Source organism: Anomalospiza imberbis, chromosome 5 (assembly GCF_031753505.1).
Source record: "Anomalospiza imberbis isolate Cuckoo-Finch-1a 21T00152 chromosome 5, ASM3175350v1, whole genome shotgun sequence".
Lineage (NCBI taxonomy): Eukaryota > Metazoa > Chordata > Aves > Passeriformes > Viduidae > Anomalospiza > Anomalospiza imberbis.
In genome coordinates this window covers 21,306,314-21,450,492 of record NC_089685.1, presented here as the reverse complement: position 1 = coordinate 21,450,492, position 144,179 = coordinate 21,306,314, and the positions used below count along the sequence as shown (strand labels likewise).

The window sequence follows — 144,179 nt, the reverse complement described above, 5'->3', positions numbered from 1 at the left end:
TGAAGGTAACACCTGTAGCTCTATAAGCCAAGTATCTGCCTCCTTTTTATTTTATCCAAAGATTCTGTCAATGTAAATGAGCTGCAAATATTTATTTTTATTAAGGTGTACTACAATATTCTTATGTCTGCTTTATTAATGTATTTTGTAGGTTAGGAAAGACTAAGGTTATAAGCTTTCATACCATTTCTTGATCAAGTAAACTGCATGAGGTTCATATAGACAAATTATCAAAAGAAAAATACAATTTCTTTGAGCATGATTTTCATAAAGATTTGATAATCTCATCTCTCTACTATCAGTAAAGCTGTATGCATAATAATGAAACTAAATGAGCAATTTGGCTAAACATCATACCTCAGTTCAGGTGTCCAATCCATAATGACCAAAGAGATTATGTTAGAAAAGAACAATACTTCAAATTATGTTTACTTGCATTTCTATTTAATATTGGCTTGACTGTCTAAAACACACTGTGTGTTGTCATTTAAGAAGGTTGATATGTGTTGTTATAGATGTGTTCCTACTTCCATGTACCAAAACCTTCTCTCTTCCTCTCCCTCACTCTCTCTCACAACACAGGTTGACAGATATTGATGGCCAGCATGTTTCAGAAGATATTGCTAGTTCACCATCATTCACTGCTAAATAGAAAAAAAGAAAGAAAAAAAGAAAAACAAAAACAAACAAACAAAAAAAACCCAAAAAAACCACATCAGAAAAACAAACAATAAACAGCACAAAGTTTACACTTTTTTTTGGTAATTCTTCTTACTGAAAGATGACTGTCATTAAAAATAAAATAATATATAATCTATTAGAAGAAAATATAATGTAGCTGTTCATTTAGAATAAAGACTTGAAGGCTCTCTCCAGATGCACATCAGTCAGTGACAGCGAGCAACAGCTATTGAAAGAATAGCCACTAGAGGCCTTCAGTCGCTCGGCCCGTCAGAAGTGATGAAGGCGCAGCCCCCCAGCCCACCCAGGGCTTGTTACCCTTAAATCTCTGGGTGACTCTCCTTTTCCCCCAGCACACCACAATTCTCCATGTGAAAAAAAAATCTCACAGGTGCTCCAAATGGACATGAACAGCTGATTCTCACTCTGACAGTCCTAGAAAAAATAAGGGAATTAATAAAAAATTCAGTTGTGTGATTTGCTACAAGCAATGTGTGACACTGCGGGAGCAGTGCTCCCCACAGCTGCTGGCATGCCGACCTCCTCCCCTTAGCTGCCTTTCCACCGACCCCAACCTCCTGCAAACACCTTGGTGGGATAACAGCATTCCACTAGAAAACTGTGAGAGGAAGTCCACTGAACAACGGCGAGGGTGTTTTATTTCCAGCCCTGTGACAGCTCAGGATTAAATGGATTTTCATTGTTCTTTCCCTACTGCAATGTGGACACGATGCCAGTGTAAGTGCGCCTGGGGTTTTATTTGGTGCCGCCCCCCCGTCTGCGAGGCTGGTATTCTCCCACTGGCTGCCTGCTCTAAATATGGCCATGGCCAGTGTGTCAATAATCCCCCTCTTTAAGGGACTTGCAAACATTAGTGTTGGGACATTCTTGCTGTTCAGATGTCTAGCTGACGTCTGATGCTTAAAACGGAGCATGCTTTCATCCCTTCATGCATTGTCGTAAGCCCCCGATGATTTCTCTTAAAAGGGTGCCTCTGGCTATGCAGGGAAACAGTTGCTGACCGCACGAGACACAGCCTGCTTGCTTCAGCCTTCTTGAATGCCTGGTCACTGTAGCTTTGTGCCAGCCTGACCAAGCAGGACCATGTCTACCTTTGGGTACAGAAGAGAGCTGAGTAAATATGAAGACATTGATGAAGATGAGCTCCTCGCTTCTCTCACTGAAGAGGAGCTGAAGGAGCTGGAGCGGGAGCTAGAGGACATAGAGCCCGACCGTAACCTTCCAGTGGGACAGCGGCAGAAGAGCCTGACGGAGAAAACACCAACAGGGACTTTCAGCAGGGAAGCCCTGATGGCCTACTGGGAGAGGGAGACCAAGAAACTCCTAGAAAAAGAGAGGTTGGGTGCATGCGAGAAGGTAAGATGCTGAGGCATTTGCTGTTTCCTATAGGCATTTGGTTTTATTCTGCATTGGCATGATCTCACTCACTGATTTAATTTCTTTCCAGTTTCTTGTAGCATTTTTAAGAACATTGTTGGCCATACCTCTGTGCCCCTGCTAAAGTGCTGAGTATTGGTTCAGAGAGCATTTGCTCTCTCTGGAGGTGCCTTAAGTGCTCTGTTCAGAACAGAAGAAAGTGCCATAAAAACTGTCATTAGTGATTAAAATAGGAAAAAAAAAAAGGGCATGTTAGAAATTACTAATAGGTAGAGATGTGGGCTTTTGGATAGCATTTGACTTTTTAAGAAAGCTACACAAAATGCCTTTCCTTAAAAACCAGCCAGTATTGACTGCTGAGAAACATGTAAGGAAGATAATTTTGAATACATGTTATGTCAGAAGTTGAGTAAGCAGATGCCAGGCTTTGTGCTCGCTGGAAGAAAGCAGCTTGTGTTGCAGTCAGCAGCTTGTGTTGCTTTGTTCCTGCTGAGGATCCTTGGCATGGTTCAGGAGTCTTCTGGCAACTGTAGTCAAACGGCAGCTGTACATTATTTAAAAAGTGGCCTGGGATAGAGTCATCAGTCAAACCATTTAACTGCATTCCCAAGAAAAAAACAACCAATAGTGTTTGTCAGGCAACTCATCCCCCAAAATAAAAATGTTAGTAATAAAAGCCATTTCCTGAACTGCAAACGAACAGTACAGCTGGGCAGGAGTGAAGGGCTGAGTCTTGGCAAGCAGTGAGCACTCTCAGACTCAGCTGATGTCCACGTTGGCACTCCTAATTCTTGCTAAAAGTGTATGTGAGACTGAGCCCAACCAAAAAGCAACTTCTGTTTTCATGATGGCTCCATGTACTTTCAAAGCAAAGTGGGGACTTTGGGATTTTTAAGCACTGCTTCATACCAAGCTTTTACTGTGTTTATAGGGACACATTTTCCCATGTTTAAGCAGAAAGTAATACAACAAAGGCAAAGACAGCAAAACTGAACTCAGAACCTCTGACAGCCTTGATGTAGAAGCTTATTTCATTTGCAAGGAAATAATTTCAATTTATACATTAGATAAAATATCTTCCTAGAAGAAAGTCAGATAGATTAAATTACCCTGCAATATCTAGGATGTTTTTACATTTAAGTATTTTTTCTTGCTTGTGAATGGTGGTATAAGGTCTTTGCAGGCAAGAGCACAGACCAGTAGCTGTCATCAGACCATTAGTATCAGCTTGCAGACGTCGACTTCACTCCCTGTTTGTCAGTCCTAGAGAGTAAATGGCAAGATTAATGTTTATTTCCAGCTTAGCCTGGAACTCGAAACCTGGGCGCTTCTAAAAAACCTGCTGAACAGGTCTAGTTCAGTATCTTATACAATCGCAGGATCTTTCTTTTTATTTTTTTTCCTTTTTCCATGTATATACAGCATTAATGATGGGTACTGGCTAAACCTCCAAGTCCTGACAAAAGACTATACTTTTTGATCTGAGAACAAAACTTCCAAAATGCATGTTGAAATGCTGATATAGGGTCACAAAGACTGTCTTCACTGATGGCAGTGAGAAAGGTCCTTGAAAACCATTTTCTTCTTGCTTTCAACTGTCTGGAAATTATGCACCTTTATCTAAGATGGTTATTCATGCTCCTTCTATAGTTGGTGGTGACAGATCAGCTGGTCCAAAAGGCAAACAACTTGCAGATAGCCATTTAGGGTGAATAACTTGTCCTCCCCAGATATTTACCTCTGCATTGATTCTCTTAGTCCTAACTTTTCATCATATTACTCCCACAAAGTAAGGTGAAGCCCTACAGGTTGCCTGCAGCAGTCCTGTGCCACAGTGCTGCTACAGTAAGAATATGTCTCCGTATTCAATTCCAAAATTATCACGCAGATTATTATGACACCAGACAATGTACATGACAGGCAACCCTTTGACCTCAGAAATGCCACTCAAAAAAAAAGTAGGTTTTTATTAATTTAACATTGCTAAACATATCAAAAGTGAATTTAAAGGCACCTCCTTCTGCTCATCTGTATTATATATTCCTTCAGATAAAAAACCAAAGCCATGAAGACAGGGTTTTGGATACCTGGTGTTTTCAGGTCTTAAAGCCCTACACATATATAGAAGATACAGATATAAATCTTAATCCCATAATAAACCTATAGGTAGCACAGTATCTCTCAGCATAAGAGCCTTGCTGCAGGAGAAGCAATAGGGCTGGGTGCTACAAGATCTCTGTGTCCAGGACAATGCAGTCAGACCCTGCAAGACACACAGGTACTGAATGCTCAGGAGCATCAGGCAGAACAACGCAATGTCCTGTTTCATTAAGAGTCACAGTTCTGCAAACATTACAATTAGCATCTTTTTTGCATGTTTCCCAGCACAGAATTCTGCTGAAAACTGAGAAGCAGTGCCCTGCATTTTAACAGTTCTGTATTTTCAGAGCCGGATAACTAAGCAAACCTAAAACTGCACAGATTGTCTAAAAATAGGCTGTCCTATTAGTAACACTTTTTTTTTCCAGAAACAGAATCGCTGTGTCTCTTCAGAGTGTACTCGCTTTGGAAAATACAATCTAGTATTTTACAGAAATTAAAACACAAGTACTGCTAAAGTACTGCATACAGAGCAATTATAATTCATCCGAAGTTTTATGAACATTTACAATTGTAAAGAAAAATGCATACCTATAGTTTTTCCAGTAGACAAAACATGACATGGGAAGACCTTTTGAGCAAGAGGTTTAAGGTTGGTTGTAGATTCTGGGTTCTGTCACACCCCATAGATCCCCATTGCACAACTGGAGCCCTCCATGGGGAGAGTGAGGCTTTCCTGGGGTGAAGACATTTTCCTGCTCCTCTGCATAGAGTTCTCTTTTGCCACTATAATTGCTAAAGGCAGCAAGCAGAGCTTTGGGGCATGGTTCCAAATTTTCCTTCCTGGTACTCACCAAAACACACAAAAAGAACCTTGTGTTTCAGAAAAACAGTGCATTTGCTCTGTAGACAATGAGTTATAACAATTTACAGTATGGCGGCTGACCTGTGACAGCTGGCGGTGAGCACCAGCTTAGCTCCTGACAAACACAGAGAAATTCAGGGGTTATTGACATGTAGTTACATCTTCCCTGTGGGAATGCATTTCAGTCCTTTCTTCACAAATAATTTATTAGTATGTGCAGCCCATGCAGTACATCCAAAGTATTTTTGACATGACTTCTGTAATTCTGTACAGTTTTGCATGCTGGTATACAAGGCTACACGTGCAGACACTATTTGTATTTTAATGCATGGCAACCATTAATTTTTTAGACATACTAACATATGCAAGGGAGTCTGAGATGTCTAATCGTCATGAAATGAAGAAGCTTGTTGCTCATGTTCATTCTGAAATTGTTGTCTTATGTTTCTGCTGTCAAGGATCCAAATTATATCCCCTTGTAGACATGCCAACACATAGAAAACCTGAAGTATGTATATGTTATAATACCTTGTATCAAGTTTTCTCTTCACAGAAATCACTGACATTGGTAAAGTGTTTGCAATTTATGCTAAGCATTTTCTAAAGAATGTAGAAGAAATAATGTTGAAAAGGTGTTAGTTGAAACATTTTCTGTTCTCCTAACTGTATCTGTTTGTTTTTAGCTTTCAATGTTAATTTATATAGTGTCAGTATAATTTTTCCTGTGCTAAAAGGCAGCAGTTACATTACTTCAATCATGTTTAACACCCACACGTACATTCCTGTTCAGGATTCTGAGCAAGAAGAGGACAATTCAGAAGAACTTCAAGAAGAATGTTTCACGGGAAGCAATAGTGAAGTGTCTGAGGAGGCATATACTGAAGAGGATGATGAAGAAGAAGAGGAAGATGAAGATGAAGATGAGAGTGATGATGAGAATGAGGAAGAGCAAAATGCTGCAGCTGGTAGGCATTCTGACCACGTCAGACACAAAAAGTGTAATGGTGCAAAGGACAATGAAAGCTTCCTCAATGGCCATGATGGAAAAGACAGTGATAGTCGGAGCTTAAAAAGCAGTGCCATCCACCCTTGTGGAAATCCAACAGTTATTGAAGATGCTTTGGAAAAAGTTAGGAGCAACGACCCTGACACCACAGAGGTCAATCTGAACAACATTGAAAACATCACTTCACAGATGCTTATACAATTTTCTCAAGCCCTGAGGGACAACACAGTGGTTAAGTCATTCAGCTTGGCTAACACCCATGCTGATGACAACGTGGCAATAGCTATTGCTGGTATGTTAAAGGTTAATCAGCATATAACTAGTCTGAATATTGAGTCAAATTTTATCACAGGCAAAGGCGTGCTGGCCATCATGAGAGCTTTGCAGCATAACAAGGTTCTAACAGAACTGCGGTTCCACAATCAAAGGCACATCATGGGCAGCCAAGTGGAAATGGACATAGTCAAACTGTTGAAAGAGAACACCACTCTGGTAAAGCTGGGGTACCACTTTGACCTTGCTGGCCCAAGAATGAGCATGACAAGTATCCTGACAAGAAATATGGATAAACAAAGGCAAAAGCGTATGCAGGAGCAGCGGCAACAAGAGTCAGGTTGTGATGGAGCTATCAGTCCAAAGACCAAAGTTTTGCAGAAGGGGACACCTCGGTCCTCACCTTATGTGTCGCCTAAAAGCTCACCATGGTCTTCCCCAAAGCTCCCTAAGAAAGCACTGCCAGTGAAATGTCAGCCTTCAGCACCTGCACCCCCACCTCCCCTTCCCCCCTCGCCCCCACCTCCCCCTCCTCCTCCCCCTCCTCCGGTTATTCCAGAGAAGAAGGCACCTACCAGGAATATAGCTGAAGTCATCAAACAGCAAGAAAGCTCAAAAAAAGCCTTACATAATGGACAGAAAAAGAAAAAAGGCAAAAAAAGCAGAAAAAATGAGAACAGCATATTAAAAGAAATTAAAGATTCTTTAAAATCAGTCTCAGACAGAAAATCAGAGGAAGGTTCACAACCCTCCACCCGGCCATCCACCCCACAAAGGTCTCTCCATGACAACCTTATGGAAGCAATTCGGGCAAGCAGCATAAAGCAATTAAGGCGGGTAAGTAAGAGATCCTAGTTCAGTAACTGATTGTGGTCCAAATATAGCACAAGCTCAGTTAATTTTAGTACACACGTTTAGTTAAAAAAAAAAAAAATCTTAGAAATGTGAGCATAATAAAGCACTTGGGAGGAGGCTTCCCTCTGATTAGGCTTTTCTCAACACAGTGATTTCTGTCTGGCTGTGATTTTGACAGAAAGTGGGGTACTTTCCCAGGCTCAGTCTTGTTATGGGAGATGATGTGTAGCACAGAGCTCTTGGTGGTGTATATCTGGCAGGAATTTCAGGTATTTTGTCATCTAGACTGTAGGAAATGTAATGACTGCTTTTCTCTTCCCTGTTTCATAGGTGGAGGTACCAGAAGCGCTTCGGTGAAAGCCTGGATTGCAGCAAAAGCAGAGCAGTGTTCGAGGGGAGGCTGCTTGTCCTTTCACTGGTGGTAACATAGACTGTCTAGAAAGCTGCTTCCAAAGTACACTCTTAGATTCAAGCCATTTCTCTTTTATTTCAAAGAAATAAACCTGCTAAATACAAAATAATGCTTTAAAGGATCTGTTTGCATTGTAATCTGTAAATATGGAAATAATTTTCTTTTTTATTTAATGAGATTTATATTGAGAAGTTGTTGCTTATTTAGATATTCTTGTCAATATCTGATTGCACATAACTGGACAAGTTCTTTACACTGAGATGTAATAGTTTACCAGCCTGTGGTTTCTTCTTTTTCTTTTTTCCATGAATTTACAATAAATGTGGTTTGAAGCTTTCATGCAGATGCATGGTCCTGGCTTTCTGTGAGTGAAAACCCACCAGATGCTTGCATCAAATTCATGAGCACTGGGGAAGTCTCCTGGGAAAGAACCTGAGATCTTTCTCAACTGCACCTGAGCATATGTGGAGGACAGTACCTGAGTCTATATGTTAGTGCAGTTTTATATTTGTATTGGAAAAAACAGTTTATAAGGCCATTAAAACTAAGCTATGGGTTGTGTCAGGTCACCAGTATGGCACACCAGGTCCTGAACCTTGGCCTAAACAACTGGAGGATGAACAGAGCCGTAGTTCTCCTTGACTTACAGGCTGATAGTTAATGTCAATATTTTAAGGATGCAGCAGAGTTATTCAAGAGAGATCCCTTCAGTACTAGTCCTGTCTGTAATCAGAACTAACCCCAGTGCAGACAGAGAAACTTGAAAAGCAGCCCACCAACCAGGTGGAAAAAGGCTTTCCTCTGGTATCAGTTGAACAACAAGCAGGGTGTGAACTGTCAATATGATACAGTGGAAGCAGAGCCAACGTCCCTTGGAGATGCACAACTGGAGATATCACATCACAGGCAATGACACGAATAGCCCTTCTTCATGTAGCACTAGACATCTCCCTCTGTCAAATTAGTTATGGTTCTGGGTGCTTCAGCTAGTGTGAAGGCAGTGATAACATGAAGAAAACTGAGTAGTGGCCAAAATGTTGAAAGGCAAGAAGAGAGATATGTCCAGAAGCACTACTAAGTGTTAATTAGTTTACTCATTGCAACTATAAATAACAGAATTAGTATTTCTTTTCTATAAAGCCACATCAAAGAGAATTACTTAGGGTTACCCAGCAGTGGTACTGAAAAAACATGGGTAAGCTTGTACCTACAAATATTAATGAGACAGATTTTCCCAGAAATAGGAACAAATTACTGGAGGGAAATTAAGCCTAATGGAGAGGGGGGGTCTTTGAATTAATTGTCAGAAATGTTACTGCCATGGCAAGAAAACAGTGAAGACACCTTTCTTTTGTATTTATTGACCAAAATGTACCAAAAGCAATTTATAACTAACTGAAACACTTTGCAACAATTTTCTTCTTGTTCAGGATCACAACTACTCATGAGTATTTCTAGATCCAGTATTACAGTATGATTGGTCTTTACCTGCCTTTACAATTGCATAGGCATTCCATAGCATAGAAATTGACCTATGGTCAATCTCCCATGACCAAATGGAAGCCGAGGCTTGGGATCTTCTGAGGATGGAAGCAATACTGGAATGCAGACCACATTCAGGAGTAGATCTGTGGCCCAGACCTTGTACACAGAAGCTTGAGAAGGATGAAAAACATCCTGGATGTTTAATCAAATGGCAAAAGCAGCTAAGCAGCTGCAAGGGAAAATAAAAAGCAATGAGAGAACTCAGGGAAAGCACAATGGAGAGGATTTGGACAAGACAAGTAAACATTTTTTTTTAAAATATCATACTTTTGAGAGAAGAAGTAGAGTGACAAGTGAGGAAACTGTATGAGGGGTCAAAAATTATATAGAAATAGGAGATGATAAAGAAGAAAATGAATACTGAAAAGTGGCAGATGAGAGAAGAGAAAAATGTGAAAGGAGAAAAAACTTAGAAAAAAACAGAAAAGGGTAGAATTCATTTTTCAGGTTGGTAAGAGCTGCTGGAATTACCCTTTTGCAGAAAGAGAGGACGATGGGCACAGCTCCTATTAAGCTTTGTCCAGAGCTACTGTCTGTGGTGGCTGTCAAGTGGCCATCAGCCCTCTCAGGGTGAGCCCTGCTCTGAGGTGCTGCGCAGCCACAGAAGCAGCAGCCACGTGCGGTTATCGAAGCTCCTGTGGCACACTCCCTCACCAAGTGTCAAGTCCTGTGCCTTAGCCAAAGTCTAATCTGGGCAATTACCTTCTGCCTACATGCATTTCACAGCAGTTTCCCTTGGAGGCATTTCAAGGCATGGCTCCTATTTGCAGAGCCACAAGGCACCCCCAAACACCTTGTTAAGGTTTTGATGCCCCACTGAAAAGAAAGCCAGTCCCCTTCCCTCCGGCGTGTCAGCTCTGCTGCCTGTGGTGCTGAGCTCCCTCAGACGTGTCCAAGAAGCAGTCTCTTCTCCATTCAAACAGACAAGCCAGCACCCTACGACACAGCATCCCAACCCCTCTGGGAGCTCCTGTGTTGCCTTCCTGGACAGTAATACAGTTTAGTAAGAACCAGGAGGTGCCAAGATGTGCTTCTGTCTTGGGAACAGGCACCTCTGGGGCCCAGGTCCTGCCTGTAAGTTCAGTTCACTTCTTTTTGCTCACAAGGAGACAATTGATCTCTGCTGGAGGCCTGACTGCCTCTTGTTTGACCTGCAGGAAAGGTGTCCTGGAGTCAGCTCCTGCACGTCCTGTGCTATACTCCCATCAGATTTGGACACGGGAGCCCCAGGATGCAGGTATGCTCCCCATTTGGACTCATGAGGCTCCTGCAGTGGGTGGCCATCTATTTTCTCTGAAAGACCGGTCAGAGAAACAAACACATCAAAACTCACCATCCACATGTTCCATGTGTAACATGGGACAATTCAGCACTGTGAGGCCGCACCTTGACCCCTGTATGCCTCACGGCAAGAAGGACATTGAGGGGCTGGGGCAAGTCCAAAGAAGGACAACAGAGCTGGTGAAGAGTCTGGAGAGTGAATCGTATCAGGAATGTCTGAGGGAGCTAGGTGTGCTCAGCCAGACAAGGGAGACCTTGTTGCTCCCTGTAACTACCTGACAGAAGGCTGTAACCAGGTGGGGGTCAGTCTCCTCTCCCAGAAACAAAGTGACAGAACAAGAGGAAATGCCCTCAGCTTTCACCAGGGGAAGTTTAGACTGGTTACAAAAGAAAAAAATTTTCTTCAGCAAAATGTTTCAAATAATAGAATAGGCTGCCCAGGGAGGTGGTGGAAATGTACCTGGAAGAGTTCACAAAATGTGTAGGTGTGGTGCTTAGCGTCATGGTTTAGAGGTGAATCTGGCACTGCTGGATTAAGAATTAGACTCAATGATCTTAGAGGTTTTTTTTCCAACCTTTATGATTCTGTGCTTCTATAAAAGAGCTGAAAGAATCAGAAATACTGGAGACTGACTGCTACCTGTAAATCCAGTATGTGGCCCTTTAGGTCATGCCTCACCACCTAGGGAAGTGGCTGAAATTATAGAAAGAAAAGGAGCTCATAAAAGAGCAAGAAATTTTATTTTCATATCTTCTGGAAATTTTGCTGCCTCCTTCTGAGTTCCCTGTTGATGTTCTGGACAGTGACCCACCTTGCTAGGGCTTGGATGAGTAGAGGTGCCCTGCAGAGGTGATTCCTTCCCAGCAAACAGGGCAGGTAGCCATGGGGAGCTCCTGCCAGGTGAAGGAAGCCACATCCATTTCTGGAGGCCAAGTCTGTGCTGCACACAAGTGGGGAGCCAGAAGAGCTGGTGTGGGACAGTCCCTGCATGGCATGGTGGGAGAATGGATGTCCTGAGAGGCTGTGAGGCAGAGGAGTGGGAAGCTGTAGCCAAGGCCTCTCTCTTGCCCATGTGGTAGCACAACGCAGTTACGGCTCTTGCAGAGCACAGCCGAAGCTGTGAGTATTGCAGACTTCCTCGCCACCACTCGGACATCTTTCTCAGAAGTCCATCAGTTCAGTGGAAGTAATGATTAAGGCAGAGCAGCTCCACACCCAAAATAGAGAGGGCTTGTCTGCAGGCTGTTTGGAGCGTGACTCAAATGACCACCATGAGTTAGCCATGAAGGGGGTACTTGCAGTGCCTGGATGTAAGGGGAGAGGTAGCTCCAAACACTATTTTCACAGGTGCGGGCCCAAGTGAAACAGCATCTGGAAGCGTGTGTACAGTTTCAGTAACTAACAGCCAGGAAAAATTGTTCTGAATTGGAAGTGAGACAGAAAATGGCTGGGATAATTGGGAAACCGAAGAGGCTGTCCTGTGAGAGAGATGAGAACAGGTGGTGGGATCAATCTAGCCAAACAAAGGCTCAAAGGGATTTCAGCTCATGTCTATAAATACTGCAATGTGGAAAGAGCTATGGGACATAGTTAGCAGTAGAAAAAAACCCCAGAAACCGTGCACAACTGCATTTGGATCAGAAATTAGAAGATATATCCAAACTCTTAGAACAAGAAGGTGCTTGGAACAGCCTTCCCATTAAAAAGGAATGGGCAAATTCTTACTGTTATAATAATGCAAGAATCTTATGAAAATATGTTTTGGTGTTTTCAGAAGCAGAAGACTGAAACTGGTAACACAGAAGCTCTGCCATTATTAAATTAATGCTCTTAGATGTGATAACTCCACAGGATCTGCAACCAGGAATAGTACTGAAAGTTGTAAAAATCTCTTACAATTTGTAGTAAGATACTCTATTTTCAAATCCATGCAAATAAGATGTAACTTCAGACAAAGACTATCACATAGAAACCAAAGTCTTTTGCTAGATTCTGGCTTAATACCATCCACAATTGATGCCAGCAGGAAACTAATAATTTACTAGAGGGAGTAGAATTTTGTTCACATATTGATAAGACCAGCACTGCATGTACACTCTCGTTATGACAGATCTGCCTGGACTCACTCCCTGGTTGGGGTGAGCCGGAAAGGTGGAAAAGTCTCTCCTCCAACCCGTGCCTCCAAAGACTCAGTAGTCTTCAGTCGTCCGGTCTCAAGGTAGTTTATTGTGTGTTATCTAAAAGATTTCTCCCTGAGCTGCTGCAGTCTGTCCAGCAGTCAGACAAAGGCACACTCCTCTTCCCAGGGGGCTGGTGCCCTCTTTTACATCATACATTACGTGTTAAATGTTTATAGTTTCCCCCCAATGCCCATCACCTATATTGAACAGTGACTTTCTACTCTAAACCAGTCTGTGAATGCCAACATCACCAAGAACATGGAGGTTAGGAAGAAGAAGGAAAGAGGACAGGGCACACCCAAATCCCTCCATCTTAGAACTTCTGACCCCCATGTACAAAACTCAGACCCCTCTGTACAAGGCCTAAACTCCCCTGTACAGCACTCAAAAATTCTTCCTTTCGCTTTGTGAATACTTCTACTATAATATCTAAACTTTTGTGATTTCTTGTTCTTCTTGCAAGGTTGGTAAATTGTTCCATGGATCAGTTTCAAAGCCACAGGGGTCTGTGGCTGCATTCCAGGGTCTCAAATGCTTCTGACCTGGGCCCGGAACATCCAAGAGTGTCCAAGGGACATTCTGGGTTCCGACACAGATCCATTTGTCCAATGCTGCACTTACGACAGAATTAATTTTTAGATTAATTCCTCAAAAGTTATAAAAGAAGTTTACTTTGACTTGTCAGTTCAATTATTGGATTTTTAATTTTAAGTTCTTACATAGGATAGTGATAATTGTGCCATACACATAAGGAGAAATACTGCATCCAGGAAAAAAAGCCTTGCTTAGAAAAATAATTGTGTGCCTGTATCACTGAGAAGAAGCTCTTCAGAATCACCTGGTGATTTGTGGTGGCCCCTTTTATATAAGTAGCATGAGATATTGTTCTTTTCACACATGTGAAATATCTGCCCACTCACAGTGTTTCAAGTTAGGCACTAAATGAAGTTTATGTTTAGGACTGTGATTTTTGAAGTATTTTAGTAATTTTACTTTATTTGACAGTTTTCTTGCTCTGAGAAGTACAGAGGACTCATGTTTAAGAGCTGTTACTCAGAAAACACCATTATCAAGGGAAAACATCTCAATATCCTACCTCTTGGCTGGGACTTGAGCTTCCCAGTCCTCAGCCTCACCCTGAGCTGCCAAGACCTGGAGCCAGAAAGGAGGAGGATAGGGACAGGGGATGCTGTCACAGCTTGGGAAGGCAAAATGAAAGTGTAAATCTGGACAAAGCAAGCGGGTGATTGGTAGGGATAGGTAACTCCTAGCATGGACTGACCATTTGCCCCAGCTCTAGCGTGCTCCCTGCCTTGCCAGGGCTGAAACTGGAAGGCAAAGGAGAGAGCACAACAGTTGAAGGCTTCCTTTCTGTGTAGATAGTGGAAAAATAGGGCAGCTGTCATGCACGGGCTGCAGGGTAGCTGGGGCACTATCAGGTCCAGATGTAACTGTTCCGTCTCAAAAGGATGGATCAGTCCAAAAGAAAAATGGAGATATGAAAACATTCTGTCATTGTGGAAAGCAAGGAAACAGTCTATCTGTCAAATTCTGCCAAATGTATTTATTTCTATCAGTAACATTTGATTACTTTCCGCTTCAAATGAATATGAATTTTATAAAGCCTTTTTAATGGCAAAAAAATTGAGTTATTTTCTATAACAAAGGGAAAGATGTTTTTCTTTTATTAAAATACAGTCACAGTAAAAATTCTTACTGACTATATGGTAAGAGCCCAGACATGTATCTCAAAGGCAAGACCGAGGGTTATGTCCTGGGCTGTTTGAGTACTCTGGGGTATATTTTTTAATTTGTAATGCCTCCACTTTGCCTTAGGGAGATGAGTACTGATACATCTCATAGTACTGATCCATCTCACAGTACTGCAAGGTTATGTTCATGTAGACCAAAGTGTGCTCCAAGATCCTCAGGCATCAAGTGCTGTTGGATTCATTATTACTATAATTATTTTATTTTAATTTTTGCTAACAGGAATACTGTAACTGGTGGAATATAAGTGAATATTTCTAAATGGTGTATTTCTAAATGGTGAGAGAAACACAACCCATGATCCAATGCAGGAAATTTTGTAAATGCAGATGAGGCAAGCCATGAGGACAGGAGTCTTACGGCTGACCTGGCTGAAAGAATGCCTGTGAAAAGGACGACACTCCATTTCTGCCATTTCCTCACTTAAGAAACAAGCATCTAAGGAACTGATAGTCAGAAGTGCTTATGCACTCTGAGGAGGGTAAATTTGGGATGATTCCCAGGAGTGGCCTAGAAGATGTTCCACCAGACTAACCAAGTATAGCCTCCATGTATGAAGGTTATTTTTCTTGCGTGCATGTATAGGTGTATTTTTAAATTATCACACTCATGAATGTTCTTGAGGACTGTCAATGAGCTACAGTTAAAGCAGGGAATCTTGCAGGCACCTGAAGGAAGTGTTTATGTGTACACAGTGTGGGGTCACCCCGGTTGCTTGGTCTCAGCTTACTGCTCTCTAAATCTGCCACCCATGCATGTGTTGCTGTGTTTCACAAACAAGTTGGAAGGCAACAGTGCTTAGGTTTCATGTGCTCTTAATCACTTCTGCCAAATTCCAGCCCTTTGTTTTCCTCTTCACCCAGTGTGCCCAGACTGTGGCAGGTCAGTCTCAGCTGCAGAGGGTGGGCAGGTACAAGCATACTCTGCCCATATTGTGAGTGGTGAGACAGGCACCAGCACCAGTCCAGAAGGTTTGTGACTGCACAGGCAGCACCCAGACAAATACTCTAGGGCAAATACTCCTGCCTTTCATCCCAGTTTAGTATGGGTTTGGGTGTGTTATAAGCCCTTGTTAGAAGATTTATGTCATCCCATGCCAGGATTCTCTTTTGTCTAGCCACTCATGAGCTAAACTTTTCAGTCGCTGCTATAGTTTAAAGTGACGAAAATCAGTTTCAGATCCAATCACTCCAAACATCCCAGTAGTTGGATTTTAGGTGCAAAATCAGCTGATGCAGCTCCAGGACAATTTTGCAGCTCTGGATGTGCACTTAAAAAAAAAAAAAAAAAAAAAAAAAAAAATCAACCAACAAAAAGGAAGACTGTTCCAGTTTGCTTCCCCAAACCTCTCACTGCAGTTTCAGAGTTGTGTTGCTGGTGCAAAGGAGATGCTGGGAACCTCTAGCTAAGAACAGAGGGAAGGCAGTATTGGGCAGCATGGACTGAGCTTGGATTTAATTTTTCTGGATCAGTACCCTAAGCTCTTTGTGACTACAGAGCCACAGATGTTGATAGTTGATAGCCCAGCACAGCTGAGCAGCCTGAATGACCCCACTGTGCCACTGGCTCCCACTCTCAATTTCCCACTGCAAAGAATCCCACAGGTCACAAGGAGAACTGAGCTCACAGCTGGGTGTCAGACAATCCTGAGCCCTAATCCTGCTCTGACAGCTCCCTGTTACAAGACATGATGTTACCTCAAGGGCACTGAGCACGTTTTGTCAGCTTCCTGTCTGTAGAGCATAAAAACTCCAGACTGGCCTTTGCTCCAAGAAAACATCAAACAAAATTGAACTGACTCTTAAAAATACATAGCAGATGGAGCTCCTGTTCTCCCTAAACAATGTCCATTGGGAAGTCTTATTTAGTACTTTGTCACCTTCTTAGCTGAAAAGTAAAGTCATTAATATCAACCACGCTGGACATGGAGGACCATTCATACTGGATAGCTATTATTTGACTACCTCAGAGTGGCAATGAATGGCCTGATCTGTAGTGACTGTACAGCACATCAATACTACAACTTGCTGTGTCTCATTCTAATGCCTAATTAAATGCAGGGTGAGCAGACTTGTTCAACACAGAGGGCACTAGGTCCTCAGACAGCCACCCTTAGGGCGCTCAGCTCCCTGCCCAGTCAGCCAGCTGTGATCCCACCTACAGACTGATCCTGAAGCAGTCAGCTGTCCCCCCTGCAGTGCATTTCTCCTCAGCTTTGTTCCTCACCAGAGATGTGGTGCTGAGTAAAACTGGGAATGTGGGGTTCTTATCACATTTGGGGATCTGCATTACCCAAGACTGCTCTCCCATCAGCAGCTCTGCCTGTTGATTGCCTGATATTGTCTCATCATCGTCTTGACATTAGCAGTGCCACCTGGGATAAAGTACCAATGGGGTGATAGATGCAGAGGTTCTTTCATCAGAGATGGATCAATTAATCTCTTCCAGGGTGGAATTTCTGGTTCTCCAGTGCTGCTGTTGTGTTGAGATGGCTCACATGCCTGAGATGGCTCAAAGCAAAAACTTGAATTTCACTCTGTCATATTTCAATGAATGTTTAAACACCTGCTTTCCAAATCAACTTCTTTCTAAGGTGATAAATATTTAATCCCTCCTTCAAATGGAGCAGTGGTCTCAAAAGATTTTCAATTCAACTATAGCTTTGTTTATAGGATATTTTCTTCTTTGGAATTCCAAGTTAATGCATCTCTTGGGCAGACTCAGGGTCTCTCATTTGAATTAAGAAGTCTGGAGAGTTCATTACTTCTGGGGCAAATGGTAAAACTGCTCAGTTCTTCAACAAGCCATGAGGTGGAAAACGGCAGGGCCATTCAGTCTTCTTGCTGGGTGTGGGGGAGCTGCAATGATACATGAAAAGAAGATTCAAATGTGTTCACCTTGTTCCAGTATTTGTCAGCAAAAGATGCAGCCTGCTGTCCTGAGGTCATGGGAGGTTTACAGGGCCCTTTCTGGCATTTAAAAGCAAGCAGTGGGCTTGAGTAGTTATTTCTGACATAGAATACCATACTTTAAAAGCAGAACATCTGGTTTAGTTGAAACCAGCTGGGGATGACCTGAAGGCAAATCAGGAGTTGCATAATTACACTTAGCTTCTAAGTGAAATTAGGGATTTAGTATGGAAATTCTGTTGAAGCTCTTGCTCTACTCTGATCTCCTGCCTCTTACACCAGTTATATTATAATCCTTCAAAATGCAAACACTGAGCTAACCAATGCTGGCAGAATCTCCTTCACAGTATCTGTACAGCTGCTTTTGAGTGGGGCCCGCACTGTGCTGCAGAGGGGAATTCTGCATACAAATATATGAGGAAGAAAAGATGCTACACCCCAGTACAGTAAGGACATCTACCCTGAAGTGAGTCCAGAGGAGGCCATCAAGTTCATTAGAGGAATGGAGCACCTTTTCTCTGTGAAAAGGCTAAGAGAAATGGGGTTGTACAGCCTGGAAAAAAGGTGGCTCGGGGTGACCTAATTGCAGCTTTCCAGTACCTGAGTGGAGCTTACAAGAAAGTTGGAGGGAACTTCTGTAGATCAGGTAGTGACAGAACATGGAGAATGGCTTCAAACTGAAAGACAGCAGGTTTAGATTAGATATTAGGAAGAGATTCTTTACTGTGAGGGTGGTGAAACACTGAACAGGTTGTTTAGAGAATTTGTGGATGCCCCATCCCTAGAAACCTTTAAGGCCAGGTCGGATGGAGCTCTGAGAAACCTGGTGCAGTGCAAGGTGTCCCTGTCCACAGCAGGGGGCTGGAACTTAATGATCTTTAAGGTCCCTTCCTGTTCAGGTTCTATGACTCTGTGGTTTTATTTGCCTTTCCCCCAAGTGGTGCCTGAAGGATCACCTTGCTGTGGGGCAGAGGTGAACACCATCCTGCCAGTGATCTCACTTTTCACTTGAAGGGCTTTCTCACCAGCTTGGCCTCCATGCTGCATAGCACCAAGAAAAGCTTGACTATGGTCAGTTTTTTCTTTTTTCTTTCCATATCTCTTTCCGTTCCTCCAATTAACACTTTCAAAATACGGAGGAATATGCTCCATACCTTCCATTTTCTTCTCCTGACCCTTCCCTTCACTGCAGTGTTTTGCATAGAAAAGGCTTGATTTTTCCACATTTGCTTTGGGACATTTGTCTGTTTAGTAACTCTCACAGAGACAAAATCAGTGTGATTCAAATGTTATCAGTTGGGCTCAGGGGCTCTCATCAGTGTCAATCCTTTCCTCATATGTGTCTCTGCTGAAGTCCACATTTTTATGTCAAAAGACACCCTGCCTCCTTTTTCCCCCCCTCTTTAATCCTCATGTGGCATTGCTCAGGTAATGGGACATGAAAATAGCTGAGGTAAGGAAAAGTCAAGCCTAACTTATGAAGACAGTCTGAATCAAAGCTTCATCAAGCTGCTTTTTCCTTCCCACTGGTTCTGAACCAAAACAAAGAAAAAGACATCTTTCCATCTTATGCCTCACTAGTGATGAAGAATATTCTCTCCTAGCAGATATCACACAATCCCTCAACTGACATCCCTTACTGTGTTTCAGGTAGAGGGTCATATCCTTGTGATTGCGATATCAAGCTCCTCAAGATCTGAGTCCCCAAAATTTGAATCAAATCTATTTTTTTTTTTTTGTTCTTAATCAGTAGCTAGAGCTGGACAGTTCTGATTATGCAATTGCATTGTGAACATTGTGTGCTTGACTAATCAGTCTTTTAAGGGAAAGGGAAGACAGTCCCAAGCTGAATGGGCTGTTTGGACAAGAGCCACCAGGAGTGAAGTCAGCAGAACTGAGCAGTAACTGGGGGAAAGGTAATTCCAGCAGTGGGAGATCCTGACCACCAACCCACTGACCACCTACTCAAAATGAACCCAACTCAAATGGAGAGAAGAACTGTGCATGCAGACTAATTAGCATGAGAATGAGAGATAGAACTTGGAAATAGTAGTTTCAGTACTAATTAATGAAAAAGTTATGTAATCTGCAATCAATGAATGCTGATGCCTTTGTTAAAATGTGTAAAGAGCATAATGTTTTGATGATTGAGGAGCCAGCCTTTTGTGAGTTATGTCCCAGCTCCTGACTTTGCACAAAAGAATAGAATTTTAGAATAAAAAGTAGAAATACTTCATCTCGCTGTGAATTGGTGCTGTGCACCTGATAACAAGCCTATGTTTGGGACAACAGCTGGAAATGTGATAAATGTAAATGAGAGACTTCCTTAGTATATAAAGAAAAAACTGAAACTTCCACTGTAAATCTAAATAAATGTTCTTCAGCATTAATTTCTCAAAAGTAAAAAAATCACAAAGCATTTTTAATACAATTTTATTCTGTTCTGTATTCTAAAAATCTTTTTTACAGATTTTATTGGAAAGCAGTAACCTAATCACCTGCACCACATAAAAAATATGTATTTGTATTTTGGAGGACAAAATAGGCTTCTTCTGGTAATAAAAACTGTCTATCAGTAGAATTTTATACAGTGCAGCATGCAGAATCAGCCTTTTTTTAAAATGCCTTCTCCAGTACCACAGAGGTATGTCCTTTATACAGCTCCAGTCTCTGGTCAGCCTAACAATGACCCCTGTTACTAATGCCAAATTTTTTGCCAGTTTGCAAGAACCACTGAAACTGTAGCAGGAACTTGTAGAACTCTTGATATAACCTAGTACACATTGATATCCTCCTGTGTGATGGGGCACTGCTTCATATAGCCTAGCAAATCCCTTCTGAACTCTAACTTCAGTCTTTGTTTCGCCCTGTGCATTCTGCCATACCCCCGCGTGCCACAGCAGAGAAGGGGGCTTTGTACACACTGTGCACGTTGCTTCCGATGCTCCCATCTGCAGTGTCAGCTTGTGTCCTGGGAATCAGCTATGTGCTTCTCTGAGCTAGCGTACACTAGAGGAGAAACAGTGATGAAACTCAGAGACAACCTCATGGCACAAGTCCCCAGCAGGTAGCTACGGCACAGAAGAGCTGCTCAGTGGTCATTATGTAAACAAATCCTACAGGGACTCTCTCTCTGCAGACTAATAATTATTCCTGTGGTTGAAGTACCACACCAATTAAACACATATTCTTCTCTGGGACTGAGACTATTGCTAGGGAAGTACAACTGTACCTTTGCACTTGCTGCTGCAGAACTCTCATCCTGGATGTTTCCAGGACATCCCAACAGCATGCACAGGACAACCAATACTTATACTAAGTGAAAAAATTTGGTATAAGTACCTCTATGAGCTTCTGCTCAGCAAGACCTTAAGAAATTGTGTAGGGCGGAAACATTTTGCCACTTTCACTCAAATTAGCATCACAAAGGACAAAGGTTTTGTTTATTTTTTGCTTCTTTAATGCAACAATATAGATGGTGCTAAATAAGCACCTGTGTTCATAGTAGTAAAACAGGTCAGATTTTAAGAGCTGCGCTTGCCCTTGTGTTTCTTAGAAGCCTTCTATGTCTCCATGTTGACAGTGCACCTGTTCACTGAAAATTATGGAGAAAGGTTAATAAAATCTTAGCTGGAATCTAAAAACGTATAGCAAGTCCAAAAGTTTTTTAAGGAAGCATGGATCATGTTCTTCAGATGCAATAGCTGACACATTTTTACCTTATGGCTATAGTAGTTATCAAGTGCAAATTGTAAAAAAAAAAAAAAATTAAGAGAGGAAAGTAAATCAATTTGACTTCAGCCACATCCTGTCACAATTTCTCCTAATGTTCCATGATGATCCAAGAGGTTGGGGAATATAGTGTGGCTATCAACCAGCAGCAAAAATATTATCACATGCTTCAAAGCTACTGGCTGCCTTTCCTCTAACAAAGCCAGAGCTCTAATGTGCACCCTGATGAAAACAGGATGGCCCCTTTCAAACTGAGATGACAGAGACAGACGAGGCAGTAAGATGAAACCAGCAGAAGCCAGCACACGCAGAGCTGCAGTAAATCTAAGCCATAAACAGAATGCCTCCTGCACTTCAAATCCTTCAAGGGCCCTGCACTTTCTGAAAGCACAGCAGCAGCACTGCTGCACCTCTGACCTTGCAGACCTATAGGCACTCAGAGAAGCAACGATTCTGGTGATTTTGAAATGACTCATGCCCATGAAACTATCACTTTCCACGTGTTTGGGGAGGATTGTGTGGCTGTGGGTGGGCAGCCGGGGAGGCAGCCTGGTGCAGCCCCGGGCACAGCCATCCGATAGGGCTGCCCACACACTGCTGCAGGACTCCCTGTTCGGGATCAGCTAAGCTTCTGACACCGTCACTCACAGCGAAGTGCTCCTGAAGGGAGCTGTGCTGCAAACCTGGCTTGTAAACCAGGGGATTAGCAACTAGTCTGTAGGTCCCAAACCTCTTGTCTTTCACATAGTGTATTAAAACATTTTTAGTTTATTAAAACTAAATCCATGGGGAACTGCATGCTGTGGCTGGGTTTCCAAAGTGTTAAATCAAAAACCAGTTTGATGCAACACTGGAGCATGACCCAATATTTGTGCACACAAGCAATCAAACTGCTCAGATTAACTGCTCTACAGACATGATTCATGTTTTGGTTTTCATTATGAAAGCTTAAAAATGGCTACTGATTCTGAAAACTAGACCTTGTAGAAATGAAGAAGTCTTACCTAATGTTCTTGTTCTGAGAACTGAGATAACTAAATTTGAACAAGGAAAACCACATTTAAAAATATTTAAAGTGTCACATGTCTGGACTGCAGTACATGCAGTACATGTCTGGACTAGATATATTTATATGCATTGTGCTATTAGCACCATTAGACAAATGAGCAACTGAGGCACAGGGCAAGATGATTTGGTTTCAGTTAAAACACCTGCATCTAAGTGTCTGAAGTGCAAGATGGCACCTGCTCAGTGTCTACACGCTCATTACAGGGGGTGGAGATGAGCAAGGGTCAGAAGAGTGACTGAGTTCGACAAATGCAGGATTCCACTTTGCGCTGCATCCCTGATTGCTCAGTTACACATCACATATTTCTGAGAGAGCACAGCTACCCCTCCTGAAGGGTGGGCCATGGGCCTGGTGTATGGGACACAACCCCCATGCTGTTCTTCTTTCTGTATGCACTGCTGACATACCCTGTGCAGACAGTCTGGCCTGGTGACTCTTTGAAGTCACCTTCAAAAGAGCACCAACAGAGAGCCTGCTTGAAGATGCTTCTGTCACACACAGCAGCAGTTTCATTCAGGGCTCTGTCCTCCTGCTAACATCCTGAATTTGTTTTATGGCAAAGAATGGACAAGCAGCAAATGTACAGATAGCTTGACTTCGCTCTGTCTTGCAGAAGGCACTAGTACTATGTAGGCAGAGAAGGAGTATTTGAAGAATGGGCCAAAAGCTAAGAGGCTTAGTGCTGAAAGTGTCTTGGGGAAGGACAGAAGGAAGCATATAACCTAGTTTTGGTGGAAAGTCAGGAACTAGAAAGATCTGTAATAATTTCATAGCTAAATGATTTCATATTGCATCACTCTTCTGGAGGATTTTAGGACCAACAGAAAGGCTGTTCTGACTGAACACACAAGGGATGGAACTAACAACTCTACCTACCACAGCATTTCATTTCAGTCAGCAGGTTGAAATTACAGCCTTTCAGAAAATAAAGATACCTTGTGTCTACAAGTAACACTGTGACAATTCACTTCTGCTTGGCAGAATACACGTCTCACCAAATCCTCCCTGCTGCAGGGTAGCTGAAGTTAACTCAGGTAAAACTTGCCATCCACAGAACAAAGTACAAGGAATCTGCTCTGAGCTCATTCCCAATCCAGGTATCATCTCTAGACTGGACAGGCAGCTTGACTGAGGATGCATATCCTATATATATAAAATGTCAGAATGATGATGATCAGCCTGACTGGTTGCTGCCCAATGTGTGGATGATTTCCTGACATGCATAGCCAGGGGAGTGAGCACACACAGTGAACCAGGCAATATGCCCACTACCAAAGAAAGACTGTAGTATTTTTTTGTTTTCTGTGCCAGCAGCAATCTGTGTTGGGTTGCTTCCTTGAAGAATGCTTCTTGGATTACACCTATCCTTTTATCAGCCACCCACCTCTCACAGTGCTCTTGAGAGCAACCAGCATGGCATTTTCCCATCTGGTCATTTAGGATCTCTGTTGTTCTTCACCTTGGTACATAGGTAAGACCATTATTTTCTCTAAGAGGAATCCACATCAGGACAACTTCTGTTCCCTTGAAATGTGCTAAACAACAGCTGTGTGCTGTAACCTGCTGAAGGTATTTGTGCTAATTGTATTGTGCTAACTTGTATTTCTACCAGGTTTAGGGGCATTGTTAGTGAAGATAAGAATGGTCAAGTAATAAGGGCTGAGATGTGATAACATCTGAGTTATTCAGGACATTACTGCAGTAAGAGTCAGAAGAGTATCCCAGCTCCTATAAGGCAAGCATAGAAGATAATACAGTACAAAAGAGATCCTTTAACATTACAGAATGATTTAATACTATTTTTCTTCTAACAACTGCAGGCCTGAGCACTGTGAACACAACTGAGAGCAGAGAGGTTTGCTCTCCAAAAACTCCTACACTTCTTACCAGACACAGCAGGTGAGTTTCAGTAACATATTCTCTAGGAATTAGATACTAGTAGCTACTACAGGTGAAAAAGACTACTTACTAACTAGCAGATTTCTGCTTTAACCATAGGCCTTTCACATTCATGCCCAGAGATGAACCACAGAAAACACATTTTATGTTAATTTGGTGTAGTCTGCTTTTTCCATTTCATTTTGAATTAAAAAAAAAAAAAAGCCAGATTCTCTGCTGACAGTTGGACTGCTGTAATTCTTAGTGACTATATTCTTAGGATTACTTCTCTTGATTATTAAATAAGCACTATTTTGGTCCAAAGGACTATTCCTCCATTGTATTAGTCAGAAAAGAATGAGAACAGAAAATGTGCAAGCTTCTCAACAGTTTGTCAGTCCTTCTTGTATCCTGAGCATCTGTCTGGGAATGACCCATCTACCAACAAAGTGCTCCAAATCTAGCTCACATACTCCAGCAGTTCCCTGGTTTTTGGCATCAAGATCCAGAAGAGCCAATTCCCAATTCTGTGTTTCTGCCAATGTCATTTAAGCAAATGCTTTGTGTCTGATATGATACAACCATTACCCTATTTCTTAAGCTTTAAACATCAGATTTCATTGTGTTCCCAAGTGGTACGTACAAAAATATAGTAGCTGGTAATAGCTGGTTTTTAACCAAAAAAACCCCAGCCGGTAATGGCTGTTTTTCAAGCAAAACTTGCACTCCCTCATCTAGTCCTTAAGTTATAAATTTAGAATTCATACTGCACAAGTAATCAAACTCAAGATGATTAAGCTTCAGGGAGGAAAAAGCACACACATGAAGTAATGGCTCAAGAATTTCACTCCAGAGAAACTCCAAAACCCTTTTAGAGCACAAGGAAAAAGGCCTTCAAGTATATTTGTTGATACTAATAGATTAAAAAAAAAAAAACAACCCCACAATAAATGTAACATATCAAACTTCCTTATATCAAGCACTGTTTATAGATGGGTAAGTCCTGCAGTTATTACTTAAAAGTATGTTAGAGAAAAAATTGAGTAACTGATAAATTACTAGTCTAATTCCTTTTAGCAGGTTACACCTGCAAATACTGTAAAATTCAGCATAAAATAAAATTTGTCAGAAAAACATCCCACTAATTATATTTGGGAAATGATTCTATTCCTCAACATGTATCTGAATTGTTTTCAAACCTGTGATTTCAAACAACCAATGTTTTATTTTTTTTCAAACATAATATAGCAGACAAGCCATAGCAACTTGGCAATTAAAAATAATAATAAAAAAACAACAAAAAGGTTCCTTCACAACTGAATAAACATCCTCAAACTTTCAAAGACTGTCTTAGACTTGTCAGGCTAGAGTCACTGACAAGGTAGTTTAAACACAGTATTAAACCTCCCCAGCTCACATTCTAGTTCTTACTACCCCATCCTTTCCATCTTCTCACTCACAAGAAAATTCCAGGCAGTAAACAAATACACAGCAACAGGAGTCCCCACTGCAGTGCTAGAGGATAACACTGGTCCTTTGAGAGACAAAGGCTGAGTATCATCTAAGCTTCCCTAAACCATTTTCACTTTTCTATAAATAAAGCTGCTTATCACTGTACTTAAGCTTCAGGAACTTTAATTAGACCAAGAATTCCTCTAATGATTAGATAAAGGCTGTTGCAGTGGACTGTTAACAGTCTTAAAAGCAATAGGATCTTTCCTCCCTTTTCCTCCTTACAAAAATCTTAATTGGGAAAGTAACTACTGTCAAATAAAAAAAGCCTCCTTTCAAAACCATATTTTAACCTTCTCCTTCTGAAGTGGAAAGGAAATGATTATATACCTCAGCTCATCCTGCAACTAACAATTCCAACTTTGCCCCGTACTTAAGGCCGAGAAATCAGATAAGCACTAAACCCCAAAACAAAGCGTACACCAGGTAACAGTTTGAAATGCTGGACTCTTCAGATGCTTTAGGAGAGAGAAGCAAACTTCTGAAGTATCCTGATCTCCTCTTTGCAGGACAAAGATTTACATCTGTATAATCCAGGTTAAATCAGCACATTCACTGACAAGAGTTAATTACTCAGAACCTCTAGAATGTTTATTAATGATCCCATGTTTGTTTGACCTTGAAATGTTGCTGGTTTATTGCACTTGCCTGCAGCAGTAGCTGTTTCCAATGAGGCTGCTTAGCAGCAGGGAGATCTGCCAGGAGGACCGGGTGTCAAATTCTTACTCATTGTGTTTACTCAACAGCACAATCCAACTTTCCAGAGACATGAAACTACTGCGATTTGACAGTGGCTATTTACTGCTTTGTGAACTTGGCCAGGTGGCCAAAGTCACTTTTAAAGTGGGTAATCAATCTAGAGATCTATTTTTAAACCTGTGCCGCAATCAGCACTTAAAAACCACACAGTTTTACACTAGTTGGGTCAAATTAATTTTATTATGCTTCATGATGAATTGCCACCAGTGCAACATCCTATTCACTGTACATTTCAAAAATTCACATACTAAAAATTTCAGTTTGATAAATGGAAAACTGAATGATTGAGAAGTTCTTATGAATTCCATACGTACAAGTGGCTAGCTGATATTGTCTATGCACATAGAGTGTTGAGATACAAAAGCCTCATGCTAGTTTGTTAATTGCTAAGGCTATCTGGACAGTCAATTAACCAGAATATATAAGAGGCCTTCATTACAATGTTTAGCAACAATGCACCAGTATCATGAATTGCTGTCTTCTGCTTGGAGTGCAAGTGGCTAGAGTGCTGAAGCATGCAGCTATGACTAACTTAACTGCCATCACAGTCTGTATGCCTGAAATTTATCATGAACAAACACTACTTGAAAGTAAATATTAACCTGGACACCACAGGTGTGAGTGTACTTTTTATACGAAGAAATAGAAAACCCAAAAACTTTCTTTGGCCAGTATCTACAAATCAAAGTTTTATTCAATAATGCAACTTCAGAGCTCCCAAAATCCAGAACAGAAATTTGATTAATGAACTGTGATGCTTAATTATTAACTATATTACAGAAATTCCAATTCTGGGAACATAACAGCTAAACATATCTAGTAAGTAGCATGTTAGGAAAACCTCTAGGCCTCATCTGCTTAATTTTAAAATGCCCTATATGCAATAAAAGAGTGCACTGCCGAAGTTATATGAAAGCCATACAAATATTTTCCTGATACACAAGTTGCTAACTCCACTGCCATTAGCTACACCAGGCTGCACTTGCACTTGATCCAAAGCTCAAGCCATTACAGCAGCAAAGCTAGAAGGAAGTGTTTCCAGCAGCAGAGGCCAATGAGAAAGTTACTGCAAGAAAGTGAGACCACTTGGCAATTTTTTTTCCTCAAGTTATGTGCTTAAATTACTCTTGGAAGGAAGTTAGCATCCTCTGAATAATTTAACTACAACCTTACCTCTCTCACTACTTTTCAGCAACTTTCTTTTCTCCTCCTACGACTAAATTAATTTGCTAAAGACTAGGTTATAACTGGGTTAGAAATCCAAGCCGTATCATGCAGGTCCAGCCTGTCAAGATCAGGTCAACACTGGGTTTCAGTCAATACTTTTCTGATAACTTAAATTTTGTTTGTTACCCTGACTACAGTCAAAGACCCAGGACACTATGTATTAAGTACGCTCCAAATGTAACTGACTTAACTAAACATTCTGCGTCAGATAATGTGGTTTTTAAAATGATTTTCTGCCTGAAAATTACAGTAAGTACAGTAATTAATGCTGCAGATATTAAATACCCACTTAGCATAGATTAGTATTTCATAATAGGCAAATGTGCCAATGTTTACTGCACTACGAAGTACAATGTATATAAATGTGCAAGCTGTGAAATGAAAATCCCACTTTCTGTCCACTTATTCAAATACTATTCTTGTGAATCAGGTTCTTGATCTTCATCACAACCCTTGGTCTTAAAGCCAACATATGAAGACAAAATACTGCCATAAAGTTCAGTACTTATCCATAGTGTATAATTCTGAGTTAATGACTTTCCAACCTACGGGATGTAGGATTGGTGTTTCAGCATCTGCTGTGTACCATAAAGCAAAGACTGCAAAGTAATACCACTTGTATTTATTAGTACACCAATGTCCTACAAATTTTAAAAAGTAATTAAATGCTATTGAAGCAAGCCTTAAATGCAGCCCTTCAGCCTAAAAACCACAAAAAGTTGATTTTAAAAATAGATCAAACTGTAGCGATTGCCAGCCTCCAGTACAGCCCCCAGTAATTTAGACATCTTCATTCTGAAAGTAAGAGCAGGGAAGGAAAAAAAAAAATCCCAACCAACCAACAAAATCCAACCCCCCAAAAATCCCCCAGAAACCCTCCCCAAAACCCCAAACCAAAACAAACCAACCAAAATTGAACTTGTTTGAATCGAAGTTGCCTTTACCACTATGACAATACAGAGCCACCCTGTTTAAGTTCAGATAGAGGTCCCCCATTGAAAAATTTAATTACTACTGCTGTTCAATAACAGTCAGTACTATAGTTAGGGTAAGGTAATTTTCACAAGTAGCTGTGCATTTCTGCAGTGCTTTTGTGTTATGTAAAGCATACTGCTAAGATTTGAACTGCAATGTTTTGATGTATTTGAAACCATGCAATAGTATAAACCAGCCTCAACATTCATATAACATTTCATTTGAAATCAAGGGGCTAAATAAACTAAGAGCTGCATCACTTAAAGAACATAGTGCTATACTAGGCTTTAATAAGAAAATTTAGATACAGAAAAAGTAGGGTATGAAAATAGTGTTTTCCTTCTTGCATTATAACTAAATTACATTAAGGTTTTTGTCAGTCTCACATATTATATTTAAACTCCCTTATTGATGGAATGGAAAGTATTCACATGTACATGATCATCCAGGTGTAAACTTGCACACATTAACAGGGAGTAGCTTTGTAGAGGATTATGACAAACCTTTACAGATTAAATGAGGTATTGCACAGATTAATAAAAAAGCAAAAGGCAACAAAAATATACAGCAAATTGGTAGAACATTTACATGATAATTTTACAGAATCCATAGACAGAAAGCAGTGTTTAGTATATCATTCACCTTAAAAAAAATATATATAATAATATACGATCAATCATCCCATTCGTCATCATCCTCAAAGTCTTCTTCATCATCTTCATCCTCATCTTCATCTGTAAGACAGGAAAAGCAAGTCATTGCAAACACAGAATTAACATGATAAAAGTATTACTAATTTCTATCACAATTTTCTGAAAAGAGAACAATCAGTTCAAGGTCGCCATGACAATCCATTTAGTAATATTCTATTTTAAGACTGCTAGACGTGACATCCAGTTCAGATAGTTACTAGCTGGAAGTTAAATCTAATCTGTTTCTTTACTCACTCTTTTCTTCACAAAGGAAAAATGTGTTTTGTTCTAGAGAAAAAGAATCAGAAGTTCTCATTTATCAGTTACTATTTATTACTGTTTCCTAAGGAATGTGCAAGTTGCCAGCTTGTTCCAGTCTGGGTGTTAAACTTCAGGAACAGATTAATTTCTGGAATGTAAGAACTCCTTCCCCAGGTTTGTTACATGATGGAATTTGTTTAAAAGCAGGTAAAAAAACCAGCCCTCCAAAAAAGGTCTGCTGTGCTAAAGACCATTGTGGATACTGGAATATTCAAAGCTGTGTAATGAACATCAACTTCAAAGTCAATGCTTGTTGACTTTATTCAGCCTTCTACTTTTTTTATATGCATCATACTTTAAAAATGTACCCTGATAAAATTAAACTACTTATTTATTGGACAAGAGCATTTCCTTCCCATGGGAAAAAAAAAAAAAAAAAAAAAAACTATAAGGGAGCATTTAGCTCCCTCCAGGTATTTAATTTATGTTAAGTACCAAAATTGGCAATTATCACATAGGGCAGCATATCAACAAACCATACTGCACTTGGTCAGATGCCCTGTAGACTGCATATCCAGTTCTGATATAAAGGCAAGCTCTAGAAATGTATTATCAAAGCCTAGGCAGAAAAGATGTACCCAAACAGCTGCACTGCAGCTACTGAACTACATTTATTACAAGCTGGCATTTGAGAAATGCAAATCCTCTTGCAGCCCTAATTTTTCCCAGCACTTAAGCATGGAAAGTTGATTCAGTCCTGGTAGAAGCCTAGTCAAGTAACACTGCTCCTTATCCAGGAGGTGGCAGCCAAAGCCCACTGAAGCTGTCAGTGCAGGAGCTGAATAATGGTGAGAAATTTGGCATCAACAAACAGAAAGCATCGAAAACTTTCTTCCAAAATATTTTGACCACTTATTTAATCAGACAGCTAGTAAACAAAATAAGTCAGTTGCAAAAACAACAACAAAGAAGTTTTTCTAAGGATATGAACCTTGCTTAGTAACTTAGTCGAGGATTACTGTGAGTTGCTAGACCCCGGTAATTCAAAGCAGTGTGAAGGAACCATTCAGCCCATCCCCAGGGCACCGCCCAGAGCAGTCTGCCCTGCACTATTTGCTGGAATCCATGCTTTTCTCCAGCAGCATTTTATGATAAACAGAAGTGTTAACTCTTGAAAACCTGACACTGTGAGGTCAGAAAAAATTCATGAGACGCACCTGAAGAATGAATGGCTTTGCTCCTTTTCTGCATAACTTCCATTAAAGCACCCACAATCCCTGAGGTGGGTGCAGGTGTAGGTGGTGCACTCTCCTGACCATCAGATACCTTGGAAAAAGGGTTACAATAGAAAGATGCAATAAGCAAAACAGAACCTCTGTATTTTGAGACAAACTTCCTTGTAAAATTAATGAGTTTATTTTCCACCAGAAGAAAGTATGGAAGAGCTTGTTCCTTTAGCTCAAACTGCAAAATCTTTACTAAAAAAAAGTCAACTTTTTAACCATGTAACAGAACTGTAGTTAGCTATATACAAGTTTAAATATTTCAGCTCTGATGAAGTGAGCATTCATCAAAAAGAAAGCTTCTTAATATGATTGTACAGGCATGACTTGTGTGGCTGCATAACCATTATTTATTATTTTATCTTTGGAATATACCACAAAATATTTTTCATTGATTGGGTTTGTAAAATGAGTCTGCTTTGGGTTGATAATCCCTTCTGAAGTAATTAATTTTGATAATGCCTACCTCTAATGGCAAATAAATATGAATACACCCTTACACTTTTTACAGCAGAAGCCTCAAGTGCAGAGGATTGGCAAAAAATAAGTATCAACAGGCAAAATAGTTTTTAAGAAATTATCTTTAAGATAATCAGTGGCATCAGCAAGAAACAGTAATAGCCTGTTCTGCAGCAGGGACAGCTACGGCATCTCTTGTGGGCAGCACTCATAGAAACACAGGCAACTACAGTAAAAAAGACACCCCTGACTGGGAAGAAGTGATGATGTTTTGTTCTAGATTAGAAGGTTGAAGGATAGCATTATTAAAACTATATAATATTACACTAATATATTATTTAAAGAGAAATTATTCTATATACATATTTCTTATTTACTTATTAACTAACAACTCCTGACTTCTCTGCTGAGAGTCTGAGACACAGCTGGATTCAATTGATAACTGAACCTAAATAATTTTTACTATAATCTAATCAAGTAATTACTGCAGGTAAACAATCTCTATACTAAATTCTACATGGAGAAAACAAAGGAGTAGAGATAGATTGTTTTCTCTTCTCTCTGTGCTTCTCCTGAGAGGCAGAATTATGTCTCTCTGTCCAGAGAAAGTGAATGTCACAGGCAGCCACATTCTTACAAGCCTCAATATTTGCAGAACACAGGTTCATTTTAAGACGAAAATAAACTAATAAATCTAGTGTTTGTCTTCCACTGCCATTACTCCTAAACTCATCCATCCCCTGCAGTTTAGATTATTTAACTGACTAGTCAGGAAAGCAGCAATCTTTCATAATCCTTGCTAAAGTTCTGTACAGCCATGATACTATGGCATCTTCATTGTAGGATTTACAGATTTTACTCAAAAGTGAGAAATGAGTTTGAAAGGGTAATTTCACGCACCAAAACTCATCTGTAGCAAATGCGTGTTCTTTGCATTTTCTTAGTACTACTGTTTAGTCATCGCTTCAGAAACTCTAAAACTTACAATCCAGCCCCCAAAGCAGAGCCACATTTTACTGTTCACACTGCATTTGCAAGTCCCAAGGGGACCTGGATGAGAAGCAGCTTTTACTCACAGATTTCAACTGTATACCCTGTCGTATCTGGTCTAGCAGTGCATCTCTTCCTGAGCAGGACACTGGTCGACTGTTCTGTTCTACCTTCTTTAACTGAGCTCCTTCTCTGATTTGATCCAAGAGTGCTGCTTTGTTTCCCGCAGGAACCGGAAGCTGGTGATCAAGCTCTGAAGGAAGGCCTGGTGGTGGAGGAGGACCAGGAGGGAGTGGAGGAGGTGGAGGGGGCGGAGGAACAGATGAGCCGCTAGCTGGCGGCGGAGGGGGCGGAGGAGGGCCGGCTGGCGCAGATGAGGAATGCACTGGAGGTGGTGGAGGATACATCCGGTTGGGAGGAGGCGGGGGCACTGTTGCGCCAGGTCTAGATGGAGGTGGGGGTGGAGGTGCTGCTGTGGGAGCCCTTGAAGGCGGTGGAGGTGGTGCCCCTCGGCCCCTAGCAGGGGGAGGAGGAGGGCCTGAGCTATGGGGAGGGGGAGGTGGAGGGGGAGGGGGTCCTCCTCTGCACGGCGGTGGCGGAGGTGGAGCTGAAATGAAACAAAACAACTTTGAATTACCTGCTACTCAATGCCTTCAGTCCTTCAGAGACCAGCAGAAAAAGAACACGGGCTGTGCCTTGCCTTTTGCAAGGATCTCTGTGCCTGTGCAAATTTTACCAATTCTGGATTAAAACGGATACAGCTGAATATAAGCTCTGCTTATAGGGCAAACCAACCTAAACACAGCCTATGTCAGTTTTGTAGTTTGTAAGAGTCAACCACCACAGAAAGCAGGTGCAAGACTTAGAATGACTGATTAAAGTTCAGAAGAATCCTGTAAAATTTTGTTGAGCTAGGATAGAACAAAAAAGAAAAACTCTTCAGAAAATACACTTGAAGTGAAATATAGAATTTCCACTTTCTAATCTATCCATTATTTTATAAGGTAATTACAGAAGCAAATATTTTTTAAAGCAGTATCTTCTAGTAACACTCCCCCCCACTAATGCGTTATAATGCAGCATAAACCGACTCTTAGTCTCTTTTACTGAAAATTACTTCTAACAATATCTTTATAGCGGGGTCTGTCAAAAGGAACCAACTTTAGGGCTACACACAGGATCATTTCTCTGTGAAGTGGCCTTGAAATGTACTTGCTCTGCTAATGGCATTTTAAGTAGCACTGTTTCATTTCCTCTTCCATTAAGCATCTAATGGCTCACAGTACTTTAGGTTGTGTGGTTGCTACACATTACTACTTAATAATCCCGTTGCCATCATATAACTAAGAAAATTCATATTTGATTTCACATATCTTTATAACAAAAAGGGTATTAGACTCAAGAAGATACTTCTTTACCTCTTCTATTATCCCCTTCATGTTACTGGCAAAGAAAGCAGACTGGCTGCACTGGCATAGAGAAGGGAACATCCATACAAAATGGGATTTTGGGGAATCAGGAGTCACTAGTACCTTAATGCCTCCTTCCCTGCTCATCTTTAGAAAAAGATACAATTCTTACAAGCATGTATTATGTTCTTAAGTTCCACGAGCTGCTGGTTTTTTTCTACCCCTTCACAAGAACAACACAGAGAGAATTGCATCTGAAATGCCATGTATTTTCCAAGGGACACACTGCTAGCATTCTGGATTTTAAAACCTGCCATTTTTGGCTGATAAGGCTGTCGTTCCGCGTACGGCCACTGGAGGGCGGTATTACCAAGAGTAACAACCCGCCGAGCACTAGAGAGGGGCTTTGCAATCCAGAGGAGATGATCGGCACACTCATGGCCCCAGAGTCTGTACTCACCCTAGATTTCTAACACGAGGCTCAGGTTTTCCTGTCGGGAAATGGTTTATTCGCATTATAACTAGAGAGATATGCCACATCCAATCTGTGGGAACAGCATTCTGCCTGTCTGCACTCAGCTCTAGTGAATTGAGGGAGGAACAACAGCAAGGAGAGAGCACTATTAACTATCCTCTCTCCCTTCCCCCTCAAACAGATGGTACAAGCAAAGCAACAAAATAATCTTAGTTTTTTTTATAAATGTACATTAATCTGTACACTGATATTAACAATAAAATTTGTATAATCATCTATAGATGGTACTGTCACAAAAAAAATAACCACCTGTACCAAAACTAGGGAAAGAGCAGGGAAAACAGGAAAATAATTTCCATCTCAGCAGAATGGCTTTTCTGCAACTCTCTAGTCAACATGCGAGCAGGGTGAATATGTAAGCACAGAAATTCTTGCAATAAACAAAGAAAAATGTTTTTCAGTTGAGAAAGAACACTTCAAACAGCAGTCAAGCCTCAAATAATGCAATTGTGGATAAACGCAGTGAAATACTGAAATATTTTATCTACCTCTACAAAAAGGCACAGAGGTAGATTATCATCATGCATATTAGAGATGAGGCAGTTTTTCTTTTAATTGCATACATGCAAATGGCCATAATGTGAAGTTAACACATACAAAATAGAAAAATAGCAATTTAAAAAATATTTTAAGCCTAGTCATAAGACTCCAAGGCAAGTCTCCTCAATCTAGTTTTAAAGTTAGCAATATGGAATCAACAACCTTGTAAACATTTAAACAGAATTAAGATTCTATAGAGAAGCTGACAGATTTCTTACTGAGAAAAAAATTCATAATTGGGAGTTTTGTTTGCAATTTAACTAAGAAGTTCAAACATAATTTTTAATATTGCATTCAAACAGGTTCAGACTAAGGTATCATCTAGGAAAGAAATCACACAACAGCATGAATACTTTGAAGCATATGCTTAGATGCCAGCTCAAGTACATACCACTCCATGGAGGGGGACCTAAGAAATAAATGTAACAAGTCACTGTACCCTGATTCTGAATCTCTTCAGTAACTGAACAACTCATTAACTGCCTTCAAACCACTATAATTTCACCTTAGATATTTTTTCTCTTGAGAAGAACTCTAAGTAAATTTTTGAAAGTTTGACATTGGCAGTGTAATTTTAAACTGACTTGCTGTCTTCCATTAGATAATGCATCAGCTGAGGTCACATTTAAAGGTTAGGCAGGCAGTAGCTTATTTGAATTTTTTTTCCCAGCAGAAGCATGCTCGAAACTAGTATTTTTAATTTAAAAACAGAAAAAAACTAACTTCAAAAAATATAAAAATTGCAGGTCCGTAGCTGTTGCAAGGCTCTCTACAAAGTGTTGCCAGTGTAAACAGGCATCATACACACCTGCTAGCCATCTACTACCACTACAGCATTATGTCTTCCAACATTTTCATTTATTTCTAAGATTAAGATTATAAATAAATATTTAACGTACACAGTCTGAAAAGACTGTATCAAACATACTGCCTAGCTTTGCATTCAGACTAAGTGCTACTGGAAATTACTCAATTGGCATAAATATCCTTATTCCTCAGGGACAGGTACACTCATGGGTCATGCCTGAACATTTTTACATAGTGTATGGAAACATGATCCCGTGCAACTGCAGTGACATGAAGCCCAGAAAAGAGAATCAAGAACTGCTCACCATCAACAGTTTCTACTCTAATCCTTAAGGCAAAAAATACCCTGTTAATTTTTACACGGAAATAAAAAGAATCCCACCTTGTCTGCGCAGTTCATTTTTAACAGCTTCGACACCTCCTGTTTTTTCAATGAAATCATATATGACCTTTGAAGTTTCTTTGTCTTTTAGTTGAGCCTCTGAAATTCCACACAGATCAAATAGATTTTTCAGTTCTGGGTCTAAGTTGTTCACCTGCAAGTCAGATAGAATAGTTTTAAGTAGCTTGGAATGTGGAGATATTTTTAAAACATTTGTATTAGGGAAAAAATACCCACAAACCATATAGTTAAAAAGAACAGCAAGTTGATGTATGTGTCTCTGAGTTGGAAAGTACAACTTTAGGAGAAGTAAGTACCCTGCATGAAAAACTGAAGATTTTGAATCTTTCCCCCCCCCACAGTCTCCCTTGCATATTTCCCTTATATTCCAACTGTTTACATCACATCATAAAATCCCAATTTATAACTATTTAATCGTACAGTTAACTTGTTCTTTAATGCAAAAAGTCTCTAAAGATTAAATTACTGTCTTCAGCAACTTATTAAATTACTTACATCAAAACCTGTGTTTGGATCCCAACCAACATGTCCAATGTGTCTAAAAAAGAAAAGTCCATTTAATTAGCATAAAAAGGATCTTGTTAACTAAAATAGGAGAACACCAAGATAAACGGAGATACCAGCTTCTAAGCAATTCTTATTCCTCAGTGCCCCACCTGAGAATGGAATAGTAAAACATCTTTACTTTCACTTTTTGGCTCATGTCCAGAAGACCAAGTGGAGAATTTCTCTCCTTAGGTTACAACGTGGCAAAATATGAAGGCTTCATGCCACCTGTGGTGCATACAGATAATGATGCACTGCACAGAGAGCAAGGAAAAGTTTAGCCTTTACATAAGTCACTGGACCTTGAGCTATTGCCAAATTTTTCAGTGCCATGCAGCTGGAAAACCTCCTCCTCCCTGTCACCACTATGTGTATCACCCCTTTCCCATTCATATCTTTCAAAGATAAGTCAGGACTGTTTTCAGCTGCCATCTTCCTAAGCTTCTAACAGCCATTTCATGTGGCTAGTAAAGTATTATTTTATGTGATGCTATAACCAGTTAGAACACAGACAAGTTTTGTGCCCCTCCAAGCTACTTCACAATACTGCTATTGGATATGGAAAAGAGAACCATCATGTTACCAGGACTCCATGTTTTGTGATTCTTTTCACATACGGTGACTTCTAGAAGCAAGATACAGTTTTCAGGAAGTTCAACTCAAAGTTATAAAAAATACCAGGTGAGCTGTTTCTAGCCAATGCAGTCTAGGCTAAACTTGATAAATTACTAAGACTGTTTGGCTGCTGTTAAACAGTGCCTTGCACAAAGGACCTTGTAGTCTTGCTTGAGTCTGTTTTTATCAGCAGTACAAGTTTTCTTCATTAAAATACTTAAGTACAGTGATCAGTTTTGGTTGTGGTATAACTATGACTAGTTAACTACTTATTTTAAGAAGCAAGAAAAGTAAAAGGTTTGCTTTAAAGTGAAATTATGCCATAAAAAAAAGAACCAATGAAGTCTCTGTTTTGCCTAATTATTTAAATACCTTTAACTAACTACCAAAATATGGGATGATTTGTTTACAGAATTCGGAATGCTAAGATACAGCTTGCTTCATATAAATTAGACATGCATTTCCTAACAGCTCACAGTTGATCACAATGTATTAACCTGGCATATGTAAATCGATATTAGTTTACCACTAATATAATCTTACCCACATATTTGTGCACATCTGTGTGACTTGGGATGCTCTTTTAAGAGCATACAGCTCAATTTAGTGCACTTAATTGACACTGAAGTTTTATATTACATAGTTTTAGCATTATTTTTTGTTTATTTTTCACCCTTCAGAGTAAGATAGATTACTTGTACACACTGACTATTACACACATTTTTCAGATCTTTTCAATGCAAATACATACTTAACAGGTAACCCCAAGTCTTATGCTACTTAGAAGAATGTATACAGCAATAAGTTACATTCATTGAGTACAGATTGTTGGGTTTTTTTTTCCTCAAAACACTGAAACTCCACATCTGTCTAACAGAAGACATTAAAAAATTTTATCTACTGATTGCAACTTTGATCTGGCATAAACAGTGACCCTGTTGATCTTCCTAAGTATCACAGCACAAGTGATACAAGTTATCCTACTGGCTTATTTGCCTAACAATACCAAATGCCAGTTTCCATATATTTGTACAGAATCAGCAGTTAAAGTAAGATGACATATAGCTGTTGCAGTCTACAGGAAACTTAAACAGACATCAAGCCAAAAGCACTTTCAAGAGACTTCTTTTGTAATGGTTCACCCTTTACAGTTTCACAATTTAATGTTACATTATATGATACTGGAACATATCTTTTGTTTGAAGTCATTAAATATTTTATCACCTTACTCTCAGCTTCTCTAAGTCACAATGATAGACATCATAAACAAAGTCTCAGAGCAATTTTATATTTATGCTGGTGCACATCCCCTTCCACAAGTTCCAAACAGAGGCCTGACAGGGTAATGCAAATCTTGTCCTTATATGCTCAAGTCTTCATCAGTACAGTCACAACAGTGAGCAGCTACTAAGCACTCTTCATTTTTGTTTTCCTCTTCCTTCTTTTCTGTATTTTTCCGTTCAAGTGACACTAACAGATGCAGCACTTAAGTAATACTCAGATCAGTAAGAACAAGATTGATGCCTGAATTTTCTAAGCAGACTCTGTTTAGGGAAGCGTTTTAGCCCACCTCTTATGTTCCATCCACTACCCATTACTCAGAGCACTGTCCCAAAACACTGTGCAGTAATGTTACTGTAGCTAGTAATGCCAACATTACTTCAGTGGAATTATATTCTGGGAAAACACATCAGTGTAATGATGCAACATACCACTTCAAAAGAATAAGACATTCACTTGGCATGTAAACATCACACTGGTTTTCTCATGCTTCACAGAAACTGATCTTTCCTGTAACTAACTCAAGCTCTAAGTTCCTGTTGCTTCAGCAAATAAAGTACTTTTATTTTAAAAGGGAGAAGGTTATTACAACAATTAATGTTCAGGAAAGCAACAGTTAATTGAGTAAAGTGACCAAAACCAAGTTTCATGAAAGTGAAGCTCAAAGCGGTACATCATAACTACGCCAAAAGATTAAAGATACGTAAGAAATGACAACAGGAAAAATTTCTGAAGGTTGCATGCTGTACTTTCATCACAAGATACAGGTCTTTAGCCTACACAACGAAAGTTTGTAAACAGAAAGCCAAAGATGAAATCATGGCAATTAATTTCTGCAGTTATGACAAGTCAGGACCCAAATGTATATTTCACATGACAACACACAGCTATGTATGTGCAGGTGTAGGAATCACAGTGTTAAAGAGTTGACCACTGAGGCTGAATATGAGTCTTCACTGAGCTGATAACTTCAATAAGGCACCTCTATGCAGCTGAAGTCCTTTCTAAGCTGATTTTCGATAGCAAGTTACTTTTTGTTTACAGCTGCAGGAAAATCCTCATCTGTGTATAAGCTAACCTTCTTTTAAACCCCACAGCATTCCAGCTAGCATTTGCTTAGTTCAGGTTACACAGATTCGAGAGTTAGCCATTTTCAAGTGTAACTGACACAAAAAAAAAAAAAAAAAAGAAAAAGAAAAAAAAAATCAGAAAAGCAAAATGCCAGCATCCCTCCTTACTACCCCAAGCAACAAAACTCCCACACATCCAAAACCAAACTCAAACTCAAAAACATACTTACTGGAAATTAGATGGAGTACCAATATCTGCCTTTGTCAATCTTCTCTTTTTAGTTTTTCCTTTCTTCTTTTCTTTGGTATATGAAATATTGTTGACTTGTGGAGTATAAAATCTGTTAGTTGTAATTTCTGGGTTTTTGATATCAACAGTTGCCATTGGTAGATTTGGGCCTGCGAAAGTAAAGTACAGGATTTTTACTACTGTGTTTCACCAATGCCATATTCCATCCACAGACTTTGGGAGCTGTTTTTGACCTATAGAATACTTGTACTCTACCTGTAGCTCCACATGCCACATGCATCCAGATGGGTTCTGGATGTCAGATGCATAAACTAAGACATCTGATTAAAAAAAAAAAGTTGCTAGAGCAGAGCAACAGGAATATTTTCTGAACTACAACTTGTTTTTTGCAACATGCACAGAACACATGGAATGATGAGACACATTAAGATACAACATAGCTACAATCCTAGATAAGATCAAAAACATGACTTTCATAAACAGTTAGACCCAAAGAGCCAAGAGGCCATTACCTGGGCAGCATACTAAACTGATCTTTCAGGAGATCTTTCAGTGTTCAGGAGATAGAACCATCATTTAATAAACCCCAAGTGGGAATGCTTTCTGCCATCACACACACAACCTGAACATTGCAACGGCTTCAGAAGGCTGCTCTGGACACACTACTGTCTTCAAATATAGGACAATATCTGTGGAACTATTCGGGATTTCTTATGTCTTTCTCTTCGACAGGTTTTCAAAACAGTGAAGTCCCAGATAAGAAACAGCTTGCAGAGACAGTAAAAAGAGCACTAGAAATACAATTTGTAATTTTTGTGTTTCATTTACATTCTCAAACTTTGCTCTTAATTAGAAATAATTCTGAATTATTATTCTAGTTATTTAAAATGCATCTAAATTACACTCCTGCCAATTTAAACATTTTAATATAAAATTACTTTTGTAATACTAGCAAACTAACATACCTAGCACACGCTCCACGCAGGTTTTTTAGCTTTGACAGAAGATAATTCCTGATATAAGCAAGTGATAGCACTACTTAAATTCTAAGAGGCAATATATGCCTTTACCATACACATGCGTAAGTATACATACGTATATACACAGGTGTATTTTTAAAGAAACCTACAAAAAGGGTAAGTAATTTCAGTTTTGGAAGAATGAGATTAAGCAGGTAATTTAAAACCAGTTTGGCCAGAAATAGTTTGAAAACATTCCCTACTTCCCTGTGAGTTAGAACCCAGTAGTTAACAAATGAACTAAAGTAAGACACAGTCTTACTGGGCAGATGATAAAAAAAGTATAATTAGACTTTGATAAATTTGAACCTTGTTTTGACACTATTTTTTCATAACTGCATTCAGAAAGAACCAACAAGCCTTATATTCACAGTGCAATATAAAAATCAGAAAGGACAAGTAGACAACACAACAGGTAACATAGCTGACACTTGCATTTAATCACCTCAGTGGGAGGCACTAGTACTGGCCAGGACAAAAAACAAAAACAGAAATATGACACTGGGCTAGACAAAACTCATCTAAAACATACAACAACTCCAACACTCCTGTAGGAGTCTTAAAGGACAAGATTAAAAACTGCATGAAAAAAATTCTAAAATGTTTTCTGCTAATCAGAAATGCTTTTATCTAGACAACTGTCCATTGAGAATACCAAAATATAAACTGACCGCTTAAGACTACACAAAACAATTTGCATTATTAAGAGTTTCACTTAAAATTAGCACTGAATTGACTAATTATCAAAAAGTTTACTTGTTGTAAACTTTACAACAAGTTCAGAAAAAGCTTCAGAATGAATTTAAAATTAGTCTTAATTTCCTTGGTACAAAACAAAAAACACTAGGAGTTAACCTTCACTTTAATCACCTATTACATCACCTATTATATTTTTTGTTATATTCTGCCCATTTTCACCTATTATATTGGTATTTACAGTTTCAATAGCTGTACGGACATTCAAAAAAGAAACAGGTACCTCTACAATGCTAGTAAGTTGGTGATACTCTTCTCTCAATTTCTAGCAGTCTTTGACGTGCGTTTTTCTGCATATAAAATCCTGAACTAACCAAACCTGGGCAGTTGTATGTAAAGCAGCAGCAATTTGCAAATGGAAGCTTAATTCAGCTGAGCTAAAATCAAGGACTAATAGGTTGATTCCTTGACAATAATATTCATACAAGAGGTCAGAGTAAAATTAAAGATGAAAATTTTTCTTACCGTCTAGTTTAGACCTTAGATGTCCACGAGGGATAAAAGAACCTTGGAAAGAATTGTACTCTTCTAGAACTGCCATATTTATATCCAGTAAAATTTTTCCCATCATTACACATGCACCTTCCCCAGCAGGTGTAGACAGCTCAATAAACGAAGATGAGAGTGGCATATAGAGCTCATCATTAGGAAGCACTTGACAGTACAGTGGCCTTAAGCATCCACTGTTATCAGTATCTGTGACATCTTCAGAAGGAGCTCCAGAAAACGTTGTACAGAACATTTTAAAATGTTAATTCTAGTCTGTATTTTATTTAGATCCTCTCTAGGTACTTGTCCCAGACTACAGACAGCCCCTACAAGAAATGCAAACTGTTCTAGTTAATAGCTGAAACAAAATTCCACCACATGGTTCCTCAAGATTCCCTCAAAACCTAATACTCTGACAAATCCTCATTTCGTCCAGTACTTCACTACGAGGTCAGTTCAACCACAATAACTCTTCTTTATTTGCATAAAGAGACCTAGCAATTACAAATTAGTAGAACACAAATCCCAGGAAATTACAGACTAATACATTTTACATAACTGTTAATGCCAATTTGAGTTTAATCCTGCAATTCTACAAAAAAAAACCAAACCTTAAATCCCTATCACTGCAAACGTCATACAAAACACCAAGTGCTTTTTCCATGCAGCTTCAATATATGCAGAAAATCCAGACTAACAAGCCCCAGTAAAACAAAATTCCTCTCAGTATTTCAACCATGGGTCATGTGAGTACAGAAATGTGACTGTTCTCATTTTTCAGTTTTAGAGCTAATAATGCATTAATACCCAGCACAAAAAAAAGCAGATGTTTCATCTTTTCTCCCCAACAGAACTTCTGAAAAGAAACTGCATATAAAAATAAAAACTAGCAGTTATTACAATAGGCGCGGGTTTTTCATCCAGTTACATGCTGATAGTATGTATCTGCTCTAGTCTTAATTCCAAATACTGAAATGTGAAGTCTGTCTAGGGTATAACAACCTGAGGCTATAATCCATGCCTTGACCACATCTTATCTGTGACTACTGAGGACATGGCCACACAACTTCTCACCACCAGAGAAGCCAGGCATTACAGAATTTGATAAAATCAGGAAGAGAAAAAGTTTTGGCAGGTTTTGAAAGAGTATGTGCATGTCCCAAGGAAACAGTTTATTAAAAAACAGATGCTGAAACCTGTATATAACCTGAAGTGATTTTAACTCTGAAACACTGAGCATAAACCCTATGTCTTCCACAGAACACTCAGGATAAATTCAGCATAGGGATAATGACTGCAAGTTTAGTATGAGAGAATTTTTCTCAGAAAAATATTGCTCCCAAGCTCTTACAGCACAAGTTATGGAGAGTATTTTAAGCACAAAAATTTTTGCAGGCTTAGTTTTCTTAAATCTTGCTCTATTCAAGGATAGCAAACTAGACCAATACATCGTTTGTGTTATAACAGAGACAAAGGCTAAATTTTTTTTGTGGGAGGTGATACTAGATGATCACCACTGCTGCTGTAATTCCCATCTGCTCTGCAGACACTGCTATCAGGGATGTGCTGTTTAAGTAAGCAGAGCAGTTAAAACCCTTTGAATGCTCAGAAAAGCTGTCAAGACCATCACACACTATTACTGTGAGTGTTTCAAAACTTAACAGCCCAGTCAAAGTTTAATCTACACTAAAAATGCCTGACCTAAACTGATGATTACCTGAATTTCCTTAAAATGTAAAGTTTATGAAAAAAGAAAAAGCAATTTTTTGAGAAGTATTCCATACGAGGGACGTTTTATCTGGGTATATAAAAGGAATCATAAGTTCCCATAATTCAGACTTAGTTATGAATTACCTGTTTTGGTGACCTACAGAGAAATGCTTGAATGACTTGGCTAGAACAAATTTTAAGGCTACCACCTCAAACCATAAGCAGATTTCAGAAGAGCAATTGACTCTACCCTTGCTCAAGCAGCAAACTCACAGATACATGCTATGACCTACATAATCTGGATCACTGACAGAAATACAACAGGAGAAATCCCTTTTTAATTTCAGTGTGAATTCAGAAATCAAAACCACCAAACTTGATATTCATTGATGTGGCTTTTTCATGATTTTAGAATGGATGGTAAAAAAGTTCTGTATCAGACTGATACACAGTTTGATTCTTTCCATCAATTTAATAAGAAGATCTCCTGAGAAACCTGTATCTTCATGCTAGTGAGACATGTTCCCGAGGGGGAAGGAGATTCAAATAATTCTTCATTCAAAAAGAGTTTAGTATTGACAAATATGTGACATAAACACAAAAGACTATGTTACATGGTTAGCAAGATATACTGAAATTAAAATATTATATTAAATCCATCAATATTATGCCAGTCATTAAAACAAACGGACTAACTTTGTACTGTGATCCTATACATGCATATTCTGAAGATCAAGCAGCAAGTGCACGCTACAAAGTTTTCTCAGTTTAAGCTGAAGGGCCCTTTCTCCTACTTGCATCAAAACACGCTTCTCCAGAAACATTCTTTACAAATGCCAGCTAAGCCACAAAGTTTTCAAGCCACAACAAATACCAAAGAACAGAGACAAAAAGAATACTGTAACCTCCAGTGTACTGCTTTTGTCACTACATGACTATCCTGAACAAATCTGAAACAAAGCTATACATAAACAGTAAATGACAGCAGAAGGAAAAAATAAAATGCAGCGATTCATGCAAAAAGCTTACCATTTGGTGGGTCTCGTCTTTTTTCTGTTGAAAAAGAAAAGGAGCCATTTAATCATAGGTATCACAGGAAATACTAATTCTAAATTTTAGTGTCTAATGAAGTTTTCCATGACCTTGACCTCAAACTTAGGAATCTATTACTATCCTTAAAGTCTACTTGTGCAGTTGAAAAAAATTATTACAGAAAAAACAAAACCAATCTTAGATAATAAGCACTGATTTCAAGTGTACAAACTGAGCAGGAGCATAAGGCAATAGCTACTGACTTAGTTTCAGGCATTTCAACTATAAAGTAGAGTGAAATATTCAAAAAGTATCTGTTTTAAATACTACCTAAGTAAGACTTTTGAAGCATTATGCTTTCTGATGTCCACTGAAAGAAACTGTTCTTTCATTTTTTTTCTGAAATGTAATTAGCACTTTATAAAAGTACATAAGTAGAAAAGTATATAAGAGTATTGTTCCCTCACAGAACCTAAAATTTAAATAATTTTTGCTTTATGCCTAAAAAACAGGATGCACAAGAGTGAGACACATCCTCTATGTTATCCAACAGGTAACGGAACAATATAGAAAGAACTAGAATGTCCTCGATACTGATACGATATTCTAGTCACAGCACCACAGTTTTTCACAGACTATGAAGAATCTAGATTGATGATTTAAAATGTAAAGTTTTTACATCTCAATATTCTCAGCCTGTAGTAATAAGTTCCCCTTAAAAGAAGATTTCCCTCACTTACTATTAATTCCTATCCAGCCTCCAGTACATATTTACACTATTTATGTATCTATACACACACTCTTAAGAAATTTGGATTTAGCAGCACCCATAAAGGCAAGCAGTTTATCATCTCACTACAACAAAAGCCACAGCTCTGTAAGGATTTGGAGTATCTGTAGTCTAACAGGGGCTCCCAAGAGTTGTATAATAAGAATTTGTAATAGGCACTTTACTTTCCAGAAAGCCCCAGAAAACCTGTTAACTTGTTATATTTTTCCAGACTCACAAACATAAGAAGGGAGAGGGTACCTCCACAGATGGTGCTGACCTTGTCCCAGGAATACTTAAAATCCCAAAAATATACAATCCTAAATATGCAAGGCTGCTGATCTTCAGGTAAGAATACAGGAATCTGTCAAGATCATCAAACCTTCATGGGAAGGTGATCAAAACCCATTAAGACAACTTTTGATGGACAAGCCTTCCAAAGACAATTGATTTTTAGGTCATAGCAGGTTAGTTTCAGGTATAGAGGTGGAGAACTTCTGCAAGGGTGTGCCAGCATAAGGTATAAGGTCTGAGGTGAGAAAAAGAAAAACAGCTATTTGGCTAAGTACCGTGCTTTCTCTTCCTACGAGATTCAGCTTAAGAAACCATATCTTGTACTGTCCCCTAAAAATAAATAAATAAATAAATAAATAAATAAAATCCACCTCAAACTCAATCTTTGGACCATACTCAGAGTTCTAGTCAGTGACTCAGAGACAGCAAGAGAGAGTGCAGGACTGGTTGCAAGTCATCTGTCACAGGATGGGAAGATGGCAAAAGCAAGAAGTATTCATAGGAAGAGTTAGGAGGCCTTGAGTTAAATCATGGGAATCCTTTACAAATTTCATTATAATAAATAGTTCAAGAGAAAAAATAGTGGGAAACAACCCAAAACATTATATACACTTCCTGTAATTTTTACTGGCTAGATTAATTTGTGGCCCAAAGAGACTAGCTCTGTTTCCTGTGGTTACCACTGCTGACAAGAAAGTATGAACTTTTGCTCTTGAAGTGCAGATGATCTGACGAGAGTGGCAGATTTTCCGGTTTTTGAAGATGAACATGTCTACTCATCTAAAACAGATGACTATCAGCAGCTGCCTATGTACAAAAAACACAGCTCCCTTCAATGAGCATTCCTGAAAATTAGAATAATCTCTGCCAAGACTTGAATCCAATGCAAGCCGAGCAGGTTAGAGATGCCCTTGTCACCCAGGCAGCAAAAACAAAAGCTGTGACCAAGGATGAAAGAAAAACACCAAAGCAAGTAAAAAAAATCCTTCTCTATATGAAGTATCTACCTTGAAACTCATGAAATCCATTATGAAGGTACTCAGGAGGTAAAAGCTTGTGAAGGAAAAAAGCACTTTCATGGAAGCTTAACAGAGCTCCCACCCATGAGCTACAAGCAGTACATAAAAATTAGTCAAGAAGCTTCCTACTTCAGAAAGAACTACTTGCAGTTAAGAACAAGTGTCTGTTTCCCTTTTAGGAATGAGTGCTCAGCATGTGGAGAAGGCACTTGTGTGTGTACACACATTAACATTTCCGAAGCAAGATAATAAAAATAAAAACTAATAGTATCTATGTGCCCGAAGTGAGAGTGTACTACAGTGACAAGCACTGAGAAGAGACATTCTGTGTTCACCCTGTTTACTGGGGGAATTATTTGGGATTGGTTTAAGATTTAAATTAAGAGATTATTTAAGTAAATTCAAATTAATGAATTATGGCAATTTCTTTCTAATCTAAGGTTAAGAATTTAATTGACTAAAAAAAAAAAGCCAACCCAAAACCAAAAACCCCAAAGCGAAAAGGCCAACCCAAAACAGAGTTTAGTTAGACAAAACCCCACACTATTACAAAGATTAAGACAACAGATCAAGAATTCTTTCTCTACCTTTGTCCCTCATTCTATTCTCTACTTGATATTTTGTACATTTGCAAGCTTTTGTACATTCTGTTTGGAGTCAAGCTTTAACCTCTCTGGAACTCCAGATGCACTTACTCAGGGGTTGTCTGTATACTGGAGTGCATTTCATGCTGAGGAAGGAAGAGCAGAACACTGTTGTGTCTTCTCTTAGCTGTCAGACAGTATTTTGTGTACTAACCTCAGCACCAAGCCATTGCATTGTGAGCCAGAACTGCTGTTACTGCTACCTTTCAACAACATTAGTTTTCCGTAAGACTCCTGCAGAAGTCTAGCAAGCCCTGAATGGCATAACAAGACAGCTAAATGATGACATGGAGTACTTAGTTGAGGTTAAAGCATCTCAAGTGGCACTGCTATGAAATGAAACATAGTTTGGAACGTATGAAAGTAAAAATCCCGTAAAAACAGAAAAGCATTAAAATTATCAACTGTTATCTCTGTGATTGAGAAATTAAGATGTATAAATATTATAAATGATATACAACTCTTGTATCATTTGTGTGTATATATATATAAAAATCTATATGTAAATTAATATATGTTTCATATAAGCATTTATAAATAAATAAAAACATAAACACCAACAGCAAATCAGCTTTGATTTGAACAGTGCAAAGTTTGTTATTTTAGAAGCACAATTAAATAGTCACAAGGACAAATACAGAACTCCATCTGGTGGCTTGACTAAGGAATCTTGTAACTGTTTTAAATTCTTGGTTTGCAGCTCTTAACAAGTAAAAACCTGAAGTGATTTGAGGGTTTTTTTTCATTTAATTTTCTTTTTTAAATAAAAGCTGTCTTGAAGTTGCAAGTGTTTGGGGAGGTGGAGTTGTTTGTTAAAACAATATACGAAGTAATATGAGCTTTAGCATAAAAACAAAGGTATTCGATCAGAGAATAAACAAAAAAAACTCAACCTGGTCCTATGAAAAAAAATCACTATGTGCAAAAGAAAAACTCTGTGAACAGAAAGTTTGACTGAACCACTATTTTCAAACAAAGTTTGCTATGGCTAATAATGCAAACACACTTCTTCCCACATCACGTCTGTGCATTGTAGCATCGCGTTTCAGACGTAATAGAGTAAAACTTCAGGAACAGTAGATGCAAAATTACTTTTGCAATGTGAGCATGAGAAACTTTGCAATTGCCACTTCTTAATGATCACACTTCTTCTCATGAAACCTTATGAACTTATTCTGAGCTGAGGGAATCTTAAAGAAGTCATTTAAGCTCCTGGAATAAGTGCTCTGCTCCTGAGTCACCATGCCTTGGTGAAATCCGAGTGAACACATACAGATAATGCACATTTGCAAGAGCACTTGCATGGGCAGCTCTCCAGGATGAAGGCTTCCTCCTTCTACAGAAGCCTACACTGCATTGACGGATTACAAAAACGCATCCTGTAGCTCACACACAAGACCACACTGCATCTTACAGCAAGCCTGAACACAACTACTTGTTCCTAGCCTGCATTGTGTATCACTTTATCCTTCACGGACATATGGCTGTCAAGACAGGAAAGTTGTTTATGGACTCCCTGGAAAATGACCAAGACAAGGTCTGTAGGAAGCCTTTCAAGCAGTAACCACCTTCCCAAGGCATCTTGCAGCTGGCAAAAAGCATGCTGTGCTCCACTGGCTGTCCTGTGCTCCTAAGGATAGTATAGGCACATTATGTCTTCTGTGCTTGGCCTGAGCCAAGATCACTAGTTCTGAATAAAAGATATTTCTCTAGTAACTGCTGGATCAATGCCAAAAATTCATGAACTACTGAACATACCAGATGGTAAAATTTTTGTTACAACCCACTTGGGCAGAATTTAACAAATCAGTTATAAACAGCCCAGGGCTAAAAGAGGGTTTATTCAAATATGAAAATAACTTAGAAGAAGATTTCTAGTTTTCTCAATGTCAGCTTACAATTTTTGTTTCCCTCAATCTGTATATTCAAATCACAACCTTGGGGTCTCAACTTACACTCACAGAACAGAACACCAAGGTGAGTTGTTTCAGGAAAGTACTAAGTTCTGCACACTAGAGAAAGAAGCACGGTTTAACAGCATAATTATTTAAAAATATAAATATGGCAGTAATGCCTCCAGCGGCTTTCAGACATAGCAGTAGCTTCCCCCCAAAAAACATAAGCAAACCTGAATTTAAGATTAATTCGTATATTTACCAGATTTTCTCTGCCGTCGTCCAAGTAAATCTGTTACTGTTTTGCGGAATAGTTTAGCTTCTTCTTCATTAGCAAAATTAAGACCAACTTGACATGTCTGAAAAACATAAATATTTCCCCCTCCATGAGTAAGAAAATGTTTTAAAGACTTTCTTAAATATTCTTACACCCTAAATATTTCTTACACCTTTCTAAAGGTATAACAAGAAAAAAATCACTGCAAATTTGGAACCAAGTCTTAGTGAAACATTGTATCTTAGGAATGTCTGTCTACTAATCAAGTTTCTAAAGATCATGGCTTACAGATATGAGCAAAATCTTGTAGCTCTAAATCAAAGTGGGGAGGGGAAAGGAAAATTTGTGCTTTAAGAATACATGATATGTCATAAATATCATCTGCCAGTCAAAATGCAATTTCATTAAGAATACATGATATGTCATAAATATCATCTGCCAGTCAAAATGCAATTTCATTAAACAAAGTTGAAAATAAAGAACCACATTTTATGCTTCTGTACTATATATTAAATTTTCTAGTTGATATACCACAAAAATTCCTTTAATAAATAAGCTTTTACAAATAATTCATAGAATTAATTAATAACTTCAGTTACATTAAAAGAAAATATTGTTCAAACCAAAGGTATTTTAAAATAGGTATTCAAAGACATTGAGACTCACATCTCCAGCAAAGGTATGAAAATATCCTCTAGGACTATTATATACAAAGTTATTGTACAGCTCCTGCTCCCACAATAATTTCCCATCCTGAAAAGAAGAAAACAAATAAAAAAGACGACTATAAAACGTCAGATGAAATGGCAGAGTTTAACTTCTTTTACAAGAGAACCTATTAAGAATTGGACACAGCATATCATTAAACATCTGCCTTGCTATTAACCCAATGGATAAGCTCAATCAAAATCAAAGTACACCAGTACTTCCAGTCTCCTGTTCTTATCTCAGAACTTGAAAAATCTCATCTTTTTAGAAAGTCTCATGTATTTAAATGACATTATAGTTCAGCACCCAAGGGAGAGGTTTCTGACAGTCTTAACAATCAAGTGACCAAATCACAAAGTCAAATGCAAGTGCCAACTGGCAATCCTGAACAAATCTGAGAGACCTGAAGCACTGAATGCTGACAGATAAGGAGCTGTTTCCTGGCTGCAGAGATAATGGGAAACTTTCCAAAGTCTCTGCACAATCAGCAGGACTTAGGTTTCTCACCATCATTTTTGTTATGAAAACACATCTTGGACACTTTGTCTCTCATTTCCCACTCTCCTGAGTACAGTATTATAATAGGACAAAGATCTTCAATATAAGTTTATTTTTTGTGGAGGGGAAATGAAAGAAAAAGCCACCCACCCCACCCCTCCCAGAAAGTCAGAACACACAACTTGTTTATCCTGCAGTTTTCACATGCACCACACTGACCAAAAATATTGTTTCCACCCATACATAAGACAGCATCTATTTCTTTAAACCATCCAAAGTAGTGACACCTGCTACAATTTTCATAGCTATCCATATCAGTGACACTACTAACTTCCACTAATGTGACTAATCAGATCTGTAGAAGACAGCTTCTGAGAGCTGTAACAATAATTGATATTTATTTCATCCATTAAAGATGACATATATGAAAATGTTTAAATTTTGAGTACCTGAAAAAGTTGTAATTACCTATTGATAACAACTGCAACTGCACAGCTTAAAGCACAGCAACTCAAGAATTTCTATGAATGCATAGCTACAACCTATATTCATTGAATTCAAAATGGAGAATGAATACAACCAAAGTTAAAGGCTCTGAAAAAGAAAAAAGATGCTTACCTTAATGTCAAATATTCTGATAAAATATGACCTCTGTGGATTGTCCTTTACAAGGCAAGCTACACCACAACACTTCTTTGACCACATGGCATTGCGATCTGCTGCGTATATCTGAACAACTGCTGAAGACATCGTCTAAAAAGAAAAGGTACCTATTACTTTGAAGGAAAACAAAATCATAAATTCTATAATTGATCCTTTCCCAAAGCATCTCTTAGTTTTGTTCCTTGTTCTAGGCAGCAACATTACTAATTTCCCAAGTAGTTAATACCATAAGGTTCAAATGACCCCAAATCATTCCTGTGCTTTAGATTTTCACTTCAATGCAGGATTTATACACCTTAAGAACCCAAATGAACTTCTCATTCTTTTTCATGAAAAACAGTAAAGAAATTTTGCTTGTAAGAAGCAGGTAAGTAACTATGGTGGTCACACAGAGCAGCCCTACTGTGCTAGGAAATGTCTGTTTAGTACTTCAAACTGAATACAAACACAATACTCAAGATGAAACTGTAAATTGCACAGTGCCTGGACACACTCCTGGGTACTGCAATGCAACTGGAAGACATTGCTTAATTGTTTAAGTGGTCTCTGGCACAATTTTAACCTATGCCAACTAGTGGACGCCAAAAATTCCTGGGCACGATTTGAGAATTCACATGAGTTAGGCTCATTCGCAGCTGACAACCAGAAATTGTCCTGTTTTCAAACTGAGAGATTTTAGTAAGAGATGAAGATAATTCCACACCAGTTTGCTTCAGTCACTAGAACATTCTTGAGCATATTTCTAGTATATATGTCTTACCTTAAGGGTCCCATAAGGAAAGGAAAATGGAAGCCCTCAAAAAATATTTATTTAGCAGCCAAGTCATTAAGGGCATAGAGCTTAAATGATCTGTAATGGGCCAGACCAGAGGCTATCTAGCCTAGGATCAATGCTTCAGCAGCACCAGATTCCTAAAGAAGGTAAGAATACAAGAATATACCATTACAACTATGGAAGCATATTCCCAGGAACTGCCAGGTTGGAGCCCAAAACTCCCCAAGCCAGCAGCACATACTGCATTTTTCCTTTGTGAATTTGTCTATTCAATCTTCAGACCCATGTGAAATTCTGAGCATGATAATACTGGACAGGATTGTGTTTCACAGTTTTCTTATGCACTGCATGAATAATTAGCTCCTTTTATCTCGACTTTTGCCACCTGCTAGTTTTAGTTGATTGTCCCTCCTTACTCTTATGCTAAGAAATGGTGTTGATGGCTTCATAGTTGTTCCTTTATGCTGCACATCTTTTTATAGATATTTGCTTCATTGGCCTCTACGGTCACTTTAGGAAGTTGCACTAGTTTTATGTCATTCTTGTACCAAGAAAAAAAAAATCATACTACACATTATCCTTGTCACTTTTACATGGATATTAACTAGTCCTACAATGTCCTTCTTTGCATAGGGATAAGACTTACGCTATATGAATCCAGTTTGTTAGCCCTTTGAACATAGGGTCACAATAATAGTTTTCTGCTGTGTTCTCTACTTATTTCACTATCAGTCAAAAAGCTGCACTTCCTTTATCACTATGAAATATTAGGCAGATGTTACTTTAGATCTGTTAGAGTTCCAAGACCTTTCTGGATGACTTATACCTAATCTGAGTAATGGGTTCCATATTAGGTTTTCCCCACCTGCTCCACAAGGTTGCCTTCATCAACACTGATGAAACAACAGATGAACAACACTGATGAAACAGCAGACATCTACAATGTAGGCACATCTTCTTGCATTGCAAGATTATCTATTAAATATCGTTGTCACCATGGCCATACTTTTCAAATGGCTTAAAACTTTAAAAGAATAGCCTAAGTTTCATTGGATTTTTTAATCAAAAAACTTCAGTTTTGTTAAAATAGAGTCAACATAATATAGTCAGACTGACAGGTACACCTTAGGGAAGCTATATAACCTTTGCCCAAGCACTGTGATGCCAACTTTCACAAGCCAAGATATATTTCTGTTTCTCTTTGCAGCCACCTTGTCAGAAGTTGTCAGACTGACTACTAATCTTGCTGGTAACCTAAAGAAGAAGTTAAAGCATGAATGTCTGATGAAAAGAGTGCTTCGTAGTTACCTTCTCAAATGCTCTACAACTAAGTGTGGAGTAAAACTTCTCTCCCTATAATCCACAGAAGAATATGAGTAATTTAACCATAACTGCACTTGTCAGATAAGTAAAAAGGGACCTAAGAATTGCCCATACTACCACAAAAGAACAGTTGTATCTGCAACTAAATGTCATCTAAGAGATGCCATTTTCCCCTCTATGTTGCAAACAGGCAATGACCTGATTTTGGACACAGCTAGGCAGATTTTATTCAAAACCTTTGCTTCTCTAACAGCCTCTCCCACTCATTTCTCCAATATTGTCTACTTGTTAAACTGATAACCTTACAGACACAAGACAACACACTGGAGCAAAATGGGCCATTCTACAGTTCACACTTAAGCACAGCAACTATCTCTCCACCCCTGCAAGAAACCTTCTCAATACTCCAGGACAAGTCCATTTTCACTAACCTCTACCCAACAGGACTTCTCACAGAAATGGGTGGTCTTGGCATGAATTATACAACTTAAATTCAAGGAACAGGAGACAGCGACCTGTGTCAAGACATGGCTCCCTATGCATTGCTTATTATCACATCTAACAGCAAAAGCACCAACTGGAGTATCTGGGTAAACCAGTAACTGTCGTAACTTGACAACTGCTTGTAAAACCTTGAACCAACGCCTACCTCATGAGTACAAAGAAGATTATTACACAGAGTGTGTCCTTATTCTGCATAATAATAATATATTTAATATATACTTGGTTAACCTGTGAGTAGGGCTTGATTTATTAGATAAAAAACAATTTCACTGAATCTAAAGTAGGTTTTGTTTTGAGGGCTACCAAGTTTAGAGTTCAACTGCATTTCAACTTACTCATTAGCACTGTACAAATTCCTAGTGTTGAAAAGCTGCAATGAGGCTTTTGCATATTAGAATATAAAGTTACAAAAATCTGCTGTCATACCACTCCCGTTTCTGTATTAAAGGGCAATAAAGGAAAAAAATACAAATTATTTTGGGGGGCAGGGGGAGGAGGACAACCAAATCCAACTCCTTTTACTTCATCCCCTGTTCATTTTCATTATGTAGAGCAGCGGTGCCAAGTTTTCTGCTATTCAGCTTCTGGAACAAAGACAGTAAAAGTAACGATCCACACTATTTGGAAATTTACACACGCTCATGGTGAAATTTAAAACTTGAGAAAACAAAACTTCATCTACTGCCATTCAATATGAATTCTAGCCACATAAATTCAATTTAAAAAGTTCAAATTTCAATTGCATAATTGCAGCATCTGAGAACATTTACACAAATATATCTGAATATTCTACTGGATTTACTGAGTATTTACTGTCTATTTTGAACCCAATTAATGTAGTTAATTGTTTCAGTTTCTCACAGCATTCTTGAAGAGAATCTTGAATTTAAAAGTATGGATTCTTTTATATGTAAATATTTCTTCAGAGTAGGTCAGACCACTGATTCAACATAATGATTGTATTTTTTTCTGACATGTAGTAGGTTTACTTTGTTACTACTGTATTTTCAGGAGGAGGATTTTGAAGTTGTCAGTACTGCTTTTTTTAAGAGCTTTGGTGAAGACCTTGTCCTTTTTATATAGCTGTATATCCAGAAAAGATAGAGGGAAAGAAATAACGTAGTCCACGAAAAACTGATGGGCCGTGGAGGTGAAAACCAACCCTGCTCAACTCCCTCTACGTTTTCCACTGTCAACCTCCAGCTGGAGGACATACCATTGATTCCAGGAACCTGTCACACCCTTCAAGCTGATGAGCTGTGAAGCAGCAAGTCTGTGTTGTCAGCTGTACACTGGCTGTCTCACTGGAAGAGCTGGTCCTACCCTTTGACCCATACTGCAGGATATGTGGTATCAAGAAAAGGCTCACGAAAACACTGTCTGCCTGCAAAACGTAGCCACAACCAGTCATCACACATTTGCAGAACGTCATCACAACAGCCACTGACAGTTTCCGACTGGGCAGCAGATAGATGTGTACTTTGATAGGCTTCTGGTGTGCATATTTGCAGCAGTGGCTTGTCAAGTTAATGACTTGCTGTAACTCAAGTGTTTCTCAAAAAACAGTGAAGCAAGCCAACCCAGATGGTGGCACATCTCATTACAAAAAAGAATCATTACAATGCATGGCTTATGGCTGACAGACATTAAAACATAGTGGTCCAAAAGTCACAACAAAGAGTGGCAGCAGATTATATCTGCAAGACATTCAGTCACCTCAGTATACAGCAGAACAGAAAGCAAGACCCATTTGAATAGTTTTTTCCAGTGTTTACATACAGCTGACAAGAGGTTGTGGTGCAAAGATCAAAGGCTCATAAAATGACTTTGGTTGGATGCAACCTCTCTAAGTCTTCCAGGCCAAGCTCTTGCTCACAAAAAGGGTAATTAAAAGCCTAGAGTTTATTCGCTCAAGGTTCTGTCCAGTTACATTTAAGGGCTACAAAATCACCTCTGTATTTAATAACTCCTGTTTTGGTGCTTGTACAAAGGTTTCATGTATTTCTCTAATGGTTCAGTATTGTTATGTGTTACATGTTGACAGTACTACTGAGAGTGATGGGCTTTTTCCCATAAAGAGGCAGAACCATGCATACACACAGAAGTTAATTGCATGACAGGCTGGCTTTTCTCAAGTTATCCTTCCCAAGCCCTGAAAATATCTTACAAATAAAACCAGGAAAAAAAAGATTTTAAATAAAAGAGATTACTTTGTCCTGTAATGCAAGAATGCAAATAGTGGCAGTTGCTTTCAAGCACAGTAACCTCTTGAAAAAACCCATGCTTATACAATGGCTGTAACTTCTTCATCAAGTCAGTCTGAGGACTTGTGGCTCAATTAGCTACTTTTACATTTCTGGAGGAAAAAAGCAAGCTATGATGAATAGTTGTGTGCAATCCAACCCCTTCAAGAATAGAAATCAGTACTTCTCTTTTCCATAAAACAGGTATCTGGAAACGTCCTAATCAATAATAGAGCTGGTGAGAAAATACCTATGGCAAGTATTTTTAAGACATGCTATGGTGGAAATCTTCATTACAGCTAAGCCAACATGTTGGCTTCACAACAGCTAAGCCAACAGCCTGACCAGATGATGCTGGGTGCTCCTGGGTAACACATCTGTTCTTTGATACAAGACCAGGAAGATAGCCCACAGCTTGCTTCTAGGGTGACTGTTCAAGAATGAAGAGCTGTTGCTATTCTCTGACACTACAACAGATGTAAGTTTTGCTCAGAGAGCAGGCTTCAGGAACACAGGCATGCTGTCAAGTACCATTTCACTGTAGAAATTCTTAGTAAAGCCTAACTTTAATCTTGACCGGAACAGCAGGAAGCTTCAGTACCAAAGCAATCTCTAATAGCCTAGCATTAGCTGAGTCAGGAAAGAACATACAGAAACAATATCATAAAGACTCGTGAATGAGAAAGACAAGAAGCAGAAGTGAGACCATGCTCTATAGAAAATTGACCTTCATTCACAGAATATTAGGCAATTAGATAGAATTCAGTGGCTGATATTTTTTCTCCAGATGCCAAATATTCTGAGGGAAAAAAACAACCAAAATATAGCACTGACTAATCAAGAAGAGACAGCACTTGAAATCTTAGGTGTTCTTCTAAAATAACCTTAGGTTTTAGCAATTACACTTTTAAATGTTGGTACTTAATTGATGTAATTAAATGCAAATGCAATTGTAATTAGACATTGATAATAACTCCCTGTTGTTTTGCAGTTGCCTTATCTTTAGTGTCATAAATACATGGAGCTTCCAAAAATGTTTCTGTAGTGCTCAATACAGTTATGCATTTTATCTCATCACTCAATACAGAAACATAAAACCTGCTGTAGGGATAAGGCACCAGAACTTCCATCCCTTTCTCAAGGGAAGATTTAAGTGTCCTACACAAGCAAGCTCTACTTGCTCTTTCTGGCAGTTTAATTTTCCTTCTGCACAATGGACCTGTTTGAAGAAAAAAAATGTAGCTTTTTTTTCTTGGCATTGTGGAGTCTCCTGTCATGTGGGAACAGTATGTTCCCTTCCTGCTAGGAAGGGCTGATAACCCACTTCCAGGGGGAACGTTCTCTCCACCATGCACTCCTACAGAAGACAGGCACTGCAACCTCTCCCAATAGTAATTTTAAACAGATTGACTAAGCCTGCCACTATTGAAATGACCCCTAAGTAATTAAGCCATATAAAACACGTGCAAGTATGCTTCCCTAACAATTACAACATTTCAAGTAGCAGAGGCATTTGCTAGAGTAGACAAAAAGACTTCCTAGCACTTTCACAGAAACTTAGATGAGTTTAATTAGGTTCTGAATCCTGCAATATTTAGAAGACCTGAAGAGCAGGTAAGCCAACCTTCTTAAGCATGGGTGTATAGTGTGATGGTATAGGTGCAATTCAGGCCTAACAATGAGAAATATGAACACAAATTAACATCACCAAATTTTAAAAAGATCAGGAAGCATTCACAATTGTCAACTTATAATTGCTTTTCAGTTACAGATGGGAAAGGACTGAGATGGGAAGAAATTGGAGAGAGAAAGAACTGGTGATGCTGAAGGCAGACTACTCTCACTGCTGACACCTTTATCTGAAGGACTGCAAGGATGAGGGCCCCAGATGGCAGAATAAGTACAATAGATGCATCTGTCTTCTTTGGCTTTTCCCCTCTAAGAATAGTGTATCAGGCTATTTATGGTTACTGCATCTTGCACAAGAAGTGTGATGATACTGTCTTGATAGCATGTGCTAAAAGTACTCTTCAAAGACTCCACAATATTTTTACTAACAAATTAGATTTTCGTCAGTCAGATTTCGCAACTCTCAGACTGATTTATGATTTGTTTTCACACCAGGTTGCCTCCAGAATCTTCACAATTGAGTCTAAATGTGACAGCATTCATCCACTGCGGGTTTGACTACTACCTTATTTTAAATTTGGACAAACTGTGATTACTTCAATTACTACAGCTTCTGAAGATATGTTTAGCAAATTCTTAAGAATCTCATCTTTAAAGACAATTGTGTATTGCAAAAAAAGTTAGCTTCAGACGTTACCAACATGATTTTAAACTAGTTTCTCATAGAAAGAAGACATACAGAACTTCAGATGTTTGCTGGCAGATTTCAGTAAGTTAAGCAGCTAGAAACAATCTTCTAATTTTTATGGACATTGTTTTCCAAAGACCAACTGATTGCTCCAAAGACAGGAGCACTAAAGCAAGACTTCACTTTATTTGACAGAACTGACAAAAGAAAGCCTTTTGTAAAAATCCAATCACATGAATAAAACTTTATTTTGTGCAAATTGAGAAATGACTCAGCTGACAACACTGAGGCCTCACCAGTTCTACTGCTTGTGAAATTATTTGCTACAATTACCAAGTATTCAATTTTAGGCTTAAAGCTTGCTTTTAATTTAATTAATTTCCTATGATTACCCACTCATTTAAAAATGCCACGTATATAGACACCAAGAAAATAGTATTTTTTTTCCATCTATACACAAAGTTAGGCTATTAGAAATAAAGCTACTGCGTAAGAGATGCTGCTTTTTCTTATTTGAAGGCAGAAGGAAGAAAGAAATTTTTTCAGAAACAATAAAGCCACTTCAGGTATTTCCTATCACTTCTGAAACATGAGAAGACAACTCCACATAACGCATAGTGTTATGTGGAAACATTTAAGGAATTAAGAGACCAAAAATGTAACACTTAAGAACAGATTCCCTGTCTTGCCTGTGCCCTAGTAAGTGCACAGACAAGTGCCCTGTGCCCAGACAAGTCAGCTGCAATATCCTCACTGAAGATATTTATTGATGTGAAGAAGGTACCAGTGATCATTAACTGGTGTTACAACAAAAAAGGGATGAAACAAGGGACTGCTGTTTGACAAATCTAAGCCATGAAAGTGCTTGTCTGAACTTAAGTCTGCTGCTGTCCAGTAAAGAGATCCTTCACTCCTAATCCTCAGTCAGCCAGTTATAGACAGCTCACATTTTAATGAGTGTCTTCAAATAAAAATTAATTTGCTTTTCCAGTACCTCCCACAACCCCCCAATTCAGTCAGAGCTGGCCAACTCCTTTTCTAAACATTGCTCAACATCAGATCACAGAAAACCAACAATTAAGGTGTGGGCAAACAGTATAGCATATAAAGCCTAATCAAACAGCACATGATTAAGAGAGACATTCTTTTACCAGACACAGCATGAAGATATTTTTAAATCCTACAACCTCCATTCAGGACAGCACATGGAAGACTTCAGCCTTCTTGAGATATGACATAACCATAACCACAAGCATGCTACAGATTATAATATTCCAAGCTATCTCAGTCTAGCAGATCATTTACCAGCTGACATACATAACCTTGAGTTTCCACTGATGAGCCAATTGAACATTGTCACTTCCTGTTTACCTGCACAGCATCACTCACTGAGCTGCGCCTCACTGCTTAATGCTGATGAAACCTTGGCTGCCCACTCAACAGCACCCACAGCAAAACAGTTACCTGTGCTCTGGAGTTGCAGTTGTTCATATAGTTACTTTGAGAAACGCATAATATGCTGCATACAGGCTTTCCATAAATTTGTCACTGTCTACTGCCATGGAACAGAAATTCTCACTAAAGAAGACATTTTGTCTTGCAGTTCCACTCCCTCTCTAGCCTCCCAAGAAACACTCAGATTCAAAGCATATAAGACTGTTCTTGCCAAAGCTCAGGGAATTTTTAGATGAAATGCAGAAGTCTACCTTTTAATTTTGATCCATTTTAAATTTATCAAGACTCCTAAGACTAGGATGAACCTTACATAACCATGTAAGAGATTGTACAGATACATAGATTAACCAGTTCTCAAAACTATGTTTTATGGTCATACACAGAAATTGCAGATTAAAGTCAAGAATCACAAGTTTCATGGAATGCACAGCATAAAATTTGAGTTCTCCTCTGTTTTGTCCTGTTCCACTGCCCATCCAGCTATAAGAAAACCCAGCCTCTTGCCCTCAACATTCCCTTCTCTTCTACAGCAACTCACTGTCTTCATGCGCTAAGGTCCTCTTTCTTCAGCCTTCAACCATTCCATTCTCTGCACAGTAACATTTTTGCAGATGCTACATACTAGTTGCATATTAAATGCAGATTATTATAAGCAAATCCTCATACCCACTTTGAAGATATGAGAGTGCTTTGAGAAAAAACATCAGAATTCAGGCCCATTTTTTAAAGTTAGATCCACGCAGTTCCTTATGAACCCACTCAGTGATATAAGTAGCATGAAGTTTACAAGTAAAAATCTGCATGACAGTAAATTGAGTAAGGAAAGGATGTGAAGCATAAACCTCAGGAATTAATGAATTATCCCAGCTCTGGAACACTCATTAATGAGTCCTTGGTACTCCCAGGCCCAGATTTAAAAAACAGATTAAAAAGAAATGAGTATTTGCTTTGCAAACATGATGTTTATGTGAACTTCACTTATGATCTTTACACTTGAAGACAGAAAATAATATGGAATTTTGACTTTTGATACTTAGGGAAGATTGAAATAAAGCAGCTTCAATTGTTTTAAAAGAACTCTTTTATAAGAGTGCATTAATTACATGCCAACATAAAACAAAGAACTCCCTTCAAAATATTAAGAAATATGAGAAAAGGCTATTAAAAGTAAAACCTCTTTGAATAATAGCCAGCAACTGGTCTCGCAATTGTGTATACAACTTGCATCCTGTCCTGTAAAGCAGACTCAATCCACTTACATAAAGGTACTTAGAGATGCAACCCCCACCTCACACTTTCACCGTTCCACAATTCAACATGTATTAATTACTCCTTGAGCAGTTCACATTTAAACAGAATAGTTATGGCAATTCAAGTCAGGTACAAGAAAACCTAACTGCATGTAAGATTTTTTTTTTAATATATGCCAGCAGCTGAATTTGCTATGAATAGTTATTCCCAGTGACAAGTCTTAAAAGGTTGATATACTATGGGGGGAAAAAAGGCATGAAGATGTGCGAGTTCTATGATCCTTTGCATATTGAAAGCAGGATAAAGCGTTAGACCTCAGCTGAAAGCCCAGGAGACTGCTGGTTTTCATTTCATTCTGGCAATAAGAAGTTGCATGCCAGTGTTTGTTTGTGCCCTGTGCCTCAGTTTCCTCATCTGTAACATGCAAGGGAGACACTGACCTCTATCACTGTAAGGTGCTTTGAGAACTACTGATGAAGAAGCATTATGATGTCACAGACAGAAATTATTTTTGGAGGGTGTGGGATGTGTGTCAACATGATCATCTCTGCTAATAGCAAAGGTTAAGACATGTTAATTTCCATACCTGTTTTAGGTAAGGAAATGGAGATATTCTTTACCATGAGGGGGATGCCCCTCCCCTTGAGTCTAGTGACATTTATTACAGCTAACAGTTTCAATTATCATTGCCCAAAGGGGCTCCTTCTTTGTAGGTACCAGAACTACATTTACCAACATGCTGTGGACGCCAAAAGCCACTTAAATTCACCTGCCTGTAAACAAACTTTAGTTTGGAAGCAGTGTCACAGAACGGTGGTCTTAGATGGCTGAATGTACACAGATCTCAGGATTATGATTCTAATCATCTATTTCAATTCTAGACCAACCATGGCTGCAAATTCTTTGTAACAGATTTACTAATGTTTTTCTAAGTCACTACCACACTTATTTTTTACACAGTACATTTAACTTGTGATTCTTAAGATGGAAGACTAAAGAGCACAATGCAAATGACTTAAAACTTCCCATGTACCTGGAATGTCTCAGTGGTCTATTCCATGAAAACCCCTGAGCAATAATAATCTGTGAAGTCTCAGTATGTAGGCATTGAAAAAAATATAAGACAATGCACCAAAAAAAAGTAGTTTTGAAAATTAGGTACTCTAGACTTGTTCTGACACAGCCCTTCATTAAGGGCAATCTCATCATCCCCATATATCTAGGTTCCTTTACAAAGAGTTCAGGCTGCATTGAAAAATGCTAGGGAGAGTTTACTTTGGGTTTTGGCATTGCTACTTGATCCCCTAAATTCCCCAGGAGCTGAAAACTCCACTGTAGCATGGCCTTTGCAGCTCAAGATTTGTGTTTAAACTCTCAGGTCAGGTATTATAAACCTCCAATTTCTACTACTAAAGAAAAGCCCCCACCAAAAAATAATTTGTGTTTTTGTTACACTCTCCCCCTTGACTGTCTAAATGAGTAGTACAAAGGTAATTTAGTTTAGTTTATTGAAGGGAAAAAACACACAACCTTAAGGAAAGAATTGCTGAGTTTGCAATATTCAAGCTCCAGGGTGAAAAAAGAAATACAGCTGAGCTCTGCCAACCTGGGACTTAATAAAAAGTTCAGAATTATTTTGAAATTCAGATATTAACAATGGAGTTGACAATTTCCTTTCTGAACTTATTACCCACTATCTGAAAATAAATGTAGAGGGCTGTTGAATGGGAAAGCTCCTTCCCTGAAGCCAAAATTCTTCTGTAATTCCCTATGGTGCCAGAATATTTCTTATAATGAAGCTGCGTACTTTACTGAACACACCTAGAAGAGCGAAAACAGTAAAGAATCTATTATTTAAAGTTAATGAAAAAATGTTTATTTATATAAGTAAAAAGCAGGCAGCAGGATGTTATTTTTCCACAGCACTTAACACTTCAGTGTCCATATCCAGTCACCAGTTTCCAGTTTAAGAAAAAAATTAAAATATCATGCAATACTTATTTTTTCCTTCAGTGCAGAGTTGGTAGTACAAGTTCACATAGCAAAGGGGAGGAACAGATACAGTGATACTGTTCTCAATCTTAATTCTTAAATATTAATGTCTGGATGATCAGAACAAAATCGCCCTCATCTTCATTTGAAGATAGTTAGCTCCCCATAACTGCTGTGTTCCTGTTTGTAACTTGTGAACATTGTTCAACAGCAGTAACATATATGCTACATGAAAAGTTATGTGTGCCCACCTGAATTTACAAGTAATACAAAAAATATTTCACTCTACATACAACAGTACTAGTAGTACTACACTCATGTGAGAAACAAAGCTTACAATAAAGAAAATCAGTATTTATTAGACCAATATAAGATTTTAGAATCCACAAAGTCATGCCAATATAACTTACATGGACACAGTAAAGATATTTTAACAACTCTTAGGACAGAAAACATTTGTTTCAAAGAACAGCTAAAAGAAACATCTGGTCTGAAACTGACCTTTAAGCTTTTTGGTGAGTATTATCTGAATTAATAAAATACAGCAAGTCGAGCCAAATATTAACTTAAATGAAAAAGATCTTAAGATAGCTTTGCTTGTGATCACAGTGAAGTTGTAACACTACCAATCTGTATTGCACTGCAGTCCAATTAATCAGTATTATTATCCTAATCAATCATCAGATTTGAAGCATTACATGCTTCAGTTTCTGAACTACCTTTCTGCAAGTCTCCAAGTCTGCTCTGGAGCTGAAAGAGGCTAACGTGCTCAACGTTACTGGTTTCTGCTGCTTGGGAGAACTGGCAACTGCTTTCTTGTAAGGTCAAGTGTTTATCACTATTCTGAAAACCTCCACTTATGCAATAAATTACAGTGCTTTTATGACAGTATAAAATCAGCAGGTAAATTGTTACACTATATTAACATAAAAATGTACATAATAAATGTTATACTAGTTACAATCACTGAACAGATAAAAGTTATTTGTGACATAATGATTATTTTTTTCAGATGTGTAACACTTTTGGAAACAAGATATTCCTCTGTAAGGGCACTGATGCACCTTAAATCCCAATGTCTGAAAGAAGGTACCCCTTGTCAAGGCAGACTTTGGATCTCCAGTTTTTGTGTGGATATTCCCTTCCTTTGTGATCAACTAACCACTTCAGTTGCTCTGAGCACCTGAACAGCCTCAATCTGTTAGTACAGAAACAGAAAACTCTTGATGTTGAGTGTATGAAAGGTAATACTACTCCCATGAGTATACAGTTTAGACAGAAAAGTTGGTAACCTCACTAAGACAGAATTCAAGAAAAATTACAGCCTCCTCAAGAGACTTTACCTGAATATAGAAATAGGATACGTCTCCCAGTCTCCTGCAATAAATTATTACAGGTGTGGGACCAACATAATAGCAATACATTGCTAGAAGTTAGGTATGGTTGACTGTATGGTTGATATGTATCAGATTTAAGTCTGTATAACTGGGTCCTCAGAAGACCTAGGAGATAAATTGCCAGAAGCTTTAAGACTGTGGCACAAACACTTCCTATAGGAAGATGGTGATGGAGAGTGCCAGTAACACAGCCGGATCTTGAGAAAGCCTTGCAGGGGGATGAGGGGTTTGGGGTAAATAAAAAAATAATCTTGATTTCCTGATAGTCTAGTATCCATTCTTGGGCACACAGAGCAGATTTACAGACTAAATTGAAAGCTAGTCAGCTTCACCAATGGAAGTGTCCCACTGAACATCTGTTACTCAAAAGTGCATCCTTCAGAATGCCACTGCCATCTACCAGGTGCAATATGATACACAGCTTGAGAGTTTTTACTAGATTATGTGGAACTAACATCTCTAAATCTGCCAATCCCTACATAAAAGCTTCAGTTCTACAACAAATGCAACAGTCCTCTGCAGAATTCCTGACTCCAAAAAGTAACATGTCAGTCAGCTCATTCAGGACTAGGTTATTCTCACAAACCAGGCACCATGCTGCATTTAAAGTGCCCAGAGCACCTGAGCTGAAAAACAGCTTTGATGATGCATGGCAGACATTCATATTCAAGGCTTATTTGTTTATCTGGAAATAAGCCAGCTACGTAATATCCTTTGCTAATTCAGACTTGCATCATAGTAATATTTTTTGTATGTGGTGTCCTTAGAGAAGTTATTTCCAGTCAAATGGATATTGGTACTGCATCATTTCATTCCTAAAACAATTATTGCAGCCAGAATTGACATGCAAGTCACCATCCTGAAATAAAGCCTAAAAACACTCAGCTGCTCTGAACCAAATGCTACCTGCTGTAGAAGAAAACTGCTTGCACAGCACCAAGCCTCACCAGGGGACCAATTCCTGCCAGTGTTGACTTATAAAAGTTGACATTGGGAAAAAAAATATGGCCTGAAGGGAGAAAGGGAATAACCAGACACTCAAGGGGGAAAAATGATAAAATAAAAACTTGAGACAAGTGTTTATAAAACTGAGGCATGCAAACACTAGCAGATCTTGTGGACACAGAAGACAGAACAAACTGAAAAGTTTCCTGAGCTTACACCTTTATACCCCAGACTGAACCAATGATTAAGGTGAGACACCGGAACAGACAGAGTATGTGATGATTAAACTTTCACTAATAACACTACCTGACAACCTAGAACAGTCTCTGGAGCTCAATCAGGAAACAAATTACTATATCTGAGCTGATGGGAAACTGCTACAACACTCCAAAATGCAGTTAGAATTCTAAGAGAACTAAGCACATCCTGGAAGGCTCTGAAGATGCACAGAACTTTTATTAAATTACTTACAAACTACTCATCAGAAAAGAAACCCTTCAGACAGGATACATTTTCTTAGGCCATTGCTCTGCAAACAAGAATTGAAAGAAATGCAGCATCCTTTAGGTCATCCTTGCTGTACTTCATGCACTCTGTACAAGCACAGCTACAAGACAGCTACATCTCCTTACCAGAAGGCAAAATCATTTTTTTCCTCCTGGAATCAGAGATCAGAAACCTGATGAGCTTGTGTTCACAGTATCAGTATCAAATAGACTTGATAATTTGTCCACTGGAGCAGGTGATTATGTGCACAGGCACACTTTCATCTGCTGTAAACTTCTACACTTTCTCCGGTTTCCAAAAGCAATTTCTAGGAGCAGAAAGACAATATTGAATTTTGCTGCTGACAGGAAAAACAGGTTTGACTTGAACTTAATGTCAAAGCAGACAGTTATGTGCACAGCAGCAGAGCTGATGCTTATTCTGTGATCTACATGCTACTGACAATGCTAGAACAGACAGTTCACATCTCCCCATCCCCAGAACTGCTTTTGTCTCCTAGCAGATTTCCCTGTTTGTGCAGATATGAGTTACTAAGACCTGGGCCACTTTCTGGATATGATGGGAAATGGTGAAAAATGCATATATGCACAGAGGAACAAACTTTCTTCCCAACACAACACAAATTAGGTAATGATGGCCCTACCTCATATGATGTACCAGGAGCTGTTTACACCACTCTAATCTCAAAACTACACTCATACTAATTTGAGCAACTACTAGGCTAGCACTCAAAACTGTGCCAAGAAGTGTGCCAACAAATTGAACACCATGGATGGTCACGGAACAGTGCCTGAGATCATGCTACTGCCCCGCTTAAGTTTGTTAGCACAGCTGGCTGACAGACCACAGGTGAGAAAAAGGACAAGATGCAGCCTTCTGCCACCAAGATTAAATGTTATCAGCAACATAAAGGTATGGTCCAGACAGGTATGGTCAGTGTGAGAGATGGACTTCTTGGTAACACAGTGTGAAGCCTGGGGCAGCAGCACGAACACTTCTTCAATAAACAAATTTCCATAAACAATATGAAAAGAGGACAGAGAAACAAATAGGATTTTTTCTGTCATTTACAGGCAGAAAAGACCAGAGGTGTTCAAAGAGGCTGTTAAGGAAAAGCCTCAATAACAAACTGAAGCATTCAAAGCAAGACCTAAATGACACAAAAAGAGGAAGTTAAAATCATGACATGGAGTGAGATCTACATATCCCAGCAAAACATTTAGCACCAAATCCCTCTCCATGCATCCTATTAAACAAAACTATAGGTATATTGCATCTAGATGCTTGAACTAAGACAAGGAAGGTCATGACCTTAGCAGAGACAACAGCTGTATTATCAGTCTCTCAGGTATAGAAATACTGGCACTTGAACATGATACGGACAAATCTCTTAAGGACAGAACTGTTTTTTAAAACAAAGAAATGGTGTATTGAATCGTTACTGAGTTCTAGACATCAAGCGCAACCAGCACTTTCTGTCGCAATCAAACTTTAAATTTAAAGCTATACAAGGTTTTAAAGTTCCAGCTACACAAACTGAGCACAGTGCTAACAGTAGAGTGTAACACAAAGAGGCCAACATTGTTTAAGAAAGGTCAAAACTACAACACTATTGTTTGGCTAAAAAATATTGGTTCACATAACATCACACAAACTTGAGCCCAAACCCTGAATTTTTAAAAGCTGATAATTATCAGGTTGATAAAAATATAAATGCTAATAAATGCATATCCAGTTATAAAAATGAATTTCATACCTGAGACACTCTTAACTAAAACCTAAAGCAAATAAAGAAAAAAAAATAGCCTTGCACTTAATTTGTTAGAAACTAATGCTTCCTTCTCTGCAAATGCAAGGGGAAGCTTTTGCCTGTGGTATTGCAAAAAACACACACTACTACAGGATGTTCATAGTTTTCTTCCTCTTTTCAGTTAACCACAAAAATCAAGTGCAGTTTTACAGAGAGGAGCTTATTTGGATGCCTTTGTGTATACTTAGTGTCATAAGCCAAGTGATGTTTCTGTTTGCTTTGGCTGACTGAGGGGGAGTAAAGGGAAAAAATGTCTACTTAGAAAGAATGACCACATCTTAGCTGTGCTCAGAGAGAGCTGTCACATGGTTAGAGGAGCAGGAAATAACTTACAGTTCAGTCGAAGCAGGACTAAGCAATTCTGTGGTTTCAAATCTGAGCCTGTAGAGTTGCTGTATACAGCTTCTCAATATAGCAGCTTACAAACTGGAGAGTCTGGTCCTGCCTGGAGAAGCAGTGAAGGGTGGAGCAGTGCAAGAAGCCTGAGGAATACCATACTCTTGTTTTTGTGTACCCTTCTCATATCCATTAAAAGTTCTCTTCCCTGTAACAACATTAACAATGACTTTGGCCAGTGAAGACAAATATAGGTGAGAAATGTGTAATGGCCAGATCTCAGGCTCAAGTGCACTCCTTGTCTGCAGCAGCAAAAGCTGCCTAGCATAGACATTGCCTCCCTCCCCTCCTCATGACTTTCCTTGTGCAGTGCTCTGCGGAGCTACAATAATGCCATGAGACACAAATCAGATCCTTCCTTGATCATCCTTCAGAACAAAGGTGTTGAGGAACTGAGGAGGGGGAATAAGGGAGTGGAGGGGAGAATGGTGAGGAAGAGAGTCAGTCTCACCTGGAGATCTTTATGCAGATTATGGATGCAGGAGCTGAAGGGAAAAAGGAAAATTTTGGAAGCACTTGAGGGACAAGAGGAAAACAGGAAAGGAGGAAACTATTACTGCGACAGGACAGAAAACTTACTAAAACATAAAAAGAGCATGTGTGTTAAGAGTAAAAGGAGAACGTGATGAAGGCAGAGACACGAGATTTGGAGGGCAGAGGTCACTATGCAGGACTTCAAGGTACATCAGCAGGATGGGGTTTACAAAAGAAATAGTGGTTAAATTGATTCCTAAAATAGAAAATTCTTTTAAAGTCAATAAATTACTGTTTCTGTTACAAAATGTACTAGGGAGGTTGTAAAAAAAAAATCTCTCACTTATTTATCCCCAGCACAGAAAAATATTAATACAAAAAATTAATACTAATTTCTTATCCACAAATCACACCCCGGGAAATTGGCTGTCACATTGAGAGGGGAGAAAACATTTAAAATTTACTGCCAAATTTCCACTTCCAAATATTCTTGTTCTTCAGCCTAGACAGCAAGAGAATACTAGGGCTCATTACTTAATCTCAGCAAATGCTGGCTAACTTTTGAGAAAGCCATTATCATCAGTAATACTTGAAGTAAATGCATTTTTTTAAAGTATTTGCAATCTCAGAGGCAAGAGTTATCTTTGTATAATTGAGAGTTCAAATAATGAAAAACTATTTTCTAAGCTGTTCAAAAAGGCAAAAGTCACACTTTCGTTTGCTAGGTTGGTGTTTCTCAAATTGCAGGTACAGTACCCTCACATACAAAATGTGCTTATATGGGAGCATATCTGTGCTCACTAAATACACCATCCTAATGCATAGTGGCTAATGAACAAGGGCAGATAAAGGCAAAATAACACATTTGCACTGAAGGTGAAGGAGATGAATGCAGGGAAATTCTGAATTACACAAAGTTCTGCAGGGGAAAATTATGTGTGAAACTGTCTTGCAGAAATGGAAACACAACCTTAGTGTGATCTTTCAGCTTTAAACCAGACACACTGGAGAACTGAAAAATGTATTAACACTGTTTCTCAGAAAATCTAAAAAGAAAATGCTGCCTTAAGAGTGAGGATTTTTAAGGACAGCTAAATAAACAGTAGAGGGAAAACAGCATCACCAAGGTGGAGATGCATGTATGAAAGCAAGTGCCAAAAGTGAGAAGCAATCTGCAAATGTGTCGTGGAGCTCTGCAGCAACAGTTTCTTTGCCAGCAATGATCATCTCCGCAGAACATTGTGTCTACAGGAATTGAGTAATTCATTTAATGAACTTATTCCAGAATCATATATTCTTAACACAGACATTCTAATTTGAGATACCTAAAGCGTCATTTACTGCCCAAAGAGGTGTCAGCAAAACTGTCTACCTTTAAATCAAAAGTGTCTGAGAAAATACTACTAAATTTTAAGAATTAAGCAAGCGAGCAGCCTTCTAAGGAAGTGTCCCTATGATTGTTTGAACTGCATATTTTCTTTTTCTATTTGTACCTTTGAGAACACTGCTCCTGTAATGTGATGATCACAGTACACTTCAGGATCTTCAAATTTAACTACAATTGACCCTAAAGGTAACTGCACACCAACTGTTCCCTTTTTATTCAACATCCAGGCACCAACAACATGTCTGGAAACCACAGAAGATAGCATGGCAGTGCACACAGGCAAATACCCTGAGAAACTAAACTATCCTGTACAGCATCTGAGTCATGTCCCGGTAGAGTGGGCTGTTTAAAACCACCCATGAAGATACACTTCTAGTTCTACTAAATCCACTCTGCAATATTTATTGTTACAAAGAAAACAAACCAGCCAATAAAAAAAAAATCCCTCTGCGCTAAGTAACACAATGTCAGCCTTTCTTCAAGAAACTGTACCCTAACCTACCAATAAGTGACTCTGTCTAGTGCCTGTGACACATTTTCATTACTTCCTGTATTTTATTATCTAGGTATTAGGTAATGAAACCGTAAGTCTCCTGTATACTAAGTTTTATTTCTGTACTACAAAGATTCCTCAAGAGACAAGCCTATGAAACATACTCACTGGAGGAGAGGACACTATAAATCTTACCACACAGCTTCAAGTCAATGGCAAATTTTCTCAGCAAACTGAGCATTTAGAGCTCTACAAACCCCATGTACAGACAGTTCTGTACTATAAAAAGTCAATGACAGGATCGGGCCTTTTTTCATGTTTGTTAATGAACTAGTACAAAGTTCCCAGGTGGCACTCCCTGATCACATACAAATATCTTCAATGCTTCCTTCGCTCCATCCATTCCAGCACTAAGCTAGAAGCTGCCAGTGGCAATTGCTACCACTGCTGGCACCTGCATCCACTATCAATGAAAGCAGCAGACGAGTTCTTAATGTCGGCACAAAGTAGAGCAATAAGGGTCATAGGAAGTTCTAAAGAAAAAACAGCTGAGTTTTTCAGGCAGAAGTACCAGAACTCTTTCAAAAAAAGAAATTCAAGATCTAAAATTACAGCATTTCCCATTTTCATGTTTTTAGCCCAAAACTGCATGGTTCTTACAAGATGGATCTTACACTCTTCACTAGCGACAAATTCAGCTAGTACTAAATCTTTCAGAACCCCAGAAGAAATAAGCAGAGAGAAAAACATTCTAGTGATAAAAAGTTCAAAGCAATAATTACAAGCAGATAATGCCAAGAAATCACATCGATTTTCTATTAAAGGAAGAATAGTCTTTACATTTAAAAATTTGCATGAAACAGCAAACTCAGTCCTTGTCTTCTAACAAGAACCTACCTCTTCCTTGGGTGTTCTCCTAAGCAAGGGCTATCTGGACATCTTGGTGAAAAACTTGCAATCAAAACTTGACTGTTCATCTGAATACTACATTAGAACTTTGCCCTCTTCTAAATTCCTTAATATGATTCTTAACTGTGAAAAACCAGTAAGTTACAACACAACAGCTTGTGACTACAAATTGTTTTCATCCTGTTGTGTATGTATACCATAGGATTCCAGAGCACTTATCAGGAGCATGAGTGGCATACTTGATCATCTGATTAACCAGAGAGATGCTGAGAGACTTTTGGCACTTGCCTGCCTCCAGAACAGATAAAATGTATCTACAAAGATGCTCAGAAGAGCTTAATGCTGAAGCCTTAACAGAGTGAGGTACAGGTTCCAGGTCTGTCAAAGTAGATTACCCTTTATTCAGCAATACATAATGCTTCACAACAGACACACAGTGACTGAACTGCAGCAGGACTCACTCCTCATTTCAAGACACAATTTGTCTAGCACATGAGGTACAAGAACAGCCAGGAGAGATATAACCACGACATGCAATGAAGATAAAAACTTCCGTTAGCTGAGTTTCTATCTTAAAGTCAGTTGAATAAGAGATTTAGGTAACTGACTGTGAGGTTTATTGACAATTATGTGATTTTAACACCTAAATTTCTGTCTTTTTCTCCTTAACCATACCCCACACTTTGTGAATTGATGCTTTGTCTCAAATACATACAGCCACAAGATGCAGTGCCTTCCAGACTGCTCCCAAGCAGTCTCCAAACATTTCTCATCCATGGGTATAAATAAGCTAAGGCAGTGAATTGTGCTGTAAAGACATTAACAGCAAGCTGTGAGGAAAACGAGCATGAGAAAGACACTGTGATAAAGAGAATGGTTGTACCACTTGCTCTACAGAGTCTGATATGATCCATTACTGTGAAAATCAGTTTTGTAGGCACAGGTTTGCTTCTAAGGAACAGTCAAAACTCTACTGTCATTCCCTCTAGAATGGAAGATTATCACTGATAAGCTGCTCAGGGAACTCATTCTAGTGGATACTAGTGAAGTGTCTAAAGAAGCTGTCTACATGTCTTTTGTAGAACAGGGCAAATCTCAAAAGAAATCCAGGCATAATTCTCAATACTCTCCTGTTCCACAAGACCTCATCCTTTACACTTTATCTTCTCCCTCCACATCTCACTCAAAACCAAATGAAAAGTTGAGAGAATCACCACTGAATTAATGACTAAGTTCTCCCTACTTGTACAGGGGATAAGTATTTTTTGAACTGCAATGTCAGTGTTTTTTTGGATGTACAGACTGCAGCCTAAACTCAAACTGAGGAGTTCCAACACTTCTCAGACACATGAAGTTGCCCATTATTTAGAGTTGTAGTCTGCCTTCAAGTCCTAGTTCTTGCTGTTTTCATAGGCACAAGTAATCTTACAAGTCCCTTCCTGACAAAACATTTAATTCTTATCAATTAAGAGCTATAACTGCCATTCAAGTTTTTATTTTGTTTTATCTCAACTATTACTGCAATTTGTTCTTTGGCTCTGATATACAAACTTATTCTGGTCACATGCACTTTTAAAAGCAGTCAAAACAGTTTTCTTCGCTTATTGCTGCGTCTCTTCTCTTTCTGCATCCTTCATCAGTTCCTGTTTACCATATGAACCATGGTGAGATCTTACAAAGAACAACATATTTCTAGCCTTATTCATTACACCTTATCCAAGTGTTGAGTCACACTTCTAAGCAGCATAAAATATCCATACTCCATTTTACCTACTTCTAATGCTACCAAGTACATACTTCTCATGCTTTGTTTTCTAAGGCCTCTCAAAAATTATTTCTACAGAATAAATTAGTTTTTCATTATTGACATCTTTGACCAATATTAATCATGTAAATTATAAAAGTTACTTCTTTACTACAGATTATAAAGAGGACACTTAGCATTTACTTTTTCTTACAAAACACATCATTATTTAAAGTAATGATTAGTAACTAACCAGAACTTCTGCAAAAACTTTTAAGTTGGGCATAACCACAAAAATCATTAATATGCACAAAACTAATTTCATAGCTCCACTTAGTATAAGTGTACATAAAATTTTATTTCCACATTATTATTAAAATTATTGAAAACTTTTTACAGGTTTATCTCACCTAGATAACAAAGGTCACAAACCTGAAAGAAAATTAGTTACATGCCTAAACAATGGAAGTCCTAAAGGGCTTTACGCTGCATACATTCTGTAAATAGTTCTACATCTGGATTCATATTTCAGCCAAATTAACTATAGCTACAGTTTTGACTACTAGCCAGTGGCTTGGTTTTGAAAGCCTGATTTGTCATGGGCAAAGGTATTTTAATTGCTTATAGATTCAGATAAACATTTTACAGCTCAGCAAGTGGAGGGAAAAAAAAAGAGTAGAGAAAAAAAATCAATTACCCTCTGTATGTACACTTGCCTACTAGTGAGTTTCTCAAAGTACCAGTAGTAGTCTGCAGAATGGTATCAACCTCAGCAACACACAGAGTGACAGCTCTTCACCATTTCCCCCACTCACAGGAAATTTTTCTATCAGGTACCATTACTTAAGATGCCATTGGAACTATGTCCATTTCCAAGTTCACAGACTGGGAGCATTTGAAGTTATACTACTTGATAAATTCCTTTGCTTTTCCACAGAACAAAAATCAGATAGTTGAATCCTCAGTGTTATTTCAAAACAGCTGCCTTGTTACCAGTCAGAAACAAAGGAAAGACTGAAATAAATCAGATTCAGAGCACCACAGGCCTGATAGCAGCACTATGGTGTCCATTAAGAGCTCTATAAATTATTACTACAAAGAGTATCTTAGGAGCATAGTTTAATGTCTCAATTTTCCTCTGGTGTTCATTGCAGTAGTGATCTAAATGCGAAGTCTAGTCAAACAAAACCTAAAATTATGTCAATGTGGCTGATACACGTCACATCCAGTAGCTTCTCTATGCCCCAGAGTGACAGAAACTCCAACTGCAGCATCAAGGCAGTCCAGATACTTTAGGTGATTGCAAGAGCAAGCATTTAGCATCCTACAGAACCCACAAAATTCTCCTTTCTTAAAAAGCAGCACTTACAGTCTGAAACTTTACTAATGAGTAATTCAAACATGGATATTACAAGATCAAATATCATGAACATTACAGCAAAACAGTATTTATCAGCATAGCATGTTGAGACAAGCCAGAAGGTCAAGAGTACCAAGAGTCCTCTTGGGCTCCAAGAGATACTGTGGTTTCAAGTTAGACAGCTGAGGCTGTTACCATCTCCAGGTTCTCGTTCCTGCTGTGCTTAAGACAATGGCCTCCAAGGGGCTGCATATTCAATCTGTTCACTTGTTTCTGAATTTCTGGCTCATGCCACACAGTAAGCCAAAAAAGCCTGGTTAAATACCTCTAGATCTTCAATGCTCAAGTCCTCAAGATTGAGCAGAGAACCTCAACTGTACTATAATAAGCCCATGATTAACTCAGAGAGCACAACAGGCTGGGGAAAAGAGGAAACAACAGACCACAATTTTAAGAACCTCAATTAGAAAGTCATCCCATATTCAGTGTAAATCAGAAGAATGTGTAATTTCAAGCAAGCTGTAAATCCCCATGACACCCAGATTCTGTGAAGATATTTACCTCCAGTCTGCTTTCAACATACTATTTATGCAGAAAAGTTGTGAGCTTAACCAGGCGAGTTTTACAGCTGAGTATAACAGAAATTAAAACACTTGTCAGTGTTCACCTGACAAGAAAAAAAATCAAGTTATAGAAAAGCAAACTGAAAATCAATTTACACACGAATTTATGCACTATTTTTTATATTTAGAGAAAAGTTTATACTGTTTTTTTTCCTTCTTAGCAAAGAAGATGAAGGTATGAAACATTGCCTGAAATTAACTGAGGCATTTCTACAATTCTATACTTTTCAAAACATATATTTTAGGGTCATACCTTCTGACATATAAGTTACTGTGACAGCATCTTATCTAACCCACCCCAATGTAAATATTCTCTACTTCCTGTTCTGTTGCTGCATCTTATGTTTTCCTCGCAGCAGTTTGATCAACAATACCATTTCAAAGTCCAGAGTTACATGGAATCAGTATGACTGCACGGATATCCTGCTTTAAGTCACAGTTTTAAGTTCATCAAACATCCTCCATAGCTTTACAGCAAATACCCAACAGTATTTTAGGTACTGGACACAATGCACCAGAACAGTCATTGTTTTGAAAAATACGATTTTTTAAAAAGCAGCTTCTTTTCCAGTGAAAGTGGTTATCTCTTGAAGCTTTCAAATAGTTCTTTAATACAGATAAGTACTTTTAGTACCGTTTTACATTACATGCAAGAAGGTATTCGGAAACAAAACTTACTGATAGAGAAATAGGAAAATATGCAGTATTTGAGTACACGAACTTGCTGTTTAGGCTAAGAAAAGTACAGACTAAATCCAAAGCAGGCCTAGCAGCGATACGAGCCTTCCTACAACTTCGTCCAACACTGCTCTGTTGTGCCGCTGGAGCACCTGGTGTCTGTCCCAGCCTCGTCGAGCAATGGAACTTTAACGCCCCTCGAGCCCCGCGGCTGTTCCTCTGCGGGCAGTTTCCCCGGCAGCGCACGGGTCGGCTGCAGGGCAGCGGGAGTCTCGCCGGCCCCCGGGAGCTCCCTATGCCGATGGACAGCGAGGCGCAGAAGGACGGCGCTCACACCGGTGCCCGAGGCGCTCTCGGAGCCGCCCGGCGCGCCTGGCTTCGAAGGGAGCGAGGCCGGGCCCGGCGCGCAGGGCCGGCAGCCCGGCCGGACCGGGCCGGCCGAGGGGCCGCTGCCGTTCATCGCTCCCCGCCCTGCGCTGCGGGTGAGCCGGGCGGGCAGCGAGGCCTGCGAGGGCCGCCCCCCTCCCGACACCGAGACGGGGCAGCGGAGCAGGATGAAACTTCCGCAGCCGCAACTTCCCAGCGCCCGGCCGGGCTGTCCTCACACGCCCCCACCCGCCCCGGGCCCCGACCCGCCGCGCCCTGGTAGGGCGGCTGGGGGTGCCCCAGTCCCCTCGCCCCCCCGGTCGGGACTTACCACGCATTTCTTGCCGAGGAAGCCGAAGAGGCTCTCATTCTCCTGCGGGGTGAGCAGCAGCGAGCCCACGTTAGTGACCCGCCGCGGGGGCTGCTGCTGTGGGGCGCCGCTCATGGCCGGGGCCGGCCCGGCGCTGCCCTCGCCGCCCTGCGACCGATGGCGCCCGCGGCCCCTTCCTCCCCTTCCTCCGCCGCCGCCGCCGGGGCCTCACAGCAGCCGCATCGCGGAGCCTCCCTCGCGGGCCGGGGAAGGAGGGAGGAGAAGAGGAGGGGGGGGTGCCGGGGAGGGGGGCGGTCGGGAAAGGGGGTGCCGGGCAGCGGTGCAGCCGCGCCGGAGCCGCTCCGCGCCGGGGCCGATCCCGATCGCTCCCGCCCCTAAACTTCCAACTCCGGCCCGGCCCCGGCGGCCGCGCGATCCAACATGGCAGCGGGGGCGGGCGAGACCACGGCGCGCGGCAGCCAAGGGGGAGCCCGGCGAGCGCGCGGCCGCCGCGACCATGCGCCGTGCGGGGGAAGGGGAGGGGAGGGGAGGGGAGGGGAGGGCGTCGCCTTCCGCGCCCGCCCCCTCGGTACCTGCCGGGCCGGGCGGTGCCGGGCGTGGGCGGCCTGCGGGGGCGGCAGGAGGAGGAGGAGAGGGGTGATCAGAGCACGGAGAAGAAGACAAGAAGGTGACGAAAAGGAGGAGCGGTCGCCGCCGTAGGGACGCGGCCGCTGTCCCGGAGCCGCGGGAACCGCCGGGGCGCCGTGAGGGGCAGTGCCGCCCGGTGCTCCGGGCTGAGGTCGTGGGGAGCTCGGGTCCGTGGGACAATCGCCCCGAGCGCGAAGGGGCCCCGACAACATCTCCTGACCGCGGGGTATCCGGGCTGCCCGCGGGGATGCGGGAAGCGGCGTGTGCTGGGAACCCTTCAGCTGTCAGTGGAAGCCGGTGTAATTTGTAACCCAAAAGTCTTTTCTCGTTTCGTGGCAGAAAGGAAGCCTGATGCCCGCGCAGGTTGCCCAGCCGGGGTGTCACTGTGCGCAGCCAGCGGGGAGGCCGGGCGGGGGTGTCACCCACCCCCGGCCAAACGCTGCCTGCCACAGTCTGAGGAGAATAGTACTTCACGCTCTCCAGGGGCCAGCTGCTGAGGAAAAATCATGTATACAATTAACAACCTTTGTCAGCCAGATTTCTCTTCCCCCCCGCTCTCTCCATGTGACAGCGGTAACCAGCTGCGGTGAAGGTTGAAGGCATTTCAAAACCCAAAGACCCAAAGCACTGCTGCTTATACTCAGCTTTCAGCTGCACAAAAGAAATGTTCGCGTTTCTCACGTGCAAAGGTGAAAAACAGATTTCAAAGTGAGCACCTTGCTAATTTTCTGTGGTTTTAGGTGAAGTGTCTCATTCTCTGATAAATTGTGTGGAAGGTGCTCGGTGAAAGGGGGAAGGTCCCCCACTGTAATTACTATACATTGTACAGAGGAAGAATTGAAGAAGTACAAGAGGAAACAAACCAGGAAGGATAGGAGAAAAACCTGGGAACACAAGTCATTATATGATGCTGTGGTGACTTCGTATCTTCCTAAAGATTAGGCAGGGAGAAGATGGCAGCCCCTTCTGCTCTACTTAAAGGCCCTTTTGCCTGTACTTAAGAGCTTGTAACTGTGTCCAAAAGTGTAAGGAAGGGAGAAAATGGAAGAAAATCCTGATTTTTCACCATAAAAATAGTTTGAAATGCGTGCATATACAGGGCTCCTCAATCTACAGGCCTCTCTGAAGTGACTTGAGCCTTACTGTAAAGGAAAACCAGTAGGAACCAAGTGCTTCTAAAGTACTTATCAGTAATCCTAGGTTCTTCAGTTTTACATACTTTCTGTAAAGTACACACTTTCAGTGTAAGTATGTGTGTATTTTAGTGGGAAATGCTTAAGCTATAAAATATTGGCAGCATTTCTTTCATTGCAAATGTATGTAAAAAGATAAAACACTTGGAAGCACTTTAGAAGACAGTATTTTGTGGGATTTTTTTGTGGGTTTTATTTTATGAGGTTTGGAGTTTTTTTATTTCATAAACTAAACAATTATTGTCTAGCTGAAGCCATTTTGGAGAAATTTACATGCCTCCCTTGCTGGTGGTATAAATAACAAATATAGTACACCTTCAATGGGTATATGCTGGTATTGTCCTCATCTAATCACTTGTATTCCTTGATTTTTTTTTTCTCTCTAAAAACTTTTATGTTCCTGTGTAGATCTTGCCATACTGCCTGGGTGTTACAGGTGATGCATTTTGCTTCATACTGTTCTTTTCAGACCAGCTGACTGGAAGTTATTCTTAAGGACCTTTTAACCTTCAGGCTCTATTGTTAGGACTTTGCTTGTTTTTTTAATAAGGGGAGGCAGGAAAGGGAAGAAAATAGGTCTATTTTCAGTCCCTGTGTTTCATTAATTATTCAAAAGCTCTTTCTGTTTTCCTATCATGGCTAAGCAGCGAGTCCTGAAGGCAAGGGGAAATACCAATATCTGTCGATATATCCATAGGATTCACTGAAAAATAGATTTTTGCCTTTAATATATATGTTTGTAGTAATTTCAGCAAAAAACTGCTGCTTCTGCATAAAACATCCAATTTGAAGCAAAGTTCTCTCAAAGAAAGCCACCAGGTAGAGTTACCTGTCTGTATTTTGAAGATGTAGGAGTGCTCATGCTGACTTAGGGCAATTGCTGTTTATTGGAGGCTGTCCTCTGAATTTGTCACTGTGCTACTTAGGGTCCAAATTGTGTTACCTATTGCTGATGTCTATGAGCTTCTTGGGAAGCTGCTCTTCTTTCATATTTTTTCATTTCAGTGTACCAGCTCATAGCACCAAGGTGCTGAAATACATTGGAAATTGCATAATGTGTATCAATATAAGTAAGTGTCTTGATTTGAAAGATCTGTATTATAAATACGTTATTTAATAAATAGATTTTATTATCCTTGTCAGAGTTACTTTTGACAGAAAATTGAATTTTGTCTTTAAATGTGAACCTCTACAGTAATAGTTCATACTTTGAGTTTCACAGTTTAAATATTCACACAATTTCAGAAGTAACATTCGACAATTGAAGATGGAGTAAGAATGTGAGGCAAACTTGCTACATAAAGTTAATTTTTCTAGAACTATGAATCATACCTTAAAGATTTTATTAATGACTGAACTATATAAGTGAAAAAAATTAGTTTTCCACGGATTTATTATTTTTTAGTAGAATCATTTCTCACGTCTTGATCTCACAGTCCTGGATTTAGGTCACGGTTTGGTTTTCTGGTTTTCCATAAAATAAAGACAGTTAATTGCACCAAAGAACAAGCAAGGGTAACGGAGAATATGCCTTTCCATGGGAAAAAAAAATTCCTACCATCTCTTCCATCTCATGTTATTTGCAGTGACAAGTGGTACCGTCTGGGACAAGTGCAAACCTTGCTGCAGCAACCACAAGAGTATGTCTGGGGGGATCAGGAGTGAGAGCATAGGATTACTGTGACCACGCAGGACGGGTATGTCAACAGGGCAGCCTGGGAATGAACAAAAGTGAAGCAAGCTGCCTTTCCCTCAATACCCTTTTTGGTTGGGCCTGTAGAAAACACCAGTCTGCTCACTGCATAACTGCTTTTGGTAACTGAAAATGAGGAACTGTCTTTGTGATTGGAAGTGGGTTTGCAGCTGTGAAGACACAAGTTCTCTTTTTTGGGTAAATAATGTTTTTCTCAACAGAGACCCCATTGAAGAGGATTGGGTTTGCCCTGTTACTAAATCGATGTCAAATAACATATTAGTTATTTTACTGATAATAGCCTCATTCACTTCTGCTCTCTGTGTTTTGAGCCTTTGAAGTTGAGGAATCGCAGCCCTGAGAAGTACCCCCCAGAAGTAACTGAATCATCTATTAAGCTAGGGTTCATTTCAGATTCAGTCACTGTATTTCCTTTCTCAGAAATTTTGCATTATCTGTTTCAGATGAGGAATAGTCTGGAACTCCTATGGTGTTTTATTTTCTCTATATTAAATTTGTATGCTGTAGGTTTCAATAACAGAATGACACGATTTAGCAACAAAAGTTGCAAAGATGACGGTTAAGTTTTACTTTAATTGGTCAATAAAGCCTCTGCTGATTCCATGTGGATGTGGAAGTGTGTCAGTAGGAAGCAGCTTCTCCCTTGGTGGGCAGGCTGTGCAGCAGAGTGCCCGAGAACCAATGCTGTGGTACAATACGTTCTTTCATTTCTTGCACAAATCCTGCTTAGGTGCCAGCTAGAACTTTTCTCTTCCTCTAGTGCCCATTGTGAATGTCATTTGTTTGTATCTTTTCTAGCCCTTATTTTTGACATCAGACTACTTACTTGAATAAAAGTAATTTGTGCCCTTCCAGTTTACTCAACAAAGGATAAGACTGGTTTTGCTTTGGATATAGAATTGTACTTTCAAATTATGGGGATAGCTAGCTCTTTTCAAGAGCTCCTCAGCAATTCCTTTGTGTCCTGAAACATCAGATTATATTGCTCTCCTTTTCAAGACTGTGAGGAAGATGGACCAAAAACATACTGGAATTTGAGGTGTCTCCCTCTCCTCTTATTGATCATTGCCTGCAGCAGCTGTGCAACAGTTCTATAGCTGCTCTGCAAATTAGAGGAAAACATTTTTATTTCCCCAGCTCAGGTAGCATCTAACCTTGCATTAGAGCTCATCTTCAAAACTGTATGGCACAGTTTTTTGAAACACTTTATTCTCTTTGCTTGGTTTATAACTCAGCAAAGGTTATGACTTGTTGAATTTTACACTCAGCAATAATCATGAGTGGAGTAAATAAGTTAATCTTGGTTCATTTGCAGGTATTAAAGGGAATATTTATTCCTTCCTGTAAGTTTCCTGACAATTTTTGAATTCAATGCAATAAAATCCCCCTTCAGCCATTAGTCAGCCACCATGGAGCTCAAGAACTTCACCAGTTAAAAAAGCAAAAGAGAAACATGTTCTTTCCTTACTGTGATCTGCAAACCTGTTGTTAGAGCACATTTCCTTAACAACAAAAATCTTGCTCTGGCTTTGAAATGTCAGTTCTTATTTGCAGCGTGACTGACCTCCCACCCTGATCAGCATGGTTCTGACCAGGAAGCCTCATCTTTACTGAGAGGAGGGAAGCACAGTCAAGTGCATTCAATATGCACCCTTTTTACTGGAAGTGCTAAGAACAAAGTACATACTTGCCCTCTAAAATCTGCCTTGAGGTCAATAGTTTACTCCCAATAGGTCAATGAGCAACTGGCAAATATGTAATGCAAATCAGCAACAATTGCTTTTTGGATCCTTTTGAAGGATAACTTAATAATTTTACATAGTTTTTATTTATTTTCTTTTTAAAATTTTTTTTATTAATTCTCTATCTGGCACATAATAACCTTAACAGATTGGCATGAACTACACCTTTGTTCTTCACTGAGGTTGTGCTGGGTCTCATACCAGCAGATCCTTATTGCAGCCCTGTGGTGTGTCAGGGCTGGCCATGTCCTGGCAGTCCTGCTCTGCTGCTGCTTTCCAGGAGGCCAAAGACTGAGACCCTGTCAAAGTGTAGATTTGGGTCCAGTCCTCAGGCTTCTCTGTTGTATCATACCGTCTCTGGTACTTTAATTGTTTTGCTTCTGTGTGGGTTTTGCCAGTTGATGCAAATATTTGAGAGGGAGGGGGAAAAGACAGAGCAGTCTTTATGCACCAGTGTTCTTGCAGGTGTATGGCTCCACCTCATAAAGCAAGACTGAGATTATGCATATCTTGATCAGCCTGATTTTTGTGTTTGGGGAGGTCACTTATATAAGCTGCAGGCCAACTAGAGCAACTGGTACAGTGAATGATATTGTTTTTATAAGCAAAAGAGAATATACTTAAAAAATCTAAAAGCTTAACAAATGTATGCTGTAGGAGTTTTAACATATATAAACAAAACAAAATTGAACATGCTTCAACCTGACTTGAGAATATGGATGAAAAGTATTATTTTTTTTTCAAAACAATTATGTTGCTTAGTGCATATGACCCATCAGTAAGAAAATCTGTAGTCTGTGCAGTTGCTTCACCTCTGAGACAACTAAGTCTAAAAGTACTTCCTTGTTTTTGATTGAGTTCTAGTAAGTAAAGACAGTTAAATTTCCTTAAGACCTTAGGAATATCTGGAATTTAGCACAGACAGACAAGTTATTTTAATTGGTACATTCCTGGCTACTCTATTATTATTTTCAATCAAGGACTCTTCCCATGGTATGTTAGGATGGCATATACAAATTATGTCAGTGCTTTATGTGGATATCTACTTTGCTCATGCTCACCAACTCTACCTGAAGGAGTAGTTGTCCAATAAGCACATACCTACCTGACTTTTTGTAACTAAAATGCTGGTATATGTGTAGCACAGCATTGCTTGAAGCCCTGTATAGTTTTGGTGCCCAACTGCCTTTTAAGTACATATGAGAACCCAGTGGCTGATCTGGGGAGAAACAAACTTGGAGAACATCTACAGCACTTCCCCTCCTAAAACGAACCAGCCTTTAATAAATACTGATTCTGTGTGCTACAGACTGAAGTAGTGAAATTTAGTTCAGTTTCTATACTTGACAAATAAATTTTGGAAGATGTGTAACTTCTTTATTTGTAGGTATCATAGTTCTTCAAGCCTATCATTACAAGTGTTACAATTATATATATATGTGTGTATATATATATATGTATATATGATAGCTTTAGACCTACCATTTTGAAATGTAGATTTGGTTTTGTAGTGTTTGCTGCAACAGCATAACATGTAACGCTGACCTGTTTTGTCAGGTTAGCTTTCTTGACCTTGAATTTTCTCATGTCTATTTAAAAAATGAAACCCAGCATTTTTATTTAATATACTGTCACAATAATTGAAGTACAACGAGTTGCTGTTCAATAACTAGAAACCTATGGCACAGCTAATAAGGCTTTCTGAGAACATACTTGCTACTGCTATAGCAGCTCTTTCACAGAGGTCATGGCGGGGAGCCAGAGGAGGTTGGTAGACAGCTAGGCAACCAGAAAAGAACAAGTTTGTCAGCATGTACAGCTGATTAACATGAGGATAATTTTCCATAAGCATAGCCTGCAGTGTTTGCTTAAGGTGGGGGGTTTAATTTTTCACTAAACTTCCTAAAAGCTAAGCCATTTTTAACTGTGGTAGAAAGTAATTTGTGCAATTCAAGTGGAATAAGGTTCCATAAGATTTTTATGCTATTTTAACTCTGCCTACACATTGCGGTGGGCTGAGGTGTACTTAATGTATAGGCAATATAAGGTTATTCCCATGCAGACACATTATGACAGTTATTTTTGATAGGTGGTTTTATTTCTACTAGTTAGAGTGATCAGAACAAGAAAACATGAGAAACATTTAGTGACAGAAGAGGCAGCCTTTAGTTAATATGTTCTCCTGCTTCTGAATGTCATCTAGATTGAAAACATGCAACGGGAAATAAATTACCTTGCATTTCTAGGTTGCTTATTGTTATAAATCACAGAATCATGATGTTGGAAGAGACCTTCAAGATCATTGAGTCCAGCCCAGCCCCAACACCTCAACTAGACCATGGCATCCAATGCCACATCTAGTCTTTTTTTAAACACATCCAGGGATGGTGAATCCACCACCTCCCTGGGCAGACCACTCCAGCACTTTATCACCCTTTCTGTAAAAAACTTTTTCCTAATATCCAACCTATATTTCCCTTGGCGCAGCTTAAGACTGTGTCCTCTGGTTCTGTCAGCTGTTACGTAAATCTGTGGGAATATGAATGGTCTTCTAAGTTTTATGGTATTCTGTAACCCAGAATCTCTGTTCAAGTATAACTTAATCATAGTTTCAATCTCCAAAGCAGGTTTAAGTGTATTCAACTGCTGCACTGAATCTATGCTTCTCCTTTCTCTGGCTGTCTCCATGGGCAAGGTCAAGGCTGAAAAGAGAATATTACCCAGGCCTGTGTCATGCAGAGACTTCCTTCACACTGACGTAATCCCGTGTTTGCCTGAGGAATGGTATAAAGCAGATGGACTGAAATAAATGCACAAACTCTAAATGTTCAAAAGAAAAGACAAAAATCAATTAATATTTACACTGTTGGGTTTTTAAAAAATGAAATAACTCACTCAATTCTTAATATTGTTCTTGAATATACAGGATATTTACCAAAGTCTATAACCACGTGTGGTTTGTTTCAAATATGATGCAACCCATAACTTGCATTCTGCTTAATTTTGCAGTATGAGCTGTCTTTATCCATTATTTATTGTGCTCAAATATGAGGAGGATCAGAATATTAGACAGAAATAGCACAGTGGCTTTGCGGATGAATTGTAGAAATGAGATGAAACTGAGTAGTAAAAACAGCAGTGCTTAAGTTCCTGGATTGAGAATGACTGAAGGAGAGATCCAGGAGTGGTTGGGAGTTGCCCTGGCAATGTGGCCTTAGAAAGATGAATGGAGGTCCCTGGGGCTTCTGGTAAGACATTCCCACTAAAGCCAGGGAGGCATTAGTGCCATTGTGCAAGGCCCTAAAGTACCTTATCAGGAATAATGTGTATGATTCTCTCTGTCCATTTTCCAGAAGTGAATATAGATTGGAATAGGTTCAGAGGACAGATAGCATGTCTGGGAAAATAGGAAAGAGGAGATGAGGTATCATGGCAAAAGAAAATGACAGAAGATCAAGGAAAATATATAAAATATATATACTTCCTGATCAATGAATAGGTATAATTTCTGTTGACTTGATATAATTTCTGTTCATACATGTAATTTCTTAACGATCAACAGTGTCATTTTTCAGGTGGTGAGGAACTTCATGAGCAACAGGGAGGAAATGTACTTTTTTAAAGTAAAAGATTATGTTAGTTCCAGAAAAGTGTTTAGAAATTTATAACAGATACATTTCTAGAGGAATGTACATATTTCTAATTCAAAAAGATTTTACAGCTTTAAAGCTGGAGCTCAAGACAAAGTGGTTCTATACAGTGTTGCTTTTAACGCCAAAGGACTCAATTCAGAAAATCCCTTTAGTTTCTCTGTTCATCTTTGTCTTTTAGGTATCTTGCTATCTAAAAAGTAATAATAAACCAAATCACTGCTATGGAAGGAATTTAAAATCCTTCTCTCTGAAGTTGTTTAAAACTAATAATGATTTTGGAGTATTTTGAAGAACAGTAGCTTCCAAACAAATCTGTCAAATATTAATTTAAGTCTCTGTTTAGTCTACAGCAGTGAAATTGCTTTGAATAGAAAATACATGATAAAATACGTGTAATGGGTCTTGTCAAAAAGCTTTTTTTTTCTATTTCACATTTTCCAATAACAGACAATTTCCACTGCATTTAATAAAAAGTAATAAAACTTCTGAAGCCAGAACTGATTGCTGCTTAATTTAAAAGAAAGGAAAGTTTATTACCTCTCTTTGCAGTATACTGCTCATTCTCTGAATCTAGAAGTCAGCAGTTAAATAAAGTCTCTCTGGGAGGAATTTTCCATTGTGAGTCATAAGCATTGGATTGACAACCTTTATAGAAATTTAAATGCAACCCTATTAAAAAATACACTTCTATAAAAGCTGAGGGATAAATTCCTTTCACTGGGAGTGGAGGCACTAAGGTGCAGCATCTGAGAGAATGACCTGCAGAGAGTTCATGTAGCTATGAAAAGCCATAAGGTTGGGATCTGCCTGGCTTGGAACAACCATCAGGAGGACAGGATATCTAATGGTACAGAACCCATCAGCCAGCAGCAATTATCTAAATGGTGTTTGCCCACAGGAATAAAGCAATGGCCACATAAATAAAAAAATTGTTAGGCTTCTTTCAATATCACATTAGAGCTGAATATTGCTCTTGCAAACATCACTTGAAACAAGTATTTCAGTAAAATGAAAATAACTGTCACAATACTTCCTGGCCTGTATTTTGAATGTACAAAATTAGGAAAAGTAAAATGTCCTCTAAACTTATTTTGTGTTTTCATCAACTTTGTCTCCCATAACTATCAGTTTGGCTTAATTTTAAGTTTTCCCCTGTAAACTATGGGTTACCTATAAATGAAAAATGTAAATGTGTGCAAAATTATGAAAAATTTCAAACAACATTCCTGTCACAAAGAAAAAAAATGCATATAGGAAATTCTAGTTTCCCATATTTAAAACAATTGGCAAATGAAATGCCAGTCAATCCACTTTGGATGCTGAGTATACACATGAATCAGAAAATTGGAGAGATCACAGATGATATTGTAATGATACACAGGAAGAATGCTGAGAAGAGGATATGTGAAGATGCTGGACAGCTTTCTGGAACAACAGAGAAGGCATCACCAGCAGCTATTTTGGGAATGCTTAACATCCCCGTTCTGATTGAATCTGAGCACTTGTAAATGCCAGTGTGTGGCCACAATTTTGTGAAGCTGCCCCTGGTTGCTGGGCTGGGCTCAGGGGGAAATTTTTGGACATGGATGCTTCTTGGTGGTGGCAATTCTCAGAGCAGTTCTTAAAGTCTACACAGCTACATGAGCTTAAAAACCACCACTCCTAATATAATCCCTTCTGACATCAGGTCAGGCACATGGTGCTGACTGTTACTATTAGCATTTTCTGTCTTGTAGCAATAATTTTTGTCATCATCCACTTCTACGTGATGTTTCTTGTTTCTTAAAGCAAATTATTGTTTACTGATAGTGATCAGCTGCTCTAATTTTCTCTTCTCACTCAAAACCAGCTACTAATAAAACATCAAAGTTTGTGCTTTGCTGTACGTATGTTTTTCTCTTGGTAAAACTAAATAGCTAAAGTTATGCTATGCGTTTGAACAAGCAAATGAACAAAACCCAGTAAAGAATCTACACAAGTGAGTTGTGTTTCTGCACATTCTTCTGAGCCAGCAATCAGAGATTTAAAGTATTTGGAAACAAAACAATCCATTAACCAATGTAGTCCATAAAATTAATCAGCCATAATATACTCCCTAAGATTAGCAGTCATTTCCCACCAGCCATAACCTCTCTCCCTCCAGCAAAACAGTCACTTTATGGGTCTGTATCACTCCATGGCTCATGCCAGCCCACAATCCCAAGAGCAACGCAGAATTTAGTCTTTAGAATTGCCTTGTATTGCAGAGATTGGAGCATTCGTGCATGTGTATGTATGTATGTATTTTATGTATCTATGTATGTATTATTTGTACATATATAATCACTGAGGTTTTTTTGTCCTGCACTTCTCTTCCAGCAAGGATGCATCCTGTCCACTCGGGTAAAGGTCAGCTCTGATGAGAGAAGAACCCTTTACTTTCAACAATCTTGTAGAGCATCACTTGTCTTTGGCCTTTCCAATGCATTTTATACTGGAACTTCTGCAGCAGCAAAGCCTGTAACTGGACTTTTAATGTGACTTTCCTGTCTGGATGAGGTTTTATAGCCTGGGGCCTCAGGACAAACAGAATTTCCAAGATGCAATTTATTAGGAAGCTTTGAATGCTCTGCTTCTTCACATATATTTTTGAAATCACTGCTGGTCATGCATGATAATTTGGATCCAAAGTCATGTGGAAAACCTCTCACTCTCAAAGTCCTGATGTATTTGTGAATTTTGTAAGCAGTTGCCCTATAAATGTAAATCTCTTCCTATGGTAAACATTTACAATGAATCAAAGAGATCTGTAGTGGATGCATGTTGAGTTCAACAGATGTATGAGACTTCAAAGGCACTGCAAACATGACTGGTTCTCCAGTGTGTAGTCTCACCTGAAGTGAGGTAGATGATATTTTTACTAAGAAAAGGTGTGGGATTTTTCCAGACCTGAAAACAGCCATAGCTCAGTATGCAACTATTTTGTATTCTCTTTTCAGCCACTGATGACTTAAAATCTAAATTATTATATGAAATCTCTTTTTAGTTTGTTAGCAAGAAGACATATGCCTCTCTTGAGTTTAATTACAGACAGAGAAGGTACAGAGACTTGATCATCAGTAGTAAGATTTTTTAAATATATGATTATTAAATGAAGAAATTTCAAATTATTCTGCTTTGTTTGTGCCATATTTTTCTCAGAATGCTAACAAAATCTTTCTTGATTGATAAATATTGATAAAAATAAATCTGGATAAATATTCTGATGGCTTCTGTTTCACAATAATATGTTTGTTTCCAGTGTTTCTAGTGATCTCTCACTTTGCCCCACCAAAAATACTGAAAAAGAGAAACGATAATAAGTGTTGCTCATTCTAGTACAGGCACATCAAGGAACTGCAGAGAACATGACAATTAGCATGGCAATCAGTATACCTACTGATTTTTGCAGTTACAATACGCCAATGCTTTTTGCAATTACAAACCTGGCTCTGGGTTCTCTCAGGCTTCCTCAAAATTCTGTTCAAATTGATGAGGCGGTGTTTAATGTTCAGAGGATTTTCCACTGAACTTATGCCCTTGTCTTAATTCTGTGAGGATGGGATGCCAATGGCAGGAGCAGAGATTTGGGGAAAGGCATCACACTTGCCGTCAGGCCCATGATAGTGCAGGAACAGTTTCTAATCTCGGTGACATTTTCTATGGAAGCACAGCAGGAGATAAAAAGGTGGGTGGAGTGGCTGGCATTTAGCTAAGCCAGATTGCTTCTAACATCAAAAGAGTTTCAGTTCAATAATTGGCCAAAGGGTCAACCAGATTCTTGCCTTGCCTAAGGCAATATTTCCATAATGCCTTTGGTCTGTGCAATTGCTTCCCTACAAACGTAGAATCGGGGAGCCTAGGCAAATTCCTTAATTCTTAGAGGGCTTTGTGCTAGGCTAGGAATTGTCATTGCCTTAAACATTGGACATGCAATTACACAGTTTAGCTTCCCAAATTATGTTTATTGTGCAGTTCTGGTATCTTTTCTCATCGGTTGAATAATTGGGCTGGTTTGCAATACGCACTTTTAATCTGTGTTGCCTACTTTCTAGGTAATTATGGTCTTGCTAAATAAGTTTTTGTGAAAGCATTTTCTTATTATTTGTCTTTACAACTTTATACATATATATATCTGTATATCTGTATATCTATATGTATATCTCTTTATATTATTTTCCTACCTATTTTTTAAATGGTGCCATTGTATTTCAGTGATTAAAAAGAGCATTTATTTTTACTTCACACATAAATCTTTGTCAATGCCACTTTCTACATATACCTAGCAATGGCTAAATGAACAGAAAGTGCCTCTAAATGTAAAGCAACTGCTATAATATATAGTTCCCCTCATAGGTTCACAACAAAGGATAATGGCAACCTCTTGACACAGCATGTGTAGTCCTATATTAAGCTATTTTAATGGCTCTTAATTTGTTTTTATTTTTAGAGATTGTTCTTGAAATATGTATTTAAGATTGTCTGTTTAAATTCATTTGGAGTTCTGAATTAAATATCATCCACAGGGCTCAAAAAATCTTGATAATGTTATTTCTATGAGGCACAAGGGGTAGGATTCATTTGACTGTGTGCAGATCACTGCAAGAGTTATCTGCACCTATGTTAATCACATCATTTTCCCTTTATAACCAAAGAAGAGAAATGAGTCAGCTGATCTACTTGTGATATCTGGTATAGGATGAGATGATCTGTTCCTTAAAAGCAGCTTACTCCCTAGAGACTTCAAAACAAGCTTTGGTGACCAGTTCCGTTATAGACATTTGCACTGGTGATATCTAAAGAGAGGTGAATCTCACTGAGGTGACTGCTGGTAATTATGAGCAGGCCTTTGAACAAGCTGTACAGCTGTTTGCATATTAAAAAATCTAGTAGTACTCAGCTTCCACAATAACCTCTTTTTTTCTATCTTTACAGTAGATTGCTGACAATTCTGACTAGTCCTTTAAAATAAGAAATTAGGTATTAAAAAAAAAGCCTGCAACTTGTAAGTTCTAAGAGTGAAGGCAGGGGTATCAGTTTTTAAGTAAATTGCTACATAGCTATATTATTAGCATTAAACTTGCAGGAACTTTACTAATGGTCCTGAAAACTCATGAGTAAAGGCAAACCCACACATGCTTAAATCTAGTTTGGATATTTTAACTGAGGCTTAAATGATATGCTTAAATATATAAACAAATCTTCTCCGTGTGGATTTGAAGAATTTTGACTCACTTTTTGGAGTATGACATTGCCACTGCAAATGTAGGCATTCTTTTCTTGATGAACATGTTTTAGTTACCTTTTTTTTTCTAATTTTATGAAGCTGACCTCAAAAGAATTTTTCAAAAATCTTTCTATGACATTAGCCAATGTGTCAGAAATCTGTGTGGCAAGGTAGGTATTCATAATATTGTGCATTTTTTGCGTAATAGATCTCAGCTTTGTGCAAAAGTCTGCTGAAACAATTATTAGTTTTTAGACTCAAAGGGCTGTTCTGTATAATTATGAGAACCCAGAAAAAAAAAAAAAAAAAAAAAAAAAAAGAGGGGGGAAATGAAAAAAATGAAAGAAAAGTGAAAACCAACTTCATTTGCTAAAGAACATACACTTTCATTTTTAGCCACAAGATGGTGCCACTTCCTCAATTTAAAGTACAATTTGCCTTTGAAATCGGTGTAAAAATGACATTTTCCAAATTAATCCCCGTGGAAAGAGTGAAAGAGCAGAAGAGTCCTACTAGTGCATTTAAAATGGCATTTAAATGACATTTAAATGACATATGGTTCTTGTGCTGGCCCTCTGCAGAAGACTAGGATACATCCTGCCTGAATTCAGGGACATATTTGCTAATTTGTGTGACAGAAATAGCCTTTTAGTGCATATGGTCGCTGCCAGCTCTTCAGCAAATCATGGTGCTCCTTCTGAGTGGGTTTCTGTTTTTTTTTCTGTGTACCACAAAAACAATTATTTAGCAAATTTCAAAGTTTTATGTCTGAGGAAGTGTACTGAAGATTGGTGACCGGCACAGACACAACTGAAATTTAAGAAGAGTGGTGCTGCCAGTGTGTGGCTGAGAATCCATCTGACCCATTCACAATATTCTTTTTAGAGCCATTTCAGAAGATCTTTTGGGATACTAGCCATGGTCTATTATTCTTTTCACCTTATGTGGGTGAAAACCTGAAAGAGAAAGAAAAAACAAAAAAAACCCCACCCTATGGTTTGTGCAGTCCTTTGTCTATAAAATTATCTTGAAGTCAGATACTGAAAGAGTAGGAAATGGCAAAAGAGGCAGTCCCTTGGCAGCTGTCTGTCCCCATGCTTGGCTCCACTTTGCTCGTCCCCACTGGTCCCTCTGGAGGCCCTGGCCTTTGCCCTGACCTTCTCCAGGAATCTTCTCCCTGCTTCCCTGGTTGTTTGCTCTGTCTGCTTCCCCTCACACTCATTTGGTAGCTGCTTCCTCTGTGGTCATCCCAAAAAAGTACAAGGGAGCAAAAGAGCATGGAGTGTCTCCCTGCTTTTACTTGGGGTGCAAGTACCTCAAAAATAGGGTGCAATGATGCAAAAATGTTGGACAAACTTGACCATGTGCATCATTACTAGTACAACACGTGATGAGACTATGTTTTACTTTACTAAGAATAGAGGTGTAACGTGTTTTATCATGGAAATCCTAGTCTGTGTTTAAGGTGGAAAAATCAACCTTCCATTCAAATGAATTGCGTGAGTGATTCCTACTGAAAGTCAAAACACGTAGCCTCCTACATCCCTCAGGCAGACTGGTGAGGCTTATTTGAGAGTGTAACCCAAAACTGCTTCCCTTCACACAGTTAGGAACAGCAGTGTGCATAACTGAAATGCTTTCAAGCATTTTTATTGCCCGACAAACTCTTCTGAAATGTAGAAACCCTAGTACAGGCAGCCTGGTGATAAAGCATGAATCCACCTCCGAGCCAGGAAGCCAGTCATTGTCCCAGGGCAGTTCCGCACTCGCACCCTGTTCAGGTGATACAGTGTCACCGATGTGGTAACCCCATCTTCCGGGGGCTATTCACGAGTTATTCACCACCTGGGGCAGGTCACCATCCCGGTGGGTGTCAGAAGAGATCCTGCAATTCAGATTGCATCAGTGTGGGATTCTGTGTGACTCACAGCAGCCTGATGACTCCGTGCCTCATTTGTTTAGGCAAGCTGCAAGCCCAAGGATGGGTCCCAGCCTATGTCATGCAGGTTGTTTCTCCTCCCCACACGTGTATACTGCCTATGCTTGAAAAGCCAAATTTATATTAAAGATGAGACATGACATTTTATGGAAAATGACTGTGCTACTTCCTTGAAATCTCGAGTTGATCTTATGTCGCAAGACCTTTGGATTTTGCTAGTTATGTAAGAAGTAAACTGGCATTTCTTTTTTACTAAATGGCAACAAATGGAAGGTAAATAGAGGAAAGGGAGAAAGAAAACAGAAAAAGCTTTGAAATAAAGATTTTTAAAGGGATATTTAATTGAGTTTAATTTGAGTTAAAGCTTATTAAAAACCTCAGTACACCATATTTCTAAATAGTTCCATTTTATAATCTCATATTTTTATATTATACCATATTTTAGAGGAAATAACCTCTCTTGGTATTATTTAAAGTCATAATTAATGCTTCTTCTGTGAAAAAAGTGTATTAGTTTGAGACATTTTCTTTTGTATTTCACAGTTAAAATTGAATCATGCTTCCTTGTAAATCAAAATAAAGCCCTCTGTTAGGAAGGGAAAGGAGGAAGGCATAGCAAAGGCAGGAAAATATAGCTTCTGTATCTGGATAACTTTAGGAGCACACGATCCAAACGGTGATCTTCAAACCAGGAAACACATTTGCATTTTTACTCTTATTTTCCTCTCTAAAGTTCATAGAAAACCTTTTTTTTTTCCTTTGTAATCTAGATCTGATTATTTGGGACAAGTTTTTATCTTGCTGTACTATGCTAAATGTAGCAGGGTTAAGCTGATCTGCCTGGTGAAGATGGAATCTCAGTCAGACAGAAAGCAGAAAGGATTGGGAAAAAATACTGAAAAGAAGGAAAAGAAGCTGGAAAGGAAGTTCATACATTAGAAGGATGGTTATCAGAAAGGCTTGTGTCGGAGGCTTGAATGACATTTCCCCCACCACTGATTGCTGCTGCCTCTTTGGAGCAAAGGGCTGCTGAGCCCTGCACCCTGCACAGACAGCATCCCCAGGCTGCCAGGAACATCACCTGTGTGCTCCCTGTTGTAGGGTGATGTAACAAAGGTGTGCAGTGGGCCTGGATGCTGGTTCTCTGTTCCTCTATCCCTGTTTCATCTTCAGCATGTTTTAGAATCCTTCCTCTTTCAGTTCTTCTACCCAGAGAGCTTTTGAAGGGTCAGGGGGCATGACCAAAGTGAACACTTCTGCAAATATCTATATTTAAGATATTTCTACTAGCTGGCAAACAAGTTTTTGACAAGATGTCATGAACATGAATGTTCAGTAAAGGATGGAATAATTTCAAAAAAACAAAATTCTTGATTTTATCAGTAGCTTACTGTTACCCTCCCTGCTTACCCAAGTTCTGGTTAACAGCAGAGACTTTAGAAAATGAGTTTGAAGTGTGAGGTGTGTTTTGTGCACAGTGCATTTCTGACTGTCATTCCTATATGCCCCCCCACCACACACACATGCACAAAAGCAAACATTCTTCACAAAAAAAGCTTTTCTCAACTGCTGTCTTATTATTTTCTATTAACATTCAAAAGTACCTATTGTTGCAGATAAAAATCTTCTATTTCAATATGAAGAAATAACTTGATCTCCTGAGGCTTTTTTAATGATCCTGCTTGCTTCCTTATCATGTGAGAAAATACATGAAAACTGATGAGATGTGACTTAGCCACAGGCCTCAGCTTCTGCATTCTGGCTATACAATAGAAACAGAAGAAAGCTGCCATGCAGAAGTATGTGGGCAGTCATGGCTGTTCTTTAGCTTCCTCTTTAGTCAATATAAATTGACATTTTTTTTCTCCTTATTAATTTATCTCCTGCTGTTGCCTGAAAGTATCGTCAGTTGCACAGGCCTATGAGTCAGCCACCTCTCTGCATGAAGCTGAACAATAAATTCCATTTCTTCCTCCTTGCACTTTAAATATAGCTTCGTTCCTCTGTTTTGCTGGGGCAAGGTCTGTTATTTATTCTCTTCCTGAGCGATTGGGTTACCAATTTCCTTTGGTGTTACAAGGAAAATTAATCTGCATTCATAAAAAAGTGAATCCTTTTTCTAAACCAGTGCTCAAATAATGGTAATATTACAGAAAAAAAAAAAGTAGGAGAAGTTCTTTGAGTAAAGTGTCTCTTCAACATCAGTGTCTCAGACCTGCTAACTTTTACCTTCAGACCCCACATTTCTGTTTGAGAGATGTCCAAAGAGCAGGGACACTATAGATCTGATTTTGTAAGAGTTGTTAATAATGCATTAATTTCTCCAAAACTGTTCTGAGAGTGATAAACTTATAAATGTTTGCAGGTTTTGGGGTTTAAACACATCTATCTTTTTATTGTGAATGACCATCGGCAGAGTAAGATTCCTAAGTGCAAAGGCCCATCATGCCAAATGTGTTCTCAGGAGCTCCTTGCAAGAATACCTAAAAACTAAGATTGGCCAAACCACTGGGTAGATCCAGAGAATGTTACTGAAAGGCAGGCTTTTTACATGTACCTATGGAATTAAACAATTGTGGAAATGCAGAGGCATTGATATAAGAGGTTCAGTCTTAAATTAATTTTTTGGTTCTTTAGAAAACATAAGGAAAGTTAAGGGGGGTTGTCTTGAATTTCTCCTGATTAATATTAGACTAAGAGTAGCATCAGATGTTCCTTGGGCAGAACCTCTAACCATATAGCAGAATTTCCATGTAACACTATTAAACCCCTGATCTTTCTCCTGATGAAGTTGGATTGCTAGCCCAAACTTCACACTGGGGTTGACTGATTTGCAACTGCCCTGGTATACACAGATCTGACCCTTTTTTCACCCTAAAGCTGTGCACGCCCACTGTCCTTTCCTGTGTGGCAGAAGAGTCACTCACAAGTAGGTTGTACATATGTTTTTCTGAGACCCTCCTACATGAAAGAGTTTGTGTGTGTGTATATATATATATACATGCATATATATATATATTTGTATGTATGTGTGCTTTGGCATCTAGGGGTTGTGTTGGCAGTTGCCTCCAAACAAAGTACGTGGGGTATGTTGGATTTGGTCCTGCAGGTTGAGGGAGGTGGATATGACTCTGGATATGAGGCTGGGTACTGGCAACAGAGACCAAGCACTTTTCTGGCAGAGGTGACCTAAGCATCCTTAGCTTCAGCCAGACTTCACCAAAAGCCTGTCACAACAGGTTCCCCAAGAAGCTGTTGGTGATAAGCGTTGACAAAAGGGTGGCTAACAATTGGTACCAGCACCCAAACTCGTCCCTGTCCAAACAGAAAACTGGGAGAGGCAGCTTATTCTGTCTCATGGTTAGCTGGACAGGTTCAGGGTGTGTTTTAGTTGTAGTTTATCTAACCATAAAATCAAACTTCTATTATTTATGATTAATCATGTTCAGAAAGGCAAGAGAGGGACCTCATCCTTTAACCCTTCAAGGGATAGATTTATTGAAGTACATGAAGGCTTAAAGTGCAGTTAACTATCTAATACTTTCCAAAGTAGCAAACCTAGTTCAGTGCCATTATGCCCAATGATAACTAGATGTCTCAATGCACTGAAATTGCCAATAAATAAGAATTAAATATTTGAATATTTTTACAGGTACAGACCCTTAGTCTTATGAGACCAAATCAGTTCAACTGCTTTTAACAGCATCAGTGGGTGCCTGTCTGCATTTTTAGGCAATGATGTGACTTGAAAATCTGATAAGCACTCTTACTTCACATGAACTTTAAATAAAGCAGATTCAGAAGCAAAATTCAGTTCTAGATACATGTATGAGCTTGAAATGAAACTCACAGTCCACAGGTCTCATTAACCTGACAACATTTATTTTAAAAAATGGTTATTAAAAGTCAGACTGATATTAAATTATTCCCATGCTCATTCTCACCCATTTTTCTTACATATGAAGCAAAAGAAAAAGTTATTCTGTAGACAGTGTTGAATTTTTTTTTTCTAAAACTCTTAAAAGAAATTTTGTTATTAAATGCATATTCTGGATAGAATTGTTGTGTTATCCCAGTTGTTAAATTGCATGTGAGTTTTTTAGAAGCCTTTATTCTTCCAAATTAATTTGTGATATGGCACAAAACCTGGGTTTTAATATATATTAGAACTTGGTCCTTTTCTTTAAGTCTTTAAACACTAATGTTATTAACTACTTGATAATTAATTACAAAATATGTATTCTAATTATTTTGTCAATAGTTTGAAAAAAAAAACCCAAATCAGATCAGTTCTGTATTTGAGAACATATTACATTTTATTCAAGGGGCAATCCACATACATATTGGGATTTCCTGAGGCATTTCTTTCTTGAGGCATTGGAAGCTGAATTACATTTATCAGGAATAAAATTGTAAATAAAAATATTTTTCTTAGATACATAATAAAAAGCTGGAGACAGCTGAACTTTCTCTCCACCTCTAAACAAATGCTGTTTTACATAAAATATAGCACTCTCTCTCAAATTCCTTCCACTACAAAGAACTTGGTTTCATTTCTAATTCAAATAAAACCTAAGCATATGTGTCTCTCTGAATTATTTATCCAAATGTGTCTCCTTATAGTTCCCCCTCGTCTGATTCAGCCCATCATTCCTTCTGTCCCCTAGAACATTTTCTGCATGGCTGCCAAGAAGGAGCAGGACCTGGGAAGGTTCCTGATGTAGATGCCCACCCTGAGTTCAGGGTGACAGAGCAAGGCTGCTTGGGGCTTTTATTTTTAGCAGAAGTTTTGTATAGCACAGGAGGAGGTTGGCAGGATCTAGACTGCAAATCCTGGTGTCATTCTCCTCCCCGTCAGAATTATATATATACACAGGCATCCTTTGTCAGATGGTGGGCATCAGTACCTCCTGACTCATGGCAATTGTTGCATCTCTCCATGATCTCCATTTCCCAAATATCAAGTGAAACTACAATATCAGTTAAAACAAATAATATTTCAAATTTGTTGTTCTTTACTACTTTAGTTGGGGAAATGCAGTGTTTTCTGCAGGTTTATCTAAGTTGTTTCTTCCACTCTTCTACTCTATTTTAAATGTGTTCAGCTCTGCTTTTTGACCATAGCAATGATTTTACCTACAAATGTATATAACCCAAATACATGTGAACAGCATGTGCATATTTACTCTTACATATGCATATTTTATTAATATTTATCTGTGAAGTTATTCTTTGCATGGTATTTTTGAACAGAGAGAACAAAGAGTTTAATGGGAAATAATTCCTCACAAATTGTGCCTCTGTTTGCTTCATATTCTGAGTGCAGATAAGAAAAAAGGAAATGTTTAAGTGGAGTGAAATGAGACCTAGAAGAAGAATAAAAGTGAAGGAGAGGGTATATGACTGCAGATCTGTCAAGGCTGAGCTGCACAGAGCTGAGGGCTCAAGGGGATGTTAACCCTTACAAAAAGGGTAACTGCGTATTAAGGAGGAGGTGGGCAGTACCTGCAATAGCAGCCACCTTCCAAAGGAAAAATTAATCTAGAAACACATGGAGAAAGAGGCATTTCAAACACTTGTCAGAATGGCCTCCACTCCCGAGCCTACAGACTAAGATAATTTGGCTTAAAAAAGAGATGGATGGAAGGCCAAACATGAAAAACTGTTTCATTTTACCCTTTGTCCTATAATCTATTTTAGGCAAATAGATGGCCCTTTGTTTTGAATGAGGTGTTGCTGAGATCTGGCAGGTGCTCAGGAAGAGCAGTGCCTGCTGCCTGCTGGCTGTGCTCTGCGTGGGACCCTGAGCACTGCTGGGCTGCAGCCGGGGGCTGAGGGGCACCTACCTCAGCAGCACTGCAGGGCTGCACTGCGGCGTGCCTGGGACAGCTGCTAAATGCATCTTCTAGCAGAACTACTGATGGTATTGGGTAACAGTCAGTAATCAGAAGTTATTTCAGCATTTGCCATTGTAGAAGTGATCTTCAAGCCCTCTCTGACCCTACAGATACGAGCAAAAAACCTGTGTGTTTGTCCATGCAAGTGCACATCCCTCCCTGACAGCAAATATCAGCCAGACAGTGGAGAGTGGCTCAGCTATCAGATAACATCTCAGAAACCATCTCACTGGTGGAAACAACCTGCTGAGTAAAAGGCAAAAAAAAAAAAAAAAAAGGGAATAATTTTGCAAGCTGGAGAACCAGTGCCAGAGAGATTTTCTGTACATGCCTCAGCCTTGGGAAACCTTAGTTTGGAGCTCAGTCAAGGATGAGACACAGGACCGTAGGAAACTTGCCTTTATTATTTCCAAGGCTCAGGGAGCTACTTGTTTCCTATTTAATCCAAATAGCTTTGCAGCTTCGGAGACAAATGTGGCAAGAACAATAACAAAAATGTCTGTAGTTGTTCCAATAATTCTTTGTACTTGTTTCCTGTATTTGTTTCAAACTTAATACTTAAATGGCAACGGTCATGCTTGACAAGATGAGGAAACCCAAGGTTTCCTTCTTTTACACTTCACAGTTCCCACATGGGGATATGGACATTTTTGACCGGTTAGTCTGCATTGTTAGTATACACAAATGCCCTTGACCATCATAGCTCTGTACATAGGGACCCTTTCTATCCATCCCTATACGTCTGATGGGGGTTTGACTGGTCATGGAGGTGGCATGTAGCTGTTGAAGCTGTTGTCATGCTGACCCACTTTAAAAGCCTCTTTATATGATAAGCCTCTTTTTATGTGATATTGCTGTTCCCTTCTACCCTTCTTTGGTTACTCACACCATCCCATGACATGCAGACACTGGATCAGGTGGTGGTGGTCCCTGGGGTCTGCTTCCATGTGTCATGTTCAAGGAATAGCAAAGACTGAGCACTTATTAATATTTAGTTTTAGGGAGGATCATGAACAAATGATAGAATCATGGAATGAGTCTGGAAAAGATCATCCCTGGGGAACACCAGAAGTCACTAGCTGCCAACTGCATTTGAGTCCATTCACCACAAATCTTTGGACTCAGCCACCTAGCCAGCTTTTAAAATAACTCTTCCTGAACTACTTTGTTTGCTTGGTTTTGCCAGCATCCCTGCTTCTCCCCGTGCCGCAGTGACCTAGAGTTCCCTTCTGCTAATGCCTGTCACTGATGAGTCCAGAGTGTGTAACTCTCAAAACACAATTCCCCTCAAACACCAGTCTGGTTGATCCCATATCAGGTCATAAAAGCAGGCGATAAAAAATGATTACAGAAAGAGCCCAGATGCTTACAAGTAATACATCTACCTTTTAAACGAATTTATTTACTTATTTTACAATTACACAATGAGTGTTTAGGTGAAATTCTGCTCTCATCTTCAAATGCCCTCAGTTTCTCATTAGTTAAAAGTCCACTCATTAGGAGGAGCACATTCCAGGGACAAACACATCAGCTGTTGTAAATTGTTTCAGCAAAGTTTTCTGCTATTCATTGATTTTATGGAGGTAAGTGCCATGTTATTTACTCAGTTAACAATCATAAAGACAAAGTTTTCACTTCTACTTGTAGTCTACCAGTTCGGTAGGATTTCTCTGTTGTTTTCTGTACCATGTCAATTCTGGACTATATTTTATTTCTTTGTTTGTATTTTTATCTGTCAAATCTATTTGGTGCTTAACGCTCCAATGTGTAACAGCAATTTTAGTTTAGAAAATTGATACTGACATGCTGTTTGTGAATAAAATTCACATTTCAACAACAACAAAAAAAAGAGTAATGTTTTGACTTAAAGGTTATTTCAGAATTTAGATTTATCAATTTACAACTTAAAAGCACTGGGCTGTGCAAGCAATACTTCTCACGCAGGGGGCAGCTAATTGCATGCTATTTGGGTATTTAATCCCATATGAATAATAAAAAAATACTTCTTTCATTAGAAGCAGAATATTCAGGGGCATTTTTTCCAAATGGCAGTCACACCTACGAACAGTGCATTTTAAAATAATCTCAAGAGGAGCCCAAAAGAAGATGCAGTTCGTTGTTTGAAAATGAATTACATTAATTAATGATTGGTGTCAATGTATTGTGCTGGGTTTTTTTAGAGCTAGAGGTATTTTGAATTCATTTATTTGAAACAATGTAGACAACAAACTAAGCTGTGTATTGGCATGCAAATAAAGTTAATTTCACCTCAAATGCTTTATATGTATTTTCCAATTTGTTTTGAGTTTCTGTCATCAAAGTGTAATATTCCCTTTTGTACTATCCAAAGAATAGTAATTATTTTCTGCAAGCACAGATTTACAGTGGAAATACACAAATGTTTTAAGAGTTTGCCAACATATTAGGATTTTTTAGCTGACTAAAGGATGCGTTTTTCCTCTCACAAGATTATAAATGCTTAATACCTCCATGAATTCAACTGGAATATTTCCAGATTTATACCCCTCAATTAATTTCAATTGAATTTTCTTGAATTACACTATCTGAAAGCATAATTTATCTTTGTGTGAGCTAAAGTTAATTTAGCTTAGAGCATTTTCTCAAGAATAAGCCAAGGCCTGATTGTAGGCATTCTCTCTGTTATCAATTTGACTTAATTTTCTCTCTTATAAGTGCCTCTAATAACAATAAATCTTTCAGAAAATGAATGTATGAATTTAGCAGATGGTGTGAAAGAAGCTAAACTATTTCAAATGCTTTGCAACAATGTAAACTCATGTATTATTTATTGTACAGTATTACAAATTCATACATTCTTATAAGCTATTAAAATTCCATGCCAGAAGATAGGATGTATTCTGTTAGTGTCAATTAATGTTCATGGTCTTCAGTTAAGAATATTTAGTGATAAAATTACAAGGACAATCTATAAAAAAATGAGAACTTTACGGAATACTGGTGGTTGGCACTTTAATTTTTACCCATTGAAGGTCAGAGACAGAAGAGGATACTGAACAATGCTGAAGATATTAGTCTTAATTATTCAGGGAATTAAGGCTTTAACAGCTCTGATAATCAATATGGCTCCTCTGAAAGGTATAACCTACCAATTAATTTTTCTCCTTTAGTCTTTGCATATGGAGAAGAAATATATATTAAATTGCATATAAAAGTCTGAAGTTTTGACATAAATTTTGCATCTTTAAATACTGGAATTTTTTTTCCTGGAATACCTTTGTCTTCAGTTTATAATGCAATAGAGCAGATGGAATGGAATTGAAAATAACAATGCATAAGGCTTTTGCATAAAAAATTAAATTAGTGATTAATGTATTAGATGCAAGCTAATTTCATGTATTTGATATATAAAATGGTATAATACTCCAGATGTTTCTTCCACACACAAAATACTTCTTTTACTCAATCCTTCAGTAATTGAAAAATTGTTTGTGGCACATATGTATTCAATCTCCCTCTACTGCACAGACAGATTTAAATCATATTACTTTATCTTCCCCTGGTATTCAAAGTGTCATCAATAATTTGCAGTGATTTAAACTGACAGTACAATCTTTTAACTAGTATAATACTGGGACTCATAATCTGTGTCTTTATTTTCCCTCTGTCATTGTGCTGAGTAGCCCTCAATCTTGCTGGTGCTAGTGAAATGACTTGGCATAAGAAACAATGTGTGTGAACATGTAGTAGTCTGGCCTCTAATAACTAGAGACAAAGGTACTACAGGTAGAGGAGGATAGACCAGGACATAGGAAGGGTTTTTTTTTATAACTACAGTGGTTATTTTTAATAGAATAATTTTGGGCTCCATGGGAACAATGTCTTGTCAATACCAGTATTTTCCCTTTCATTTCTACACTTCCTTGCTTTTCTCCCAGTTTAAGGCATGACACAAACTGCACATAACAGAAAGAATAAAACTAAACAGGAATTGCCTAAGCAAAACTCTGCCCCAAAAATTATTTACTGTAAATCTTTGACACACACCAGAGAATGTCCTCTGGCATTTTCCATTTGCTTTTATATGAATAAACCACAGTTCACAAAAACATCAGCAATGATAGCATATGCCTGGATCCCCATCTCCTTGGACTTTGAATTTCTTTTCATATATTTTGCATGAAAATAAAGAGATGCTACTCCCTGCTTTGCAACCTGGTATTTTTGCTCACCTAATGGAAATGAACTGTAATATGTCAATCATAGGTTCATTTCTGAACTTTGATCTTTAAAAGAGATCACAAACATAGAATCAGAATTATAGAATGGCTTGGATTGGAAAAGACCTTAAATATTATCCAGTTCCAACCCTCCTGTCATGGGCAGGGATGCCACCCACCAGATCAGGTTGCTCAAAACCACATCCAACCTGGCCTTGAGCATTTCCAGGGATGGGGCATCCACAGCTTCTCTGGCTAAACTGTGCCAGAGCCTCACCACCCTCATAGTGAAGAATTTGTTCCCTGCATCTAATCTAACTTGTTCTCTTTCAGTTTGAAGCCATTCTCCCTTGTCCTTTCACTACATGCCCTTGCAAAAAGTCCTTGTCCATCTCTCTTGCAGGCCCCATTAGGTACCAGAAGGCTGCTCTCAGGTCTCCCCAGAGCCTTCTGTTCTCCAGGCTGAACAACCCCAACTCTCTCAGCTTGTCTTTATAGGAGAGGCACTTTGAGCATCTGAGCATCTTCATAACCCCCTTCTGGATACATTGGAACAAATCCATGTCCTTCTTATATTGGGGGTCCTGGAGCTGGATGCAGCATTCCAGGTGGGTTCTCACAGGGGCAGGGTAGAGAGGCAGGCTGCTGGTCCTTATTCTCTTCATGTAGCCCTGGGTGTGGTTGGCTTTCTGGCGCAAACACAGGATGCTGGGTCATGTTGACCTTCTCATCAACCAGCGCCCCAAGTCCTTCTCCTCAGGATGTTGTTGTCCTTCTGTCCATTTTTAACTTGGGATCTAATCTGAGAAATATAACCGGACAATGACAAAGATATGAGAGTTGAGAGACTGAAAACTGGCAATTGTGAAGGTACAGTGGATACTTAATCTCTCTCTAGTGCAGTTTTACATTTTGGACCACAGAAGGTTTCAAGATAGAATACTTCTGTTAAGACTGTATTCTCTGTCCATTTTCCAGCTTAATCATGAAAGCCATTATTCAATAAAAACAGGAGAAACAAGAATTTTTGCATAATTTTCAAACAGAAGAATAACAACAGGGTCAGACCAAGACAGAGGCAGACTGGACAGATTTAGTCATTCCTGTATTTCCTAAGAAGACAGAGAAATATACAAACGTGTAGATAAACACATTGTAAATATATATGATGTGCATATAAATTATACCTCATAGGGAATAATGTATTAATGCACAAGCTTTTTCAAATTATTTGCAAGCAACTTTGAAATGTCATTGTGTGGCAAAAAAAACCCCCTTAAATACAGTAGAAATGTCTGTATTTCTTAGCCGTAATAATAACTTCTACACCAAATGAGGTCAGCCTACATTCAAAAAAAGGACACTTCTAGCTGCCAATTTTATACATTCCTCAGAGGAATTCAAACAATTCAGTTTCATTTTCTCCCTTTTTGTCAGCTGATTTTATTTCATTTCCTAGAAAAATAATTTCATACAAATATGAGAAATGCTAGTTAAAATGAATATGTTTGCCACGAAACAAAGGGTGAAGTATGCTCAGCAGCTGCAAGACAGGAGTCAATAGCACATATGAGAGCCTGAAAACAAACGTGGAAAAATGTTGTAAATCTGGTTTAGATTACAAAACATGACTCTTTTGTTGGAAAAGTCACTTTTCCTCTGTGAGTTAACTGTATTCTTTCCTAATCTGGATTTTAAATTGTGTTAATCAGATACTGCTTATGAGAGAATCATAAATGGCTGTTACCATAGGAACTACAGATTTTTTAAATTTTGTATCTGAATTTTGGTGTAATTATTGAGTTCAATGACAGAGGTGCAGTATAATGAATACTTCACAGATTAAACCAATTGTGTTATAGCTAATTGCATGGACTATACTTCAAGTCAGCACATAAATGAGCATAAAATGAGAGGATGACTTTGCTGGCTGTTATGAAGTTGTGTTGTCTGGTTATATGACCAACATAAAAATTGTAATAAGCAGCAGCTGTAATGTCATGTGTTGCAGTGCAAAAAATGCTGGGATAATCAATAAAAACCATTAGAGAAGAACTGTCTATCTAGAGAACACCATTGATCTGTATTGGAACACACAGTGTGCAAATAGGTTTCTTTAGCATGAGAGTCTATATTTTTATGAATTTTAAGTGGTATATTTTGTAATCAAAGTGTGCAATTAAGATGTCTAGTTCAGTTGTTTTCAACTATTTGGAAATCAAAATACTGTGGAATTCTGACTAATAAACACAGTTGAGTACAGGTTGGACAAAGCAGTTGTTTGGGAAAAGTAAATGTTTGCAATTTTTACAAAAATTATGAGAGGAATATGCAGAAATGATCTGATCTTTCAAGAAATTCAAGAAATTGCAAAATTCAAACTTTCTAAAGGATGTATTGAAGTCCAGCCATAACCTGCTTCATCCTAGACTGCATAAGAGAAACTGAGGCAAATAGAAAACTACATTATTTTGTGCAGTGAAAACATGATTCAGAATTTCCTGAATGCAATTAAAAAGACCTCATCAACTTTGTGAGATTTGTGATCAGACCCCATTTCATTCACTTATGAACTCATTTTTGTTTTTAGAATATAGAGCAGAAACTCTGAGTGCATATTCTGCTCTGAAAACACTGTAGTGCCACAGAAAGCTATCTGCAAGTTTGAGAAGTTAAACTGACCATGATAATGTGTCATTGAATTAAAAAAAAAAAAAAGGGAGAATTTGAACCAAAGTTGATAATGAGCTTCAGAGAGGAATTGTTAGTGTCTCTGCTCATTAAAAACAGGGATTAAAGCAGTCCAATTAGTGGCCATGCATGGCAGTAAAAAGGATGAAGTCCAAAGACACAGCAATGGAAATTGTAATAAAAGATGTTTTGTTCTTGTTTAGAGGTTCCTTCGTGCATTTGTGAAACAACAGATAATTTATTTTCTCGTCATTCAGAACTATAGGCTTATCTGCTTCTTTGAAAACTTGTTTCCCTTGCCTTCAGAAGAATTTTTAAAGAAAAAATATCTGTAATTAAATTCCCATCTGCAAATAACATCAGAATTAATTGCAGATTAATGCAACTATATTGGAACTTTTTCAAATTATTATTTTTTTTCTTCTAATTATCTCCCTTTTAAGGAACTGTATATATGGTAATGTCTCCTGTGTGGAATAAAAAGTAGCATGGAAAGTGAGATGCTTTGCAATGAAATGCAGTGCTTTAATTGCAGTGAGATGCTTTAGCCATCTAAAAGGTAGGCATGTTAGCTATGTACTTACCATCTTTTTTAGATTAATAGAGATCACTGAGTAGCTAATTTCATGTAGCTTTAAATGAGGAATTTACACCAACTTTCTGAGGTATCAAGTATTCACTAGAGGATCCTGAATGACTGCCCTTGATCAGATCCTAACTTCTAAATTGATTGAGCAGGATTAGACAGATTTCCACCTTTTTTTTTTGGTGGGATTCATCTTGCAGGTGCAGAAATCTGCATGTCTAGAGTTGAGCAACATGTTCAGCCTTCTTCACAATTTCAAAGATTTGGTCAATCCGAATCTTGAGAATTATTTGACATTTCCTGAGATAAATGTTTGAATTTTGTCACTTGTGATGTTTTGTCCTGAGTGATCAACTCTGGGGGTGAGCCAGGTGACCTCCAGAGATCCCTTCCAGCTTCAGCTACTCTGTTATTTAAAGTCTTGTCAGGGGCTTTAAAATCTTGTCAGGCAACAAGAATTGCCCAAGAACTAAAAATACATACTAAAAATACCCTGTAATATGATCTCGTAACCTAACTCTGTTATGATTTATTATCTGCAATATTCTAATGTCTAGGGCTCTCAGATCTAGACAAGAACTGTACTGTGTTAGTCATTAATATCTAAAAAACTGATTTAATTATATGTACATAATAACAGACGGCTGAACGATCCAGCATTTGGATTGTGGGAACAGGAAGCTGGGATCTTTTCCCAGATATTTTCTTACACAGAAATTCACTACAGGTCTTTTCCTTTTTCCTGATGCTCTTCCCATTTTATCTGAGCTACCACTTTTTAAGAAAATCGGTGTTTATCTTATGGATTTGTTCACATTTACTGCAAAGCAATCCAGTCCAAATAATGAAAAATCACTTACCAATGTAGTAAGATCATTTGCTACATCAAAGAAGAAATGCAGAGTACTGTGGTGTGTTCCTCAGTTTGTATAAAACAGGAAGGGAAAGGCAGTTTTTGTGGCTTTTTTGTTTGTTTGTTTGTTTGTTTTTCTCAGGCCATGGCATTACTTAGATGATTGTGCAAGACTGCAGGAAAATGGAGAAAAATGTACCAGTTACAAGCATAAAACTTGCTTCCAACAGATCAGTGCAGTGAAAATAACCTTCTGTCCTTTTTGAGCAGGCAGGCTTTTAAGTAGTGTTGGCTTGGTGGCAATGGCCCATTTCACTCAAGGATGATGTCCTTAATAGGATCGAGAGGATTATGAACAACATTTTAAAACTTGGGTGCTAAATCTATATTTAGGTCTACAGAACAAGCATTCAGAGAGCGGGTGAGGAAACAACAGAGCATAACTCTCTGGTAGTGAGGGCTTGCTCCTGGGAAATCCTGAGTTTTGGCTTCTTGCAGTCCTGCCCTTCACTCCCTACCCCAGCCACAGTTCCATGCAAATTGCTTCCTTCTCATCTTGGGAAGGTGCTCTCATATCAGACCACAGATGAGGGAACTCAATGCTTTTCTGGGACTGAGGATGGAAAAACACAAAACTGAGGATAGAAAAGGGCTATTCTGTAGGAGACATAAGGACAAAGTAGAGTTTAAGAGAAAGGCAGAAAAGTATGAGAGCAGTGTCAGACAGGAAAAGATCCATCAGACCCAGAGGATGGAAGAATGACATGGAAGGACAAATGACAGAAGAAGAAATCCTGGATTATATAACTTATTAGAGCAAACATATTTTCAAACAGGGGAAAGCTCTTCTAGTCTAGAAGATGAATTTAGTGATTAACTGATGTTAACGGAGGAAATACCAGTGATAAGTAAAGCCAGACTTTAGAGGCAAGGAAAGAAATCACTAAAATGGATGTAAAAATAGGGAAACATCCACTTTCAGGACATTTAAAATTCACATGTCTGGTGCATGAATTGAACCTGCAATGCACATAGTGATTGCAGTGATTTAACATGTGTCTAAATTGGTGAATGATAGAAAATAACAGCTGAGATGATAAACTATGTTGTACTAGATATATTCATAGAGAAACCTTGTTAATGATCTCTGTAGCATAAAAAGATCAGCAAAGAAACCTGAATAACAAACCCAAGACAGAGCTGAATTGTGCTTGTTGGTGATGAGACTGGAGCAGAGACTGATCCTGGAGCAGAGGCAGATTCTGGAGGACATGGGGACTTGTGGACATGGGGTACAAAGCAGGGGTGTGTCCGGGATACCAGCAGCCTTGCAGCTCTGGCAGCTCCCAGAGTACTGCAGCCCCAAGCCAGTGTGACTATCAGGTAACATCAGACCCTGAAAGGAAAAATTAAGATGAATACACCTCATTTCTAAAAACTAGCCCCTTTTTCAAAGATACAGCATTTTCTTTCAGCTAGTTCAGATCTGCTTAATGTATTTTATCTTCTTTAACATACAGATATTTAATTTGTCTTCGGAATAAGTAGCTTAGACCACTACGTCATTAGTAGTATCCCTCTTCTAGCCTGCAGATTGATTATCTCACTTGCATCTATTAATTTAGAAAATGAAAATGAAATTCAGGGGTAGAAAACAATATTTTCATATCCTGAAAATTGCAGAGTTTCTGAGTTGTCTTCATTTATCTATGTGAAGTAGAAGTGTCTGCCTTTTATTTAAATTACCTTTCCTATTGTGACCATTTGAATATAAAGATAGTAAAGGCTCTAGACCTGCTGTGATGATCTTCTAGGCAAGTCAGAGTGACCATAGCAGAGCTTGTTTGGAAGCTGAAATTTCAAATGAGTGCACATTCTTTTTTGATACTGCCATTTTAGGTTATTACTTTATTATCTAGTTTTTTAGACATGAGGGAGCAAATAAATATTATAGAAAGGTCTGAAACAACTGTGTGAGAAGTCTGGGTGAAAAGAAAGTGAAGTTTCCAAAGAGTGTAGTCCATCAAAATGCTTTTCAAAGCATTTGAAATTAGTGTTAACTTTTACAAGATCAGTTTTGCACTTTTCTCTCTTTGCGCTGAGTTTAATGTTATCTAAAGCAAATCAAGCTGAAAGACATTCCCTAACCATCAAATTTGCCTCCATGCTGTCTTTCTGACATCTTATCTTGGTTTTGTTTTCAAGGGCACATCATAGCAACTTCCCAGAAAAAGCCCAAGCCATGGATGTTGGGGTCCCAGCATTGGCAGTGGTGGCACTGCTCACTCTGGCTGATGCTCACCTGCCGAAGCCAGCACGGGCCCCTCTGGTTCTGCACAAGCCTTTCATGGTTGTTTGGAACGCGCCAACTGAGCAGTGCAGGCTGCGCTACAAGGTGGACCTGGATCTCAGTGTTTTTGACATTGCATCCAACATCAATGAGACTCTGAGTGGATCCAATGTGACAATCTTCTATCACACCCATTTGGGATACTATCCCTACTACTCAGATAACGGAGATCCCATTAATGGAGGGGTGCCCCAGAACGAAAGTCTTATCAAACACCTTAGCAAAGCAAAGTCTGACATTGACTATTGCATACCCATGAAGAAATTTCAGGGACTTGCAGTCATTGACTGGGAAAACTGGAGGCCCCAGTGGGATAGGAACTGGGGCAATAAAAGCATTTATAGAAATAAATCTCTTGAGATTGTTAGGAGACGGCATCCTCGGTGGCCAGAGGACAAAATTAGGAAAGTGGCTAAAGAGGAATTTGAAAATGCTGGCAGGAGTTTTATGAATAACACCATCCTTCTGGCTGAGCATATGAGACCAAACGGTTTGTGGGGTTACTATCTTTACCCAGACTGCTACAATTATGATTACAAAGAACACCCCCAAACATACACAGGGAAATGCCCACCCATTGAGTCTTTCCGCAATGACCTCCTGCTTTGGCTGTGGAAGGAAAGCACTGCTCTCTACCCTTCCATATACCTGGATTATATACTGAAGTCAAGTCCAAATGCACTAAAATTTGTTCACTATCGGGTTAAAGAGGCAATACGTGTTGCCTCAATTGCTAGAAACGACTATGTTTTGCCTGTATTTGTTTACTCCAGACCATTTTATGCCTATACTTTTCATGTTTTAACAGAGGTAAGCAGACAGACTTCTTTCAAAATGTAGAAATTAGAAACAGCCTCTTAGAAAAAATATGTTCGCCTCTTAGAAAAAATATGTTCTAAAAGCACTTACACATTTGTTTTTCATGTTTAAGGTAGCCCCCTGAGAGGAAGTTCTGTAGTCACAGTACAAAACTATGCCTTTCAAGAGTTAATGTTGCAGTGGTTTGGTCTACCTCTGTGAGATAACATTGTATACTTTTAATGAAAGTAGTTTAGAAAGAAAGTACAAAGAAATATATTCTTTAAGGAAGTAATTAATTGTGGTATTTTTATTTTTCAGAGCAGCTTGTGAAATGAGCTTGACAGATATTGTGAAGTTTAAAATTAATTAGTGCAATGGAAAGATAAACTTTCATGAGAAAAGTGCTAAACTGTGGAGTCTTTTTATCAAAGAAACCCAGTTTTTGAGTCATGCAATGTTCCATCAACCAGTGTTCAAGTGTAATAAATATGTAATGGCCACAACACTGAAGGTAAAATATATATGTGAAAATCTCAGACTTTCTGGATAGGTAATGATGATTGTCGCTCTGACTTTGTTTATGCCCATAATAGAGACTCACTATTTCACTTATTCATTTATCTAATAGTTGCTTCAAGTGCCAAAAGCTTTTCTTTGATTTCTATCAATTCCATGAGAAAGGAGAAAATCTGGGACTGGGAACTCATGGGAATTACATCTTGATAACAAAGGGCATCTGGGGGTGCTCCCTCCCTTTATTTTATGCACAGCTGCTTGGGAAATTCCTTCTAATGCTGCCAGAGACAAGTTCCTGACTCAAACCAGAACAGAAAAAGGGAGAGAAGTGGCAAGGGAAAAGGCAAAGTTCAGTCCAGTAAATCACAGGCTGTGTGGGGCTTCAGCCCGGAGCTGAGAAGGTGCAGCAGATCCCTAAGAGCCTGAGAAATGTGTTGGGCTGACCCCAAGAAGCAAATGATACTTTCAGGCTGTCCCTGAGAAGCAAATTGTACATAGAAGGAATTAGGAATCTGGTCTGGTTCATTTTGAGCAACCAGTAGTAATTTGGAGTAATGCTTCTCTCAGGTTACATTCTTTAACTCACCAGCCTGTTTTCCAGTAGCATGTAGCCATTTACTTTTGGATGCTTGAAAGATTGCTTTACAACTTTACAAAGATCTTTACATAGCCAGTAAAACATATTTGGATTATGCTCCACTACGTATTTTCTAACAGGGACAGCGTGGGCAGGGTACTCAACAGGGGAGAGGGCTTGACCTGGCCAGACTACACACATCATCTGTGAGAACAGCTTGGGATCTGACAGGAACTTACAGGGTTTTATTTAAAAACATAGAAATGATCTAGAAAATAATGTTCTTGTCTTTTTTTCATAGCCCTTCAGCTACCGGGATAATTTAAATGTGTTTTTGTATGTTCAGGTTTTAGACTAGGTTGGAGTTTCTCATGACACCCATGCCAAGCCCCTAAGTAATGCTCACAGAGTTACAAAAAAGGCATGAAACCTCTGCCCTCCAGAAACAATGTGCATGAAGGTGACAAGGAAAGGTCCCAGGACAATGACATCCAGCTAAATGGCCACAGAAAAATTGGGGCAGTAGGCAGATGGGATAGTTTCCTGAATTCTGGCAGGGACTGAGCCAGGACAACCACAGTCTTGCTCTATTCAGCTGTGCAAGAGCTGTGTTTTCTATTCCAACAGAAACACTACTGACATTCAAGACTTGTGTGCAAGCCCTTCTGCACAAAGGGTTTCTGTGAAGTTGCACAGTGGAGTCAGAAAAAATGGTTGTGAGTCAGAGTCACTGAGGGAAAGACACAGGTCTACCAAACCTTCAGAAAGATGAAAGGCCCCGGTCCCAGACAGATGCTGTAGCTGTGTGTGCTGTACCTTTCACCCCAACTGCATCTGGAAATCAGGAGACTTGTGCATAAGATGTCTGAGAAATTAATCCTGCTCTTTATCTTGGAAGCAATTTATAAATTCTGAATTGGGATCCAAATCAATATGAAAGGTTTTTGTATTTGCTAGAAATGTGTATAAGCAGTTTGCCATCTGTAGGGTATTTAGAAACTTTCTGCTTAGACAATTCACTACTAAGCATGTGGGGGAGGGAAGTCTCACAGTAGCATCTGTGCTTCCTGACTAAATGTCTGAAATCATTAATAAAGCAGGATGGCAACTGGCAAATGATTAATAATGGATAGTAATCCTGTTGTTCCCCTACAGATAGTCTTCTCTAATGACCAGGTGTGCATGTGTATAGAGACCAACCCCTGCAACCATGCCAAGCTTGAACTACTGTTGCTGAATACAGAAAACTCTTGTCTGTAACTAAGACTCTTCAAGATTACAGATATTTTTCTTTCCTCAACATGTAACTAGAACTGACTGTCTTGTTTCACATTCATCTTGAGCTCCAAAACTAATGGTTTAGTTCACCTCCTTTTAAGGTCCAGTGCAGTGACGTGGGTGATCTAAATACAAAGAAACATTGACAGACAGTAGGGCTTCCTCCTCCCTGCCAAATCAGGTGTCCATTTGGGGATAGCCCAGCCGAGTCTTGAGGACCTTAGATAGTGGCACCCTATCCCCCAAAAGCTTGTACAAAAATGAGCATCACAAGGGAAGAGGCTTGTTGACTTGTTAATCATCTGGACAAATACCAGTTGCCAAAGTCTGATACAAGAAACAAATTAGGATTCCCCAGCTAGACAAATGATAAGATATTAATATTTAAAATGTCTATTTTTTGAAAATTGCATGTTTTCTTCCATATGAGGCTTTTATTACACTCTCAAAGAGCCATTCCAGTGAGGCCCCACCAATGCCAAGCTGTGCTGTGTGAGAAGGGGCACATGGTTCAGTCCCAAAATCAGGACTGCTGTGTCAGAGGCTGCTGGTGGAGTTCATGTGCCTCACTCAGTTCTTCATGGAGGGTCTTTCTTACCTCTGGCCCAAATTTGTCATTCTCAGCTATTAGGAGAGGCACATATCTTCCCTTTCTCAAAATACCCAAATGAAGAATGAAACCTTTATTTTCTAACCCTGTCTGTGGCAGAGGAGGAGGAAGTAGGGGATGGTGCCTCCTTCTTTGTATGACCATCCACTGGTCAGAGTGTCTGCATCTGGTGCAGAAGCTCTTGGCTCTGTTGTCTTCCCAACCTGCTCAGGATGAATCCAGCACACTGGAGGGTGCAACCTCCTCCCTAGGTCATTTGAGGAAGAGCTCTTCTGTATTTATGGCTTTTGAGGTACTGAGCCTGACACATTCATTCAGTAAAAGACATAACTATGCCTAGAAATGACAGTCCGAAAACTTATGTCTTTCCTTGTGGGCAGGTTACCTAATTATTAACACAAATTTATCATAAGCTGTAGTTGGGTTCCCACTTATTTATCTTTCTCTCCTTTGAACATTCATTGAGTTGGTGCAAAGCGAAATGGCATCAGACAGAGATGTCATCTGAAGCCTCATGATGAAGGCAACCCTCTCTGGACGGTTATCTGACATTATATATCAGACCAGCTCTTTCTATTTCTCTCCTTCTGGGAAGGACTCTCAGCACCTGACCTTTGTTCCACCTGTGCAGGTGCAGTAAGAGTCCTTTAAGAATCCCTAGGAAAGCATGCCTTCCAATAAAATGCCAAATTGTGGCCTTAGCCAAAGAGAAGTGCTGAATTTCTCAGTGTTGTCAAGGTGGTAATTCTAGATTGCAGGAAAATGGAAGAGTAAGTGCCTCAGGGACTTAGGTGTGAAATTACCAGTGCCATTGGACCTCACACATCTAGAGGCCTGGATGAATTTTAAGGATTCATTTTGTCAGTTTATATCCATATGAATTGGACATGAAGTGCTGTAATATTTTTTGTGGATCTGATAAAACTAACAAAAGAAAGATGTGGAATATGGGGTTATAAAAACTAGATTTACTGCCTTCTGGTCAAGCACTCTAATTCCCAGAGCATATTACTTACAAAAAATTTATTTCACGGTTTTCTCAGGTCCTAGTTCATCCAGCAATCTTCAGTATTTATTGACTATTTATTCTGGAGGTCTGATAAGTTTTAATTCATTATTTAATGAGATCTGAAAAGTGTTAGTGCAAAATCACTCAACCCGTCATGTGAGTAATGTAGAATCACATCCAGTCTTTGCATCTGGGTAAGCTTCATAAAATGTTTTGCAGATGACGAAGACCTGGGAACCCTCATTACTATCACAACAGACTGAATTCTGAATTTCACAATCTTTTAACATTTGATGTTTTGATCTTCATTTAACACACTCTTTTTTTTTTTTTTTTTTTTTTTTTACTTATTCATTAATTAATTCCTATAGGAAATACCCATCCACCTTAACCCCCTTGAAAATAACACTTGCAGTCCACACCACTTTCCTTTAAAAAGTATTACTGGTCTGTATGCTTTTAAGACTAAGGACAGTCTCTAAAACGCTGTTTGGGTGATCAGCAGCAACAGGAGCTTCAGGCAAGACCAGTTATACCTTAAATCACTCTGAACTCTGGACTAAGAGACAGTAAGCAAGCTCTACTCTTCCACACTTTTGCAGGTTCTCCTGCACTTTTTGTCCAACTTTTAGTTAGGGGTCAAAGCCACTGCTCACTCTGAATTCCCTGTAATTGTCTTCAACTCTTCAGTGGTTTCTCCCTTTCCCACGACATTTATTTGTGCTTTTTTGTATCTCTCAGGTCACAAATGTTTCAGGAATGGAAATTCCATAACTATGCATTGATAAATCAATGCAGGTCCACTAACACAGAGGAATATATTATTTAGTAGTAATTAATAATGGTTCTTCCACTCTGTAATTTTGCTTTTCTAAATTTGCCACCACCATACTGAGATGATTTGGCTGGTATTTTTGATTGCTATCTAGTTAAAGAGTTGCAAAACTGTATAAAAGACCATAAATATATTTTTAAAGGAATTTTCTCTTCATCAAATTGAGAAATATTGTAATGTCTGTCATTACACATACTGATCAGGAATTACTTTTTAATCAATTATTGTAGACAGAAATGGTTTTAGATGTAATTGAGTCTTGATATTTGGGGGAAGAATTTCCTTCCTACATATTTTTGAATATTTAATTGCATTTTTCCAGACACAATATTCATAATCTCAGAGAATGGCTTTAAGACACTTGCAAGATACATTGCCATGTGGTTGGCAAGGCACTGGTGACTCCTGTTCAACACTCAGGCTGCTCTGGTAGAGTTGTATTATTGCTCTTGCTATAACTCAGCTGCTTATTGGTTCAATTCTAAAAGTGGACATGGTTAAATATGCAGGTGTGTGCATTTGGGTTTTTCCCCCCACTTGACACTTGTAGCAGGGAGAGAGGTTCATTTTTCAAAGATATGTTTCTTGGACTAATGGCACTCATGCTGGTAGAAACAGCAGCCCTGTCTGTAAATGGCTAAAGCAGCACGAGTTAGACCCTGCCTAAAGCCATCCACTGTAGCCAGACACAGTAAGGGTGATCTGGTGATGTGTGATCAGACTGGCCGTCACTTGCCAAAAATGCTACCTAGGGAGGTTTGGTAATCATTCAAAGACTAGTACATTTTATGGTCACTAAATTCTTACTCCACCGTCTTGGTTGGAGGAACCCTTGTGAACAAATGATAAAGACTTCATTATTTAAGAGGCGCACTGATGAATGCAACCTATGCAAACCTTTGTAGAGACACAGAAGAGCTTTCTAAACTAAACAGTGATTTTATTTTGAAGAATATGCCTCAGGACCAATGCTTCCTCTGGGGAAAAAAAAAAGAAGTGATGCCCATATCCCAGTGCTTTTTTTACTTTTACTTTTGTATATTTGTTTTTCTCATGTGTGGATTTGGCCTTCTTTTTCAGAGGGATCTGGTCCATACCATCGGGGAAAGCGCGGCTTTGGGAGCAGCTGGAGTTGTTCTCTGGGGCAGTATGCAGTACGCCAGCTCAAAGGTCGGTCAGATCAATTTGCCAGTTCTTAGGAATCACCTCAATACCTCTTGTCTGGCACCACACCCTCCATAGCACTTATCTACCTTTATCAGTGCCAACATCGGATCTATCAGATCGGCCAACAACTGAGGATGATGGCTCAGTAATAATTTCAGGTCTCATTAATTCTGTTAGGCTGAAAATCCTGTTTCTCCAGAGCACATGGCTTTGGGCACATCATTTGTAGCTCAGTGGTATAATGAGTCCAGGTGAGGAGAAAGACAAGTTTCAAAACAATGCCATACAAATATAAGCATAGCTTGTTTTACAGTGTTCTACTTTGTAACTACTGCAGTTGTCCAGATTGACTGGGAAGGAATGGAGCCTGGAGGTGAGGTATTTTCTCCAGTTGCTAATGTTGAAAAGTTACATGGAAAATAATGTCACAAGACAAGCCCTAATTACTTCTCCAGGTTCTTCAGACTTTCAGAAATAAACCTTCTTGAGGACATGGGAGGCAGAACTGGAGTTTCCCAGGAGGAATGGCAGGATAGCCCCCATTCTTAAACCTGGGCTTTGGTGCCCACTCTGCTTTTCATGCAGTCGGCTGTCCAACTCCTGAAGTCTCTGGGAAAGTACCACTGAATTGGTCAGAGGAGCCAGGAAATCTGAACTGGAACTTTCGAGTTGCAATTGCAGCAACTTCTGTGCTGGTTTATGAATATTATGTGGCTCCTGGTAAACTGAAGGTATTGGAGTGATCAGTGCCAGAGTGGTGACTTAATTTGCGCTTTAAAACTTGTTAGTCCCCTGTGTTTCTCCCAGTCAGCAGTTGCCAGAAATCTCTACTTAAGGGAAAAGTTAGTCTCAGATATGAACCGTATTAACTCTCTTTCTACTTCCTGGGAATCCTTCCTAGTCTCACACTATATGTTCCTACCAGGCACTCAGATAGAAACTATAGTAGATGTCAATATTTTTCTAATCTTACACATGGAAATAAACTCATTTAAACTAAATAGATCCCTCAAGTATGTAAGTTGAACAAGATTTATCTCCATGGATTACTTTAAGCAAGAACAGTTTAGTAATAGCATCTTTTTAGACATAATAAACTTGAACATAATGCTAGTTACTGAGAAATGTGTCGTGGTCTTTTATTTTTCACAGGAGAGCTGCTTAACGGTGAAGCGGTACATCGATGGACCTTTGGGACACTACATCATTAATGTGACCTCAGCAGCCAAGCTCTGCAGCAAAGTCCTGTGCAAGAAGAATGGAAGATGCATCCGCAAAAACAGCGACTCTTCTGCTTACCTCCACTTGTCACCCAATGATTTTAAGATCCATGACTGTCACTCAGAGAGGGGCCCCAGGTTCCAGGTGACTGGTAAACCCAGCCTGGAGAGTATTGAAGCCATGAAGCAGAGGTTTATTTGTCAGTGTTACCAGGGCTGGACAGGAATATTTTGTGAATTGCCTGACCAAAAGCTATTGGAACACTGGGTTCATGTAGTGTTTAGTAGATCAAGAAAACAAAGCCTTTTTATCTTCCTCTTAGGAACCATGCAGCTTCTTCTGCTTTGTTCTACACATTAAGGTCTTCTAAGGCAGTGCAAGGGAATAAAATGGTGCCTCCAAGAGTTCTGTTTCTTAAAAAAAATATTGTAAAGGGAAAAGGCATTCTTGTTTAAATTATTTTATTCTGTTTTAGTCATTTTTCACTCCTGGAACTTTTTTAGACATTAAAAATTTTGAAATAATTTTTTTACCAGCTCCTTTACTCCTACCTTGTGTTTCACTCATGTGTTCAACAGATAAAGTTTCTGTTGCAGTGGAAGTTTTACCTGAGGAAAAAAAGTTGAATTAACTTGTAGAATGATTCAACCATGTCGAAGTTTAAAAAGAAGAACACAGAACCTCTTTGTTTTGGGGGTGGGTGATTTAACATAGTGATGAGGAGAGTGTTGTGGATCAGGGATTGGGAACTGTTCTCTGCAGCTCTTGCTGAAATCAAGTCATGCATTGTGTGAGCAACTGCACTGTGTCCAGAGCCACATCCATTGATCCTACTGCTTCTGTATAAGCAATGTGAAGAGTATAGACACCAGCACACACTTTAAAAATTTATATTTAAGTATTCTGAGGCCTAATTTGATTAATGTTACTTCCAGAGGTATTGGTATTTCCAGTACTAGTGTTCTGCCATCAGTTTCAAAGATACTGTCTGAGTGAACATCTCTGCAATTACTTTTAGGTGAGAGGATTCTGAGCTCTGAGAGCAGCGCTGGCAGCTGGCACCCAGCAGCACTTCCACTTGGGCAGGAAGTAGAGAAGCACTTCTTTTCTCACCCCAACCCCTTGGGAAGGAGGCATCCTTGCTGCCTTTGGAGTTGCTGCAGGTCTTTGCTTTCTGCTGGCTGGTCAGTGAGTGGGAAGTGAGAACAGGCTGACAGATCCTACTGTCATTGTGCATTTCCCTCAGCAAGTCAGGAGAAAATGAAGAACTCTATTCATTGAAATATTTTGGCTTGCATCCTTTGGCTTCAGATGGGGACTTCTCTGAAGGTGGTACAGCTTAATGAACTGCTGACTACTGGTTTATTTAGCATCCATAACATGCTGTTCTGTCAGGCTGTGCCATGTCCATTTGCAGTTATTCATTTATTCATGTTCATGTGTGAACAAATGTATTCCATCAAAGACCTATCTGTCTTCCACATAGCCTTTCAATGTAAAAAACAATGGATGCCTTCACTGCATTGAAGACAAGCCCAAGAAATTTCCCACACCACTCTGACTTACTAAAATTATTTAATTTGAGATTTTTGTATGATTCGTTGGACTGAGTATTGTTCCAGATCATGGACACAAACATTAATAATAAACCCACATGTGGGTCTAAGACTTCTTTTTTGCCCTTACAAGTGTCTGTATTGATCATCTGTGCCTGACTACGTTGCTCACATTACACAGTACCCTATTCCTGTAGCAGTTGATTAAAATCAGCAAGGCTATATGGAGAAGATACTGTGTAAGGAGGTCTGAATCATGTCTCTATGAATTATCTGCTGTATTCTCTGTAATCTCCTTATCTCTGAACATTTCTTCATGGTAACTCTACATAGCAAAATCTGTCTTTGTTTTGCCCAGATCTGATTCACAGCTGGTGTGAAAGGTGATGCTCAGATTCACTTGAACCAAAGATCCAGCTCATTACAGACCTGCTGTGGATGTTAAGGCTGCTTTTAAACCTAGACACTGAAATTGAACAGACTTTGGTTGAGACTGAGTGACTTGGGGCCTATAGTGAGTCATTGTAATGTCATGTGCTGAGAAGCTCCAGGAGAGCTTTGCCACTGACCTTTTGCTTTGTAATGTATAACAGCAATGGATGACAGCAAAAGTAAAGGTAAAAAACTTCCTTGTTTTGGTGGGGGTGAGGAAGGATTAAAATTGAAGTTTAGAAAAACTAACAGCTATTAAAACCTAAGCCTTTAAATTGCAGTTATTTTGTTTACCTTATAAAATATTTATATCTATAGATATATTCTGCTTTAGCTTATTTATTCAGTTCAGATTTTGTTAAAATTCAAGGGAACTTACACCTACTTTAGTATCTTGAAAGCATAGAAACTGTTAGCCAGTTTTGCTAAATACCTTTCACCAACGTCAGTCTGTATTTAAACTGGATGCTCCTGGTTTGTATAATGCTGTCCCATAGAGCTGAAGTGAAAATGTTGTAATGCTTATGCACTGCGTCAGTGAAATGTGTTTATAAAATGTTTTGTTGTCACTTCATAATGTGTTTTCATTATTTCTTTATGCTTATAAGAATAAATGATGTTGAAACTTAGACAATTTATTTGGGTAGCATAAATTCAATTAAACTGATATAAGGTCTTCATCAGCTAAAGTTCTGGTAATTTGTGGGAAATTTATGCAAACTAAGCAAATGCTGTGGGTGAAATGTCCATGTTCATGATTCAGTCTGTGATTCCTGTATAAGGAAATGCTAGTAGAGACCTCTACAAGTGTATAAGGCTCTGTCAGTTTATGTCAGGTCTGAATTTGTCCAGTGGTTCTTCTTCAGCCTAGGGTACAATTTCAAACAGAAGAGTGTGTGAGTGTCTGTGGTAGTACATCTATCTGGATACAAAGGCTTTTGAATTTAGGTCATATATTTCTGCGAAGAACTGCCAGCCTAGTTCTGCATCCGCATCACATGGTTGTCTTAGGTAGAAGACCAAAATCAGAATTTGGTCTAGGCTTCTTAATAATTATTAAAGGAATCAAGTATCTAAGTGAATGTAATTTTACAATTTATTTTCTATTTCACCAAGTTAGAGCCCTTTCTTTTGTGAAGAAAAAAACATTTACCATGCAACAATGTTTCTGGAAGAGGTGGAGCTGGAGGTAGCTCTGCTGCTGACTGAGGACAGGTAGAAGTTGCACATATGAATGTAAGGCATCTCATGTCTTGAGTGCTCCCATGTGGACCACCAACTACACCAGCCAGTACCATAGTTTGGATGTATTTGATTCCTTAGCTCCACAAATGTGTCACCTTCCAGGACTGGGTCACTATGTGGTGCTACATTAGTGCCCTTTTTCAGGGAGAATCCAGGGTAGGATCATGCCAGGTTGGCTGGAAACTGATGCTAGGTAGGACCACAGACCATGCACCACATAGAGAAACACGAAATATAGTCAAAACCTTGGTAACAAGCAATTTTTTTCCTTCAGTTACCCGTAAATTAGTACTATTCTTACAATTAAACTATGAACTAATTGGTTCAATTAATACAGGTTGTATGGTTCAGTCTTTGGAGAGACACAATCCAGCTTGTATCTGTAGTACAACTACTGGAGAAGGGAGAATTTGAAACAGCAGAGAACACTTACCATGATGTTTTTAGCTGGAACCAGTTCTTAAACCATAGTTGATCTTAGGAAATAAATATTGATTTCCAGAGACAACAGAAATAGGAGTTTGATTTATTTTATCTGAACCACTTCTACTTCAAGATGATCATGGACCCAGACCCCAGTTCTTCCCAAATGCTGAGCTGTAGACTCCTCTAATTAGCTGAGGATAAGCAATACCAACACACTGACAGGCGTTCAGCTTTTATCAAGTTTTCTGATATAGCAATCTTTGCATAAACTTTGAAATTTGGGAAAATATGCTCATTTCCTATTTCTCTCTCACCACAGCTGGGTGTTGCACTTAATAAAATTTATATTTTGAGCAACTCATTAAAAATAGAAAGCCTGGGACTCATTTTTTTCCACTTCAGTCTGACTGGTAAATGTGTAGGATTGTGGTTCCAACTTGACCAGTTTTAGGTGCCACTGGCATCTTCTTTCCACTCCCAAACTTTCCTCTCACTCCCATCCATCCATCCATCCATCCATCCATCCATCCATCCATCCATGCATCCATCCATCCATCCATGATGGTGTGCTTTTCCCTACTTGTGATGGCACAGCTGCTCAGGGACCCTTGACTTGATCTGGATTGAGAAACACTCCAGGTCAAAGGTTCCCTTGTTAAAATACAGGTGGTTTCCCACAAAGCTTTTTTTTCTGAAAGCCACATGAATTCCTCTATCTGACTCACATAGTTCTGCCCATAATGTTGAGCCAGGGCTAAAGAGGTGGACAAAACCGACAAGGAAGTGGTAACAAAGCCATAAGCTGAGTATTGTCACCCAAGACAATAAATTGTGAGTAAGCAGCCTTGGTATGCGGTTGGCAGCATCTGTCACGGCTCCTCCAGCTCAGCCGGCTGTGTGTGGCAGGGGAAGGGCAGTGCCTGGCAGCCTCTGCCCTCCTCCCTGCCTCCATGGGCGACAGCGGGCAGCACAACCATCCGAGGATGGGGACTCTGCCATGTCAGGGCACTGCTGGACTCCCCCAAAACTGAGGGCTCCTTGCAGTGATCAGCCCAGACCTTGGTGCCTCACAAGACACCAAAGTCAGGATAAGTAAAACTCTCCTGGCATGGCCCAGCTCAGGAACATGGATATTTAATGTGCTTTCTGAATCACCCTTTTGCCACTGAGTCTTAAGGTTGAAAAAAGATGAGAAAGGCTTCCTGGCTGAAGATAATCAATCATGTAGCTTTTCTGTGTTTCATCAGCTTTTTCCAAATTCAGTGCTCTCAGCTAGGGTCAGTGGCTTTGTAAAAATGGGAATGATAGGATTGTTCAGAAAGGAGCTAACAGCTCTCATCAATGAAACCAACAGAATGAAATCTCAGACTAGTTGGTATTTGTAATGCTGTAACGTAAATACTTTTTTGTATACATATCTTCTTTTAAAACTCCTTGCTAAGATTAAAAAGATGTTGTTTAAATTAAAAACTATATCAGTTTTGCACTGAAACCGTTTGCTGTAGATAGTGAATTAAATTTGCACATCATGCACAATCAGGGTACATATGAAAGTTTTTTGCCAAAGAAAATTTGATGCTTAAAATGCTGTGGCAGACACAACTTCTCATTCCTTTGCCTTTCAGGAAAACAAATTTCCTGTCAATCTGTGCTAGACTCAGAAGGTGGGAGTATTTGCAAACATTGGTTACTCTAAAATAAGTTGGATAAGATACACTTTGAAGAACCATACTGACTGGGAACAGTGCAGCTGTGCAGCTTCTCAGATACAAAAGTTCCATTCTTCTAAAAGCCTAAGGAAAAACAATGCTGTGGCATATTGCTTAATGAATTTAAAGCCCCTGAGATGTTCTCACTCAGCCATGGCATCATGTGCCTTCCAAATACCATAGCATGAGGCAGTAAGGAGCAGCTAGAGGTCCCATTAGGAAAAAGGGGAGAATTCCTTCGATGGCTTCCCAAATTAAGTTTGATTTAACTTTGAGAGTTAACTTTTCTGCTTTTAACATATCACATTATTCCTTGTTGAATGTCAACAGAGTAAATCCACGGAGGCATTTTTCTGATTCAAGGAATACCTTGTTTAAGCTGTAATAAGGAAACAAGGGGATATGTGACTATGAGGTCATATCCATATATATCTATATGCACATGTAAATGAGACTATGCCTACTGTGCTGCATGTGTCTGAGTTTAACTCAGAAGCAGTAGAACAGTTCTGAGGGCTGTGAGACTGTTTTCTGCCCAGCAGGAGCAAGCTTGGAGCAGTTGCATAACCTTATAGCCTGGCATGCATGGCCTGCGCTGCTGCGCGGATTATGTCTATTATGTAACCCCTTTTATACAGGAAGCTAACAGCATCTAACAAGCTAAAAATAAGCAGACTTCTATAATTTCAAACAACAGCATTTTAAACTTCACTTATGTGGCTGCTTCTGTTTCATCATTAAATTTGGCCTCTTCAAAAATATTATTGATTTTTTGACTAGGGTGATGTTTTAACACACTGGCAGCCTGTTTTCTCAGAGAAAGTCAGAGCTCCTTTGTCATTTTCCCATTACAGCAAGAACTTTCCTAGCTTTTATTTAAGGTGCTCTCCAACGTCTATATAAACAAAGCAGCCTAGAGCATCAGTCCTGCTTTTTTCCCTCAGACAGTCAAGAAGTCTTTTATTTGTGGGCAATTTTTGGAAAAATTATGTTTGTTCTCATGGTAGTAATAACCTTCTCAGTCAATTAGACAGCAGATTATTAAGAGCATTTATTGCATTGCTCCTTCCAGTGCTGAGTTTGCATGGTAGGACTAAAAGCATTTAGTTTTTTGTTCTGCTGAAGGTGCTCCTTACCTTGGCTTTGTGTCCACTTGTCCTGTGTGCTGTGGAAACCCTGCAGGGCTGATGCCTCCCTCCTGGACAGCAATATGGGCAGTGGCTCGTCTACCCAGAGGACAGCCGGGTTTTTTAGCTGACACTTGCATTCACCTTGTGTTGCTACCCTTGCCCTCCATATGTGGCTGCACTTGCCTGTCCCCATCACGAGGAGAAGTGAGCATTTTAATGCCCAGGGAATCTGCCTCTCCATTTCTGCACATGGCTCCCAATGGGAGTGGTAAAAAAGACTCATGTCAGGTATTGCCTCTCCCTTGCTGGGCTGTCTTAGCTCCATGGCACTGAGCTAAGACACCCAAAGCACTGGCAGGGCAGTTTGATACAGGATTTCCCTACACGGGAGACCACAGGCCCTGGTGATGATTCTGATCTTCCTCCAGTGGGACCCAGGGATGAGGGAAGCTGGCTTTGGTAGGGACAGACAGAGGCAGGGCCAGTGCAGGCCACTCACTGCTCTATCAAAAGTGTTTCCTCAAGCTTCATAAAACTGAGTCAGGCTCAAAGATCCCAGAGACCTCGAGTACCTACAATGGACAGTGATGCTCTTTGCATGGGATTAATACAAGCATGCACTGAAGTCCTTTGGAAGCTTTGGACTGCTCCTTGGACAAGTATTCTTTTCTTAAGTGTCAGTATCAAACTCCATGGTGTGGAATTTGGGCATTTTTTCTAAATCTAGAAGTAGGGAGGAATGAGACAAATTCTCCCTGGGCTTCCATAGGAATTCAAGTACCAATACACCTCGATTTAGAAGGGGTAATGATATGTAAGCACCACTGTTGTATTCACATCTCAGCAGCCATTCACAGGTCAAAGCATACTTGGATTAAAAAACAATAATAAACCAGCCTGATTTCACTGAAGATGCTAATGTGAGTGGTAAAGCTACTTCACTTTTCACATTAACCTCACCAGAAAATAACCTTCTATTTTAATTTTGTTTTGCTTTCTCCACTCTTAAAGGGGCATAACCTCATCTGCTGTAAGATGGTTTATCATCATAGACTTGGAGTAGCTGAAAAGCAGGCATGAAATATTCATGTTTGCTTTGTTCACCCTTGGAATTTCCCTTTTAGACAGGTGTTAGTCCATTAGTTCCCAGCACCCACCAGCTGCTATAAGGACTGCAAATAGCAGTTCCTCGAAATATCCCCTCTGTGCTCCTTGCAGTGAGGCAGCAGGTCCTGTGACAGCTGATGAGAGCTAGATGAAAAGGCACTACAGGGGCAAGGCCACTGAGAGAGGCTCATTAAGTTTGTTCAAAGTGTCCATCCATACCTTAGGTTTACCCAGGTTTACACAACCCCCGGCTTTAAATAATTGCATTAATCCCTTAGATTGACAACACTGAATTGCTGCATTTTCTGCAACACTAACATTTAGCTCTAATTTGATGCTCAGCTGGTGGGGATGAAAAAATCAAATTTATTGTTGTTATCGTTGTTGTTGCATTACAGGTATGCTGAAGGAGTAGGAAGAGAGGAATGTCATCCATATCTACTGGTTCTGGGTGCAAACTATAATCACTCCATTGTGCGTGTGGGTGCTTGTTCTGCTCAGTTTGGGGGCTGATCTTACCCTACTTCAAATACACAGTAACTCTGCTGGACTCCAGGAAGGGTGGTGGGAGGAGAGTCAGCTCCTTTCTGTTGCACAGTGCTAACCTTCTGTTTAATTTCTATGAGAACAACATGCTTGAAACCCTAAGTGGCACTGGTTTAGTTTTCATTTAGGATTTACCTTACAACTGCATCAGGAAACTGGGCAGAGAGGAAAGCTGCTTCTCAAAAGAACCAATTCAGCACAATTTAAAATGCTATGAGCTGTAAGAGAGGCAGAGGGAAAGCCCAAGCAGTTCTGATGCTTTTAAATGGGCTCTTACATTTTTCCTAATGCAGCCTGCAGTCAGGTGGCTGGCTATGCTGCATTGGGGTCCTCTGAGCACATGCCCCATCTCCCACTCTTTGCAGTGTGGGTATTTTGAACTACAGGTAAATGAGCAGTGTGGCATGACACCGGGCATCCTGGCAGCCAGCTGAAACCCTCTCCTGAACACCGTTTTTATGTCTTGAGGCTGATATACCCTCAAAGAATGTGAAACTTCTTGCTGTGCACATGCTATAATCCATAAAATTTTAAATATGCTATACCCCCTGAAGACAACTGAGTAGCAATGCAGCCCACTCAGGCTGTTTTAGAACTCAGGCCACTGTGCTGACTTTATAGTGTAAGCATGCAAAATATAGGCCCTAGTGTAAAGACTACCATCTTTGGAAAAGGCAGGTTCTGGAAAACCTTTGGGCTCAAAATAGGTGTAAAATTGTGGTATTGACCACTGAGAATCTTGTAAGGCTGGACACGGGCCAAAGAGGCTTTGTGAGTATTTCAGTGTATGCCAGAAAATGACGCAGTCGCTGGCATCAAGAGCATGAGGAAAGTACAAGCTAAGCAGAAGGACTGCTTCTATGTTTCAGTGGGCCATTAAATCAATCTATCAAACCATCTGCCTTTTGCTAGGACTAAGCATGAGTCTAATCTCCCAGGATGGACCACTGTCAGGTGTAATTGTCTGCAGATGAGAGACATTTATGCAGCAAGAACTGGGGGGCATTTTTAGATTCAGAAGTCCAGCTATCTAGGAGGCCACCAGAATGCATGTATTCTCATGTAAATAAGAAGAAAAAATCACTATAGAGGCCAAATGATTGTCCTGATGAGCCCAACACACAGTTGTAGCTTGTCTGCTAAAATGTGATCTCTCTCTCTACGAAATTTCCTTCCAATAATTCAGCATTTAAACTTCTGATTAATTTTTCAACTCGTTCCTTACAGTGCTAGGGAAATAGCTCTATTGTATCAGATTCATACTTTAATTTATAGCATTTTGAGGAGGCCCTACCCTAATTTTGAAGTGTTACTCAGCAGTTAATGCTGCTCAGGTTTTCTAGCAGCTTCATCAGGATCAGTGAAAGACTGTACTAAAAGAGTTTGAATCTTGGCTATAATCAGCCACCAGTGTCACTGGGTCAGGCAGATAATTGTGTGACGAGGTCCATTTTTATTATCCATTATCCATTTTTATTATTATTATTTTTCAATTTTCATTATCCATCATGCTGCATATTCCATCCCCTGCATTTATTAACATGACAGAGATACTCAGCAGAATATCAGTGAGGCAAATCACTCAAGGTTGCCTTGATCTAATAAGCCCCCATCCATAGAAGGAAAGGTAGAGACAGCAGCAATGCATCCTGCCATGCCTCCCTGCCTGAGGCTGCTGCAGGCTCGGTGGCGGTCATTTCCTTTGCCACCAGCCCCCAAGCACATTGCCATCAAATCTGGGTCCAGCACTGACAGCAAAATTCACTGCTGACAGTGAAAGTCCAGTATGACTTCCACTGGAAAAAAACTCATTCCATCATCAGATTTTGAGTGTATCAACTTTAGCTTTGCTGATAAAAAGTCAACAAAAGGATTATTTTGTAAAAGTCCAGGGATTTTATTGGATCTCTGTGGGTGTGAAAATTCTTCTTTCAAAAGACATTCCTGTCTTTGATAAGAGTATTTGGCAACTGGCTTGCCTTTTGAGACAGCCTGGTTTAGGCCCATCAAGGTTGTGCTGTTTCAATGCCATATTGTTGTAGAAAGGAGAAAATATCATCGTCTTTATTCTTAATTTGTCTAATCTCTGGATATGAATAGTGCAACATCACTAGAGTAGGTTTTCTGTTACAAGATAGACGACAAAGCTTGAAAATGAATTCCTATGTTCTAGATTAATTTGGGGAGAGAGATACAGGCTTTATGTCAACTGATGAATGCTGAGTAATTTTCTTATCATTTTGCCAGCTATATTTTTTCAGCAGTATCTTTTGCTTTGGTTCAAGTACTTCTCTCTATGTGTCTTCATTTCAGAACTGCCTTTTTAAAGCTGATTTTGCTTAGTCTTAGCTATAACTGTTTGCTGCCTAGTAAAGACACATAGTCTCTACTTTCTCTGCATTGGAAATTGCTGTCCATTCTGCATTTTCACTGTCAGCTGGATGCCAAGATGGGCTGCCTCTGTGTTCCCTTTGCTAAATGAAAATCTAGTTAGCAGAATGGGTATATCCACTATGATAGATACAAGTGAAAGAAATACCAAGCAAAAGAGAAGGATAATTTTTTAGCAATCTTGCACAACTGGAAGCAACTTTGAAAAGACTAGGGAAAGGGAAAAATATTGAGCAGAGCTTGGGCACGTCCTTTCTGCATGTTGCAAACAAGTGACTGTTTTCAGATGATGTATGTGTGTGTGTTGCGGCTAAGTGTATCAAATGGAATAAAATTAGAAGTCAGAAGTCAAAGATTTGCCATGACACTGAATTAAAAAGACCAACCATTTCCTCCTTAACAATAGAGCTCCTGCAAATATCTTTCTGTGCTAAGTTACCCAGAAAAGGTTTCCCTCAGGGGTCAAGGTGGTCTGCCACTTTGCAGTCTTCAGTAACCTATAATGATATTGTGGTTGTTATGTTGTTGCTGCTGCTGCTATTTTTATTATTTTCTTCAGCTTGCTGATACTTTGCCATGTGCCAGCAAATCAGTATATTCAGCAGGGAGTAAAGCCTAGGGCTAATTGCACCCCAGTCCTGCCTGAGGGGAGATGCGTGGACCCACAGTGTGGGAGAGCTGAGCCTCCCTGCTTCCCACTGGTAGGCAGATCCCAGGAAATGCAGCCTCTGGTGAGCCTCATGGATTTTGGTGAGATGCCATGAGATGGCCAAGGGCATGGGTGCCTGCCAGTGCACACCACTGGTGTGCGCGTGCCAAGTGACGGGGGTCCCGCGTGGGAAGTGTTCCCTGGAATCGCATGTACCTCACCTGAGGATGTGCTCAGCACAGGTACCTACACCAGTCTGTTACACACGTGGAAGCAGAGGGTGGTAGTACAGGGAAACTCGCTGCAGTTCAGAATCACAATGTGAAAAACAAGCAATTGTAGGTATATGCTGCCCTCTGGCAGATTTTTTTACAGCTCAGATTTTCTGTGAACTGCAAGAGCAGTGCTCAGCAATAGTGTCCCAGCACAGCAAGGTCGGTATTTTCCATCTGTTTTTTTTTGCCAAAGCTGCTCATCAGCAGTGCTACAGCCTCCATGGAACTCTCCTGGAAAGCCAGAAGTCCATGATAATCCCAGGCATGGGCTGGTGTAAGGACCAGGGCTGCTGGGCTGGCAGGAGGTCCCTGTCCCTTTTCTCCATCTCTCTGCAGCTATGGGACAGCCTGACTCTCTAAAGGTGGCCCTCTTTTGTTGACTGTCTCCTCAAAAGAGCAAACTCATAATTTTCCAGTTTTGGCTGTGCAACCTTTTGGTGAGAAATTCAGTTTGGCCTCCCTAATGCTGACAAGCCCTGAGTGGCTTTGCCACGTTTGAGTTCTAGTATATGCTTCCTGAGAGATAATCAGGCTCATTTTCTTTAACACCATTTTCTAAAAGGCTCAGTAATGCTGCTATGGCACCTGTGGGTATGTGGGTACTGAGTTTGAAAACTGGGTTTGCTATGTACTGTGAGTCTCATGGGGTGAGGTTCTCTGACAAAATGTGGAGTTCAGCAGTGTCTGCCCCATCCTGCAATGGTCCTGTGTATGGCCTGCCTGGTCAGCAGGAGGAACAGGCACACCTTGTGTGCTGCAAAACAATCTGGTGCCTCAGACTCTCAGAAGATTATATCCTAAAAGCATCAAAGGCTTATTAAAAATACCTCGGTTGATTACCTTGGGTGATGATGATTTTGATGAAATTAGGTTATGCTAGGCTTACCCTAAAAAAAACAGAAAAATGGGGGATTGGGGAAGCCCATAAAAGTACCTCGGGTGCATAGATATTCCTCACTGTTTTTCTGTTTTGAGAGAAAGGAAGGATAGGATAGCATAGCTACACTATTCCCAGCAGCACATATGTAACAGCCTGGCTGCCCACATGACACCCGTGATCCTCACCTCCAGTAGGTCCCAATCCCAGGAGAGATAAAAAAGTAGGCTAGGACTAAGAAAGAAGAACAACAATAGAGCTCAAATACAAATTCATGATGGTTGATTTTACAGGTGTGTGGGATTTTCCCAGGGTTTTGAATGCAGGGGAGATCTTGGAGCTGGCAAATGATACCTCTCTCTCTCTCTTACATATAAATATATAGGTTTTGCTGTAGGGACCTTGTGATTAATGATGCTGCCTATTGTAGTGGCACAGGCCTTAGCTGCAAAGTCCACATTGTACACTGCAGTGCTGTGCAGAGATATCAGGCATGGTCTGGACGGCACTAGCTGCATGTGATAGTGTAGCAGGCTAATAAATAGCTCAGGACAAGTGTTCCTGTATCTGCTTTATTGCTATCAAGGGTTTGAACTTGGATCCCTTTATAGTACTGCACAATGACAATGAAATATGTGTGCTTGTTTAGAGCTATTTGGAGTATCTCTGGCTGGCATTGCATAGACTAGCCAGGGATGCTCATGAAATTGTGAAGATAGTGATAAAAGTCAAGGTTTGATTTCAGAGTTACTTTAGTTGTTATTGAGAAAGCTTGAATGATAGGGAAACCATGTCTTCATCAGGCTTTCCACTGCAACAGCCACAGCCACTAAGATAGCCTGGGACCCACTGAAGTGATGCAACACCCTTGGTGAATTGATGAGAAAAGTAACTGCAGTAGGATGGCTTCTAGACTTACACCAATTTACTTTGGCTGGGAATTTCCTCCCTTTGTTTGGGTTAGATTGTGCTAACCTTGTTTCTTCAGTGTTAGCATGGTAGATGCCTTAGAATTGACTGATATCAATTCATATATTTATATATGGAATAAATACTAATAGCTCTTCTGTTATGTTCTAGAGACAAACTGGGAGGTCTGCCCAATGTCATCTCTTAAGTTACAAAAGTACTTCCTGGAAATGGAACACAGTTATGCATTGGTCACCTTTCAGCCCCTGCCATGGCTGCACATACCACTCATCTGGACTTCTCTTGCTTTGAAATCAGCCTGACCACCAGTTTGGGAGAGAAAGTCTTTCAAGACTCCTGGAATGCCTGACAGAACTGTGCTTCCTGAGGTACAATGTACTGAATTTGAAAATGTTCTATATGGTTTGAAGCCCCATGGCTAAAGCAAGAGGGCAGGTACATCACAGGAAATCCCTATTAATGGTGGCATACCCTAGAACTTCAGTTTTCAAAGCCATTCAGAAAAAAAAAGGCATGGAATTAACTATTAGATCCTAGCTGAAGTCTTCACTGGGGTAGCTGTCACAGATTGCGCACACTGGAGACCTCAGTGGGCCTGCAACTGTGTGTGGTGCAAAAGATATCTACAGAGGAAAGTCCAGGAAACTCATAACTGAAATGGAAGGGGATATTTCAGCAAATGATGTTGAATGTTATCAATTTCCTTTGAAGAAAGTGCAAAAACTTTCATGAAGGAAACAATTGCTTTAGGAATGGAAAGCAAACCAAAGGGCCTGTGGGAATGCTACTTATACCCTGACTGTCATAATTACAGTTTCTGTGATTAGAATTACACTGGTTCCTGCCCAAAGAGTGAAGTTTTGAGGAACAATGAATTTTCCTGTCTCTGAGATAGCTTTGCAGTCCTATATCTTTCCACTGACATTTAGAAACCCCTTGGAAACAGTCAAAAACATTTTGTACTTCTCTCAGTTTAGGTTGAATGAATCCATAGGGATTTCCTCCATGGCATCCCAAGACTATGCTTTGCCTGTATTTGTGTATACCTGACTAGGCTGTCGAGAGGAGCCTGTATTAGTTCTCTCTTTTGGAAGCTTTTGCTGGAACAATGTAGGCTGCATTTATCCTTTAACCGTTCTCGCAGATGGTGCATCAGGATGGAAAACCTCCTACTTGGGCCAGCTCTGCTGGTTCATGCTAATTATTCACATGCTTTAAAGAGCACAATGTTCTGAAAAAAAAAAAACATAGCTTTGAATATATTTTTTTCTTTTTCTTTTTTTTTTTTTCTTTAATTCCTAACTAGGCTGTACTCAAGCAAGGCTGTACTCAATCATTTGAATGGATTAAAAGGAGTTTTAATGTAGTACACAGGAGGCTGTTAATACATTAATCCTCCCTCATGTACTTTCTTCTCTTCAGGTATGCAATCACAAATCCCCAGACACCTGCCCTTTTATTAGAAGGGAAACTGAGGCAGAGATGTTAGCCACTTGTTCTGTGTACATTAGAATGGAAAATTGGAACCAACAGTCTTTCTGCATGCCTTCACCTCAAAACAATATAATTTAGTCCCATAATACCTATGTTGGTCCAGGCCCCAGAACGAAGGAGTACTGCTCACATCAGCTGAACTGTACACATTACAATAATTTTGAGATAAGTCCATTTTCCTAGGCCTTTTTTAATGTGATTCTGGACATCGTCCCAGAACCTGGATGAGGGCAGTAGAATTCCTGTGAAAGAGCAGCATGATTTGTCTGTCACTGCCCTGGTTCTGTTCTCACCTGTAGACAGTGACTCCACTACCAGCAGACCCCAGTTCCTCTGTTTCAGGGTTTAGCAAGTGAGCTGTATTTGCTTTTGAAGTCTGTGCTTGAATTTCATCCCAGATACTGAATCTGAATTTGCCAGCCTGTCTAAGAAGGAGCATTATCTCCCTCTTCTATTGGGTCTCACCTACTCCCTTATCACTGCCATTACTCACCCACTATACTTCCCAGCAAGGGGTTTCCCTTCTCTTGTTCTTGAAGACATTCAAGGAGATGGAGGCACCTGCCTTGGTGGTTTTACCCAGCTTGCTCTTCCCTAGCTTTGCAAGGCGAGGATAGACAGACATCAATAACTGCTGCACTCTCTTTGCCATTTTATGTCCAGTTCCTGTGTCTTTTCCCCTTCGGGCAACATATCTCTGTGAAGTTTTTTCACATCAAGTCATTTCTTGATGTACTGTGGCCCTCAAACTCCTCTAAACCAGTGATGTTGTCTAGGGAGTCACTTGTTTATCAGTGGTCTTTCAAATTCTGTGCTTATGGCATAGTAATTCACTTGTTGCTGATCCTTAGTCATAGTTCAAATTAAGGATAAATATCCAAGCATGAAATACCTTCTCCTTACATCCTGCTCTATGAGCAGGACAGTGAAAGACATCTCCTTGGAACAAAACAAAAAAGAATGTAAACTTAAAAGAATATTGTAGCTCAAATTCTTAAAATTTGCCAAGTGTTGCATTTTCTCTTTTATTTAAGGTAGCACAGTGCTGATGTTTCCCTTCTATAGTGTGGGCCTATTTACAGTTTCTTTTTCTAGGTTTTTATAAGAATCTGAGTGAGCTCCTAGAGAAAGCGGCAAGAACAATGCATGCCTTTGGAATCACAGCTTTCAAATTGAAAAGGGACTGGAAAACAATTGATTGACATAGCAAAATGGCTCTCTCCTTCCCCTTATCAACAAAAAGAGAACTGAGGAAATGTTTTGGGAAATTCTTGTATAAAAAATCCCACTTTAATGAAAGTATTTAAGTTGCTTCTAGTAATGGATGAGTTATCAAATAACTGTGAATAAATTTTTGCATCGAAGTGGATTAAAATACTTTTTTCCCCTCCCAATTTATTCACTTCCTTATTACCAACATCTCAGGCAGTACCTAAGTTTCCAACTTCAGTTTAATATTCATTGTAGTCTAGACAGCAAACCTTTAGCCAGAATAAAATATAGTTCATAGGGACTAGAATGAAGCCTTAGTCTGGGAGACAGCCTCATAACATACTACTGGATTACTTTAGAAAGGCTGTGAGGTGCTGAATTAACCTGACTAAGTGATATCTTTACTCTTTTCACTATAGCAAGATCTTTTTAACACTATTGGAGAGAATGCCCTGGGAACTACAGGCGTTGTTATTTGGTGAGATATGAATTTAACTTCTTTAGAGGTAAACCTTAGCCTGACTTAAATGCATTGTGTAAGATCCTCATTTTACCCTGTTAATAGAAAGTATCTGACTGCGCCAGTCCTGAGTACTTGGCACCAGCAGAGCTGAGTGCTTAACCAGCCTTTGCTATCCTCCAGTCAGGACAAAATGGAATGTGGTCAGCTCTTGTTAGGTCCTGGCCTAACAAGTCTCTTGTGAGGCTCATAGGCAACCAGTAGTAGGAAACCAATGGCTAATACCAGGTGTTTTGGAAGACTGTTCCTCAGTAATCATCCTGGTCAAATTTCCTTCCAGCTGGGTAAAACACTAGGACATTATCTAGAGCATGATTAGCACACCAGACAAGGTCTAGTGGTGGTGCTCAGCAATTTGTCAGGTTATGAGAACTGTCCTTGTCTGTGGGCAAGAAAAATAGAGCAGGCTGTTAAGATCAGATGGAGAGGTTTTGTACTACATATCAGACCTAGCCACATTAAAATCAAAGATTGATTTTTGAGACTCTGCCATGTCCTGGAGTTTTCAGAAAGCCACATATCAAACTTAGTCATAAAAAAATACTTTTTCCTCAATGCTATGTGAAATGGGTGTTCTGGGCTGTTTTTCTCCTGACAGATAGTATAGAAAACCCAGCCAGCATGAGAATGAATGGCTGAAAATAAGTGTTCAGTTGTCCTCAGCAAATTCAATTACTTCAGACTATTTTTTAAACATCTGGATGTGGTCTCTGTCAGAATCAATATGAATAGGAGGGTGAATTTCCTTCCACCCCAGTCAAGTGACAAAGGCAAGCTTCTGGAGCTTCTCCATCAGCTCCAGACACCCACAGTTTTGCCACACAGCCACGCTGACATCACCTGCTTTTCTAGTATATATCATGGCTTCTTGAAAGATCTACACATTGGTGTTTCCTGGAGAATGCAAGTTGTTGAAGTAATTTTCTCCTCAATAGGATTATATTTTCTGTATAAAAATTCATAATAATCCTTTAAATTAGTGGAATTTATGTTATCCGGATGATTTAATTAATGCATGCTCCTTACATATTGCATATATTTTAGAATGGAAAAGGAAAAAAAAATAAAGTAGGTAGTCCCATATTAGCTAAAATTTCTACCATTTACAGAGTAACTGCAGAGAAGTGCAAAAATTCATTGATTCTGAATTTGAGCCCTGCATTATCAATGTCACAGCAGCCGCTGAGGTAGGAAGGAGGCATCCTTGTCAGGACAATATATCATGTGTGCAAAGAACTTGGAGAGCCTCAACATATCTACACGTAAATTTTAAGACCTTCCAGATAGATGCCTTGGAGAACCAAGGATTTGTTGAGGGAGGAGAAACATCAAACGAAGATCTGGAAATAAGGGCAGAGACATTGTCTGCCACTGTTGTCAGGGCTATGAAGGAACTGACCGTGATGAAGTTAAAGTTGTTGAGGACCATCCAGGGAGCTCTGCAGACTTTGTCTTCCCCAGATTTGCAGTTATCTTCTCTAAGTACTGCTTAGTTTCAACGTGCTCTGCAGCTGGGGGCTGAGCGTGTCATTGTCCCAGACAAAATCCAAACCCTGCAGCTGTGCCCTGAGATTTAATGCCCGTAAAGCAAAAAGAGAGAGTGGAGCCCACTGGAGGACGAGTCAAAAATGCACAGATCTCAAGAACATGTCTGGCCCTCGATCCTATTTTCTGAGATTAGGCTGTTTAGCAGTCTAGAAGCCTGGTTTCTGCTCAGCTGACAGGTACCACCAGGACAGCAGAAAACTGCTGCTTCTGAATAAAACAGCATTAGGTCACTTTTCTCCTTTGTAAAGAAAGGAAGAGTCTACCCATATCATACTAGAGGTCATACTGGATAGACCATCCTCCCAGAAAATGAATGATGAAGGGAGATTCCTAGTTTCTTTTCCATTTGAGTGAATTCAAGTTCATGTTTTTCTCTTTCATGGTCAGTGTGATAAAGGTGTTCATGCTTTGAGCCTTCCACAAGATAAAGAGGAATGAAACAGTCAGGAGCTGAGGAAGAAAAAGTATTAGTATATTAATATATATACTGAGAGAAGAATTCATATATTCTAGTCCAAAACAAATTGTCTCACTGTGTTTTTTAAAGCCATGACTATTTAAAACAAAATTAATAAGTAGTGCTAGAGGCAGGAGCATTATAGATGACTTTATATTAGAATATGTGTAGCTGGATAAAAAATACACAAATAGATATAGGAAAAACAGGGATCAGTGAGACTTGTGGGGAGCTCCCTGCTTTTTCTTCTATTTGATCCAGGCAAACATTTGCAACATAAAATCCGACTCCCACCTGTTCCTATTATTTCTTTTTATTTCAGAACCTTAAAGATCCCATCAGGCTTTGACCTTTGTGAATTTGCACCTCTTAGTAGTTTCTCCTTCTTTAAACATAGGTTATTATCCTCATATATCCTCAGTGAATTATTGCTGTAATAACTATGTTAGAAAAGCAATTGTGCATTGAACAAACATTATGTTAATAGAGTTCTTGAAGGCAAATGAGAAGAACTTTTATTATTTTTTTAACAGGATTCCATTGTAGAAAGAAATATTTTCGATTCCATTTAGGTTAGGAGAGACTGTGACAAAACCACAGCCAATCAATGAGAAATTAATCAACTTTACAATGATCCTTCTTTAAAAGAAAACAATTTAAACTTAATTCAGGCTATTTTTTTCAAAAAAATAAATGAAGGATATCTACCAAAATTTTTCTGAAGCGTATTTTTATAGTCAAGAAAACTAGAGACTTTTTTTATTTTTTATGGAATGGCTTTCTCAGAGAATTGCAGTTTTTTAAAAATCAGAGTATGATTGTGTGGATTTTTCAAAGGAAGGGTGTAAAAATGATTCATTTGACATTTTGCTTGTGCTGTAGGACTGAAGAACATGTTAGTAGGAAACAAAATGTTTCAATGTTTTCTGAGTGGCATTGAATTAGATGTTAGTTTGACTCTTCTTGCTGTCTCCTTAAGGTCACATCTTACAGAAAGATAGTCACACAGTAACTGAACAATCGGGTAGTGACACAGTATTTTATAAAACCTTCTGTGCACATGTTAAATTTGCAATTGTCTCTAATACATTAGTGCATCTTGTATAAATGTCTATCCAGGTATCCAGGTATGCAGGCACAGATTTTTCCTACTGAATATATTCACTGAAGTGGGGCAACTAAACAAGAAGTGCAACTTTTAGGTACCAGTGGGCTTTAGCTGGTTTATATCTCAACAGTCTTGGCAGGCCAGATGATTTTGTGAGGGTCAGGTAGCTGGGATCTGTAGTGTGAGAGGACGAGCAGGATGGCACAGTAAAGAGATGCTTCCCAAACCCCACAGACATGGTCTGTTCTCATGGGGAAAGCTGACCCAGGTGTCCTTCTGACTCCCCTGCTGGCATCCCTCTCCTTTTGAGGCCAAACACAGGCTATGGGAGACACGTTTGCATACATTTGTATCAGCTGCACTTCTAAGATCAAATTCTCTCACTTCTCCTGTGAACAGCACTTCTGATTTCTAATTTTACAACTTTTTGGACTTCTGTTTTCCTCTCTTTGTGTTTCCTGTTGGCTACATTTTGCTATCTTCAACCAATGTTCTGGCATTTGCACATTTCTTTTCTGGGATCTAACCATCATAGAGCATCCTGTGAAGAATCAGAGGCATTAAACTTCACATCATGAGTTTCTCTCGGTGCCTATATCCTTAAGATTTAGACACACCAAACATTACCATTACAGTGACTAAATTATTTTATAGTACGAGGTAGATACCTAAGCAGGCCTGAAAATCTGCACCTCAGCTTTCAGCAGCTGCATGGTTAAAACTGTTGCAATGTGGATGTGGAACATAATGCAATGTGTTGTGATAAAATTGACAGTGGAAAAAAATTATTTTAAATGTACTCTTTTTCCTGCAGTGGATTGAAGTTCAATTTGTGTTATTATACCTACTGAGTGGTAGTGATAAAATTAAGTAATCTCTCTACATCCATGAGAATGGATGCTCTTAAATATAATAAACATACTTTTTCCTATTATAGTATAAACTGTGATTCTTTCTTTCATGTTTCTGAGACTTAGCAATTCTTACCAATATCAGGTGGAAATAATGCATGAAAATAATTAAATTAAAATAATAGGGGGCAGATGATAAGCACAGGGCCCTCTTAGTGCTTTTGATGGTCTGACCCAAAGCCATAGGAAGTCAATGGTAAGCTCCCTTGGTTTCAGTAGGCCCAGAATCAAGCTGGGGTGCCTCCCAGGGAGTTATACCACAATGGTCTGTTGATCTTGATGGGTGCCTCTTCCATGTTAGAACATTCCTAAAATAAATCAGAAGGCATACATTGCAAGCAAAAGCATGTTTTAAAGTGTGTATAGACACCTAAACACAGAAATATCTAAAAGTGTTTGTTATCCAAGTTGGTAAAGATTTTGATAAGCTACTGAGCATTTAGATAACAAATGTAATCCTATGTAATTTGGATTTTAACAATACTTTTTGGTATAAGGTATGAGAATAACCTTAAATGTTCTTTGGCCTAACAAAAAAAATTAACAAACAGATACAAATCTGCATCTCACTAATAATTGAAACCATGTACAGTTTTCAGCACATTGAATCTTTTAGCAGAGACAACTAAGGTTATTGAAATGGTTTTGTAGATGGGAATGAGAACAGGACAGAAGGAAAGCTGCTCTGACATAATTACCTGCTGATCACCCTCCCAGGCTTTTCTATGAGTCACTCTGAAATGAGAAATCTGATACTAATTCTGGATTTCAGGTTATTTGGAACATTCATTTTTAGTAATTCTCTGGCATTGTTTATCACATTTCCCACCAGCTTTTGGTAACAAAGATATCTTCTTGTTTCTCTTCTGTTTCCTCTCATCCTGGAAAAGGACAGATGTTTGATGCTGGCACCTGGTTGCTGCTATACCATGAAGTGTCTGTAAAATTCATGGCCTTGTTTCTTCATGCAGATCCAATCAGGCAAACCCCATCTGTATGTTCAGCCAGTTAGGAGGTACAGATCCATGTGACAGCAAGGTTCAGTTAGTGTTACAAATTAAATCAGCAATTCTGATCCAGGGTAGGCAGCTCTCATCCCAACCATCCTGCCTTATTCAGTGTTAAATTATTTTTCCTCCATTAGCCTCGAGGAAACTGAAGGATAATGCTGCACCTTCTTGCCCATTTGTGCTGCTTGATATTACAGTCAGGATTTTTCTTTATCACTCAACCAGTTCCAGATGTCTGGATGTTGATCTTAATCCCAGGCTGGCGCTTTGCTGCAAATCAGTTTGACAGTCAAGTGCAAAGTAGATTTGCCTTGGCATAATTCAGGTGCTTAACTCTCTGAAATGATGCTTAAACTCAGCAATAACACTAATAAATACAGCACTTTAAACTCTGTACAGATTCCATCTCACATTCATTTTTAATTGTGTTCTACATTGAAATTGATGGGAATAGGGCTCCTAAATACACCTAATGAGTCAAATTAATAGGAGTTTGTTTCTATTATTCCCCTTTTTATGTAGAGTGGATTAAAAAGTAACTACCGATCTGAGTCCTCATACCCTAAACCATGACAGATTATTTTATGCTTATAGTGAATAATTTAATCACTAGTGTCATTGTACTGAGAATAGTGGAACAAATTATGTACCTCTTGTATCTTTTTACAGACACTTCCGCCTTGTGCTCCACTAGTGTAGAAGACTGAGGGATGCCACATTCTGAAAATTACAGGATTATATCTAAATCTTAATATATCTTGAACCCTAACCTGCTGAATTGGTACCCGAATTTTCTACTAGGCTCCAAATTTAATGCAGGATTTTCTAACTTAGCCAATGAGGCTGCTTACTCAGATCAGTTTTCACAGTCTCCCTGCAAAACTACAAACTCCCTACAGAAAAATGAAGTCTCAACTAAATGTGAGTTCCTCGGTATTTAGAAGTGTGGAAAATGTGGCTCCTTTTTTAACCCTCACTGGATGTGGCTGGTGAAGGCTTGAGCATTTATTCCCTATAGATTTGTTTAGAGCTGGAGCAGCTCTGCAGTTTCTTGCTGCACATGGAATTTGCAAAGTTAAGCCCAGCCTTTTTCCAAATCTTCAGGCACAGGTCATTGAAACGGCCTCAGTACTGATGGCAAAGGCTTTCCTAACTTTTCACTGTATCTGTCAGAGCCATCTATGTTAAACAAACAGGACAGTGGGACGTTTCTCCCAGAGAGTGGGAGGAAGGATGGCAGCTGAGCATTTAGGGAGAAAGTCCTTAGTTTAATTGACTGCATTTATGAAATAAAGACTACTACATGCCTTTGCTACCAAGAAAATCACTCTTTATTAGAACACAGCATGGATTTTAATATCTTTCATGTATTGTATAGTAAATATAAAGAAGTGTCTGATTATATTAAAGTCAAAAATGGTTTTGGTTATATGTTAAATAAATAGAGGATTAAAGAAAATATGTAATTTACAGTCTAGTCTTGCACTTATCTAAATCATTATTAGAGTTTCTGGTCTGTAAAATGAAATATCATCACTCAATAGCACATATATCATTGCCTTATCTTGATATGATATAGACTTCACTAGCAGTGACATGCATGCCCAACAATGTGAAGCAGACAGAGAAAACAGTATGGCCTAACTTATGTCCAGAAATAAGATGCATACACTGAAGAGCAGTAGCCCCAAACCAGTTCTGCTTCGTCAGGCAGCTGAAGGAAATATAGGAAGAAGTGCCCTCAGCATTATCAAGTTTACAAAAGTTTTCTAATATATATGGATGCTAGAGACAGACCTGCTATTAGACTTCCCAGAAGATATGAACCAAGTTCAGGCAATGTTTGTTTATCTCCTAAGATGAAGTCTTTGTCTGTTACAGGAGAAAAGGCAGATTCTGGAGCTTTCCCCATCTTTGCCTCTGTAATTCTCCCAAGGCTGTTCAGCTCCCAGGCCTCCTTTAGTTCCATTAGAACATTCATCTGGAACAGCGTGAGTTGAATGTTTTGAGAAGCAGAACTGAAAAGAGAAAGGAAGCAAAAGGCAACAACTGTGCTGTGCACACAGGCAATATCCACAACTGTTGGGGAATTGTGCTTCACAAGGGATGCAGTCCACCCCCACCAAGAGCTAGCAAAATCCTTCCAGTCACTTTGACAGGAATGTCAAACTTCCCTCCAAGAGACAGAAGAACTGTTAAAACTTGTTTTTTTATTCATTATGATAATGAACACACATCTGTAAAAATGTAAAATTTTATTCTGCATTTTGACTTTTATTTCTAAAACTTACATTTATCAGATCCATGCTTTCTTTGGTTGCGCTTTTTTCTTTCAAACACCTGAATTTTCACTTTAGATCTTGTATTGATTATATCTGGCCCATAAGGAATACTTAATGTCAAAAGAGCATTACAGAAAATGTGCTGTCTTTCTGAATTTTAGCCAGCTGTTGGATGGATAACATTGGCAGTTTAAAGCTCCTGCTGATTTTTTTTCCATTTAGAAAATGAATCGGAGACTTCAGTGGGATTTCTCTGATTTATACCAGTTGTGAGTCTGACCTTGAATCTTTCAGAACTGGCTAATTTCTAATCAATTAGAAAACCTTTCAGTTGGTATGTGAAAAAAATAGCATTGAACGGCCAGTACAGTCCTTGGCTTTTCTGGTGGAATTTCAGCAAAGAAAATTGTCTCAATCTTTTCAGTGGCTGCCCAGGCAGCAATTCCAGGTTCTCCTCAAAGTAGCTGCTATGGCCTCTTGTGCTTTTAGGGCAGTAGAGAAAGGAGCCAGGAAATAGGTGAAAGGGTGAGAAAGGGGAACACAGCCATATGGGACTTGTGTGCTGGGATAATTTATCAGATAGGTAAGAAAAGGCAAAGGGTTGGCTAGCAAAGTGGATCCAAAGGAAGAGCCCGGGTGACTGCATCAAAATGAAATCCCACACAAATCATCCTGGGAGCTGCTGTGGGTCCAAAGAGGACCTGCTTAGCATAACTGTGCCTAAAATTAGCACCAGCTCTCTGATGCTGACCAGATTACTAAATAGCACAGGGAGAAGGGCAGTGCCAGTAAAAGATGATCCATTTAGGAAGTCAAGGTGTTGGTGTGAACGAAGTATATAACAAACAGTAAAAGTCAAATACCCAACCTGAACAAGTGCTCAGCACAAGTCTGGACAACATCTGCTTGCACTGAGGCTCTGCAGAGCCACCCAAGTTCTGACTCCTTCTGGAGGTGCTGACTACCATCTTTTGGGTAACAGCTTCTATACATTTATAGCTATTGTCATAATTTACAACTATAGCACTGGCCCAGGGGCTGGGCCTGATCTCAGCAGCAAGCTGTAAAATTTAGCTTCCTTCTTGCTTCTGCTATCTATACTCCTAGTATTTTATCTTGCCAACTTCATACATTAATCTAGGGCTGCAAGGTATTTTGAATAAAGCAGAATATTCAAGGCCAAACAGAAGACCTCAAATAGGCTTGGTTTTCTTTTTCTCAGTGTCTGCGTGTCTGAGGCTGCTGACCAAGCTGCTTTCATCTGACACCCCTGATTTTGTAGCCCAGTAATATGGTTTATTTCATCTGTTCTTACTATTAATTTTTTAGTCATATGGCGGATGGATGGAAAAGACTGTTTGAAAGATGTCACACTGGCATCCCCCCATCTTGGATTCCTACCTCTCATCAGCTTGGCTTATGCAGCAGGTCTGCTGCTCTTGGCTGAGTCTGGAGCAGCAGGCACACAAATGGCCCAGGTGGGATTATCTATTTTTAAACTGATTTCTGCATCAGCAGGAATTGGAAGCTATTCTATAAATCCAAAAAGAGCTTTAAATCTCTCTCATATCCACTTCCACACCAAACTCACATCCTATTTGCCTGAAGTTAAAGCTTTACTCAGAGAAATCTGCTTCAGGTGAATCAATTTCCTAGAACACATTCATTAGTTACTGCTGGCATAGCACAGTGAAGGTGGAGTGTTACACAAACAAGTAATAATGCTACTAATATGTGCTATTATTAAGGCTATTAAAATACCAGCTGGCATTGCAAAAAAAAAAAATGGTGTCATTAAACATATATTAGGGCTTTATAATGAACAATCAGCATGACTGGTCCTGTGCAATCTTGGCAAACAGAGTTGGAGAGGACCAATTTCATTTGGCAGCTTTGTAGTGCCAGGACTGTACTCGGTGGGAGGAAGTGGAGGCAGAGCAGTGAGGGCAGTGGAAGTCTCTCTGTGGACCAGGCCAGGGTGCAGCACTGCAGGCAGGGTGTGCTCGCAGCGCTGTCTGCACCGCGGTCTGCCCCACCGCCCCTTCCTGCCAGGGAGCTCCGGGCAGGGGAGGGCATGGCCGTGTCACACACCTGAACTGTGTCCAGGCTGAGTGCCTGAGCAGTGCAAAGCCTGGAGCAATGGGGAATGTGAGTGGGAGATGTAACCTCTGGGGGATGTGACCTGCTGCTCTGCAGAATCACTGGAAGGTGAGTTGCTGGGCTACTTGCTGGTTGCCATCAGTAAGCTCCTTGCCTGGTGTATTGGCAACCAGCTTTGCTAACTCCTACACACACACACTCCTATTGCTTTTCAGTACCTGGAGGGTTTCCTCCAGTGCTGTCTGGCAAAATATAGAGTACAGAATAAATAATAATTGTCATTTATGAAGGAACACATTTGGCTGGGATTAGCTTGTAGATGGATTTCTCCAAGCATGCCCAATTTTTTCCTGACTGAAAATTTAGTCTGGCATTTCTTTTCATGTTCTTGTCTACAGAGGAGATCAGATAAGTGACATCTGAGCATTGAATATAACCTTTTCAAAAAATGGCACTTCTATTGTGATCATGCTGCAGATCCAGTGTATTTCAGACACGGTAGATTTTCTCTGCAGATCAGCTCTAAAACTTCTGCCCCAGATGCCAACACTTCCCAAAGGTGCTGGACCACTGATCAAGGCATACTGTTTGACCTATGTGGTGTGAAGAAATGACTGAAAACTCATAAAGCCAAACATCAAAAAGAGCTTAATGCCTACTGTTTGTAATAGTTGGTGGCTTTTAAGTCACTCACATAATGTTCCCAGTAAATACCTGCTCTTTTATAACATGTCCAGCCTGTGAGTCTTGAAATACTTTACAAAGCCCTAAACAACCATTTTACAGATAGTCAAACCATAGTCCAAAGAGACAGTTTTGCTGATGGCTGAGCCATGAAGAGGCTGAGAGCCCTCAGACCCCTGATGAACAGGCTATCCCCAAATCCAAAGGATGAACAGGGTCTCGCCTTACCACAAACTACTGCAACCATACATTCTG

The 144,179-nt window shown here is 39.4% G+C and overlaps 3 protein-coding genes and 1 pseudogene across 4 annotated transcripts; 3 read left to right on the top strand and 1 right to left on the bottom strand.

The window, feature by feature from the left end:
• Window positions 1-1,646: 1,646 nt before the first annotated feature.
• Window positions 1,647-7,935, top strand: LMOD2 (leiomodin 2). Its single transcript, XM_068189846.1, has 3 exons — window positions 1,647-2,058; window positions 5,835-7,160; window positions 7,509-7,935. The coding sequence occupies exons 1-3, from the start codon at window positions 1,786-1,788 to the stop codon at window positions 7,533-7,535; spliced, it is 1,626 nt and encodes a 541-aa protein (XP_068045947.1). The 5' UTR covers window positions 1,647-1,785; the 3' UTR covers window positions 7,536-7,935.
• A 15,315-nt stretch (window positions 7,936-23,250) lies between these two features.
• On the bottom strand, window positions 23,251-77,092 carry WASL (WASP like actin nucleation promoting factor). Of its 2 annotated transcripts, XM_068189845.1 has the most exons (12): window positions 76,623-77,092; window positions 51,298-51,432; window positions 50,140-50,226; window positions 49,459-49,555; window positions 44,573-44,596; window positions 39,550-39,718; window positions 36,303-36,345; window positions 35,787-35,940; window positions 32,200-32,720; window positions 30,599-30,707; window positions 29,071-29,162; window positions 23,251-23,805 (listed from the first exon to the last, which is right to left on the bottom strand). In XM_068189845.1, the coding sequence occupies exons 1-11, from the start codon at window positions 76,734-76,736 to the stop codon at window positions 29,101-29,103; spliced, it is 1,515 nt and encodes a 504-aa protein (XP_068045946.1). In that variant the 5' UTR covers window positions 76,737-77,092; the 3' UTR covers window positions 23,251-23,805; window positions 29,071-29,100. The 2 variants fall into 2 exon arrangements, with proteins under 2 accessions (XP_068045946.1, XP_068045945.1); XM_068189844.1 differs by lacking the exon at window positions 23,251-23,805 and having other exon boundaries at window positions 26,388-29,162; window positions 76,623-77,091.
• A 31,592-nt stretch (window positions 77,093-108,684) lies between these two features.
• LOC137473827 (hyaluronidase-1-like) lies at window positions 108,685-117,912 on the top strand. The gene is made up of 3 exons (XM_068189843.1): window positions 108,685-110,121; window positions 116,018-116,107; window positions 117,257-117,912. Exons 1-3 carry the CDS (start codon window positions 109,204-109,206, stop codon window positions 117,683-117,685), a joined length of 1,437 nt encoding a protein of 478 aa, XP_068045944.1. The 5' UTR covers window positions 108,685-109,203; the 3' UTR covers window positions 117,686-117,912.
• Window positions 117,913-128,632: 10,720 nt separating this feature from the next.
• On the top strand, window positions 128,633-131,835 carry LOC137474504 (hyaluronidase-4-like; annotated as a pseudogene).
• Window positions 131,836-144,179: the final 12,344 nt, after the last annotated feature.

Bases quoted from the DNA above. Each gene is read 5' to 3' on its own strand.
- LMOD2 (XM_068189846.1), top strand. From the start codon at position 1,786: ATGTCTACCTTTGGGTACAGAAGAGAGCTGAGTAAATATGAAGACATT. The intron at 2,059-5,834 runs GTAAGATGCTGA...ATTCCTGTTCAG, and splicing joins GGTTGGGTGCATGCGAGAAG to GATTCTGAGCAAGAAGAGGA. The intron at 7,161-7,508 runs GTAAGTAAGAGA...CCTGTTTCATAG, and splicing joins GCATAAAGCAATTAAGGCGG to GTGGAGGTACCAGAAGCGCT.
- WASL (XM_068189845.1), bottom strand. From the start codon at position 76,736: ATGAGCGGCGCCCCACAGCAGCAGCCCCCGCGGCGGGTCACTAACGTG. The intron at 44,597-49,458 runs GTAAATATACGA...CTTTTTCAACAG, and splicing joins ACGACGGCAGAGAAAATCTG to AAAAAAGACGAGACCCACCA. The intron at 29,163-30,598 runs GTGCGTCTCATG...CCTGTCTTACAG, and splicing joins CAAAGCCATTCATTCTTCAG to ATGAAGATGAGGATGAAGAT.
- LOC137473827 (XM_068189843.1), top strand. From the start codon at position 109,204: ATGGATGTTGGGGTCCCAGCATTGGCAGTGGTGGCACTGCTCACTCTG. The intron at 110,122-116,017 runs GTAAGCAGACAG...CTTCTTTTTCAG, and splicing joins CTTTTCATGTTTTAACAGAG to AGGGATCTGGTCCATACCAT. The intron at 116,108-117,256 runs GTCGGTCAGATC...TATTTTTCACAG, and splicing joins TGCAGTACGCCAGCTCAAAG to GAGAGCTGCTTAACGGTGAA.